The sequence below is a fragment of the Emys orbicularis genome, chromosome 9 (genome assembly GCF_028017835.1).
Source record: "Emys orbicularis isolate rEmyOrb1 chromosome 9, rEmyOrb1.hap1, whole genome shotgun sequence".
In the NCBI taxonomy this organism is placed as follows: Eukaryota; Metazoa; Chordata; order Testudines; family Emydidae; genus Emys; species Emys orbicularis.
The window spans coordinates 63,496,449-63,640,627 of record NC_088691.1 but is presented as its reverse complement, the minus strand read 5'-3'; the positions used below and the strand labels follow the sequence as shown (position 1 = coordinate 63,640,627).

At 42.3% G+C, this 144,179-nt stretch overlaps 2 protein-coding genes across 2 annotated transcripts; both read left to right on the top strand.

Annotated features, from left to right (window-relative positions):
- Positions 1–8,572: 8,572 nt before the first annotated feature.
- On the top strand, positions 8,573–16,035 carry LOC135884112 (vesicle-associated membrane protein 2-like). The gene is made up of 4 exons (XM_065411405.1): positions 8,573–8,625; positions 9,055–9,178; positions 13,964–14,122; positions 15,976–16,035. The coding sequence occupies exons 1-4, from the start codon at positions 8,573–8,575 to the stop codon at positions 16,033–16,035; spliced, it is 396 nt and encodes a 131-aa protein (XP_065267477.1).
- A 44,512-nt stretch (positions 16,036–60,547) lies between these two features.
- On the top strand, positions 60,548–138,633 carry PER2 (period circadian regulator 2). Its single transcript, XM_065410241.1, has 24 exons — positions 60,548–60,683; positions 76,148–76,210; positions 93,087–93,566; positions 94,506–94,568; positions 95,506–95,660; positions 96,301–96,422; positions 99,517–99,718; positions 99,832–99,883; positions 105,761–105,900; positions 108,415–108,493; positions 111,098–111,204; positions 112,165–112,318; positions 112,716–112,824; positions 114,200–114,331; positions 116,873–116,969; positions 118,350–118,506; positions 118,607–118,737; positions 119,990–120,193; positions 120,429–120,689; positions 122,192–123,045; positions 131,472–131,658; positions 133,050–133,242; positions 135,369–135,519; positions 138,484–138,633. Exons 3-24 carry the CDS (start codon positions 93,310–93,312, stop codon positions 138,631–138,633), a joined length of 3,957 nt encoding a protein of 1,318 aa, XP_065266313.1. The 5' UTR covers positions 60,548–60,683; positions 76,148–76,210; positions 93,087–93,309.
- Positions 138,634–144,179: the final 5,546 nt, after the last annotated feature.

The following is a 144,179-nucleotide window of genomic DNA, read 5'->3' as shown; positions in this document are numbered from 1 at the left end:
ATGGATAATGGGCCCATTTTAAACCCTGTGAAAGGGAAACAACCTCAAAATGACTTGTGAAAATGAACTGTTTTTTCCTACTAATTCCACTTGTGAATGAGTTAAATCTGCAAGCTGAAACTTTGTACTTCAGTTTTCAGATTTATTCAAAGCTAGTGTGAATGTATGGCTATGTAAGATCATTTCAATCTTTCAGCCTATCTCAAAAGAGTGTGTGTCTAATGTTGGAGATGAAACAAACATTGAAAATTCTTCCATCTCAGGACAGTCTCAAACTTGGCTGAGACCATTCAGTTTTAAACAGTAATCATTTTATACTGAACTGATTTTCTATAAACTTCACTTTGTTTGTAAATCATATGGAGAATTAAAATCAAGCCAAGTCTGAAGCCTATATGTGCTTGGTTCCAACTTGCTGAAGGCATTAAGTGATAAATATAACAGTAAGAAGAGAGACCATATTTTAAGACCTAAGCAGAGGGAGCCAGAATTAAAATGTGTTTTTTCTCTGACAAGAAACCCTGATAAACTGGCACACTCTCACTGATTTCCATATTAAATTGCTCAGTTTGCAATTTAAAAGAAAATTCTACCTTCTGGTTCCACAAATTAATGTGGTGCTCCAACAGTTAACTTGGGTTCTTTCCAACTCATCTATCACGTCCAATAATAAAGATTCTGGTAGGCTCTTCCAATCCACCTGTGAAACCCTGTTGTCTTCAGATTATCTGTGGCACCTGTGCAACCTAATTTGAGGCTAGTAAGGATACCCAAGTGTTGCTTAAGGCACTATTTGGCTTGCAGAGTTTTGATTATAGGTGGAGCTGGTAACACCACCTATTTTTGGGTTGCCTAAGACTTTCCACTAGTTGTACTTAATATAACTTGATTTTACCTTCTTCAGAAAATACAAAACAACAAAAAACCACCACCACCCACACAACATAGGAAATTACATACAAATAACCATCTTAAAAGAAAGTTATAAAATCAAGAACTCCAAAGTTGGGAAATGCCAATCTACGGTTGCCTGTGAAACCCTAATTGTGACTCTTATGTTTATGCATTCTGATATAGTTTTTAATTACACGATAATAAGCTATTTTTCCACAGGGCCCCTGCCTCATTTAGTGTACAGACTGGAGGCACAAGAGGGCAGAACTAAGCTTGTACAGACAACTGTAAATCTGGCATTTCCTAACTTCAGAGTACTTGACGTTGTAACCTGAATAACTTTCTTTTAGCATATTTTATATGTAATTACTGTGTATTAACAACAAGATGGAAAGAACCCAACCTTGTTTTGGGCCTGCCTCTAATTTTCTCATGGGGGGGAAGGGGGGAAAGCCTAGTTATTTTTTCTAGCTATCTAGGTTCATATATGCAAGGCCACCCAGAGGATTCAGGGGGCCTGGGGTCTTCGGCGGCGGGGGTCCTTCCGCTCCAGGTCTTCGGGGTACTTCGGCGGCAGGTCCCGGAGTGAGTGAAGGACCCGCCGCCGAATTGCCGTCGAAGACCCGGAGCGGAAGAAGCCCTCGCCACTGAATTGCCGCCGAAGACCTGGAGCAGAAGAAGCTCCAGGTCTTCGGCAGCGGGTCCTTCACTCATTCCGGGTGTGTTCGGCGTCACTGAAGGACCTGCCGCCGAAGACCCACCGAAAACTTTCGTGGGGGCATCTGAAAACTCTCGTGGGGGCCTCTGTGGGGCCCGGGGCAAATTGCCCCACTTGCCCCCTCCCCCCCCTCTGGGCGGCCCTGCATATATGGTCCCTCCTCACATAGTACTGACACCAAAGTTTGCCTGAATCTCATTACCACAGAACAGATTATTTTTAACTTTCTAACATAGTGAAGTTTTATTTGGAAAAGGAAATGAACCAGGAAATCTCTCCAGAGGATTGGAAGGACATAATGCTAGCCATTAGGAGCAGTACAAATTCCCCATCATGAAGAGAATGCTGGTGAAAAATTATGATTAGATATTTTCACACACCAGTCCTGCAAAACAAAATGGACAGCAAATTAAAAGCAAAATGCTAGAGTGAATGCCATGGGAAAGGAAAGTCACCTTCACCTTTTTTGGAAATTATCCCAAATTAAAGCCTTCCGGTGTTAAAAAACCTAGCTCTCTGGGCCACAGACTGACTTTGTGTTGTTTGTGCAGTGCCTATTACAATGAGGTCCTTATTCTTCTTTGGGTCCATAAGCACTGCTCTAATATGAATAATAATGACATCAGAAAATTAACGCCATCATTATTTAAAGGATATAGCCTCCGAATTCCATGAACATGGTGTTAAGGAATTGTCCTGATTTTGCTGCATTTGAACAAAGGTTGTTTCACCTTTTGGGGACTGCAATTAATATGGCTCTGATCCTGCCACGAACTCCACATGGATAGACCCCTATTAAAGTCAAAAGGGGTCTGTGCAGACATAGGCTGGGGCCTAACTATTAAAGCTCTATGGTTGCAAAAATAAATACTGCCTATAGAAATGTGGTTGATGATAATGAAGAGAAAATGAATAATTTACTGCCTTTATTAGAACAGTAACTGAAGGGTCTGAGGCAAGACGAGCCAAATAGGATGAAATTATATAAAAAAAAAAAAATTGGTATAACTCTATAAAAACAATAGGCCACATCTGCTGCTGGTGTAAATTGGCATAGTTCTGTAGATTTCACTGGAGCTATACTGATTTATGCCAGCTGAAGATCTGGCCCAGTTAGGTATAGCTACTGTAACTCGGGGCTAGTCTTCACTGGCAATGCTAAAGCCCTAAAAAAAACCACCTCACGAGACCCCAGCGCTGGTGCACTCTTTACACTGGCACTTTACAGCGCTGAAACTTGCTGCACTCGGGGTGTGTTTTTTTCACACCCTTGAGCGAGAAAGTTGCAGCGCTGTAAATTGCCAGTGTAGACAAGCCCTCAGACCTTTTACTGCCTCCGCTCTGCTATATTTGTTAACTTTTGTGTTCCTCACCCTCTTTTAATACATATGAAAGAAAATAATTTATACCATCAGCATGTCTGGTTATCTTTTATCTAAAGTTACTACCATAGGGAGAATGAAAGGAAGGATGGCCGAGTGGTTAAGAGACTAGCCTGTGACTTGGGTTCAATTTCCTACTCCAGCACATGCTTCCTGTGTGACCTTGGGCAAGTCGCTTAGTTTTTCTGAGCCTCAGTTTCCCCATATGTAAAATGGGGAATCTCACACTGCCCCACCTCACAGGGGAACTGTGAGGATAAATACAGTCAAGATCATAAGGTGCTCAGTTACTATGCTCATAGGTCTATAGAGAAAGCAAAATTTCTGAAAACTGCCACTCAGTTTCAATGATATTTAGGACAAATTTATTGTTAGGAAGTCGGCATATTTACCTTTTTTACCCTCCCTCTTTTGACTGGACCAGATAATGAAAATGAAACAGAACTTCTCCCTTTGTAGCTCATGTAGATGAGCAAAAGTGTGCATGTCAGAAAGCTTCCTAAACATCTGATGGATGACCTCCCTTAATGCTTGAACTGTTCCTTCAACCAAAGCTGAATTGGAAATCTCAGTGAAATGTGGGTGTCGCCAATTGTTTTTTTTAATTGGAGGTGGAGGAAGTACTGGTTGTGGCAGGGGCGTCGAGAGAGGGAGAGCGATGGGGTGTCTGTCTGTAACTCCAGACAAGAGGGTCTACAGCAAGTAGGCCCTCACATAGTAAAGCAGCAAGAACCAGCCATAAGCCTAGGAGGAACAGAGCAGCCGACCAGGGATGCCCCAGGACAGGAGCCAGCATGAGCACTGTGCCAGGGAGGAATCACCCAAGAAAGACCAGAGCCAGACCCAGTATCACTGTCACCCAGAGCTGTCTGGGGTCTTGAGTACTGGGGCTTGTGACTTTGCATTGGGAATAAGGAGGGAGGCTATAGTAGCTAAGTGGGGAGGTTGTCACTCTGTGTGGGTTTGCAGAGAGCAGCAGAAGAGGGCACAGGAAGGGTTTGTTGAGGAAAGTTCACTGGCACCGAAGACAAGCAGGAGTACCCAAGACTCACTGATGGACTGGAGCTCTGCCCAGGATTCCTGAACTTTGAGTATAGATGCATTGCTCGGTGTCTGCCCTTTCGTATTGTGGGACCACTGGCCTGTGGGTCCTTTCTGTTTTACTGCTCCCCCTGTCTTCCCCCTGTTGTTTTTCTCCATTCATCCTTCTGTAAATAAATATTTCCCTTTCCTATAGTGTGTGTGTGTGTGTAGCTAGGGGGTTTGGAACAGGTGTACTTGGGGTGGAAGGGAGTTTCCCAGCTGTGTTCCTACAGGCACCTAAGAGCAGACTCTATCTTGGCCACAAGGGCTCTGTAGTTGCATCTGTTTAACTTCTAAAAATAAATGGTAAATTGCTTTAGAAACAAAGCAAAATGGTTTCATATTAAGCTGTGTAGAATGAGAAATTAGTCACAACTTTACCTTGGTGTCTACATTTACAGCATGTAATAGAAGACTAGTACATCTCTGTTTCCACTAGAATTATTCTACCACATTTGTAGAATGTTCTTTGAATGCTTTAAATTAGACACAGAGGCAAAGTGTGCTCTTTGTCAATGGGGTTGCATGTGTGTTATCGAGAGCAAAATTCTGCATTCTGTAGCATGTACATAATTTATATTATGGAAAGAATTACCTACTAATTTGGTAAAATGCCTAAAGTCTATCAAAACCTATACTGCATATTGAGATATCATGTGATACATCTATTTATCATATACCTGGGACTACCTCATCTGTCCTTAATCCATCTCATCCTGGATTTTTACTCTAACATTCCAATCCCTGGGCGGCTTTGAGCAGATACCATTTTTTTAAACTCAACCTGCCAAAGATATGTTTCTTCCTTGTCCCTCAGCAATTTAAATTTCCCTCCCACAAAAAAATCAATCTAGCCCAAGATCTGGGATGGGCAATATTCTGCCTTGTATTAATAACAGCTTCTCAGTTGATTGCTTCTCTGTACCTAAAAATGTAATGAATTTAGGATCTAAAATGAGAGCTTCATCCCACATACCCAGCATCTTGATAGGACTCAACATTTGTTTCTAGCCCTAAAAGGAATGAGACATTTGACTTCAAAAATTGTGACATTTTATGTATTTAAAAAAAAAAAAAAACCCTCTTGTAAACATAAATCCTCAGCTGTTATATAACTCAGGGTGCTGACATGTATCTCAACAAATTGCTTTGGCTGACTAATACCTCACAGAAATGATTTCCTTGCTAAATGAAGCAGCCCAGGCTGGTCAGTTTAATTGCTGCCCAACACTGAATAGCAGCAGTGAAACTGACCAATCTGGACTGTTTCATTTAGCAAGGAAGCCTTGAGGGTCATAACTCTGGTAACCCTTCACATGAGCTGCTAAGGAGCCAGGTGGGGGAGCTGGCAGAAAAGCAGGCAAGTTTTGAAACCTGCCTGTATTCCATTGGAAGATTGGTTGAAATTGACACATTTCCACAAAACATTTTGCATTTGATAAATCAGGATTTTACAGTGTAAAAATGTTCTGCTGGAAATTTTCCAACTAACTCTAGTAAAGAGAACACCTCCTTCTTGCCAGTGTTTGGAGTGTAGGAGCTCTGGAATGATGTGAGGAAAAATCTGTGAGTGCTTCCGGTCCTTTTGGCTGAATTAACCTGTACAGGGGACAGTGTGGTCCCTGAACACACAACTGAACCCTAATTCCAACCAAATAAGAAGGCATCAATGAGACGGTCGAGAAGACTATGATATAGCAAATTAGGGAGTGCTTTTGATTTATGCAAATTCATTTTAAGCACAGATAGGGAGGCAAAAGTGCCTTTTAAATATTGGGCAGAAAATGTGTATAGAACCGAGCACCCAGCTTTTTAGCCAAACTTGGGTGCTTTCATTTTGGGCTCCTACAAAGATTGGAATGCAGAAGCGTGATCAGAAATTGAGGCTGGGTGCAGTGTGGGGGACGGGTAGCAACCCTACCCAGCTTGTCTCCTCTATAGGTTACCCTTACTAGCCAAAGCAAGTGGCTGGTTTAAATAATACCTCTTTCCATGTATTAGCATTCTGTAGCCTCAGAGATTTTAACAAAATATAGCAAGGGGATGGCTGCGTTATTGTGTTTTTTAAACTAGCGAATGGGTATCTCACAATTTTTCCACATAAATTGCGTAGTTGGGTTGATGGGAAAAGGGTCTTTTCCTCCAGAGCCATGATGATATTTTACAATTTCAACTGTAGGATCCCAAAACATCCGCCCCAAACACTATCCATACAGGGTGTGTTGTTTGAATCAATTGTACATTATGGTCCAGATTCTGATCTTTGTTATACCAGTGTAAATTCAGAGTACCCCCACTGATTTCATTGGAGTTGCTTTGATTTGAGGCTGGTGAAATGAGTTCACAATCTGACTTTTTGTGTTCATGGCAACTGATGGGAAGTTCGCAAAGGATTTGCTATTTATCATATGACTCAAGCCCTTTCCTTTCAATCAAAGCTTGATAAATGATTTATCATAATAAAAGAAGTGTAATATGCAGCATTAATCTCAGTAAGTGAAAAACAATCTTTCTGAGGGGCTCTTGGACTTGACAAAATGATGACAAATCAACACTGAGGGTGCATTTGAGGAATCAACACATCTCTATGAAATGCAAGGTGTTGTGGCAGTTTTCTGATGGGGACGTAATTCCAGTAACATTAATCAAGCCCTGGTAGAAAGGAGGGATTCAGAGAGACACTGTGCTCCCTCAGGCTGTTGTTGTGGGGGAGGCATTGGGAATGTAAGAGTGGGAGTTGTGGGGGGGTCCCCAATTCGAATGTTCAGGGATTCCTCAGCAGTTATTGGAAGATTTTATTTCTGTTGCAGGAGGAATTGATGGGGAACCTTCAGAAAAGGGAGAGAGTCACAGGTTTGATGTGTGGGCTTGAGGAATGGCTGCGTGAAATCATTAGGACCTGTCAGGCGAGTGGGATGATTTGCCCGCTGAAGTGCAATCACCAGGACAGATTGGATCTGTCAGATCATCTTGAGGAAATGTTTTTTAAAAGCAATTTTGAGGATGACCTTGCTGGTCTTGTATGTAAGGTGGGACATGTGGGTTCTATTTCTAGCTCTGTCACACATTGTAATCTGTGCTCTTGGGCAAACGATTTTAGCCAGGTCTGTTGCTCTGAAGTGGCAGTTGGTGTTTGATACTGCCCAGGCTGGGCTGGTTAAGTACTACAGTGTTCCTCAGAGATCCTCCCCCTTGCCATAAACAATCCTCAGCCTAAATTTCCTCCCAGCCCTTTCTCCTCTGCTGTTATTTGTCCTTTTTCTTGATGCATCTCCTTGCTTAGCTCATTCTCAGCTTCATTCTGATTCACCAGGGTGGTTTTACATTCACAACACTGAGTACAGGGGGTAGGTTCTCAACCCTATCTCCCCTCAGCAGCTCAAAGATGAGGGGAGGAGCCATGCTGAGTGAGCACATCAGCTCTCTTCCTGCTCACTCCATCAACTAATTTAGATCAGTGGCTGGAGGAGGGAAGGAGCTCTGAAACTGCTCCCTGCCTCCAAAGCTCTGTCTGCTGGTGATTGGCCATACTGCTGAGCTGGGCTGTAACCTAAGTCAGTAGGCCTAGCTGCAGGGCAAAATCCTCCCAGCCTGAGAGAAAAGGAGAAATGTAGGTCTACGGCTTGACATATCGGCCCCCAGAAGGGGCCGATAGTGAAGCAAAGTATAACAGTGGGAGAGAACTGGACGGTGGGTGTAGTCAGAATGAGAATGATGAGCAGAAAGTGAAGAATGCGGGTAAGGGTTGCTGGTGGGGAGCATTTGTAGTGGGTAATGCAGGATGGGAGTGGCTAATGACAGATGAGGATGTGCATGGAGAATGGGATCATGGGTGGTTGGTGGTAAAGAGTCAGGAAGGAGACAGGGATGGGGAAGCTGAGAAATTAAGATAAGGTAACACAGGACAAGAGAGGAGGAAGGGAGGGACTATTCTAAATCACTATTAGAAAACAGGAGAGGATGGGAGGAAAGAGAATCAAAACAGCCAAGGGAAACTTAGCATGTCATGTATTTTCTCTCACTTTATACACAGCTAATGCTTATAAGAGTCTGAGTCACTGCCCTCCCCAGTGCATTGATTGCAATCAGATCACTTGAATTGAGGATTTATGAACCCTAGGGCCAGATTTATAGAACTAGGCACACCCACGTTTTGCTCTTTATACTGCAAACCCAGCCATTTTATAAAGAGTTGAATCTACTGTTTCAGTTCACCTAGTTGTGCCACTGGTGCAAGGTGGTTTAGAGACCAAGCCTCAAGTCTTTTTTTTATTTTTAAGCCATTGTAACGAAGTTAGGCCCCACCTACACATGCTTGCTGGAGCACATATTCAGAACTGTTACTGTGGTTTGTTTGATGCCTAGTTCTGCAGTTGACAAACTAATGGACTTAGCCTCGCTGCCAAGGGAGAGTTTTCTAAAGCTTTAGTGTATCTGCCTAACCCCTCAGAGGGTCTTTGCTAGACTGTATCTTGCATTGCAAGCAGGGCACACTATGGCCAGTGAAAACATGGAAATGAATTGCACAGAAGCTAACTGGACTGCTTGGTAAGATGCCCGTTAAGCATTATTCCATGGACATTCTGAGCAGCATTTCCTCCTCCCTGACTTCCACTGCTCAGCCAGGGAAGAAAGATGATTGATAGCTAATCAAAGGGCCCTATCCAAGGCACACAGGATTCCTGTTGACTCCAGTAGATTTGCCTGAATCGGAACTGTTTAATGGGGAAAACAAGGGGGAAATTGGACGGAAATCAGAAGGCCCCAATTTTCAAACTTGGTTCCCCAAAGTCAGGCACCTAGTGTCTAAGTACAGAGTTAAGTGCCTAACTTTGGACACCAGCAGTAACTGACAATTGATGGAAGGCTAGAAAACTCTGCTCTGTATCTGTGCATATACACACCTTGGACTGGTAGAAAAGTGAAGGTGAATGAAATTCAAGGCATGCTCAATGATTTTCTGTGCTTCTGGTTTAGGTCAGTCCCAGCTCCCACCCAAGGTGCCGGAGGTTCCACAATTCCTGGGGCAGGAGGGCCTCCTCCCCCACCCAATGTGACCAGTAACAGAAGATTGCAGCAGACACAAGCTCAGGTCGATGAGGTGAGCTGCACACATCCGGGGCACTGCTGAGATTTTATTTTTTAAGATGATTAAATGACTGTTTGCCCAGCTAAAGATCCTGCCACCTTTACTCAACTGAAGTCGGGGGGGTCGTCGTCTATGGAATGAGATTTACATGAGATAAGGGTTTTAATAGGAAGATTGCAGAAGAGCTCATTCATAATCTTTATACCCCTAACACCTCTGCTCACAAAACAAGTGTGACTTAGATGTTACCTCTGTCATTGTTTGCAAATAGCCAATATAAATATAAACCCTTTCTGGGATTATAAAGGCATAGGCCTTGCCCCTGCAAACTATTCCTTGTGGGAAGGATCCTGTGTCTGAAAGCCTGGGTTAGTTTCCAGGGTCAGGGCTGTAGTTAGCAATAAGGGCTTTATTTAATTTATTTGGTTACTATTAAAAACTAAATTCAGGCAAAGACAAACAGTTGAGCATGTCCACAGAGCAACAGCTCCAAGAAGTCCCCAGCTACTTTTTGAATGATTGTTCAGTATGAGACCTGGTTCCAGCATGGATTCCCTCTTCACTGGGGTGATAATTCCCCTTAACAGTCTTACTCCTTGTCACGGATGCACAGGATCAGTGCTATGACCCCTGCTTTGGAACAGCTTCTGGGAGGACCCCTTCAGTGAGCCAGACCACCTTGGGGTCTCACTTTTCCTTGAGGGTAAGTCGTATGGCTTCACTGCCTCTGTAGCCTTGACTTCTGGGCCTTCAGCAGTCCTGCTTCCCACCATTAACTCCTTTCAGTGAGTCTCACTGAGGTGGACCTCTAAGAAAGATTGGTAAATTTTAGGGAGCAGCACATCTCCGACAGCATCTTCAGTGACCTTTATGCAGTGTTGTCAAAACAGAAAGGTTAATTAGTCAACAGGAACCTAGCATAGAAAGTCCTTGGTTAGCATAGAGAAAAGAAAGTGGCTCTGGGCTAATCAGAGTGGACCATGCTGTTAAAGTGGTGTGTCCCCAATGGCTCTTGCTCTGAGTGTGTACCCTCTTGTTCAAGTTCCCAGGCCAGTCCTACCTGGCCCCTCCTCAGCCCTTTGTTCTCCAGTTGGTCAAACACAGCAGGCTTCCTACAGGGAAGGGGAGTGAACCATCCATGGTCATTAGTTGCTAGGTAGCAAATATCCCAAGGTTTGGCTTTGCTATTGTCTTCATGGATTCCCCAATGATATGGGCCAAACTCAGGACACCTAGGCGCCATTGACACCTTTGTCATAGCCTGCCCAAGAGTAAATAATCTTTTCCCATGATTCATACAAATATTACAGAAAATTCCCACTCAGTCACACTCATCATGCCAGCATTCATTTACCACCATATTCACTGAACTAGTGAAGCTAATCCTGGGTGCAACCCATCCAGCTAATCTTGGGGTTTGATTGCTAATCTTGGGGATTAATCATGGATGAGCTGCTGACTTGCAGTATGGCCAGTTATGTAGTGCAGACTTTAGATGTGTGTACTAAGTACAGTACGCTGAAGACTTCCTAGGCCATGGTCCATTACCTAACTGAACACCACATTGTTAGGAACAACTAGTTGTATAGAACTCTCTCTTGCTCTCTGTGGATCCTTAATGCCAATTCAGATGTACAAACACCAGATAATATCCATTCAACTAGTGTTGGGATTGTCTCCAAATGCACCTAACAAGTATAGGAAAGATGTTTACAGAAATCATCTAACCTGAGCTGCTCATTATACATACAATTAATGTTACATTTTAGACAGAGTTTGCCTCATTTAGAACCTTCTTCAGCTTCATGTCCTGGATGCTCCTCTGCTCATATTTGGGGGAGATCAGAATAGCATCCAGCTACAGAAAAGGCTAGGCCCAATTCTTCTCTCTCATTGGTTTTACAACAGTGTAATTGCATTTACCTTACTGGAGTGACTTCTCATTCTCACTGTGGAAAGTGAGAAGAGAATCAAGTCCACTGTGTCTAAGCCTCTGGTGGGACCCTACCTCTGGTCAGAATCATAAAATAAACTTCTCTACCCAAGTAGACTGCATTATGAGGGTGCTGTGAGCATTTACGTGGCTCAGCATCAAAGCAAATGGCCCTCCTTGGGAGGTGAAATGTGATTATTTTATTTCTTAAAAGGAGCTACTTCAAACGCACTAATGGGGTTCTTCAAGCAGAAGAATGGAAATAGGTCCCAATAATAGACTGGCCAAACCAAAAGCCTAGAACCCTTTGAAATTCTGAAGACCTGGTTCTGAACTTTGTGGCCTGAGACACACTTTAGTTCTGATATGTTTTAACTCAGGCCTACAGGAGTCAGCTTCATAGTGATGAGGAGTTTGAATGGAGAGGCAGAATCAGGCCAATTGTCAGGGAAGTCACTACCTGGTGAGTCTGGTAAGTGGACAGCAGGTGACCATCAATCCCAGGGTGCACTTGAAATGTCCAGGTTCACTTCCATGGTTAGTTCAGACTTGAGGGATAGAAGTTGTGTAGGTCGGTTGTCCAGAGGAGACATATAAGGGAGCAGGCAGAACTCACGTTTTATGTGGGGGGGAGGGGAGCTCAGTCAATGATTAAATCACAGGCTGACTAGAATCAAGGAGGCAAAACTCGATTGGGATTTTCAGGAATAGGATATATGTATCAAGCCAGATCCCTTGAACTTAATGGAACTGTGTTGATTTCCACATCTGAGGATCTGACTCATCATGCTTTACTTTTATCTTGCCCACTTACTCCAGTCTTTTCCTAGGAAATGTTTTTGTTTCAGTGTGTCTTGTGGCAAAGCATCCTTTAGGTGGCACCAAACACTTGCACTATGGAAATCCAGCAGAGAAGCTACGGTTTTACTACAATGCCATTTCATTTCACAAGGACGGGAACAAATCTTCACTTGCAAGTAGACGTGAAATCTCACACTGACTTCAGTGAGGCCAGGATTTCACACTTAGAGCTTAATTCTGCTCCCACTGGAAGATAATGGGATTTTTGCTTTTGACTTCAATGGGAGCAGGACTGGACCCACTATCTTTTGTTTTCTCTTGTACATAAATACAAGATGCATCTTATAACTAATCCAGCGTGTAGGGTTTCACTGTGTTCAAAGTGTGTGTTTGACTCTAGTTTTTTACTGCTAATTATTCTTCTTCTGAACAGATTGAATTAGATTAAGTACAACTGACATAGTCTGCAGTATTAATAATTTATAAAGAATTGCAAGCCAGTCTCACATTTACTGCTGCCATAAGTGGGCACAACTTTATTGACTTCAACAGAGGCTGTGCCTACATAAGCCGTTGATGAAGTTGGATCAGGATTTCTGTTTTTAAGCATTAATTGGCTAAAAATGCCCAATCGATGTAAATATATTTCAATATGTATAAAATAACTGAATTACTGTGCCTTTCCCAGTACCTTCTGTGTGTCTCTTCCAAGCTATGCTCTTTTGGGCATCAGGCCTATGCTGGTCTCCATGGTGAAATTAACAAAGACAAGAGTTTTTTCTATGCAAAATGTTCTCCCCTCGTCCAATACCAAATAGGATTTCAGACTACAGTTGGAAGATCATCTTGTCTGAAAAGGAGCTCATAGGTTGTGGTAGCTCCTATAAGTTCTTATCAAGCCTAATTCTATAGTTATGATAGAGCAACTATATTGTTAAGTCATCAGCAGTGAAAACAATAGTTTTAGGCTTCTGTTCCTAACCAGCACTATGAGCTAGCACATACTGCAAATGTGCTGGTGTCTGCTCCGTGATAGGTACGTCAGCCAGTTTCCTGTAACAATAGCAAAGCAGTTAACTGTGTTCAGGGCTGGCTCCAGGCACCAGCTGAGCAAGCTGGTGCTTGGGGCGGCAGATTGTTGGAGGTGGCATTCTGCCCAATCCTAGGGCGGCACGGCCACTTTTTTTTTGTTTGTTCTTGTTTCGCTCCGGCCGCCCTGTAGGCGACCGGAGCGGAGCCCTCGCGGCAGGAGGTGGCGCAGCGGGAGGGGCCGCGTGGCAGCGCCCCTGCTGTAGCCCTGGCCGCCCCCTTCTCTCTCTCTCTCTCCCGCCCGCTGCCTCCCCCTCCCCCCCCCCCAGCCGGTCCCCCTGCACCCGCGCTCCAGCCGCACCGCAGGTTGTTGTTGTTTTTTTTTTTTTGTTCTTGTTCCGCTCCGGCCGCCCTGTAGGGGGCGGCGGTGCGGAGAACCAGAGCGCCCTACATGGCAGTCCTCTTCCTTCCCTCCCCGCCGATCGGAGCGGAGCCCTCGCGGCAGGTGGCAGGAGGCGGTGCAGCGGGAGGGGCCGTGTGGCAGAGCCCCTGCTGTAGCCCTGGCCGCCCCCTTCTCTCTCTCTCTCCCGCCCGCTCCCTCTCCCTCCCCCCCCAGCTGGTCCCCCTGCACCCACGCTACGGCCGCGCCGCAGGTTTGCTTTGCCGTTCTGGCCGCCCCGTTTTTTTTTTTTTTTTTTTTTTGCTTGGGGCGGCCAAAAAGCCAGAGCCGGCCCTGACTGTGTTAAAGCACCAGTGCATGTTCCTCTAAAAAACTTAATGGAAATAACTAGAGTACATTTTAATGTCTTTGTATTTTATAGTCTGTAAGGACACTTGAGCTCAGCATGATTATGTGCACCTTACTGTCTATCTAGGGCTCCCTTGAGTAGCCCCGATATAGAGGAATTGTCTATATAACAGCAAGCCATAATTTTTACCTTGATAGCAAAGGGACCCTTCCCACTCGCCATGATATGTCAGTCCTATCAATACAGCCATGTATGGAGTGTGCTAACTGAAGGTTATCTTTTCAGGTGGTGGACATCATGCGAGTGAATGTAGACAAGGTTCTAGAAAGAGACCAAAAGCTTTCAGAGCTTGACAACCGGGCAGATGCATTACAAGCTGGTGCCTCACAGTTTGAAACTAGTGCAGCCAAATTGAAGAGAAAATACTGGTGGAAAAACTGCAAGGTAAAGAGGATAGGTATCTCTTGTTAAATCTGCCACATGTTAATTGTTTACTTTCACTTTGTTTTAATGAGCCCTTGTAACAGTAGGTTGACTTTAAATTACCCTTTTTCTTAATGCTGAAAAGTAAGATATGCTACTCTTTAAACCAATAGGATAGTCTTTGGAAGCTATAGTGACTTTGAATAGAGATAGACTTAACCTACACTGTGGCTCAGAGAACCACAGATCTTTGTGCTATATGAAATTTGAATCGTAATTATGAGGCTTCAACCAATTTCTGGAGACAGGAATGAGTGAACATAGGAATTACAATACAGAATCAATCCAGGGATCCATCTAGCCCAGTATCCTGCCTCTGAAACTGTGTAGCACTGGCAGCTTCAGAAGAAGGTACAAGAAACCCTGCAATAGGCAGTTATGGAATAAGCTTTCCCAAGGGGAAGTTTCTTTCTAACTTCCCCCAAATAATTAGAAGTTGGCTTCTATACTGAAGTTTGAGCAGTTATATCCCTTCCAAAGCTCTTGTTAAGTGTCAATAGTTACTATCTTAACTCCAGCCAACTTTTGGATTTCACAAACTCTCTAGAACATTTTCTAAAAGTTGGGGGTTTCATAAGTTTTTAGATTTTTTTTTGCAAGAATTTCCCACCCCACCCTCATCTCATAATTCAAACCCAACTGTTTCTATGGGGAAAATTGTTTAATATAAAAATCTAAGTGTGAGAGCATGTGACACGAAAACTGAAGAAATTGATACAACATGCAAAAACCTCAGTCCCAACACAATAAAAATACACTTGAAAACATGCACAAAGCCAGTATCTGCATAGCATACATGAGGAGTGGGGTGGAAGAGCCTTTCTCTCCTTGTGGGGATTGATGAACCTCTTTCTCCTTCATGGAGGTAAGCTTCTGGAGGAGGAAGCCACCAGACCCAGGGCCTCCTCAGGCCACCATAGGAAATAAAGGAAGAAGAGAATCTCTTCAACAGGGCCAGATTAAGGCTAAGCAAAGATTGAATTCAGCAAAATCTTGCTCCTACCCCTCAACAGACTCATCCTCTCCCTTGAACAAGGAAGACCCCTCTTCCTTCCCATCCTGAAACCACCTATTCCTCCACTCCAGTATCATCCTTTCCAACCCCCACCCCTCAGCCCTCCTTCTCCCTGTACCCATGCCAAACACCCATCTATATGCCTCCCCAGTGCAAGCCCCAACCCAGTTGCCTGGCTTCATTTCTGTCTCCCCTAGAAACCTGTGGTGCTACTGGCAATTCACCTCCTTCCCAAGTAAGACCAGCTGTCTCCAAGGCTGGATCCTGACCCCTACCCTGACCCCCCAGGTCCTCCCTGCTCCCCCTGAAAAGAAAGTAAAGTGAAGAAAGCTTCCAGACTCAGGAGTCAGAGGAGGAGTAGAGCGGGAGGAGAAGTGGCCAGTACCAATTGTTGGCTCTTCCTTCCTGTCACACATTAGGGCCCATCTTGACTCTTACAAAGTATGTGCTTTTCAATCATGTTGGCTAATCCAGTTATTTTACCATGATTAAAAGTCCTGTTGAGATACTGGTGAATACATCTGAAGCCATATTAACTGGCCACATTGTAACTTAGGCTACAACACAGCCAGCAAACACAGCTGCAAACATGTTAGTCTGTATCTTAACAGATGCTCTCTCTCAGATTGTCTCGGTTCTAGGAAATGCTACATTTGGGGCCTATAAAAATTGATTACAGGGTGTCTGTGCAAGGACTAAGAACACTGGGACAGAGTGAACAGCCCACCTAAAGACAAAACCAGGAGCGACCTTTTACAGTGCAAAGACCACATTTTTCTTTCTTTAACTCTCTTTATAGATGATGATCATCCTTGGTGTAGTATGTGCAGTCATTCTTATTGTAATTATAAGTAAGTAATTCATTTTTTATTTACAATCTAAATAGCTCTGTGATTTCCAATGTCCTCATGTCGAAGAAAATAAAACATTTAGGAAGATAGTCTGACAGTGAATATCCCCTTCAAGTGTCCTGCTGTTATAAGGAGATATACTGTAAATTTCACTGAACATTAATTGACTATGCGTTGGAAACATCCAAGTTTTAATGGCACCCACTCTGTTATATTACATAGTTTCTCCCAGTTTAAATGTCACCATTTCAGGATTAGGTAAATTTTTATGCAATCTCAAAGAGCTTCAATCCTACTCTCATTAAAATCCATGACACAAACCCTATTTACATTAGCGGGAGAAGACTTAGTCTTGTAAATTAACTCTCTGTTATAGAATCTGGACAGCAGGCCAAATTGTAAGGTACATAGGGGTGCCTAGTGTGATTTTTCAATAGTGCCAGTCAATGGCAGTTAAGCATGTAGGTGCTTTTGAAAATCCCACGAGGTGCCTATCTGCATCTTTAGATATCTAAAACCTGGCCCAAAGCTGCCTTGAGTTCTCGGTTACACAGGGAGTGTCTTGTATTCTGCATATCTATATAATAGCTGGAAATAGAATATGAACAATGGGTCACAATCGTATAGGCGGCAAAGCAGAGATCTCATAATAACAGGACTCTGTGTTCAGATTTCATACACAGATAGAGACATTAGTATCAGAAAGGAAGGATTACAGAAAGGAAGGATTCCTTTTTAATATATAACTCTGTGTTAGCAACAGCTGTTATGAATGAAGTTGTTTCTTTTATGTAACTTTAATATGGCACTAGATATTAAAACTGGGGGTTTGTTCAGTCAGACAATACTGCCAGTAATCCAAAAGAGATTTAACAGCAAGTTGTGTTATGGGCATGTACTAATACCTTCTTCTCAGATTACCTACTTTACCTTCAGTCTGTACGTTTGCTTCTGTTATATTTACAAATGATCAGTAAACATGAGTTAGGTGCATGATGTAATGTATGAGTTTTATAAAAGCTGGCACCAATGTGACCCAGAATGATTTTTGGGTTTCATAATTCTGAAGCTACAAGAATAGAAATGGTAGCACAGGTAGTGGAGGCTTAGCCATGCCAAGGATGTGCCCACTGGTTTCAGTGGGTTTGTACTCGACACCCCTAAGCCATGCCTCTCCTACCGCGACTACATTGCTATTTATACTCGCGCTAACTCCGCGAAAGCTAGCACGAGTATGTGTATGCGAGCATGGGAATCACACCCCTAGCTCGTAGTGTAGACATAGGCTATGATTTGAGGTTGTTTATATAATTGTTAGGCCTAGTGCAATACTTGAGAGAATCAATGCTTTAAGGCACAGGGGCATACATTTTTTCATAAATACTTTGCACTCCAGGTTGTTGTTTTTTCCAGTACCGCTTAGAAGTTTCAACTTACTTTAGGACCCCACTGTGCTAGGCACTGTACATACACATAATGAGAGACAGTCCAAGCCCCAAAATGATATCAATCTAAATAGACAAATCAGATATGGGTGGGAGAAAGGAAAATATTATCCCCATTTCACAGATTGAGAACTGAGGGGCAGAGAAATTAGGCCCTGATTCAGAACAGCATCCCTATTCAGGACAGCACTTAGGCATCTACTTAAATCCCGTTGAAGTCCATGGGATTTAAGCACTTGCTTAAAGTTAAGTGTGTTCTTAAGTGCTGTCCTGAATAGGGACCTAAGTGACTTCTCTGGTGCCTTAAAGCACAGTGTCTGGTGCAGTCACATCCATTTCACTGGGCTAAATGTTGCTGTGTAGTTAGAGCTTTATCAGGCTATGATTGAAATCGATTGGAGTGGAGCCCTTGATTTTAATGAAGACAGGATCACACCTTCAGTGATTTACCCAGCACATTTATCCTGTAGCTCAGACCACCACCCTTTCCAGAGCTGCCCATTCCCAGACACTGGGGTACCAAATACAAGTTGTTATTGTAATAACACCACAGTGTGCTCCTTAGGCAGGGCTGTGCTAATGCGCTTGCCTGTTCTCTGACTGCATATGCTCATGTCTGTGGACTGAAGTCCAATATTAACTATATGATAACATTTGTTGTTTTCTTTTTCCTTCTTTCCTTCCTAGTTTATTTCTGCACTTGAAAAAACAACGAGGGGAAGGCTTGGCATGGCTTGGTTCATCTTTTCTGATGTTCTCTTATTGAACTCTGCTTTTTAATTCCTTGTGTCTTGGGGAGTTTTGCCTGTAATAATCCGTAAGCATTCAGTGTAGTGTGTTTGGTATTATGCTGTTTCCACATGAAACTGTACCAGCTAAATACTGCCAAGTAATTCCATGCGTTGTCTTATCATTGAGTCTTAAAATGCATCCACAATGACCTTCAGAAACTGTAATATATGAAAAGCATCCTAAACTTTTCAGAATCATAAGAGAGCAGTTATGGGGAAAGTCCTTACTTTAAAAGGACACTGTCATGTAGTTTAGGCCCAAAATTAAGTTTTTTATTAAATAGTAGGACCAAAATCGTCAAACCTGGGGGCCTAAATTACGCTTCAAAATCCATATCTAAACATACAAATAAATGTGGCCTGATTCATCTAGAGCGCCTGCTGATTCTGTTTTAGTCAATGGGAGCTGCAGATGTTTAACAAATTTGAATGTCAAATTACTTGTATTTAGGTGTCTAAATATGGACTCTGGAGCCTAATTTTAGGCATCCAGGTTTGAAACTATTTGGTCTAGGTTCCGTACAACAATAGGAATGCTTTCATGGATTTAAACTTTCCATTGGGTTGTTTCTTATACAAACACTGTGGCAGCATTGCTAGTGTATGAGAACCGGAAGGAGAACCGATGAGAAGCAAGAATGATACTGACAAGAAAACAAATATCATAAATAACCAAAAAAACCTTAGATCATTAATAAGCCAAGATGGCGGCCCTCAGATTTATGCTTAATTTGATGGCACTTGAACCCCAGTTCTGCAAACACTTATGCCCATGTTTAACTTTAAGCACATGAGAATCTTACTGAAGTCAGGGGGCTCTGCACAGTGGCAGGGATATGCCCATATGCATCAATTTTCAGGATTGGGGGCCCTTTTCCATGGAATCTCACCAAATGAACCATTTGAAAATCAATCAGTGGGAGATTGTGGGTGAGAATTGTGGCGGGGAGGACCCATTAAAGGACAGTTCTTTTATAAAGTGGTCCATGGAATGAAAATGTCACAGAACTGCTGATCTGAGGCATTGTTAGTAGTAACACAAGTAAGGCAATCTATATGTGTCTTAAACTGACAGCATCCCCTTTTTAAAGGGGCTCTGTTGAGATATTTTTTATACTTTTTTAAAACTCACTGTTTATATTCTGTTTACAATGGCCCTTGTTGATTATGGAAGTTTGAAACTGAAATAGATTTTCATTTCAAATTTTTCCCCATTGTCCACACACACACACTGGCCTGTTGCTCACAAGTGGTGAGCTTCTGGCTTTGCATTAGGATTTTTTAAGCACTGAATAATTTGTTTAGAGGAGGGAGGGAATACTATCCAGAGAGAATGATATTGGTTTTTGTTTTCAAACAAATGTAACACATACAAATAAAGATGTGTCAAATTTGGGGCCTAATGATCCTGACAGGGTCCATGTAGAGTGATAACTGATAAGTTTTCCGCAGAATTTTGAAAGGGTAATTGTTGGAATAAATACCCGAAGAAGTATTTGTTTTTTTGTTTTTATCTTTGGCTGCCATAGGCAAAATTTGTAAACGTATTGATACGCCTGTAAATATTCTCATTGTAAACCACCATTAAATATGGTGTTAGAGAAAACCCAAAACAGATAGTTAAGCCAATCAGTATATATACACTAATGTGACATTGTAATGGACCTATATACAAATTGTACTTAAGCAGAATTCTGAAGAGAAAATAATGGCTAGTTGAAAGGCTCTAGTTACTTTATTGGTTGCTGTCTATTTATTGCTTTATTTTTACATGTTCCATATGACATAGAGAAATAGCAGATGCCCACAGCCTTAATGAAATGGAAATGTCATTTTGAAAGCTACTGATGTATTACTGGGCTTAATGATATGTCCTGCTTACTTCAATCTTGTGAGGGAATAAATGCACAAACTCCAAAAGCTCATTGACTAGGGATAGAACGTTTGTTTACTCTAAAGTAATTAAGGGCCTGATCTTGTGAGGTGCTGAGTGCCATTCCCATTGACTTGGCAGCCTGCAGGATAGGGGACTTGCAGAAAAAGGCTAAGCAGTCCAACTTGGAAACTTTTTTTTAACCAGAAAAACAATTGTCTGGCTCTTGTAAAAAATAACTGCCACTCTAACATTTAGTAGTACATTACTCCCTATGTAAACTGATTTATTTCCATGAGACTGCTAAAAGCTTGTATAGAGGAGGGAAATTTGCACTAGTGTAATTATGTCTATGTAGCTATACTAGTGAAAACCCTAATGCAGCCAGGGCCGGCTCCAGGCACCAGCTTGTCAAGCAGGTGCTTGGGGCTGCCACTCCGGAGAGGGGTGGCACGTCCAGCTATGCGGCGGCAATTTGGCGGATGGTCCCTCACTCCGGCTCAGAGCAAAGGACCTCCCGCCGAATTGCCGCCGCAGATCGCGATCGCGGCTTTTTTTTGGCTGCTTGGAGTGGCCAAAACCCTGGAGCCGGCCCTGAATGCAGCCACACTGCCTTGGTGCAAAACGTGGCTTGCACTGGTGCAGAACATCTACACTGAGAGTAGTTAAATAGGGGAACCCCCCCATCCTGTATACACAGGCCTAAATTACTGCTCATTGTGAGTAAGGATAGCAGAATTAGCCTCTCTAGGTTCTCAACCAGGGGTACACAGAGGTCTTCCCTGGGGTACATCAGTTCATCTAGATATTTGCCTAGTTTTACAACAGGCTACATAAAAAGAACTCATGATGTCAGTACAAACTAAAATTTCACATGGACAATGACTTGTTTATACTGCTCTCTATATAAGGCTACGATTTTGGCATGGACAGGATGCAGGCAATAAATAAAATCACCGAAAAGTACACAGGGCTGGCATTTGGGGATAGCAAGCAGGGCAATTGCCCAAGGCCCCATGCCACAGGGGGCCCTGCAAAGCTAAATTATGGGCAGCAGGGCTCGGGCTTTGGCTTCACAAGTGAAAAACAGGCTCACGTGTCACTCTGAAATGTAAGTACAATATTTATATTCCAATCAATATACTTTATAATTATATGGTAAAAATGAGAAAGTAACCATTTTTCAGTAATAGTGTGGCTGTGACACTTCTGTATTTTTATGTCTGATTCTGTAAGCAAGTAGTTTTTAAGTGAGGTGAAACTTGGGGTACTCAAGACAAATCAGCCTCCTGAAAGGGGTATAGGTCTGGAAGGGTTGAGAACCACTACTCTAGGCAAAGCTATAAATCTAAAAGGTAACAAATCCCAACTAGGGACAGAACCAAAGTAGGAACTTTAGGGGAGAGTGGAAAGAGGGAGTTGGTGTTCCCGAGTAGCTCATGCACATTGTAAATCCCACTAGAAAATCCTGACTGACTTGTATTTCCAGGATTGCAGAATGTGTACTCGCTCTCCTTTCGGGCCTTGTATGGAGGTGTCCTGCATCTCTTAAGTAGTGTACTGTAATGTGGATCATTGCTAGACCTCAGAGCTTATCTACAAGGGTAGAAATTAACCAGTTTAGCTATTTTGGAATGACTGCTATAGCTATTCAGGCATAATTTAGCTATTCTAGAATAACTCCCCCAGGTGGACCATCTGTTCCAGAAGAAAAGTGATTTATTCCTAATTACTTAGCTTTGAAAGTGGAGTAATTATTCTGGAATAAGTCATTTTTTATTTTGGATTAGAGTGACCCCCTGGGCAGATACTCTGGAATAGTTATGCCGATCAGTTTCCCCACATAGAGAAGCAAATAATTCACAGTGAACAGCTTATCCACCAAATGTCACCTCTTGTGTCTTGCAAAATGCCTGCCAACAGATGAAAATACCCTCACCTTTGGTAATTGAATGTATTAAATTAATGTTTTTAACTCTATGGATTCATCCTGAATAAGTCACTTGTGAGTATTTGACCTTTGCTATTTGTGCTGTACTGGCTAGTTGTGATTGGTAAGATAAGTCGCACAGCAATGTTTCTAGTTCATGACTGGATGAGTGAGCAAGCACCTCCTTCCCTGCCCAGCTCATCTTCACAGCTTACAGAGAGGGACTGCTGAATGGCTTCCAAATGGGGGGATGAAGTTGCTCAGTCGGTGGTAACATGGAACTGTGAAATGCTATATTCTTCTGCATTGTGGAACCCTGTAGCTGTAGCATGATGCAGGTTACAATCTATGAAGATATAAAACAAAAAAACCCACTGCACCCACCAAACCACAGTTGCACATCTCATTAGTGTTGGAGCCATGATTTTTTTTCTACTCACCGTGTCTTTAAAAAAAAGAAATTTAAATTTAAAATATAAGTCAACCCAGAACTACAGCTGCCTATGTGAACATCCAGTAAGTGTTATGTATGAGCAAGGATGAGTTATTACTGGTTAGAGTGTAAAGGGCCCAGTTATGATTGCTCTAGCACATATATGCATAGGTGGGGCTGGTAAAAGGATTCATGGGGTGCTTCTCCCCCATCCACACCCCAGCAATTCCACATAGGAGGCAGCCATTATTTGGCTGTTTGTGAGGGTCACCACCTGAGGGATTGAAGTGGGGAACTTCAGTTCTGAAAGTATGAGTCTGTACAGTTTGAGCTAAAGAGTCAGGCTCTGTAACTGACCATTGTACCAAACTCTCATCTTCTGGGGATCAGGCAGAGGGGGACTTGTAACACATGCTGACCCTGACCACTGGATTACACATGCACAACACTGAAGACCAACTAGCACTATTAGCAGGGTACACCACACCAGAGGGTGGATGGCTGAGGAGGGGTGTGGCCAGGGACCCTTCCCTTACTACCATGCACCTGTTACAGCAGCTCTGCCCCATTCCATAGCTGTTACAGGGGGTGCCATTGAAGCTGTTCCAGTTATTACCCCAGTGGTGGTATCTGCTCCTGTTCTGCACAGACATCATATTTCCAAGGATCCCTGCTTGGGTATTTTACTTTCTCCCCTTCTAACACAACTCTCCTTGCATTACTTTGGCACTAAAATGTAATATATGGTATGTAAAATGTGAGTGAGTTAACATTGCTCTGGGAACCCAAACCTTTGCACTTCCTGACTTGTCTGTCTAAATATGTTGCTATAACATAGGTTTCTTCACTTAATAGTATTAGGCAAGGGTACTGTCAACCCGTTGTAAGTGGCATAATTAAAAAAATCTTGTAAAGATCCGAACTATAGCCCTGACCCCATAGGACTAAGACCTATTTAAAGACACTGTTTAATCATTTTTAAAGCTGGCATTTTTAATTCCTTGGGATCTTGTATGATGTTAATCCTATAGCAGTTCAAGGCTGATGAGGTCTTTTCTAAGCATGCAGAGCTCTTGGCACTTTTTCTTTTTTTAAACCAAGGTCTGGAATGAGTGATTAAAATACCTGCAATGAGTGAACAACACAGTAATAATTACAGTAGGAAAGAAATATAAAAATTAAAATCCAGTACATGTCTAGCTTGACAGCAAGGGGAATTCCCACAAACCTATTAGCAGTCTAGCCCTGCTCCTGATGTGTGCCATCGTTTGCATGATAGAATTTGTATTAAGCTCAAATTACAATTTCTTTTTTCAGTGCTATCATTTTAGGGCAAGATTGTGGCGTTAAGCCGCTATCCTTATTCGGGTGACAGGTAAGTAGGGGGCTATGAAATGGTGCTCTCTCCCAGAAGTACACCTCTACCCCGATATAATGCGACCCGATATAACACGAATTCGGATATAACGCGGTAAAGCAACGCTTTGGGGGGGGCGGGGCTGCACACTCCGGTGGATCAAAGCAAGTTCGATATAACACGGTTTCACCTATAATGCGGTAAGATTTTTTGGCTCCCGAGGACAGCGTTATATCAGGGTAGAGGTGTATATCTGCTATGGCAGACAGAATGCCTCCAGGAACTCTTCGGAAGTATTGGCTTCAGTGGCCCCTTCTTCACCCTTTTACAGGGTGAATTGGCCTCTGTTCCACCCACATGCTAACCTAGTTCTTCTAACCAATGAGAGAGGTGTGTGTGTATAGTCCCACCCTCTCCCTTACTCAGGGCCGCCCGGGGGGGGGGGGGCAAGTGGGGCAATTTGCCCCGGGCCCCTCAGGGGCCCCCATGAGAATATAGTATTCTATGGTATTGCAACTTTTTTTATGGAAGGGGCCCCCAAAATTGCTTTGCCCCAGGCCCCCTGAATCCTCTGGGCGGCCCTGCCCTTACTCCCCTCTTTGAGGATCTAGGTCCACGCTCTGCATTAGGAGCTCTATCTTACCAGTTGCTAGGCATACTGGCTCTATCCAATATTAAGCCTATGATTTCACCTGTCCTTGTGCACAGGCATGTCTCCTATCACCTGTGCAGGGGTATAGGGCTTTAATCCAATGCTCATTGAAGTCAATGGGAAAAAATTCCCATTGAGTTTAGTAGCCATTGGATCAGGCCATACAGAGGAAGTGGAAGCTCTTTGTACTTTCCCTCCCTTTGTCACCACACAGAACTGGGCACAGTGCAACCCTAACTGTATTCATTTTAAAAGCCTATAGTTTAACTAGCTCTGTACAGAAAAATAATTGTCAGCATTCTTCAGAGCGTTCCCTACACAGGCACTGCACTAGAATTTGTAAAGGAACAAACCAACAACACTCAGAAATCATTCTTTCCTCCAAATTGCCTTTCCCAGAAACACTTTCCATTCCATTTCAAAAAAGGTTCTTTCTACAACTAATTTCCTGTCTGTAATTCATGAAAGCAGTTCTTTGCTGATGCGCTCAGTGGCTTTATTTCTCAGCTGTGAGCCAGTGGACTCCCTACTTTAAACACACACAGATCTAAGCCTCCCAAGGAGCTTACATTTTTTTTTCTGTTGTGCTAACATTGAAAAGCTACATCTTACAATAAAATGGAAAATCTAAAAAAACTGTGGCAGTCTAGTTACATGCAGTTTTGTTGGAGTAAACACTTGGTTATTCAACAATGAGTCATTTCTGCAGTAACCTCATTCTGTCATGACTTTATCACATGCACTTGCTCGACAAAGCAACAGAGCCAAATGCTGCACTCTTTTAAAACATGAAAACATTCTCGTAGCTAATTCATAATTCTCAAGTAAAATAGTGAAGCCTTTGTAAGTTCCGTAAGTGTAACAGAGCAATGTGGCCTTCAAAGGGAAAACACTTCAGAGGATATTAAAAATAATTATGAAAACGTCTGCTCACTCTTTAGCTCTTACCCCATTTTCCTGCTTCCCTGCTACCCCCACTCCCCATTAGGGTAACCAGATGTCCTGAATTTAGGGGCTTTGTCTTATCTAGGACCCCCACATAGAACCCTATTACCCCCCACCCCTTTTTCCCAATTTTTCACACTTGCTATCTGGTCACCCTACCCAAATACTTTTCGTTCCCCATCTTCTTCAAAAGCCAACAAAGGTAATTCGAATTTCTGCTTTTGGAGCATATTGTGTAGGGGCAGAGTGCGTTCAAGAGTGCGTTGGCCTAGCTTCACTCCCATTGCACAGGAGTTCCCTGAATGGGTGTTTCACCATTCACTTCAGTGGAAGCAGGGTTGGGCCCATGCTGAGCCCTTTAGAAAACTCCACCCATAATGCCTTAAAGTCTTCAAACTGGTTTCTTATTGGTCCTACAGGGCCAATATGGGCAGAATATGGTCCTGCATCTTTATTTGACAGGGAAAAATGGAACAGGCATGATGCTCCCCATGGACTGATGGTTATCCAGCCACTTTTACTAAACCATTCAGCACATCTTGAATTATTACATGGTCATTTTAATTGGCCTTTTAGTGCCTCAAATAACAGACCAATCATCAACATTGACAGAAGAGGGAGTAAACCGCACAATGATGGCACAGTAATGATAGCACAATAAGGGCAAGGTACTAAACTGGGACAAGCTGTGAACGTCAATGACATGAGTAAAATAAAGCAAATGGAATTTTAAAAAGCTGAAGGTTATTTGAATGATTTTGTAGCTGACTATACATCAGTGCACCTCACCTACATAAATACAGAGTTCTTGCTGCATGGTTTAAGTCTCAGTCACATAAAAGGGTCTGATGTATAATATAGTGGGCACCATTCAAAACAGCCATTAGTGCAAATAGCAGATGAATTTACCTCCTCAGCATTTGCCATTTAAAGCATAGGAATATGAGAAATATTGCAGTAAAGTGAAATATTGCAGTGTGATAATTGTATTTTTTTTAAAGCTACATTTTGTGTCTAGAAAGCAAAGCCATGCATTTGCTGTTTGAATTCCAGCAGTGCCCTAAGGCCCCAATGAAGACCAGGGCTCCATTGTGGTCAGTGCTATACAAACACATATGAAAAGTCTCTGCCTCAAAAAGCTTACAAAACCTCAGTCTGCCAGGAACAGGAATCTGTTTTAGTTATAGAAGAATTATTTTTTTAACTACTAGTTCTGCTCCAACTTCTAGACTTTTTTCCATTGCTAGTTTATGCCAATTTACCTCCATCAATCCATAGACCAAAGTTGGGGGAGGGGGATGCTGATGGAGGAGAATGGAAAAAATGTGCATAGAATTAATTAATACCCCCAACATGCATATATGATCACTTGTTTTCTAGCATGTGGTGTGAAAAGAACTTGAAAGAGTTAAAAGCCTGGAATATTTTAATCCATCTTCTGAAGTTAGTTTTGTCAGCCAATAAATTGCATGTTTTTCTAAAAGAGAAACCAGTAACAACACCTGCTGTAATTTTCTGTCTATGATCAATAGGATATATTGGATTTAATGGACCCATGAATTTACAGATTCACAGCATGTCATTGCTTCCAGTGCTTTGGCTATTAATTATAGTATTGATCTGAAAGAACACAGCAGTTTTTTCATTTGTCACTGTATTGTTGGCTTAATCTGAGGGTTTAGCTGTAGGCTGTAATTAAGATGGTCCTACCAAGTGTACAGGGAGACACTGTGATGTTTCAAAGAATTAAGTACAGACTTTTATGGTGATTTAGGGAAATTCAGGGTTCAAGGTAGAGACATAATAAGCATAGTGAGTTTGCATTTAGCTGTTGTTTTTTAAACTAAAGATCTGTTATGAAAGAGCTTGGTAGGCATAAAAAAATCCAAATATTTAGTTTCAAAATCCTATGTGTTTATGAAAAAATATTGCAGTAGTAAGACAGATATGATAAGCCTGACATGTTATTGTATGAGTTCTCTTCCTCCCCCACTCCCCCACTCAAGAAGGGGATTAAAAATAACAAAGAAAATGTGGAAGTGCCTGAGAAATGAGCACAAGTCTGCATAATAAAAATCTGACTCATATTTTGGGGTGACAATTCCTATGATGCCACCAATTGATTTTCAAAATGAATCACATCCACACAGGAATATTTTGTCTAGAAAATTATCTTAAGAATTTTGCCTTACTGAAAGGATAGACCCTAACACCTGTCATTTAACCTGTGGCTTGAACAATCCTCTTATCTGTGGCAAAAAGATTTCCCAAGAGAAAGCAATTCTGTAGAATCTAAGCTTTTGTTTTTAGCCTTTATGGTCATAAAAATCACTTTCCAAATATGAAAGAGCAGATGTAGAGGGGGTCTGCTGCAAGCCGTCCCCAACCCTTGCTTAGGTTGACAACAATGAATTTATAATAAACTCCCTTTTTTTTCCCCTTTAGAACTGGTGTCTGTTGTATTTGGTGTAGTGTATACAAAACTACCCAGGTTTAATGCAGTGTTCATCAAGAAAGCAAACTTTATGGCCAGCTAAATAGTATTCTTTCATGCTTTTCATTTATGATCAAATGTATATAGAAGACCCAATCCTGCGAGGTGGAGAACATCACCTGAGTGGGGCTGACCACCTTCTGCACTCATTGAGTTCAGGGTGAGTAGAGGACTCATTAGATCATAGACAGGTCCAGAATGAGCCACACAGAGGACCTGATTGAGAAAAGTACCCCTATTCAGGAAAGCACTTAAATATGTGCTGAACATTAAGCACATATTTAAGTGCCTGCCTGAATCAAGGTGAGAAGGACGTATGTGTACAATAGTTTAAACATAAAATAGTTAATTATGAATTGCATTGTGCTATTATACACCTACTTCAATAGCACCCAACCCTATATTAGCTGAATGCTAATAATCATAAAGAATTTGTTTCCATATTAATAAATGTTGTACCCCACCTAATCCATCAACCTCATGTGAGCTAGAATCCCATAGTCCCTGTAATCTTGGCAGGACAGAAAGAATATTGCCTATTACATTGCAATTGAACAGATTGCTTATGTAACTTTCTTAACCACTTAAAACTGATTTATTCTACACCCTCTGTGATATGCTTTTCCTGATATATTTATTTTTCCTTGTTCCCACTGACTTACTGGCAAGTAATTTACATCACCACTTACCAACATAATGTTTGATTTGGCCCATAGTATTTTTAATCTGTGAAATATATCATCTCACACCAATACCGTGTGTGTTATGTAAAGAAAATTTGCAGCTTTTTCTGTTAGACTACCATTCTAAAAGTGCAAAAGAAAAGAAGTCAGCAGTGCTGTTTGGAAAATTTTTCTGTTCAATGACAACATAGGGCCAACTTCTGCACTGTGGCACTGCACTGCACTTCTGCACTGTGGCCCCTTTGCACCATTCCAGCATGCAAAGGGACTTAAAAAAAGGGTGAACCTATTACCCAGGGGATACCTTCAACAGCCTCTAGTGTAAGGGGCATATGCCAGGAATATGCCAGCAGTGTAATGGATATGGCTGGAGCATGCTACACTTTGGCTAGTCTCAGTTGCTATAACAAGCCTCCATTTCAAGCCATTACAACTTAGAGCAGCCTCAAATTGTGTCAGTGGTCTCCAGTACCTGGCCTATTGTCGCAATTCAGCTCTGAGGAAGGGAGGGAAAAATTATTTTCCTTTTTTGTAAGCTTGTCAGCACATCTGAATAGTTTTGAGTAGTTTTGCCCTGCTGAATCATAAAGGCTCAATGTAGACATTGGTGTCCCGGCAATATATATCCTGCATCTCCAGTTGAAGGCTATTAGCACCAAAGTCCAGTCATCTTTGCACAGGAAATATTTATCATCTCCTTCCCCACATCCTCCCCAAGAGATACTAAGGGAAATTTCAGAATAGAAATATTACGTGAGAAATTAAGCTCAAGACTCTCTTTCTGGATGATCAGAAGAGAAAGAAATAGGCTTTGTATTTTAGACAGGTGATGAAAAAGTGAATGTGTCTCTTACCACCCCACTTCTCTATAAATGTTCTAGTTTTCTAAAAGGTTTTGTTGTATTGAATGTGGTGTTCGATAAATAAGAAGCAATTTCCACTAGACACAGATTCATTCAGTAAGCCACCCCCCAGTGCTGCCTGTGGGACACTGGTTTACCTTAAAGATCAGGGCAGGCTATGGCTGAAAATATTCCCTGCCCTAGATTGGAAAAATGTATATTCGCTTGGTCAAATTCTACCTTTGGATGTGCTCAAAAAAGCCCTGTGGAAGGCAATAAGAGCTCTGAAAGCACATCCAGTGATGTAATCTGGCCCCTTGTCTTTTCTGTTCCAATAGTATGATCAGATTAGAGTCAAATTTGGGGCTGGTGCAAGAAGCTGCATCCCCACCTACTTCAAGGAATTCCTACTGAAGTCAATAATTTCTTTGTGTACTAAGTTATACTTCATTAGGCCAGGTCTGTCTTTGAACCAAGATCTCGCTGCACATATAGAGGGTGATCCTTTGACTTCTAAAGTCATTGGAGAAGCTCCCATTTACTTCAGTGGTGAAGGAACAGGCCTACAATACCCATTAAAGGCAATAGGGGTTTCACATGCATTACAAGCCTGATCTTGCACTCTTGAGGTTGGTGACAAAACTCCTGTTGATGCCAGCGATACTGTATCGGGAGTGGGACAGAGCGAAGAGGACACTTTTTGTATAGTTCAGTGGTCTGTTTTAAGTCACCAGTTGATAGGCCAGCACTCCTTAAACACAGCTGAAAAGTAATATGAGATTAAAAACACCTTTCTACCTCTCCCCACTTAATCCATTGAGTGCTGTTTTCCCTAACTAGTAGAATAACAGAAATAAGCATTCAGTTGCCATGTCTAGGAGAAACTGTATTTCTTAAAAGCCCCCACAGTACTGTTGTTGGGTTTTTTTGTACTGCAGGTTAGAAAAGATCTCTGTGCTCTGAGTGGCATCACTCACTTTGTATACTCCACTGTACTGAGCAAACAATTGTTGTTTGTGCCGCTAAGAAACATTCGTCATGTCTTATCATAGCTATTTTGAAAAACTTGTTGAGACAATATTTTTTGTTTGATTGCTTTACCTGGAGGTCAGTGAAACTCCATTTCTGACTGAGAAATTATGCATGCAGACACTTTTGTTTATTTTGTTTTGGATGCTAAATTAGTGACATTGTTTACAAAGTTTGATATAACTGTACTTTTTGTGTATAGTGATTTCTGAAGTGGTAAATATATTTTCCAAGAGTACTGTATACATTTGTAACATGTATGTTTGTGCCAATAAATTTTTAAGATGTTTGTGTATGTTTTATATGCACTATACACATGATATTGCAGTCTCTTCCTTTTCTTTTGATTTAAAGGGTTCCTGGAATGCTGAAAGTAAGGCTCTGAAAATTCACATTAGATTTTGATTTATAGAATCTAATAGGGAAAGCTCTATTGCATAAATACCAATGTAGCAAACTGTGTGGCAACCATATTTGGGGTGAAGAGAGATTGGAGGTTGTGACACAACCACCAGGTATTGTGGGTCAGGGAGAGCTGGGGGGGAGAATACACTAATCTTGCAGCCACGTGTATATATTATTTATTGCCCTTTCAATTGCAAAAGACTTTTTTTTAACACAATGCATAGTTAGCCAGTGGATCCTATGGCCACAAAATATTATTGAGGCCAAGAGTTGAGCAGGATTCAGAAAGGACTGGGCATTTATATAAAAGAAACGTTCCCTGGGCATACGTTAAACCATAACTGTCTACTACAGAATTTCTTGTACCTTCCACTAAAGCAGCTGATACTGGCCATTTTACAGGATACTAGACTGGATGGACCACTGGTCTGATCCAGGCTGGCAATTCCTATATTCCTCATTACTTGTTTAGTATCTGAACTCTTTGAAGGAGAAAGCAACAAGAGGATAGTAAACAAAGGAAAAAAATGGGTGGGCATATGTACCCACCTTTCCTCCTCCTCCTCCCAGGGATTGCACCTACCTTTTTAAGTCATGGCACAGAATATAAACATCACAGTACCTCCTGCATAGTTCGGTTTCATCGTTCATAGTGATGGGCACAATGCGCCATTACAACTGGTTGAAATTTTTTGACCAAACCTTTTTTCAGAGGAAAAAAAAGCAGATTGGGTGAAACCAAACGTTTAGTGAATTTGTGTCAAAATCACTTATTTTTTATTATCACTGAAAAAAATTATCTGAAAAAAACCAAAGCATTCTTTTGACATTTTCAAAATGAAACATTTTGATTTTTTTGTTTGCAACAACTTTTAATAATTTCCTTTCATTTTATTAAAAACAATCAAAAACATTTTTAAAATGCTGAAATCAAACATACTTTTTAATTGCCAGCTATCCGAAAAAAATCTATTATTCACCCAGCAAGTCTCCTACAAATCACTTTAAAGTTTGCATTTGTAACAGGAAAAAAAAAAAGCAGACAATGCCAAGATGTATCCTGGAAAGAATATACTTGATTTTAAAACCTTGATTTTCACAGGAAAGGCTAGATTATCTAGCAATGAATACGGAGCAATACAGAGGGGAAAGCCCAAAGGGAAGCATTAAAAAAGGCAACTCAGGAAATGAATAAATGTATGTGTGCTGGAGTATGAGTGACTGTATGGGACAAACGATGTCAAATGGTGGCTATGGATTTGGTTTTGATGCGCACGCAGGACTAATGGTTAAAAGAGAGTGACTATGGGTCAGATTGCTGGTGTGACTAGGTGCAGCCCCACTGAAGTCAGCTGCGATGCCTAATTAAACCACAGGTAATTTGTCCCTATGGCCCATTTTCCCCTCACAAAGAACCTTATCAAACTATAAAATAAAACTTTTAAAGTACAGATGGGTTATATAAGGAGGAAATTCAAGTTAAGTTTATGGGCTTGGGAAAAGCCTCTCCTATACAGGTCGTATGTAAATTGCACGCTGTTCAGCTAGCAGCTTTGGTATTATATGTGGAAGTCTAGAGAAAGGAAAGAAATGCTGGAAACCACCCACCTGGAGAAGGATGCATATACTAGTTCCAACTGGATTCTTCAGGCACCAACAGACAAAGCAAGGGTTTTTGGATACGTAGCCCGGGTTTAAACTGGCTCATGGCCCTCTTCCTGATCCAGCAAATGGACAGGACCCCTGGTCCACAGCAGGCCCCAATCCTTAGGGTAGGGTTGGAAGGACTGGGCCTGCCAGAATTCATGTTAGGGTTGGGGTTAACTCTGGTAAGCTTATTAGCATGCGTGCTGGTTCTTTTATTGTTTTTAATATGTTTTCTCTGTAATGCTCTTTACCTTAAAAATAAGAGGCTTGCATAGGAAGTACTGCATGGTATCTTAGAACTGTTGACAATCACTCTGTTATCAGTTTCTGAAGAGAAAGCAAGCAGGTGTCCTGGGGAAACCTGTCTGTGCTAGGAAATACAGAATGAAGGAAGGGAACTGTGTGGCTTGGCATATGCCAGTCAGAAGGGAGAGAGATGTAGGGCTTCCCCCAGAAAGGCAACAGCTGGGGAGCTAGAAGCCAAGAGTGGGTGCCCTTGCTGAACCACTGAGGGGAAATACAAGTGCAGTTTCCCTGAACTGTGATGAGATCCATTCGTCCTGGGTGTCACTCACACACATCAAAATCGAAAGAGACCCCATAGGTAAGTGGATTCCTGAGTTAATATGTGAAAGAAAGTGAGTGAACAAAATACTTCTGAGTGGTGGTGACTGACCCACGATTTTAAAAAGGTGCTGAACACCATACAAATGGGCACAGGTAGCAATGTTATCGCCAACAGCTGCAGTCAAATGAGAAACCATGCAGCCTCAGTACCTTTGGTAGGGTGTGTGCAGAGACAACTCTGGATGGTGACGACTATTGACACAAATACTTCTACTTTCCTAGAGCTCTCAAACAGCTACCAGGAACATTCACAGAGCCCAGCATAGCAGCACAGGAGCATTTCTCAGTGCATGGCATAGATGGCTATCGTCAAAAGTGTTTTTCAGCCACAACAATTATGAATAGACAATATGCATGATAAGAACATTTTTAGCATGGGGCTTACATGTGCTTTGTAGAGCAGCTCTCAGGAAAATATTGTCCTACTGCAGAAATCATCCCAGAACCCCTTTTATTTCTCTCTCAGCATCTGAGCCGGCTAACCCTCACTTAGCAGCTAATAACTGCCACTATTGCTGAACCACCCTGACAAATGCAGATATACCTGGCTTCATCATCTTCCTTTTGGCGACTGCCATATTGCAGAACCAGGCAGATGTTCTCTCCTGAATGGAGTCACCAGATAAAATTTCTAGAGATTATTTTATCATTGAAAGGATGTTATTGTTACTAGATAATATATTGTACAACTCCACATTATTTACAGTATTACCTCTTGTGTGTGTTGCTTAGCGTTGCAGGCTCCACAGTTATGCTTAGGTAGTTTGAAGTCACGTAGAGTAACAACTTATAGTCTTTCCTCTATTTTATTTGGTCTGATTTAATATTCCATTCTCATACAGCTGTAGCCTTATGGGCCAAAATAGTCATTGGTGCAATCACAATTAGACTCATGGGTTACATCAAGGATGTATTTGCCCGATTTCCCTTGTTGCCTTTTCTACTGAACAAGTCATATTGATTTCTCATACATCTTTCCTGTTGACAACTGGGCTGCCTAAGCTTTTATCTAGGGCAGACAATCAGCTAGCAGTCTCCTTTCAGATTACTGTAGTTTGTTTTCCTCACAAATCTCCAGGTCTGGATATTTTTCAAAGGATTTTGATGTACAGGAGGCAAAAACAAAAACATGGTCCATCTTGAGCATTTCTTCTGGATCAGGGGTTGGCAACCTGTGGCACACTTGCCAAAGGCGGCACACAAGCCGATTTTTACTGGCACGCTGCTGCCAGCCGGGGTCTCAGTCGCCGGCCCCGCTCAGCCCGCTGCCGGCCTGGATGAACGGAACCCCTGGCCGGCAGCGGCTGAGCGGGGCCGGCGGCTGGGACCCTGGCTGGCAGGAGCCGGCAGCCGGAACCCCAGACCGGCAGCGGGCTGAGCTGGGGTTCCAGCCGCCGGCCCCTTGCCAGCCAGGGTCCTGGCCATTGGCCCCACTCAGCCTGCTGCCAGTCTGGGATACCAGCCGCTGGTCCCTCTCACCTCGCTGCTGGTCTGGGGTTCCAGCCGCCGGCCCTTGCCAGCCAGGGTCCTGGCCTCCGGCCCCGCTCAGACCTCCTGCCAGCCTGGGGTATTGGCAGCCAGCCCAGGGCTCTGCTCCTGGCCTGGTCCCAGCGCTCTGCAGCCCTTATAGAAAATTACACTACAATTAGCTTAAAAACTTAAAAACTCTGTATATTACAGTAATCGTTAAAACATGTATAATGTTAATAAATACATAGGTTTGATGAAACAAAGTAGTTGTACTTATGTGCCTGTGCTTAATTTGTGTTTTCGATGATTTACCTTCTAAAAAAATCTCAGCATGTCTCGCACCCCCAGAAAGGGCATCTCACACCCCAGGTTAAGAACCACTGCACTAAACTAATAGGATCTGTATTTTAATTTAATTTTAAATTAAACTTCTTAAACATTTTAAAAACCTTGTTTACTTTACATACAACAATAGTTTAGTTATATAATATAGACTTATAGAGAGAGACCTTCTAAAAACGTTAAAATGTATTACCAGCACGCGAAACCTTAAATCAGAGTGAATAAATGAAGACTCGGCACACCACTTCTGAAAGGTTGCCGACCCCTGTTCTGGATGATTGTTCAGTCCTCTCCCCTCATTTTAACTGCAAAAGCTAGTAAGAAATGTGAACCAGCTATGCTCTTATTTTTAATGCCTTGTGTCATTGCCTAGGTGATACATAATGTACAGAAAGCTCTCTTCTAGAGACTCTGGGTTGAATTTCACCCACACCAGAAAACAATAGGTGTCCTTAACCACCTTGCATGGCAGTAGTCATGTGAGATTGCTGCTCTCCAGGGTAAGTGTGACTGGAGATTCTATGTGGGGGCCAGTAAGATGGAGACATAGTCCTCAATACTGAGCTCTAGTAAAGATCCTGTTCTCTGCACAGCACAGTGCAGGGTAATACTAAAGGTTGGGGTGTGGGTGGAAAATGGGCATATCAGGGCAGATGTGGGCAGACACACCATCCCTAATATGCTAATGAGACCCTTATCTATACCCTCCTCTCTGGCTTCGTTTATGGCAGCTGCACAGCAGCATGCTCATCAATACAAGACTGGGTGCACCTGTGACCTCTGCCTTACTCACCATTTCTCACCTTGTGCTTGTATGTGTAACTCCATACACTTGCACCATGTAGACATAAGTCCTAGCTGAAAGAGTGCAAAGCAAAAAGTTGTAAATACTTACTATTAGAAAAGAGACCTTTTACTTAACAACGCTGCTGGGATGGACTCAAAGCAATAGGCCTACCCCAGAATGCTGAGAGAGGTGTGAGCTGAATCTGAACCTTCTTACTCAGGCCCATCTGTACCAAACAGCTGACTATCCAAGATGCCAGTTTGCATTTCATCAGTGGTCCTTGTGCTTTGTGCACCCATTGCTGCTATCACACACTGGATTTTTAATGTTGAATTTTAACTTCATCCTTGTGCTCTGACGTTTCACCTGTGGCAGCTCTTCTCTTCCAGTTTTGTCTCTTTTTGCAGATCACAAAAAGTTTTAACAGGTGCAGTTAGTGCATTCTTAAGCAAAATCAAACAGGAACTCTCTACCGGAGCCCGCTTCCTGGCAATAATGGCTCAAGAAAACTCAGCATTGCTACATATGTGTACTGGCAGTTAACCATTTCATATTAACCTGCTTCACAAACCAGGGCTTTATCTGTCTTTAAAACCAAGCAGGGGTCTAGGAAGGAGGGAGGAAGAGGGAAGATGACTGCAGAAATTTCCAAACTCCCTTCAAACAGCCACTTCCTAGCTAAATAACAGAGGCTCAATCTGAAAGCTATAAGGGCCAATGGAAAAGGAAAGCAATTTAGTTTTAGAGGGAGATGTATGTTGTAAGTGATCTAATTTCTAGTACACTAGGTATATGCACCCTCTAGTGGATAAGTGAATAATTTCAAAAACAATAAATACCTCTCTTCTGTGATATTGTAAAGTTAGAGCCAAATTCTACTCCATTTGCATAGGAGATACTGTTTTAAATTGCACACCAATTCTTTTTGTAAGAGCTTATTTCACAAAGGATACAACTGCTGTGATAGAGTGATAGCTTTAAATTACAGCCCACCTGAACCGGATTCAAAATAGCACCTGACAGATTAAGGGCTCCAGACTTGGTTACAAAGTCCTTGAACCAGCCAGTCCATTGCAGGCAGTGAGTTGTGTAACTGCGACTTTCTGATCCTTCCTTTGTGTTCCTCAGTCACTTCAGTACAGTCTTCAAATCCCTCAGGTAGTTGTAGGTTGGCAGTTCTCTCTGGACTCCAATACTTTCTCAGCCTTCTCTAATCCCTTGTTTGCTTTGTCCCACCCCCTGTGTTCCCTCATGCTGAATCAAACTTCTGTTTTATATCATTCTGCTGGTTAGTGCTATTATCTCCCAAGCATTTGTTTTCTCTCCATCTCCCACATTTTCTCCAGATGAGTTATGACCTCCTTACTCTCCCAGGGCTCGCTCTCCTATGTGATATCATTTCTCCTCCTGTATTCTCTGTTTCTATGCCCAAAATTTCTCAGATTATATCTACTTGCCTGTATGCATTAGCACACTTTGTTAAAGGAGCACTGCAGGTGAATAGGCTATAAGTATAACCACCCCTTCCCTATAAAAAATAAAGTTATGACTCTAAATTTCTTGTATTTGATGTGGCTCCATTTATTCTTTTATGGTCATCAGAACCCTGCAAGAATGAACTGCACAGATACATGTTTGTCCTGCCAGAATAAGAGTGATACATGAATGCATCTATTTTATGAATGGACAGTGACTCATAACAGGAGTCATATGTGAGATGTTGCCCGTGGCTTCCTGGGACATAAATGCCCCAGTGTCACCTGCCTTAATGATAATGACCTAACCATTCAGAGAGAATTACCCAGCCCAGTTGTGGATGAAGCTTGTGTCCAACTCAAAGACACACCATGCCTCACCTTCAATATATGGTTTAACAACACACTATAAATAAGCAGAAACTAAAGGGTGGAACAGAAAGTTAGTGTCCTTCAAATGTTCTCAGATTACATTTAACCTATTTTAAGACTATTGTTTAACAAATAAATATGAACAATTTACCCTCTGCAACCATATCAGATTTCATCTTTTTTCCCCTCACAGTTTAATCCTGTGTAAGAGCAGGAAGTAGCAAAGTAGAACACTACTGATCAGCTGGCCTGTTGTATTAACACACAAACTGGCAACTCTATCATGTCTTTAAAAAGTAAAAAAATTAAATCTACAAAAAGCACGGGTGCTGATAAGTGCCAATGATGGCATTATGTAGAGATGCAACCTACTGGCAAGAGCAGGGGCCTGTAGCTCAGGAGATATGGGTTTTATTCTCCACTTACTCCTTGCCGTATCTTGGATAAGTTATTAATGACCTGATTTTCAAAGTTGCTCAGCATCCACAAAAAAGCCATCTTTACCCCACACCATTCCACTTCTGCACTCAGCACAGGAATGGGCCAACTGAGAACTGGGATCATGCAGTCCTACAACAGGAAGAGAGAAATGGTTTAGACAAGAACTTGAGCACAGAGCTGTTTGCTGGCATTCTGAAAGCCTTGTGCTGCCATACCTGTGTAGGTTATAAGCTGTACTCTTCTTCCACCATCTTAATATCCCTGTTCAAGAATGTACTTATTTATAAACAAATTACCTTAGAATACAGTATCCTGTGTATATATCATCTCTCTCTCAACTAGGGTGACCAGCTGGCCTGATTTTATAGGGACAGTCCCAATATTCAGGGCTTTGTCTTATATAGGCACCTATTACCCCCATCCGCTGTCCCCATTTTTCACACTTGCTATCTGATCACCCTACTCTCAACAAGGAATTGACCCTGCTACCAGCATTCAAATTACCTGACTGTGAGGAAGCCTTTATAGAAAGCAGATGCTGAGACATGGATGCAAGCATATTGTTTGTTTGTATTGGACTGCTGGCATGTGCTTTTCGTGGGCCTAAACCTTAATCCAGCTTGAAAATTGAAACTTAATCAGGCTGTGGAAGTGCACTCTTTATATGGTGTATGTCACCACGAATGTATGATACTAGTGTGCCATGACCTGCTCTTGCTGTTCAGGTGGAATTTAAGGTATCAGTATAATTATCTAAGTAGCTTAGGGAAACTGTCTATTTGAGAGCCTGCCTCTCTCTCTATTTATATTGCCACGGCTGTGATCAATAGGTGCCCAAGCTGACCCCTGCTTGGTATAAATGAGAGAGGTACTCAGCCTGAAGGGTTCTGAACTATGAAATGTGCTACCTTCCTTTGGTCCAAAATAGCCCACATTTTGCTGACATTCAGGGCATGCTACAAGGCCCATCTCTTTGCATAGGGAGGAAGGATTAAGCTCAAGGACTGATCCTTAAGGGAGTAGAGGTATTGTTGGGAATTGATTTGGTTGTGATCCAACATATTCTTTGGGTTGGAGGTGGGGAGCAACTGCTGGCTTTGTTTTTGAATTGATTTTATTTTTAATTTGCGGCAGAAACACCTAGAGCCCAGAATAGGTGCACCCACTGAAAGGAAGAAATACAAACATTTAAAAACTAGATACTTATGTTGAAATTTACACCTCCCATTCATATGCTATCCCACCTTGACTAGTAACCACTTCTCTGGGTCACATTCAAACAGCAGGCTGTAGCCACTTTCTCCTCACAGCTCCTCCTGCTAAAAGAAAGGTGCCAGTCCAGGTTCCAGAACATTCTCTGACCCTCCTCGCAACTTCCCTCAAACTCCCTTACTCCAACTCTTAAGTGTTTCTTGTGAAAGTCTGTATATTATTGTTTGATCTCTCAGCAATGAGTATGGTATGGGGAAATTACACTTCTACACCATCCATTCATTAATCAGAGACTAGAGATATTGACATGTTTTTTCTCTAAGGAGAGAAAATCAGTCGATGAGATTAATTTTGAAGAACATCCTACTTCTAAATTAGCTCTATTGAACTACATAATTAACAATGCACACTAAAAGCCACAATTTGTGTAATTATTTGATGCCAATTAGTAATAGTGAATGAAAGACTGTCGCTGCCACAGAGAGAGAGACAACAAAGTGAATATACCTGGTGCTAAATTAAGAGGCATAATTACACATCCCTACAGACACAGAAACATGTGTAAAGAATTGAATCTAATACAAATAGATTATCTTCTTCTTTTTATAGTTAATGCTTAAAGCCATAAGATTCCCCAGGGGAAAGGAATGGACTTTTTCCCTCTGTTTTTCCCACCTGACACCCTGACAAATGGTCCCGGCAAAAAGATTCTAAAGCCTGCAGGGCTATAGCCATCACCAAGCCCGCCCCCATGTCAGATTCCTCTACAATGTGGAAGAAAAGACTCCCTGTGAAGACTGTATCATTTTCAGCCACTGGTTGCTTCTCAGATGACTGAGGCTTTGGAATCGAAGACTGCCTCTACTCCACTGGTCACTATATTTTCCCCACAGTATTAAATAAAAGGAATAAGAAGTCTGCTGGTATACAAAAGCCATCAACATCTTACAGCGCGTACATAACTGAAATCTTTCTTCAGTTCTGAATGAAGCCAGCAACAGCTACCAGATTATAAACAACAATATCCAGCTAATAACGACAGCACAAGGCCGGAAAAACAAAATAAAGCATGGTAAATTACCAGCCCAGGGAAGTGTACAAAGAGGCTTGACTTTCCCCCCCCAAAAAAGGCTATTAAAATGTTCTTCAGAGATACAAGAAAAATATTCCAAAACCTATCAGCTTCCACTCTCTACCCACAAATGAATAATGAGGAGTGCAAAGCTTGTATAATTGGCTCTAGAAGCAATAGCTTATTGCTCCAATTTTCTGCAAGGTTAGATTTCATTCTGTTTGTTTTGCCTGCGCCTGAGCTCTCTAATGCGCCTCAGATAGCTAATATTATTTATATTGAGCTGCCTCTTTTTTCCTTACACTTCCTTTCTTAAAGAAAGTAGGCTTTGTCTGGTTGGTTGTAGTGGTAACATTTAACTCTGACACTCCAGTATTCTGAACAGAGTATCATTGTGCTGTTAATCCATGTAGAGTGTCTTGTAAAGTCAATAATATTTTCTAAAAAATTATTACAAAACTTTTTGATTTAAAAAAATAGTGGGTGAAATTGTTTCTCATTGACGTGAGCATCCAACAGCTCTGCCTCTGTGACAGAGGCCTTCAGTGAACAATTCCCCTGTAGGTTTTCCCATACAACTCTAGGAATGAACCTAGTTTGGGCCTGATCCAAATCCTTTTAAATCAATGGGAGTTTTCCCCCTTGTTTCCAGCAAACTGTGGATCTGGTCCCTAATGCAGTAGATAAACAGGGTCAATTATGAGCAAATCAGAGGGTTTTAAAATGTGCTTGGCTCAACAGAAATTGGCTGGATGCAACTATATCTATTAAAACAACAAGGAGTCTGGTGGCACCTTAAAGACTAACAGATTTATTTGGGCATAAGCTTTCGTGAGTAAAAACCTCACTTCTTCGGATGCATAGAGTGAAAGTTACAGATGCAGGCATTATATACTGACACATGGAGAGCAGGGAGTTACTTCGCAAGTGGAGAACCAGTGTTGACAGGGCCAATTCAATCAGGGTGGATGTAGTCCACTCCCAATAATAGATGAGGAGGTGTCAATTCCAGGAGAGGAAAAGCTGCTTCTGTAATGAGCCAGCCACTCCCAGTCCCTATTCAAGCCCAGATTAATGGTATTGAATTTGCAAATGAATTTTAGTTCTGCTGTTTCTCTTTGAAGTCTGTTTCTGAAGTTTTTTTGTTCAATGATAGTGACTTTTAAATCTGTAATAGAATGACCAGGGAGATTGAAGTGTTCACTTATCTATTAAGACAGCTTAAATTGTCTCTGACTATGATCTGGTCTACACTACGGGGTTAGGTCGAATTTAGCCGTGTTAGGTCGATTTAAAAATGAATGCGTCCACACAACCAACCCCGTTCCGTTGACCTAAAGGGCTCTTAAAATCAACTTCTGTACTCCTCCCCGGCGAGGGGAGTAGTGCTAAAATCGACGTTGCTGGGTCGAATTTGGGGTAGTGAGGACGTAAATCGACTGTATTGGCCTCCAGGAGCTATCCCAGAGTGCTCCATTGTGACCGTTCTGGACAGCACTTTGAATTCCGATGCACTAGCCAAGTACACAGGAAAAGCTCCGGGAACTTTTGAATTTCATTTCCTGTTTGGTCAGCGTGGCAAACTCAGCAGCACAGGTGACCATGCGGTCCCCCCAGATTCGTAGAGCGTATAATGTTTCTACGCTCCCCCTATCATCTCTGTCCCTGAGGTTATCGCAGATTAGAAGGCAAAAAAAACGCACTCGTGATGACATGTTTTCTGAGCTCAGGCAGTCCTCCCGCATTGATAGGGCACAGCTTAATGCATGGAGGCATTCAGTGGCAGAGGCCAGGAAAGAATTAAGTGAGCATGAAGAGCGGAGGCAGGACGTGATGCTGAGGCTAATGGGGGAGCAAACGGACATGATGAAGCGTCTGGTGGCGCTGCAGGAAAGCCGACAGCACAGACCCCCACTGCATTCACTGTATAACCGCCTCCCCTCCTCCCCATGTTCCATAGCCTCCTCACCCAGACGCCCAAGAACGCGGGCGGCTCCGGGCACCCAGCCACTCCACTGCAGAGGATGGCCAAAGCAACAGAAGTCTGTCATTCAAACAATTTGATTTTTAGTGTGGCTACAATAAGCAATGTGGCCTTGTCCTTCCCTCCTCCCCCACCTGAGCTACCTTGTCTGTTATCTCATTTTTTTTTAATTAATAAAGAGAGAATGCATGGTTTCAAAATAATAGTTACTTTATTTCGAAGGGGGGAGGGTGGTTGGATTACAGGGAATTAAAATCAACAAAGGGGGTGGTTATGCATCAAGGAGAAACACGCACAACTGTCGCACCAGAGCCTGGCCAGTCATGAAACTGGTTTTCAAAGCCTCTCTGATGTGCAGCGTGCCTTGCTGTGCTCTTCTAATCGCCCTGGTGTCTGGCACAAAACGATTGTCTGCCGTTGCTTTCACGGAGGGAGGGGCGACTGACTAAATGTACCCAAAACCACCCGCGACAATGTTTTTTGTCCTATCAGGCATTGGGAGCTTAACCCAGAATTCCAATGGGCGGCGGAGACTGCAGGAACTGTGGGATAGCTACCCACAGTGCACCACTCCGTAAGTCAATGCTAGGCACGGTAGTGAGGACGTACTCCACCGACTTAATGCGCTTAGTGTGGACATACGCAATCGATGTATAAAATCGACTTTTATAAAATCGACCTAATTTCATAGTGTAGACATACTCTGTGTGTGACTTCTGTGATGCCTGAAAAGCTTATTAAAATCCATGTTTTTGTTTTACATCAGTGCCTATCAAGCATATCACTCTCCTGTAATAGCTAGATTCTCTATGGAAACCTGAAGGATGAATGATTTTGTCACAAATACAACAAAACTCAGCTAGTCAAAATATTCATTCATAAAGGGTGCACTCCTATTGAAAACAATATCAAAACTCCTCTTAATTTTAGAAGGAACAGAATTCAGTCCAGAATGAAACAATGCTTCTGATTGCTGCCTGCTTGAACTACCAATGGAAAACTAATTCAGAGAGCAGAACAATACTAAATCAGAAACTGAATCTAAAATGGAGCACTCTGCATCAGAGTCCCCCTTCGTAACTGTAGAAGCAGCTCTTCATGATATTAAAACCAGGTGCTTTGCCCCCAAAAGTATAAATTGATCTATATTTAGGATTCATAGTAGAAGAAATATCTGTCTGATTTCAGTTATTACACATCCTATAATAAGGAGAGGTGTGGGTGTGTCAAAAAAGACTAACCAGCATACAACTCACCAACAGTTTATTATTAGTAGAGATTCTATCAGTTTAAAAGTGAAATGTTGAAGAATTTTGATTGGTGCTTTTGGGGTGGGGTGGGGGGGAGAGGAAACACCAAGGAGAAAAAAATAAGAAATTGGCAAAGTTCCTTTTAAGGGCCTTTCAGTAGCATTCAATCTTTTTCATGCTCACTGTTTTAGACTGCTATGTTGCGGGGATGGGTGAAACCTCATGGAAGCTGGTGGGCATAACAGCCACTCTGCATTCAGGACAAATATATGAAGCTATTAATGTCCCTTATGGCATAAGATTGCTGAAACAATAGGAGCCAGCACTCAAAACACAGGTCACATGAAAAGCTGGTGAGGAACCTGAGGTATGTGGGTAGAGGGGTTTCATTGGGGGCTGGGGGTGTGTGTGTGTGTGTGTGTGTGTGTGTGTGTGTGTTTGAGAGAGAGAAAAGCAGCCAAAAGCACCAAAGAAGTGACTGAGAAGTAAGGAAGCATCAGAGACAACTAGAGAAGCATTTGTAGTATAACCCTGAGGAAAAGGCTGAGAGAGAGAAATTTGTTAGTCTCTAAGGTGCCACAAGTACTCCTGTTATTTTTGCGGACACAGACTAACACGGCTGCTACTCTGAAACTTTGGGGGAGATCACTTCCTGGAAAAGGGCTTTGAACTGTGACCAAAGAAGCTGTCCTCTGATGTTTGATTCCTAGGATATTCAGAGAAACAGGCTTTTGTGTACATTTTTTATGAATAAACAGGATTGAATCACAGTCATCATCAGTTTCTCCCTCTAAGGAAAACAATACACAATGTCCCTAATATCAGCTAACCACTCAGATCAAAAAAGGTAACAAGCCTTTATACTCCCTGCTCACTCTCTCCACAGTTGACTTTGTGGTCGTGGGTTTTTTGGTGTGGTTACACGCAACATGGGAATATAGAACGCAAACAAAAAATGTAACAATATAACATGTGAGTTTGTTACTTAATCCTGAGTACTGTTCTCCGTCCTCCTCCCTTGGGTTTATTACCTTCATTTACTGTATCACATCTGAATTTAAGCCCCAATTCTGCAAACACTGAAGTATGTATATATCTTTACTCATGTGTAGTCCTATTTACTTCATTGGGACTAAACATGAGAGTAAATTGCACACGTGCTTATATGTTTGCAGGTATGGTGGGAATCCAAATTATTCTCGCAAGGATTTCTGCTTCTGCATATTAGCTTACAAGGAAAAGGATAATGATTTTTTTTTTAAACTGCCAGTCTGATAAGCTCAATCTTTATTCTTTCTGCCCCTTACATCATCACCAGTAATGAAGTCTGTAGCTATTGGCTATTTAGGTGATAATTCATGAGTCAAAATGGACTCCAACTTACCCTTTCATAGGTGTATTAGCTCTTTGGTGCTGGCAGGAAACACTTGTTTTAGTCTGTAAATATACATAGCTTGAAGACACACCAGCATGTTATATTGAGTAAAAAGGTGACACTTCAAGTTTTTCTGACCATAATTATGTAACCCTTCTGCCAGTCAGAGTTGGCAGCAACCAGGGCCAGGTTCAGCATCTAGAGGTTCCTATTCAACAATACAACACAAACCGGCTCAAGTCTCCACCCAATGACCTGGGACAATTACACACCACCCCCTGGGCGCCTCTAAGAGGCAATACTTCCCCTCTCGCAAGCACAGAGTCTGAGTGTAGCAAAATAACTTTTAATAAAAGGGAAATAACGCAGCATTAATTTTGGGAAACACCGCAAACAGAGTATATAAACATAAACCATGAGCAAAAGACCCACCACCAAGTAAGTTGGGCAGTGTCCTTTTCCCCCCAGGTTCTTAAGTCCAGTAACCCAAAAGTCCTTTTAATGTGCCCATACTTCCTCTGCACCCCACTCACAGTTGCTGTCCTTCGACATTCTAGGCCCAGAGTTTAGCTCCCACCCTGGGTGAAGGGGGAGGAGGGTAAGGAGGCACCTTACTCACTCCGCTGCTCAGGTACTCGTTCGCCCCCCACTCTCTGCGGGGCTCTGCTCTGGCACTCTTGGCCAGCCACCCTGCTGGCTGCTCACCTTGCCTCTTTGCCAGCCACACTGCTGGCCGTGCCTCTTCGCCAGTCGCCCTGCTGGCCGCTTGCCATGCCTCTCCTCTAGCTGCCCTGCTGACCACCAAGATGTCTTCAGGGCCCTGCACTTAACATAGCTCTTAGTGATTTCAGCTGTTAGTAGCGGAGCTTCACTGCTGGTACACACTAGGCAGTTTCTTGCATCAGAGACACTGTACCAAATTAGGTCTAATATTTAGATGTAGGTTGACACAACAAGGATAACAATCCTTTATTACTCCTGCCCCAATAATAAGGAGACTGGGGATCCAACACCAGCCACAAATGATCATTTGGGCAAGCAATCCCATCATACTGAGCACGTAGGCAGGGTGGGTGTGTCCATGCAAATGAGATCAGCTCCTGAAGTCTTTTTCCACATCTCACCACTAGATGTCAGGGGAGAGCTCATTCAGACTCTGCTTACATCCTCCTCCCAGCTGAGAATTTGTTGTCCCGACAAATCACACTCCATATTATATCAAATTAATTAGTGCCCCCCAAAGGGCCTCAGGAAATCCACTATGGCTTCCACAAGCCTGTGAACTAAGTGTATTGGTTCTTCACTAGCCACCCCAGGTGCATCATAAATTAATCGGCTTCCTGGCCTTGTAACCCTGTCCCACCTATTGAGAGTGGGCATTGCAGGGGCAGAGGGCACATCTTCTTGGGCAAGGGATGGTGAGGGTTCCTTGTAGGATCCCTCGGCTACTGGCATAGGCCCCTGCATCTCTGATTCTAATAATGGAAGGCCAAGGCATCCGGGACACCTTCCACCTGTATGTCTCCATTGTCCAATAACCTAGATGTGTCATCGCAGGGTGTTCTCACTGGTGGCACGGGTGTGTCAGCAATGGGCCTAAATACTTCCACCATGGGGTTTAGGGCTGAAGAAGTGGCGCTCTCCCTTGGTTCAGCTGATCGAGACCGAAATCTCATCTCCATTCTAGGATACATCATGGTAGTGTCTTCCTTCTCAGACTCACTCTCAGATGTGCTGAGTAGGGGTAGGTTAGCCACAGGGGGCCCACTGTCTATGTTGGATGGTGGCTTTGGTTTAGCATGTTTGTTCTGCCCAATTGCCATTTGTGGTCCACTTCGTAAGGGGCGCCTACCAACTCCCCAACAGGGAGTAAAAGGTTTCTATGTACTGTCTTTATTTGCCCTGGTTCCAATTGGGTTTAATCTTGTAGACCGGCAGACCTCCCAGTTTTTCCACCACCAGGTAAGGTATTGCTTTCCATCTGTCGGCTATCTTGTGTTTGCCAGCAATACCCAAATTTCGCAGCAGAACTCTATTCCCTGGCTGTAGCTCCTCCGAACGCACCCTAGCATCATACCAATGCTTCTTATGGTCTGAGTTTTTCTGAGCTGCAGACATAGCTAAGTGATAAGCATCCCGTAGCTTTTCTCTTAGTTGGGATACATACTGCTGATGAGTCTAATGGCTATCTCCATCCTCTGATATGCCAAAGCACAAGTCTATGGGTAATCTTGGTTCTTGCCCAAACATAAAGAGATATGGGGTGACTCCTGTAGCATCATTCTTTGTAGCGTTGTAGGCATGCACCAAAAACGCAACATGCTGGCTCCAGGTTGCCTTCTGCTCTGGCTGTAATGTCCCCAACATATCTAACAGAGTTTGATTAAACCCCTCTGGATAAGGATCACCTTGCGGGTGGTAAGGCGTTGTCCTAGATTTCTTAATTCCTGCTATCCTCAGCACCTCCTTCAGAAGGTGACTCTCAAAGTCCCGCCCCTGGTCAGAATGTATCTGAGCTGGGAACCCATACACTGAAAAATATTTTTCCCACAATACTTGAGCGTCAAGCGATGGTGGTGGCCCTCTGGTCATGTGTGGGATATTCATAGATTCTAGGACTGGAAGGGACCTCGAGAGGTCATCGAGTCCAGTCCCCTTCTCGTACTGTGTAAAATGGTCAGTCACTACTAAAATGTTACCGACATTCCCCTTGTCCACTTCTAAAGACAAGAAGTCAATGCATACCAACTCCAAAGGTTTGCTGCTGGTGATATTCTTCAGATATGCAGCTCTAGTGGGCAGAGTCTTCCTTTGAACACATCGAGCGCATGTCTCACATTTCCTGTGAACATCTTCAGCCATCCGGGACCAATAGAACCTACTATGAGTAAGTTCCAGGGTCCTCTCCATTCCTAAATGTCCAAAGTCATCATTCAGGGCCCTCATGGCCAGGGCTCTGTACTCTTTTGGTAGTACTAGTTGCATTTGTTGCTTTTCTAAAGGGTCAGTGGTAATTCGGTGCAGCACTCCCTGAATCAATCTTAGTTTGTTCCATTCTCTCAATAGTAGTTTACCCTCAGAGGTAAGTGGGATAATCGCAGCTGAGCTTTGCCCCTCCCTTTTGGCAAGTAGTGTATCACGAATTTCAATATCTTGCAGCTGGGCTTCTTGCCAGTCAGCCGCATTGAGCATCAGCAATGGAGATTGGTCCAACACAATATAGTTCACTGAGGCAGAAAGCACACTTTCAGGGAGCAGGCCCAGAGCTTCTGCAACACACCCATGAAAGCTCTCATGGGCCTCTGGCTCTCGACGACTCACACTGCAAATAGCTCTCACTCTATCCATAGGTATCACAGCAACTTCTGATGCCTGTGGATGCCGGGACAATGCATCTGCATCTACATTACTTCTCCCTGATCAGTACCGAATGCTGAACTCGTAACTAGCCAGGGCGGCCACCCATCTCTGCCCTGTAGCATCCAGCTTAGCACATGTTAACACATGTCAGTGGATTGTTGTCTGTCCACACTTGTAACTGAGCACCATACAAGTAGTATCAAAATTTCTCAGTGATGGACCATTTCAAGGCCAAGAACTTCCACAATGCCTGTTCTCGCCTCTCTGGTCATCAGTTTGAAATTTACTGCCCTGCCCTCAGGTGACCAACCGTCAACACCACCCTTTAAATTCCTTGGGAATTTTGAAAGTCCTTCCTATTTGCTTGGTAATGCATGAAGTGGTCTCAGCGGATCTTTCCAGGTGACCATGGCTGCTCCGCGCACCAGGCGACCCCCCACTTGGAGCAATGCCGAGCTGCAGGACCTCATCAGCATTTGGAGAGAGGAGGCTGTCCAGTCCCAGCTGCACTCCAGCTATAGGAATTATGATACCTACGGACAGATATCACGATGAATGATAGAAAGGGGCCATGACTGGGACACAATGCAGTGCAGGGTCAAAGTGAAGGAGCTGCGGAACGCCTGCCACAAGGTGCGGGAGGCAAATCGCCACTCCAGTGCTGTGCCCACGAGCTGCCAGTTCTACAAAAAGCTGGACGCGATAATCGGTGGTGACCCAACCTCCACTGCGAAGAGCCCCGTGGATACTTCGGGGGTTCGCATACCAGTCGAGATTGGTCCGAGCCAGGAGGAGGAAATCTTGGACGAGGATGTGGAGGAGGAGTGGGACCCAGAGGCAGAGGACGACTCGGTGTTCAGAGATGCATGCAGCCAGGAGCTCTTCTCTACCCCAGAGGTGGCTAGCCAGTTACAGTGATCGGAGCTTAGCAAAGCGGTAACAGGAGAGGAGGCCCCTGGTAAGTGGCTTTGATGTTGGGAATCGCTGACGCGAGTTGTTGGGGGAAGAAGGGTTGCAGAAGGCCGGCTAGTTTTCTGTGTGCTGAGCATAGGCATGGACTCCGTGGGTGCTCTGGGGTTGGAGCACCCACAGGGAAAAATTAGTGGGTGCTCTGCACCCACCGGCAGCCAAGCTCCCCTCACTCCCCCGCCCCACCTCCTCCTCCCCTTAGCACGCTGCGTCCCCACTCCTCCGCCTACCTCCCAGCGCTTCCCCCCCCCCCGGCCGCTGCCAAACAGCTGTTTGGCAGCATTAGCACACTGCAGGAGGGAGGAAGAGGAGCGGGAACATGGCGTGCTCAGGGGAGGAGGCAGGGAAGAGGCTGGGCCAGGGCAGGGATTTGGGGTAGGGGTTGGAATAGGGGAAGGGAGGGGGCGGAGTTGGGGCAGGGACTTTGGGGAAGGGGTTGGAATGGGGGGTGGGGCAGGGGCAGGGCCTCATGGAAGGGGTGGAGTGGGGGCGGGGCCAGGGGCAGAGCGGGGTCGAGCACCCACGGGAAAGAGGGGAAGTCAGCACCTATGGTGCTGAGCTTGCGGGAAAGGATTTGCGGAAGGCAGGCTTGTGTCTGTGAGATGTGCGTACCGCCACATGCCTAGTCAGAGCGGCGGAACAGGGTGTTGATGGACTCCCTCACTTCACGTGAATCTGCCTCAGAGATCTCCACAAAACTCTCATGAAGATACTGGGCAATCCACAGCTGCAGGTTCTTTGGTAGAGCTGCTTTGTTTCTTGCCCCATTAAGGGCACCACTCTGCCATCACTGGGGGTGACCATAGCTGCACACAGGCGAGCCGCGTAAGGGCCAGGGCGGAAGCTGCAGTCTTGGAGAAGACCCTCCCTTGATTCCCTGCTCACCTCCACAGCGAGATATCTTCCATAATGAACACAGCTTGTGGAAAATGTGGGGACGGTAATGATTTTAATGCCCCCCACCCCCTGCAGTGCTGTCTCTCCCCAAGAGCCATGTGCCCAGTGTACTGGAACACTGAATTCCCATGCCCCTGTGGCTACTCACCATTTTGGGGGTCTTGTAGCTCATGTGTGCTTGCCTGGGGTCGGCCAGTTAGTAACAGGTATGTGAATAGTGGTTGTGTTTTAAAACACTGACACAGTGTCTCTGTGTTGCAAACAATAGTGCTTCTATAAAATGTTGCATTTTGGCTTCACAGATATGGCCTTGGGAGCCCAGCCTCCCTCTTTGTTATCGTCGGCTGAATGGCTGCACAGGATTAGAAAGCGGTCACAAAAAAGTAGAGGACCTTCTGCGTGATGTCATGCTGCACTCTGTGGCAGAAAAACAAGAATTGAAGGAGTGGCAGGACAGCGAGAAGAGGGAATGAAAGGAGAATGCGGCGCACCAGAACGAAGCCACGGAGCAGCTCTTAAACGTTATGGAGCGCCAAGCGGCGCTCCTAGTACTGGAAACTAAGCACCTCTGCATCTGCCTTCCCCTGCAGCCACTGTCGCAAATCTCTTTCCCATGCGCCCTCCAGACACCGCCAACACACTTTTGTCAACATACTTGCTCCAGTCAGTACCCGCTACATTCCACACCTGTCCCGTCACAGTCCAGCCCTGTGGACTCCCAGTACTCACTGCACTCAACACCTGTTCCTCTGCGGTTTAGCCCTGCTGAAGTACAGTACCCACTGCACTATACTCCAATGGACAAGGTTGCATATGATACCTGGACATACACAAATCTTTAACCATTCCGGGACCCCACCTCCTCCTGGGGCTCTCCCTTCCACCATCCCACACAGTGCTGATGTGGTTTTTTGTTTGCGTCTCTCCTCCTGTTGTTGTTTTTTAATAAAAGAATTATTTTGGTTTGAAAGCAATCTTTATTCCATTAACTGAAAGCAAAAATAGCCTTGCAAAGCAATAGGCAATTTTCTTAAACCTTCACAGTGCATCGTCCGTACCAATCACAATCACCTCCTAGCATTACAAGCACTGCACTCTCGAGCATAGCAACAAATATTAGTGGCTTTCAGCTTCAAATTGCTGCCTCAAGTCATCCCTGATCCTTATAGCCCCATGGTGCACCCCTCTAATAGCCCTGGTCTCTGGCTGTTCAAATTCAGCCTCCAGGTGCTGAGACTCAATGGTTCAGCCCTTCCCTTCACAAATATTATGGCGCGTACAGCACACAGCTATAACCATAGGAATATTGTCATCGACCAGGTCCAGTCTCCCATATAGGCAGTGGCAGAAGGCCTTTAAACGGCCAAAAGCACACTCAACAGTCATTCTGCACTTGCTCAGCCTGTTGTTGAACCGCTCCTTGCTGCTGTCAGGGTTCCCCATGTATGGCTTCAGAAGCCACGGCATTAAGGGGTAGGCGGGGTCTCCCAGGATCACAGTGGGCATTTCAACTTCCCCTATGGTGATCTTCTGGTCTGGGAAGAAAGTCCCTGCTTGCAGTTTCCTGAACAGGCCAGTGTTCTAAAAGATGTGATCAATGGCTCCATGTTAGCGATCAATGGCTCCATGTCTAGTTGGCAGCCAGTTTCAAGCGGAGTGCCCCAAGGGTCGGTCCTGGGGCCGGTTTTGTTTAATATCTTTATTAATGATCTGGAGGATGGTGTGGACTGCACTCTCAGCAAGTTTGCCGATGACACTAAACTAGGAGGCGTGGTAGATACACTAGAGGGTAGGGATCGGATACAGAGGGACCTAGACAAATTAGAGGATTGGGCCAAAAGAAACCTGGTGAGGTTCAACAAGGACAAGTGCAGAGTCCTGCACTTAGGACGGAAGAATCCCATGCGCAGCTACAGACTAGGGACCGAATGGCTAGGTAGCAGTTCTGCAGAAAAGGACCTAGGGGTCACAGTGGACGAGAAGCTAGATATGAGTCAACAGTGTGCTCTTGTTGCCAAGAAGGCTAACGGCATTTTGGGCTGTATAAGTAGGGGCATTGCCAGCAGATCGAGGGACGTGATCGTTCCCCTTTATTCGACATTGGTGAGGCCTCATCTGGAGTACTGTGTCCAGTTTTGGGCCCCACACTACAAGAAGGATGTGGAAAAATTGGAAAGAGTCCAGCGGAGGGCAACAAAAATGATTAGGGGTCTGGAACGCATGACTTATGAGGAGAGGCTGAGGGAACTGGGATTGTTTAGTCTCCAGAAGAGAAGAATGAGGGGGGATTTGATAGCAGCCTTCAACTACCTGAAGGGGGGTTCCAAAGAGGATGGAACTCGGCTGTTCTCAATGGTGGCAGATGACAGAACAAGGAGCAATGGTCTCAAGTTGCAGTGGGGGAGGTCTAGGTTGGATATTAGGAAACACTATTTCACTAGGAGGGTGGTGAAGCACTGGAATGCATTACCTAGGGAGGTGGTGGAGTCTCCTTCCTTGGAGGTTTTTAAGGCCCGGCTTGACAAAGCCCTGGCTGGGATGATTTAGTTGGGAATTGGTCCTGCTTTGAGCAGGGGGTTGGACTAGATGACCTCCTGAGGTCCCTTCCAACCCTGATATTCTATGATTCTATGATTCTAAGATGAGTGTGTCATGCACCTTTCTGGACCAGCCTGCGTTAATGTCCATGAAACGCCCATGGTGATCCACAAGTGCCTGGAGAACCATCGAGAAATACCCCTTCTGATTAATGTAGTCTGTGGCTAGGTGGTCTGGTGCCAGAATTGGAATATGCGTGCCATCTATCACTCCTGCGCAGTCAGGGAAGCCCATTTGTGCAAAACCATCCACATAGTCACGCACGTTGACCAGAGTCACAGTCTTTCGCAGCAGGATGTGATTAATGGCCCTGCACACTTCCGTCAACATGAGTCCAGTGATTGACTTTCCCACTCGGAACTGGTTAGTGACCGATCGGTAGCTGTCTGGAGTAGCCAGTTTCCACAGTGCAATCGCCACACGCTTCTTCAACAACAGGGCAGCTCTCATTCTCATGTCCTTGTGCCGTAGGGCTGGGGCGAGCTCATCATACAGTCCCATGAATGTGACTTTCCTCATCTGAAAGTTTTGCAGCCACTGCTCGTCATCCCAGATATGCATGACGATGTGATCCCACCACTCACTGCTTGTTTCCCAAGCCCAAAAGAGGCGTTCCACTGTGGTCAGCACCTTTGTGAATTCCACAAGCAATCTCATGTCGTAGCTACTACGCATGGCGATATCAATGTTGGACACCTCTTGCCTTTGTAGTTTAAGGAATAACTCCAGTGTCACTCATGACGTGTTAGTCAGAGCGAGCAGCATATTTGTGAACAGTGCAGGATCCATTCCTGCCGACCGAAGAGGCAGAGCACGCACTACACAAACCGTTGAAAGATGGTGCCAAATGCAGACAGAAGCACAGGGATTTCTGGGATGCGAAGCAATGCATCACAAGGCATTGGGACAGGACCCAGGATGCCCCGCGACTCCCTCCGCCTTCCCACAACACTTAGCAGCAAAAGAGGAAGAGATGCTCTGTGGGATAGCTGCAAGTGTGAACATGCTATTGCGCAGGCAGCTGACAGTGTGAACACACAACAGCAGTTTCCCTTCAGTGCTCTCTGAGTAGCGATATAACTGCCAGTGAAGAAACTCTGCCAGTGTAGACATACACTAATAAGAAGGGTAACTGAAAGCCGTTGTTCTGTGTACTCAGGTTAAATAAAAGCTTAGTGATTTTCAAAGCCCAGAGGGCAGAGGTGTTCAGTGGGGTTGTGAAGAGATATGCAGGGCCCTGAAAATAGAGGAAGAGCAGCCAGGATCACCCTATGCTCACAGTCAAATGTCCCGAGAGAAAGCTTTGGGGAGTAACAGGCCTGTTCTAGAGTCGTAGCCGTGTTAGTCTATATCAGCAAAAACAACGAGGAGTCCTTGTGGCACCTTAGAGACTAACAAATTTATTTGGTTCTAGCCCACGAAAGCTTATGCCCAAATAAATTTGTTAGTCTCTAAGGTGTCTCAAGGACTCCTCGTTGTTTAGGCCTGTTCTAGACACCCAGAGACACCAATGTTGAAGCAAGTGTGTAGTCAGGAAGGGGCAGGTTGTGACACATAGTGATGCGTGCCAGATCAGAACATAGACCCTGAACCTGCAATGCATGCTGGTGGACTGCTGTGCCCAGATGGAGTTCCACTAACTTTAGTGAGATTTTGTGGGCACAGGGGTCTGCCTTTCAGGATTGCGGGGCCCTAGATAAAACTTCAAGCAGGATGCGATACAGAACTTTGACAAGTCTTATGAGAGGAAAACTGGGATGGTGTAAATGTGTGATAATTAAATAGTAAATTTCACAAAGTGGAAAACTTTGAGATGAACATATGCCAAACACACACTAAAAATGAGAGGTTGATTTTTGGCCTCAAGAGTAACTTGTTCTGGTGCCAATAATAAACTAGCTCCTGATTTTAAAGGGGCAGAACTCTTTAAGATTCTCATAGTAATGTTAACTCAACCACATTGCACACATACAGTATTTCTCTTTTTTCTTTTAAATATTTATTGAAATGTGTAAGAAACACCATGTAAAACAATACCCTGCTTTTAACCTTAAAATATAGAAAAGACAGAGCAGTAAACAAAATTATCTGTTTCTTGGTTGGGTTCTTTTAAAGTTAGGCCTTGATCCTGCAAATACTTACACTGTCTTAATTTCATTTACATAAGTAGCCCCCATCTGGACTAATATACATAAAGTACACAGTACTTGGATACTATGGTGGCAGGCAGTATATAAAACTGTGAGATGTGCAAAAGTGTTAGCAAGATTGAAGCCTAAAAGCTAAAAAATATTTCTCTAACACAGTGGTCCCCAACCTTTTTGTGGCCAGTAGCACATTCATGTTTTCAGAAGAGTGTGGCGGGCGCCAACAATTTTTCAAGGCTTATTTTGTATTTGTACATTAAATAATATGAAAAACATCATATTTAATATTACATAATATATGAATCCATAAGATAAAAAAGGTAATTTTACAAATAAAAGGTATTAATTAAATTATTCGGCAATTACTCTTTCACCTTACCATGTGAATTTGCTCTTTTTTATCTACCTGTAAGAAAAATTAAGTTTTTACAAAATAAATATCAAACAGTTTTCATCTTATTTATTTAAAAAAGTAAAACATTGTTGAACTGCTGATCCAAATATATTTATTATTCTTACTTTAACATAGATAGCCAGTTACGGTTAATTAAAATATTCTTTGTATTGTTACTTGTATCTGGATTTCAATAAACAAACAAACAAATATGAAAAAAAGTTAAACACAAGTTAATCATACGCCCTCATCAGCATTTAATGGAAAATAGGTATCATTAATTCATGTGGTTTTTCTAATAAAGTCAGTGTGATTTTTGGCACTGCATTTCTTCAGCCAATTTTTCGTAGTTGGGAGAGTAGGATGATATTCCCGTTCGTAAGCAATCGTCAAGATGGGCATCTGTAAGCCGAGATCTGTATTTTGATTTTATGATGTTCGTTGTTGAAAACAGAACTTCGCATAGATAAGTGGAACCGAAATAAGTTTTTATTTTCTATGCTACATTTTTTAAGGCAGGAAACTTCTTTTGGTCAACCAGATTCCAAAAGTTTTCATCTGTTGCACAGGATTTTAGAACAATATCATTTTGAAGGTCCAAAATCTCCAGTTCCACGTCTTCTGTTCTTACCTGAATGAGACTCGCAATTGATGTAGCCATTTCTGTTACCTCTATTTGGCAAGTAAAAGGATTCACAAGAAAGGCAACTACAGGCTCAATGATGGTGAACTGTTGAAATCTCTTTTCAAATTGTTCCAGAAGTGTTTGAATATGGATAACAAATGGTGATTGGTTAAAATCACTGGCACATACCATTTTATTCATACTTGGGAAATGTACGAGACTTTGTCTTCATATGTGACATCCACAAGATCAGTTTTGCTTTGAATGATTTTACAGAACCTATCATTTGAGCCACGTTTGTCTTTTCCCTGGAGCTCAAGATTTAAAATGTCAATTTGTCAGTGATGTCGGCAAGAAAAGCCACGTCCATTAACCAGCTGGAGTCTTCTAGTTGCTCGAAGTTCTGATTTGTGGACTTTCAGAAATTCTTTGATTCAATTAGGCTTAAAAAACATGCAAGAACTTTACCTTTGCTCAGCCATCGTATTTCTGTGTGCAAGATAAGATCAGAATGTTTATCATCAACATCTTCCAACAGGGCCTTAAAAAGTCGGTGTTGCAAAGGTTTAGCTTGAATAGAGTTAATTATTTTAATAACGATATTCATGACTGTCATAACTATAAAGGGAAGGGTGACAGCTCTCCTGTGTACAGTGCTATGGAATCCCTCCTAGCCAGAGACTCCAAATCCTTTTACCTGTAAAGGGTTAAGAAGCTCGGGTAACCTGGCTGACACCTGACCCCAAGGACCAATAAGGGGACAAGATACTTTCAAATCTTGGGGGGGGAAAGGCTTTTGTGTGTGTCCTTTGTTTAAGGGGTTGTTCGCTCTTGGGACTGAGAGGGACCAGACATCAATCCAGGTTCTCCCCATCTTTCTAAACAAGTCTCTCTTATTTCAAAATTGTAAGTAAAAGCCAGGCAAGGCGTCTTAGATTTACTTTGTTTTCTCAACTTGTAAATGTACCTTTTACTAGAGTGGTTATCTTTGTTTGCTACACTCTGAACCTAAGACAGAGGGGAGTCCTCTGAGCTCTTTAAGTTTGATTACCCTGTAAAGTTATTTTCCATACTGATTTTACAGAGATGATTTTTACCTTTTTCTTTAATTAAAAGCCTTCTTTTTAAGAACCTGATTGATTTCTCCTTGTTTTAAGATCCAAAGGGGGTTTGGATCTGTATTCACCAGGAGTTGGTGAAAGGAAGGAGGGGGGAAGGGTCAATTTCTCCTTATTTAAGAACCAAGGAGTTTGGATCTGTATTCACCAGGGAATTGGTGAAGGTCTCTCAAGGCTACCCAGGAAAGGGAATTAGCTTTGGGATGGTGGCAGCGGACCAGAACTAAGCTGGTAGTTAAGCTTAGAAGTTTTCATGCAGGCCCCTACATTTGTACCCTAAAGTTCAAAGTGGGGATACAGCCTTGACAATGACGTGTTGAAAAGAAAGAACTTTGACGCTCAAAGCTTCTTGGTGGATAATGCAATGATAAGACAAAGTTTGGAAAGGATTCATTCTTCTTACAGAGTGCAATGAATCCATTGGCACTGCCCATCATTGCTGGTGCCCCATCAGTGGTGATCGCAGACAGCTTGTGTAGTGGCATACTAATTGATGCTGCATATGATTTGAATAAATTATAGATGTCCTCACCCTTTGTTCGCCCTTTCATAGGCAATACTTTTAGTAACTCTTCTTTTATGGTGAAGTCACTAAATACCATCCTCACCATAACTGCCAACTGCGCTGTATCTGATATATCTGTCGACTCATCGAATTGCAGTAAAAACCAGTCACATATTTCCAAGTCATCCTTTAGCTGAGTTTGCATGTCGCTTGAAATTGCATGTATCCTCCTCGTAACTGTGTTTTCCGATAACTGCAAGTCTTGTATTGCCGACAAAATCTCACCCTTGTTAGGAAATCCTTGAAACAGGCAATCAGCACCAGTCAAAAATGCTTCCTTCAACAATTCACCATCTTGAAAGGGTTTTTTTCTTCTTTGAGAGCAGATGAGCAATTTTAAAGGAAGCAATAGTAGCACCTTTAGACTTTACCACTTGTCTAGTGAAAACAGATTGTTGGGCAGATAGAAGAAAATTAATCAACTCAAATCAAACCTTTCTCAACTCAGATTTAAGTGGATGGCTAATGTCAAAAGAGCCGTGATTAGTTTGGAAATGGCATTTGACATTATGTTTTTTCGGCACTGCAACAGCACCCCCACACAATAAGCAAACACATTTCCCTTTATTTTCAGTAAAACAATAGGATTCTTCCTACTCTGCGTTGAAATAATACATACGTTGTCTTTTATTTGAACCACTCATTTTGGGGCAAAATGTTAAAAAAATAATAAATTGCAAAGCACAAGAAAACAGCAGTATCAGTGCAGGAAAAATACTCACATACAGGGCTGGCTCCAGGCACCAGTGGAGCAAGCATATGCCTGGGACAGCACATGCTACGGGGCGGCATTCCGTCCATTCTGCAGAGTCAGAGCGTTTTTTGTTTTTTTTTTGGCGGCAGTGCAGAGAGTAGCCGGAGAGAAGCCGGCGCCTGCAGCCCCGGAGTACTCTGTCCCCAGCAGGCGCAGGGCTGCGGCTTCTCTCCGGCTTAAGAAGCCGCAGCCCCGCGCCTGCCGGGGACAGAGAACTGACCGACGCCCGCAGCCTGCAGCCCCGGAGAAGCCAGAGAGAAGCCGCAGCCCCGGGCCTGCCAGGACCCCGGCGTTCTCTGTCCCTGGCAGGCGTGGGGCCACGGCTTCTTCCCCCTGCTGGGCACTAGGCGGGTGCACATAAATGCCCCGGCGGGCGCCATGGCACCTGCGGGCACTGTGTTGAGGACCACTGCTCTAACAGTTTAGTCCTGCTGTACTTAGCAACCATTTTATTTGGTGTTTCTAGCAAGACAGGAGCTAATATGGTGGCTGGTTGTTTCTTTGGCTGTGAACAAGAATAATTGATTATGTCAGCAGGGATGTGCACTACTGTAGGAGTAATAGACCTGGTAGCCTCTTAATTAATACCAGTGTTATCAGGAGTAACTTGCTGTACTGATACAAACTGCTATAACCACTGGAAAACTGGGATGAAAGGAGAATACAACCCAGTTTTCATTAGCACACTGCTGTGAGAAAACAGTAGAGGAACTCCCATATTTGGAGATGGCAAATGGTTTTTCCACTTTGGCTTTAAACAACCCAATAAGAAAAGTAGTTCACTTAAAAGTGTAGGGAAAAGTGGGGAGGAGAAGGGGACAGGGTATAGAACCTGGACAATACACCTCTACCTCAATATAACACTGTCCTCGGGAGCCAAAAAATCTTACCGCGTTATAGGTGAAACCGCGTTATGTTGAACTTGCTTTGATGCACCGGAGTGCGCAGCCCCGCCCCCCCCCGGAGCCCTGCTTTACCGCGTTATATCCGAATTTGTGTTATATCGTGTCGCGTTATATCAAGGTAGTGGTGTATTCTCATTTGTTTCTGTTTAGGACCCCCCCCCCCCAAAAAAACAAAAAAAAAAACCAAACAAACCTGGACAGCATCCCTTTTAAAATTAGCTGGGAGCAAGTGGCACTGGTGAGGCACCAGGTGGAGTACTGTCTATAGTTTTGTATGCCAGACTTTAAGAAAGATATGGACAAATTAGAGAAAGTCCAGAGGAGGGCAACAAAAATGATAAAAGGTTTAGAAAATCTGACCTATGAGGAAAATTAAAAAAAAAACCTAGACATATTTCATCATGTGAAAAGATGGGGGGGGACAGACCTGATAATAGTCTTCAAATATCTTAACAGCTGTTATAAAGAAAATGGCACTCAATTGTTCTCCATGTCCAGGAAGGGTAGGACTAGAAGTAATTAGGGTAAACAAAGGAGATTTAGGTTAGATATTTCTAACTATAAGGGTAGTTAAGCAGTGGAATTGGTTTCCAAGGTAGACTGTAGAATCCCTGTCATTAGATGATTTTAAGATCAGGTTGGAAAACCCTTGTCAGGGATGATCTAGGATGGTGTACCTGATCCCACCTCACTGCAGGGGGCTGGACTAGATGCCCTCTCCAGGTCCCTTCCAGGTCTACATTTCTAGGATTTAAAGGTCTCAACTAGGCTGGGGCTAGGTCCAGTACAAGCTGGCAAAGAGCAACCTCAAGGTAAGCGAACATGCATATGCTACCCCACGGTAGGAACAGCGGGCTGACCAGGTGCTCTCGTTTTACCAGGTCAATCCTGGTTTACTTCAAGATAAAGAGTCCGACATACATTAAAATGTCGGGTCAACGCTGAGTTTTTTCCTGGGGATCGCTCATGTCGGCCGGAAGTAAAACCCATCCTGAGCCAGGGCCACCCAGAGGATTCAGGGGGGCCTAGGGCAAAGCAATTTCGGGGGCCCCTTCCATAAAAAAAAGTTACAATACTATAGAATACAATATTCTCGTGGGGGCCCCTGTGGGGCCCGGGGCGGTCCTGTCCTGAGCGGTGCCCACTAGTGAGGCAGCCGTTGGGATGGGGGCAGCAGCAGTCGTTTGCCCCGCCCCTCCTGGCTGCCCATGCAGAGCCCCGCCCCTTGTGACGCACGCATTGATTCCGTCCCGTCTGCCCTCGGCACTCGTTGACGTCAGCCACAGTTTGAGGTAGAGAGAAGTCTCGCTGCGCTTCTAGCCGTGATGCAATCGCTGCCCTAGTCAGCCGTTGCGGACGGCTGGTAGTACCCTGCCGAGCCCAGTGGAGGGGTGAGTATTTTTTGGCCCTGCGGCAGACCGTCGCTCCGGAAGGAGGGGGGGTTTGTTGCCCCGAAAACGGCCGTGGCGGCTTCTGGAAACATGGTGTCACACGTGAGGCTTATGTAAAATGAACGATGTCTGCCGGAGCCAATGGGTTGGCGGGAGCCCCCTGCCGCATGCAGAGGCGGCGCCTCCCGGGCCAATGGGCGGCGCGGGGAGGTGTCTCAGTCACGTTGCTGAATGTATGAAGTTGGTGCTGTGCTGGGTGAGCGGCGTTGTGAGGAGCCGGGGCGCCTGGTGAGTGAGGGACGGAGGGTCCCCCTTCCCGTTATGTAACCGTGCCCGCCGCGTGGGCGGCTGTGCCCGGGGACTAGGGGGAATATCCCGTTCCCTGCGCCTGAGGGGGGCGGGGCGAGGGCGGGCGGGCCTGTCAGGGGGTGCGGTACGGACTTGGGGAGCGGCTGCACCCCGGCCCCGAGCGCAGGGAGCCCCCTGCTCTGTTTGAGGGTGGGTGGGTGAGGGGAGTCGGGGCTAGCGGTTTGGGGGCTGGGCGAGGGCGGTTATGGGATTGGGAGCAAGCGGATCGGGGGTGCAGTGGGCTGGGTGCCGGCTGGGTTATGGGGGCTGGGCTGGGTGAATGAGAGGAGCGGGGGATGGGGGCTGCTTTAGGGGAGAGTGGGCAGGTGGGTTTGCGTGGGAGGATGTATGGTAGTGTGTTAGTGTGTGCGTAAGGAGGTGTGCGTTGTCTGTACAGAGGAGCGTGTACTGAATGTTCCTATTTCCCTGTGATGTATGGCTCTTATCTAGTTCCTCTCCCATGGTAAGTGGAAAGTAATGGTCCTGGCACTGCAATGAGGCTAAGGCTAGGTCTACACTAGGGGGGGTCGACCTAAGATATGCAATTTCAGCTACGTGAATAGCGTACCTGAAGTTGCGTATTTTAGGTCGACTTACCTGGCTGTGAGGACGGCGGCGAGTCGACCGCTGCCGTTCCACCGTCGACTCCGCTTCCGCCTCTTGCCGCGGTGGATTTCCGGAGTCGACGGCAGAGCGATCAGGGATCGATTTTTATCGCGTCTTCACTAGACGTTCCCCGATAGATCGATTGCTACCCGCCGATCCTCCCTGCGCTGTGAGAGGTGAGCTCCCAGCTAGGCTGTGGCACTGCAGGTGGTTCTAATCCTTCCAGTCTGGCATTAGGAGGCAAGATGATGGCACAGAGTAATTGTTTAATCACATTTAGGGCTTCACTTGCACTTAAACTGATGGTAAATCTGACCTTAAAATCTAGCTGTTGCTGACTTTCTTTGTAACTCTGCTGTGTCCTGTTAAGTGTGTTATACTGGATTCTACTTTTCTGGTAGGAGTATTGTACAATATTGTAGCTGAGTTGTATGTTGTAGGTGTCATGCATATATGTTAATGATCATAGAATGCTTTTAAACATGCATAAAACTAGATAAGTGATAAATATCAATTCAGAATGCAAATTCTAAAGTCAGATAGAATTTAACTTGTGTGCTGCTAAATCTTCAGTGTAGGCATGTTAAAATGTGAAGATAAAAGATTGTACTAGCTAGCTGAATCTCTACTACAGAATTAAATAAACCATAAATGAGGCAAGCAAGATGCTTTGTCTTGTGTTGCTTTTTATGCATGTTAGCAAACTGTCTCAAAGCTATAAGCTGTTATTACTTACCTACCTTACATGCACGTAAACTGTCTTTGTAAAACCGTTCTAATTGCCAAGCTCCACTTAATTTAACTATATGGACAAAACTTATTAATTTCTTTTAATAACATTTAATAATTGGCTATTAGTAATACACTGAATAAATTATCATTTGAGAGAATTTAGCTACAATGTGTTCCTGCCAACAACAGGATCTCTAAAAGATGGCTTTATGGCAGTGGTTTTCAAAAAAAATTTCTGGGGACCCAGTTGAAGAAAATTGTTGTTGTCCACCACCCAACGGAGCTGGGGATGAGGAGTTTGGGGTGTAGGAGGAGCTCAGGACTGGGGCAGAGGGTTGGGGTGCAGGGGTGAGGGCTGTGGGGTGGAGCCAGGAATGAAGGGTTCAGGATGTCGGAGGGGGCTCTGGGCTGAGGCAGGAGGTTGGGGTGCAGGAGGGGGTCAGGGTTCTGGGCTGGGGGTGCAGGCTGTGGAATGGGGCTGGGGATGAGGGGTTTGGGGTTCAGGAGGGGCTCCGGGTTTAGGGGGGCTCACGGCTGGGGCAGGGGGTTGCGGTGTGGGAGGGGGTCAGAGTTCTGGGCTAGGGGTGCAGGCTCTGGGGTGGGGCTGGAGTTTGGGGTGCAGGAAGGGGTTCCAGGTTTGGGGGTGCTCAGGGCAGGGGATTGGGGTGTGGACTTACTTCCGGTGGCTCCCGGGGTGTGCTGCGGGGGTGTGAAGGCAGGCTTCCCTCCTGTCTTGGTACTGTGGACCGCGCTGCGCCCCGGAAGCAGACAGCAGCAGGTCGGCTCCTAGGTGGAGGCGCGTGACTCTCGCCGCTCTTCTCCCCCTGCCTGCCAGTTTGGAGCCAGTGCTCAGGGCAGGGGCAGCGTGCGGAGCCCCGTGGCTCCCTTGTCTAGAGGCCGGACCCACTGCTGGCTGCTTCCAGGGCGCAGCGTGCTGTCAAAACAGGTAGACACTAGCCTGCCTTAGTTGGGCAGAACCACCGATGGAACTTTTAACGTCCTGGTCGGTGGTGGTGACCAGAGCGACCCAGTGCCTGACATGTTGCGACCAACTACTGGGTCGCAACCTGAAGTTTGAAAAACTCTGCTTTATGGTGTATTCTAACTTGGAAACCAAAGCAGATTATTTGAGACTTTATTAACTGTTTTCAGTTGAGAGACTAGATTATCAGGATTTTAAAGGACTATATTTTTTAATTGTCTTAAGATCTGTGCTATAAAAGTGACTTTCTAAAATAGGTATGTAAAGGTCTAAGCTCCACAACCTTACATATTTAATAGCTTGATTTTTCATTAAAAATAATACAAATTTACACTATACTAATATTGTTATTGTTTAGTAGATTACATAGGAAAATAGAAAATATGTTTTTAGTACTTTCCCTGTTATGTGTGTGGGCCTTTCATATAGCAACTAAGGAAAGAACATAAAGAAAAACCAAACCAATGATTCTAAATTCAAATTTGGCATGGAATCAGGAGTAGTACCTGAGGCTGTTAAATAAATTTTTAAAAACTGACAAGATTTCAAGTTGTCAGGGTTCCTTTAGCCATGGAGACTGTTTACATATGACATACCTGTTTAGGTAACATTTCTCAGTACTACTAGTATCTTTGGGAATTGGCTTCTCTCTCTCAGGGATGATGAAAATAAATCCAGACGATGCTAATATGATAGTGGTTGCCATCTGAGCATTTACTGACCTATCCAAATCCTTACTATCTATATGTGTAGCAGCCGTACTAAGGCTTAATACATGGCATAAGTGTCAAACTAAGGTCCTGTTCCTGTAAAGACTTACCCATGTGCTAAACTTTATGCACTCAGGCCCTGATCTTGCACCATTACAGATTTTTTTTTTTTTTTTTTTTTTAGCCTGGCTATGGAATATGGCAGGCGTGGCCAAACCATGGTTCGTGAGCCACATGTAGCTCTTTTACAGTTAAAGTGTGGCTCGTGGGGCTCCCTCTACTGCCGCCTCCATTCTCTGCCTACCAGACTGCGGGGGCGGGAAGTTTGGGGGATTCTGCCCTGCGGTGGGGTGGTGAGGTTAGGGCTTCCGCCAGAGATGACTGGTGCCTGCTGATTGGGGGTGGGGGGGGAGAGGGAGGCATACAGTTTAAAGGTTTGTCTCCCCCCCCCATCTTGAGTCATGCCCCCCTAGGCACACCCTCCCTCTTACCCTCAGCGGCCCCTCCCTGCAATTCCCAGGTGTTAGTTTCACCTGGAGAAGCATCAGCAAAAGCAGTGGCTCTCCCTGCAGCTCCCACCTCTTTGCTGCTGCCTCTCCCCATAGCCGCACTTACCAGTTTGCTGGATCTAGCAGCTGCCTTGGAGGGAGGGGGGCCTGGTGGCACCATGTGACCGAGTGGGGCCAACAAACACTGGCAAAAATCTGGGGGGTCCTGTGACCCCCACGTGTCCCCCCCCCCCCATAAGTCACCTCTGGCTTCTGCCCAGCAGGGAGGGGGGGAGCTCAGGGCTTCAGCCCACAGGGTGCACCTGCCAGGGCTCAGGGCTTCAGCAGGAGTGGGGCTGAAGCCCTGAGCCCCTGGAGGCACGCCCTGCAGGGCTGAAGATCTGAAGATGGTTGTATGTGGCTCAGAGGGTCAGTAAACTTGGCCGTCCCTGGAATATGGCTAACAGCCTGTCTGCCTTATGGTGTGTTGTGGCAAAGGGCTTGGTTACAGATGGATTTGTAGTGTAGGTGAACCTCACAGGAAAATTATGTACTGGTTTCAAAGAGAAGGCTGGAGTCTTCTACCACTACTAGTATATATATATATATATATATATATATATATATATATATATATATATATTTTTTAACCACCATTGTGTTGTAATGACATACGTCAAGTGACCTTGAGCCACTAACACATTTACAGTAGTTGAAGCAGTTTGAGTGGATTACCATTGTTTAAAAAAATTCCTATGTTTATAACTGTGCAAGCAGCGTATATTAAAGATAATTTTGTAAGTGCTGAAGAGCTAGGTATTTATGATCTTTTCTTTTTAAACATCCGTACCATTCAATATGATTCCTCCTGTTTATGAATAGCTGCTGTCTCTGCTGAAATCTGTAAACTAGTTTTTCATCTCTCTATATTTTTTATTTATTTATTTGGGTTATTCAGGCCACTTTATTGTTTTCTCTATAGACCTAGAATTATTTTTATCTGCAAGAAAATAAAGGCTGAAGTTAACGAGAAACATCAGAATACCACCCAAATACTGCAGTACAGCGTTTTAAAAAGAATATATAAATAAAAATCTAGAGATGATAGTGGTGCAGGACTGAACACCACTGCAGGTTACAGTAACATTGGGAAACTTTGAGTATTTTTGACAATGTTTGCTATTTATTTGGATAGAAACATTTGTCTTAAACTCTTGAAAGGAAAAATTGTCATCAATATTGAATTAAGAATTTCTGTTGTGAAAGTCAATGTATTCTATGACATTAGGCTCTTTTATTTGAGGTGTGGGTCAGGGTTTTGCAGGATATGAGGTAGGGAAACTTTTGTTTTTGAAGACTGCATTCCTTTGTGTAGAAAACTATTATTTTTGTTATTGCTGTTTCTTAGTGGGATTATATCTTTATCTCTGGAATGGCGTCTAGTTGAAATCAAAATAAATATAATCAGTGAACTACTTGATCTGGGAGAGGTTAGTTCCAGCCTGAAAAACTATCCTTGTCCCCTTTGTATTGCCGCAAGAATAAGTTCTACGGGAAGAGAGTATATTTTATGGTGTTAGTGCATCTCCTAGCACAATGCCTCTTATCTGTAAATCCTGACTGGGCTTTTTGGGTGGTACTAATAAAACTACGTGAATTTTTAGGAGAAACTAGTTTCGGACCTAGTCCAGGAACCTCATCTTTTTTTATATTGATAAGTTTTCCTCTGCATGAGATTGTATCCTATTAAGTAGACTGAGAATTTGGTATTTGAGTTCCTGGCTAAAAAGAAATGGACAAGAAGCGGGGAGCGTGAATGCTGAGAATATGAGCTGGGTTTTTTCTCTGGTTTCTGATGTCCAGGAAAAATGTTAATCTTTGATAGCCTAGGCTGACACAGGGTTTAAAAGAAATTACATTTGTGTTATTTTCCTTATTCCTTAAATAATCTTTTAGCAGTGTAAAAGGGGTTTTGTGCTTTTGTAAAGCTCCTTTTGTCTATTAGTAATTCATCTGAATTGACAGTAGTTTCACTGTACTCATAATTGGCCATTTTAAAAGGGAACAGCATGTTCTGTTTAATGCATTGTGTAATACTGGGCAAAGCTTCTTTACCGGAAATGCTTGGTTACCTAGCAATTATGATACGTAACAGCTGTTTTATTACCATGTATTAAAGTTTTGTGCCTCCAAGTTTTATGAATCCATTCTGAGTGTCTGTAGGTTACCAAGATTTCCAATTGGGTTCTGTGGTGGAGTGCTTAGGATCATTTCTACATCTGCCCTTTGTTTCTTTTCCCATTCTATCCTTTCTTTTTCTTATCGCCTTTTCTTTGCCATTCTTAGGCCATGTCTATGTGAACAAGTTTACAGCGGCATAGCTGTATTGATGCAGCTGTGCTGCTGTAAGATAGCTTGTGTAGTTGCTCTATGCCGATTGGAGAGAGCCCTACCGTCAACATAATTAAACCACTTCCAACTAGTGCCGCCGACATAGCGCTGTTCACACTGGCGCTTCTGTTCGTGTAACTTAGGCCTTGGCTACACTCGCGGATTCACAGCGCTGCGAGGGAGCGTGCAGCGCTGCAGGCGCTGATTACACTGGCGCTTTACTGCGCTGCACTCGCTGCGCTCAGGGGGGGTGTTTTTTCACACCCCTGAGCGCAGCAAGTGCAGCGCTGTGAATTGCCAGTGTAGCCAAGGCCTTATATTGCTTAGAGGAGTGTTTTTTTTCACATCCCTGAGCGACATAAGTTATACCGACAAAAGTACTAGTGTAGAGTTAGGTCAGGCCTCTTCTGTTCTATTCCTTCCCCCCTCCCCCCCCCCCCTTTCTGGAGTCCTGCAGCGTGTAAAGCATTTTTTTTACTACTCGTTTTCCTCTGGCTACAGTAAAGCTCTTTACACAATCTACTGAAAAAAGAAAATTTAGTAGGCTCATATAATCTTATAAATTTTCCTTACTTGCTAGCTATTTGTAGAATGCTGTGGCTGCTGTTGACATTGTACCAGACTACATTGTGCTCTTAAACTGACATAAGGACTGGCTGAATACACTGATTGGGCCAACAGTGTGAAGTCCATGTACTACTTAATCTAAATACATAATTATTCAGTTTGTAAAATCGGTATTTATTCACTTTGTTTCAGGAGTTCATTTTGTCAAGGGTTACTTAAGTAGCATGATTCATTGACTGACGACAGTCACCAGGAATCAGGTGGCCTTTACATGCTAAAAATCCTTATGCAAGCATTGTGGATGTATGTTATACATTTTGGTTTAAAAATAATTTGTCGTTAAATTACTTTTGTTACTAGTAATATGAGAAGTCAGGTTCTTCTTCAAATATGCATTGCTGTGGATCTGTAGGTGTGTATATGCCCCAGGCATTCAAGCTTGGAATCTTTTGCATAGCCGACTTTCAGAAACCAGTTTCCCCTGCTTCCAGGAGGTTTGGGTGGAGATTGTAGCTAACAAATGGGTGCTAAACATTCTTTTCTTGTTTTCTATCTGCCCCCCTCTGCTCCTCCCTTCTTCTGCAACCCATCTCATAAGAGCCTTTTTACAAAAAGTGGCCTCTTTGTTCCACCTGGGAGCCATAGAAAATGTTCTTCAAGAATACAGGGGCAAGAGTTTCTACTCCTATTATTTCTTCATTCTGAAGAAGGGGGATCTTCATCCTACACAAAAATTGAGATATTTCCCTATCCTAAACCATGGCATTTTCCTACTCTCTGTTGCTGGGAAAATTCTTGCATGGGTCATATTGAATAGACTTAACATCTATCTTGTGGAAACCATTCTCTCCCAAGTTTCAGTATAGATAGATATCCATCTGCATGGGGCACTGTAGACATGATCTTTGCAGCCCATAAGCTTCAGGAAAAGTGCCGAGAGCAAAACCATGGTCTTTACATGGTATTTTTGACTCCGCTAAAGATTTTGACTCTGTGAATCATGAGGGACTTTAGAAATGCATCCTGCAAAGGTGTTTTTTCTTATTTTAATTTTTAATTTTTGGTCATTCAGTCCTTCCATGATGTGGTGCTGTCCAGAGTTGTGGAAAATGGCAAGATATCAGACCCATTTCTGGTCACCTGTGTCACTGAACAAGGTTGTGTGTTGGCTGCCATGCTCTTTTCCATCTTTTTCCCCCCCCCAGCTGTGCTTATGGATGCATTTCATGCCATTGACAGAGGAGAATTTATCCAGTTCTGCACTGATAGGAAGTTGTTCAGTCTGCAACACTTGCATTGCAACTTCTTGCATTGGTCTGATCTCGCATATGTGTTTACCTGTAGTGTTTACTGACTCTTCATACATCGATGTGAGACTCCATCAGACTTGAGGAGAGTGAACAAATGCCTCCACAGCCTTGGCTTCAAGATGGTAGTGCTTGCCTCCATCACTTCAGACTCAGGATTGGCTTGTGACTTGCAATTTGCATTCCACATTGCCATCCATCAAGCCTGAAGAAGTACCCCTTACTTATGGAATGGCCTAATGATTATCAGTAACGCTGCAATTCTGTTACAGAGGTCGCGGAAGTCACGGGGCCAGCTGCTCGGGCACCCCACGGCCAGCCTCACCTGCCACTGCTGGAGTGGCCCTGGAGCCTGCTGCTGCTAGAATAAAATCGAGATATTGAGAAAAAAATTAATCAAGGAACCAAAGGACATGAAGAGAAGAAATTCTTTAACTGCCTATCCACCAATGCTAGGAGCTTGGGTAACAAACAATTGTTCACTTATGAGCATAAATTTGATCTAGTTGGTATTACTGAAATTGGTGGCTGATTACCTTATTGAAATGCTAAAATCAATGGCTATAACCAATTCAGAAAGACTTCAGTAGATAAGTCTTTTTGGATTCGTCTTCACTGTAGAGGATGTGGTGGACATACCCACCCTTTTTGGGTGACACATCTGAAGTACTGTCCCACACTGATGTGTCCGTAGAAGAGGTTTTAGAACAAATAGATAAATTAAACAGTAATAAGTCAGTAGGACCAGGTGGTATTCACCCAAGAGTTCTCAATGAACTCAAATGCAGAACTACTTAAGTGTATTGTGTAATGGATTGCTGAAGCAAGTCTCTGTATCAGATGATTGGGAGGTAGCTAATGTAAGGCCAAGCTTTAAAAAGGGTTCCAGAGGTGATCCTGGTCATTACAGGCCCATGAGCCTTACTGTACTACTGGGCAAATAGAATCAGATGCTTAGATGACCATGTTATGTTGGAGAAGAGTCAATCTGACTTTTCTTAAGGGAAATCATGCCTCACCAATCTATTAAAATTCTTTGTGTGTCCCCACAAGCATGTGGATAAGGGTGATCAAGGCAATATAGTGTACTTGAGTTTTTAGAAAGATTTTAACAAGCTCCTTCACCAAAGGCTCTTAAGCAAAATAGGCAGTCATGGGACAAGAGGGAAGGTCCTCTCATGGATCAGTAAATGATTATTCCTACCCTTTGTTTCTTATCTTTTAAATAGTTTCCACAATGGAGGGTGGGGTAAAAAGCGGAGTCTCCCAAGCATTTCTGTTGGGACCTGTGCTTTTCAATATATGTATTAATAATTTGGAAAACTGGGTGAACTAGTGAAGTGGTAAAGTTTGAAGATAATACAAAATTATTCAAGATGATTATGTCCAAAGCAACAAAATGGCGTATGAAATTCAACATTTGATAAGTGCAAAGTAATGGGCGTTGGAGCGGAGGGGTTACCTTAAAAAGGATATGTGGAACTGGAAAAGGTTCAGAGGCGTGTAACCAAAATGATCAGGGGTATGGAATGGCGTCTGAATGAGGAGAAATGAAAAAGACTAGGGCTTTTCAGCTTAGAAAAGAGATGGCTAAGGAGGGATAGGATAGAGTGTGGAAAAATTGAAGAGAGAAGTGTTCTTTATCCTCTTCCACAATACAAAACCGGGATCACCTGATGAAATTAATAGGCAGCAGGTTTAATAGAAACAACATGCAATTAGCCTATGGAATACATTCCCATGGAGCGTTATTGCCAAAAGTATAACTTAATTCTTTTTTTTTAACCCAATACATTCATGGAGGATAGGCCCATCAGGGGCTATTGGCCAAGATGGTCAGGGATGCAACCACATACTTGGGGTGATCCTAAATCTCTGACTGCCAGAAACTGGGAGGAGAAGACAGGGCTGGATCACTCCACCTGCTTTGTTCTGTTTACACTCCTTAAACTCTGGTACTGGCCATTGTTGGAGACAGGATACTGGGCTAGATGGACCATTGGGCTGACCCAGTGTGGCGGTTCTTATGCCCTTAAAAGGGGAGGAGGAGTGGCACCCCATGTTAAAAAATGGCATTTCCGTTGTTGGCCCTCTGCTGTTTAACCCTTTTATCAATGACCTGGAAGAAGACATAAGCTTATCACTAACAAAGTTGTTAGATGACACACAATTGGGGAAGTGGTAAATAATGAGGACATGTCACTAATACAGAGCGATCTGGATTGCTTGGTAAGCTGGGCACAGGCAAACAATACGCATTTTAACATGGGTAAATGTATACACCTAGGAACAATGAATGTAGTCTATATTTACACAACGAAGGATGCTATCCTGGGAAGCAATGACTCTGAAAATTGTTTTGGAGGTCATGATGGATAATCAGCTGAACATGAGCTCTCATTTGATGCTGTGGCCAAAAGGACTTATGCGATCCTTGGATGCATAAACAGGAATCCATAAGTAGGATTAGAAAGGTTATTTTACCTCTTTATTTGCAACTGGTGGGGCTGCTGCTGGAACACCATGTCCAATTCTGGTGTCCACAATTCAAGAGGGATATTGATAGATTGGAGAGGTTTCAGAGACGAGGATTAATGATTAAAGGATTAGAAAACATGCCTTAAAGTGATACACTCAGGGAGTTCAGTCTATTTACTTTAACAAAGAGAAGGTTAAAGGGTGACTTGATCAGTTTATAAGTAGTATTAAATATTTGTTCCCTATGTAGATAGTCTAGCAGAGAAATGTATAACATGATCCAATGACTGGAAGTTGAATCTAGACAAATTCGGATTGGAAATAAGGCATACATTTTTAACAGTGAAGGTCACTGACCATTGGAACAATTTATCAAGTGGATTAATTCTCCTCACTGACCATTTTAAAATCAAGATTAGATGTTTTTTTCTAAAAGATGTGCTCTAGGGTGATTGATTTTTTGTTTTCTTCAGGAAAGGTCTGTGGCCTGTGTTGTGCAGGAGGTCATACTAGATGATCACCATGGTCCCCTCTGACCTATGAATAACCTCACCCTGAATAAAAATAAATGAATGAACAAAAATGCAGTTTTGACTTAAATGTGAGCTTAAATGGTTTATAGGGGGCGGGGGGGGGAGATACAAAATCTATTGAATATGAGTAACCTTAGAGTTACAAGTATATAGCCTAATGTTTGTGGGTGAGGGAATATAATTTAGGGCATGGCTACACTTGCGAGTTAGAGCGCATTAAAGCAACCTCATGTGCTCTAACTCACGATGCGTCCACGCTGGCAAGGCACGTAGAGCGCCCCGACTCTGCAGCTAGAGCACTCCTGGTACTCCACCTTGGCGAGTGGAATAGCGTTTGATGTGCCCCCACTGGAGCACTGCAGCGCCAGTGTTGATGCCCTGGTCTGTTAATGTGCTCAGATCGGCCTCCAGAAATGTCCCACAATGCCTGTTCTAGCCACTGTGGTCATCACTTTGAACTCTGCTGCCCTGCCGTCAGGTGACCAACTGCCCTTTAAATTCTCTCACATCGCGGTAATCGGCCTCAGTGATCTCTTTAAAGGTCTCATCTAGGAGTTGGGCAATGCGCTTGCGCAGGTTTCTTGGGAGAGCCACCGTGGTCCTTGTCCCAGTCAGGCTAACATGTCCACGCCGCGGTGCTGTGAGGGGCGGGGGGACCATTGCTGCACACAGGCAAGCTGCATATGGGTTAGGGCGGAAGCTGCATTGCAGTAGAAGACCTTCCCTTGCTTACCAGGTCACCCTCAACAGCAAGATATCTTCCAGGACGAACTCCTGTGGAAAATATGGGGACAGTGTTCAGTATAGGGGGCCCCTGCAGCTGTTGGCTCTCTCCAAGGCATAGAAACCTAGAGGACAGTATGGCCGTGAAACAATCAGTCCCCCTTGCCCCTGTGTTTACTCACCATTTTGGGCTCCCGTGGTTTATGTGTGCTCGCTTTGGGACAGGCAAATTACGATCCTTACCCACTGCACTCCATGCATTATAGCCATCCTGAAGTGCAGCACTAACTGCATAGCACTCCAGACAGGAAGGTTGAGTATAACAGGACATATGCAAATATGTGATTTTACTGTTCCCCACCCCACCCCCTTGCTCTTTCTGTTTCCCAAGCAGTTCTCTTTTTCAATACATGGATTTTCTTTTCAATAAATGGATTTTTTGGCTTTGAAAACGTTCTTTATTATTGCATAAAGTAAAAGATACCTTAGCCCAGGAAAGCAACAGGCACTGCAAGTCAGCGTAGCAAACACAGATTCCTACTAACATTGGAGCCACTGCACTTCTCTCCCGTGCAGGGCACCAGACATTACTGGTGGCTTTCAGCCTCAAATTGCTCCCTCAAGGCATCCCTAATCTTTGCAGCCCCGCGCTGGTCCCCTCTACTAGCCCTGCTCTCTGGCTGTTCAAATTCAATATCCATGTGTTGAATCTCCGAGTTCCATGCCTGAGTGAATCTTTCACCCTTCCCTTCCCAAATGTTATGGAGGTACAGCACGCGGATATAACCGCGGGGATGTGGTCATCGTCCAGGTCTAGCTTCCCATACAGAGAGTACCAGCGGCCCTTTAAACGGCCAAAAGCACACTCCACAGTCATTCTGCACTGGCTCAGCCTGTTGTTGAAATGTTCCTTCCTGCTGTCAAGGCTCCCTGTGTAGGGTTTCACGAGCCACGGCATTAAAGTGTAAGTGGGGTCTCCAAGGATCACAATGGGCATTTCGACTTCCCCAACGGTGATCTTCTTGTCTGGGGGGAAAAAGTCCTGGCTTGCAGCTGCCTGAACAGGCCAGTGTTTGGAAAGATGCGTGCGTCGTGAACTTTTCTGGGCCAGCCTGCATTAATGTCCATGAAACGCCCCCGGTGATCCACAGGCGCCTGGAGAACCAATCCGATTAACGTACTCGGAGGCTAGGTGGGCTGGTGCCAGAATTGGAATATGTGTCCCATCTATCACCTCTCTGCAGTTAGGGAAACCCATTTGTGCAAAGCCAGCCACAATGTCATGCACGTTACACAGAGTCACGGTTCTTCTGAGCAGGATGCGATTAGTGGCCCTGCAAACTTGCATCAACACGATTCCAATGGTTGATTTTCCCACTCCAAACTGGTTAGTGACCGATTGGTAGCTGTCTGGAGTTGCCAGCTTCCAGATTGCAATAACCATCCACTTCTTCACCGTCAGGGCAGCTCTCAATCTCGTGTTCTTGCGCCGCAGGATGGGGGCAAACTCCTCTCACAGTCCCATGAAAGTGGCTTTTCTCATCCGAAAGTTCTGCAGCCACTGCTCATCATCCCAGACTTGCAGGACGATGTGATCCCACCACTCAGTGCTTGTTTCCCGAGCCCAAACATGGCGTTCCACGGTGGTGAGCATGTCCATGAATGCCACAAGCATTCTCGTGTCGTATGCATTACTTGAGTTGATATCGTCTGAGTCCTCACTGTCAGTTTGGATCTTAAGGAGTAACTGGACGGCCAAACATGACGTGCTGGAGAGACTCGTCAGCGTATTCCTCAGCAGTTTGGGTTCCATTCTCGCAGACCGAAAGGGAAGACAGAGCGCGCAGTAGAAAAAACATTGAAAGATGGTGCCAAATGTGGACGGAAGCACAGGGATTGCTGGGATGCGAACCGATGCATCACGGGGCGTTGGGACAGGACCCAGAATGCCCCCCCTTCCCACAAGCCACAGCGCCAGAATGGGAAGAGGTGCTCTGTGGGATAGCTGCCCATAATGCACCGCTCCCAATGCCGCTGCAAGTGTCGCAAATGTGGCCACGCCAGCGCGCTTGCAGCTGTCTGTGTGGGCAGACTGCAGCGCTTTCCCTACTGCGGTCTACGAAGGCTGGTTTAACTCAATGCGCTCTACATTTGCAAATGTAGCCATGCCCTTAGTCTCCACATATGTCCCATGCAACCTTTGGCCTCTGTGGAAATGTGCCTGTGAACAGGCTGCAACAAGCTTGTCAGTCATGGGCAAACTTCTCTGTGCAGTGCTATTCCTAAGAGAAGAAAGGGAACAAAGGAAAATGTTGAATATGGTGGTGGTGACTCGGATCTAAACCTATTGGGAAAGGGGAATAGGAAGGCTCACGAGAGAGAGAGAGAGAGAGAGAGAGAGCTATTGGAGGGTTTTGGGAAGCCTTGAATAATCCAGACCTGTTGTGGAGGTGAGCAGTCATGGTGGAGGAGGAGCAAGAGAATGGTGCTAAATCTGTGAGGGGGTGGGATAAGCACTGCTTATGGTTGGCTAAGGGAGGGAACATGGTCCTACTGGATGACTAAGGATGAAGTGAAGCAGTGGGAATAACTAGGTGATGTGGGGAGGTGGAAATCAAACTGTGCTTCAGATGGATTAGGTGTTTCAGGATCATAGATAACTCAGGTGGTGAGGTTTGGACTCAAGGACTCAGCCGCTGAGGTTTGAGGCCTCCTGCTCCCTTCAGTTCTACCAAAACATCGTTGAAGGAACTTTACATTCCCATTCTACTGTCCTGACAGCAGCATGCTGATAGTGAGTGGCTTCTGCTGAGACCTCCTCTTTCATGGTCGTAGATCACATTTCCCAAGAACGGCTTTTGCAGTTGTGAATGCACAGCCGTGTGTCAGAGCAAGGGGCTAGTAATGGCCACAATGGGCTCCCAACATTATGTATGTACTGAGTACTTTTACCCCATTGGATCACAGTATTTAGCTGAATACAGTTCAAAAATTATCTGAAATGTTTTTCTCTTGCAAAGACTATATAGTTCAGGGTTCTGTGTTTGTCTTGCAAGTGTTGACTATTTATTTCTCAAACACTTGTAGAGTAAGAAATGCAACTTTTTGCCATGCTTCAGGTGTTTGATCTCAATTTTTATTCTAGGAATACAGATTCTTTAACTTGGATTTTGGCAGGTAAGCAGTTGCATAAATGCCTTTGAAATAGGTTTTTCTAACATATATATTTAAATCTCTGTGTGTGTGTCCTGTTGATTTAGGGTCTAAAACAGGTGTGAGGCTTTTTTGGCTTTTTCAAATTTACAGAGGAAAACAGATCAGTAACTTCATGTACAGTTTAAGAAAACAATACTGTAGTTTTATTTTCAAATTTCAGTTGTAGCGAAGCTAAGGAATTTTCCCCATTTCCTCTGGTTTCACCTTTGAATCATTAATACATAATGAATATAACTGCTCTCTAACTTTACAATTCATGTTTTCTGTCATGTATGACTAGGCTTTTATTCCACTAATTAAATGGACTTATTAAATAAGTAGGATTTTAAAGTCCTTTTCTATAGTTTATTTATAAAACTATGTTGGGTTTGTTGTTTTTGCAGGCGAGTATTAACTACAGTTTCAGACCTTGATTTGGAAAGATCATAATTAGCACATTCATTAAGGTGAGTGTCTTATGCTCTCCCCCAAGAAATGATCTGAAGTGTGTACATTCTGCTTTCTTGCTTACTCTGAATTTATATCGTGTGTGTGTGTATGTATGTGTGTTGTTGGTTTGGAGCTGTTATTTATTTATATGTAAAGCTTTTTGACAAATAGGAACTACAGAACATAGAGAGTGAGGTAAAAGCCATGAAGCACATGGAAATGAGCGGACTTCTGTTTCCTTTTTAGAAAGTGGATGCCCTCTAGTGTTACATCTAATACCATGTGCTGGATTTGCTGCATCTTGCTATGCAATAAAGTGATTTTCTGTTTTATTTCCAATATTTTGGGTGGTTCTTTCAGATGTTTTAAGGAATTCTAATGCCAAAGGTGATTCTGGAAACAGCAAATGTAGATGCTGATTTGCATCAGAGTCTATGGGATTGTGGCTCAGGAGAAAATGGGCACAACTCTTCTCCTAAGGCTTGATGTTACAGGGGATAGTATGCCTTTGTTTGGTCAGATTCTAGTTTCTAGTCACTCCAGTACTAGTTTGTATGTGGATTGTCTATGCCTAAATAGTCTTTGACACACACAGATTTCAAAATACTGCAGCCTTCCCTATACAGAGAACTGTTGTGATCATGAAAAGGTTACTTTAAGTACAATATTTTTAGTTTATCTGTGAATAGTCTGGTGATGCCTATGTAATGTATAAATCAAAATAATATAGATGCTTACTGAGTTAATACTGTCCTAGATAGGAAATTAGAACTGAATTATAAATAGGGCTTCTGATTTTCAGGCTTTACTTCATTTTTGGAAGTTTATTTTTTGGCATTTTTTCAGTTTTATGCAGATATCCAAAAATGAGGGCGGGGGGAGGTCTTTTTGTATATACCCCTAGTACTGTTTCAAGCACCACTATGTTAAAGTGAACTAACAAGTCTTTAGTGTATATCGGCAGGGTTCACGTATACTAATTAATGAGCAGCATGTTAATGCGCTTTAGAAATTGCATACCCATAGTCTGCATTACTGCCGCATGTAGACAGGGCCTTAAATACAAGCCAGGAAGCAGAGACGTTGCCTATATATAGGGCCCTACCAAATTCACGGTTGATTTTGGTTAATTACACGGTCATAGGATTTTAAAAAATCATACATTTCAGTTTCAGATACTTAAAATTTCATATTTAAGTATCTGAGAATCGCGGTATTGCCACCCTTACTTGTCTGCTGTTTCTGGTCGTAGCGCTGCCTTCAGAACTGGACGGCCAGAGATCAGCGGCTGCTGGCTGGGCGCCTGACTCTGAAGGAGCACCGCTGCCAAAAGCAGTGCAGAAGTGGGGGTGGCATCATATGGGGGGGGGGGTTCCTCACTTTTTGAGGGGGCAGGGATGGCTGTATAGGTGAGTGACTGCCCAAGGTTCCATGGTTTGGGGGGGGGGGAAGGTTCCGTGGTCATCTCCCCTCCACACACACACAACCAGCCCAAGACACCTTTAACTCCCGAGCACTGGGGTGCTGGGCCCACAGCCAGGGGAGGGGCAAGGCTGGGGACACCCTGGCCGAGGGCTCCTATCGTACGTCGGGATCTAGCTGCTGGTCCTGGACGGACTGGTGAGTTATGGGACTTCCACCTCCAGGAACCTCCCCCGGCTGCAGGAACCTCTGCAGCTGCTGACTGGGAGCCCAGTTCTGAAGGCAGTGCCGCTGCCAGCAGCAGTGCAAAAATAAGGATGGCATGGTATAGTATTGCTACTTTTACTGCTGCAGCGCTGCCTTCAGAGCTGGGCTCTCAGCCAGCAATCGCTGCTTTCCAGCCGCCCAGCTCTGAAGGCAGCGCAGAAGTAAAGGTGGAAATACTGCGATCCCCCACACACAATAGCTTTGAGACCCCCCCCATACACCCTTTTATTGATGTTTGTTTGTTAAAATCTGAAATTAGAAGCCTTAATAAACAACCAAAGCTGAGTTATTTATCAATCGCTTTATTTTCCTCTAAAAAGTAGGAAAACATGACTTCAGAAGATGAAAGCTTAGTGCAAAAGGAAAAAAGTAAATTTTGATAAGGCTCCGTTGTACATTTTGGAGAGGGCAGTTCCTTATAGATCCGTTCAAGGAGAGTTTTCCATATGTAAGAAGTTGACAAACAGGCAAACAAGGTTGACGTTGCAGGGCCGGGATGTGTGTGAGGAAACAAGAGTTACTGGACGCAGGGTTCTGAAAGACGTAGAAGATGAGGGCAAGTTTGAAGATGATGCAGTGAATAAGAGAAGATAGTGGAGAGCTTCAAATAAGGGGTGATGTGGTCAGGGCAATAAGCAAGGAAGATGATCTTAGAAGCTTCATTTTATGTAGGCTGGAGAGGGACAATGTATTAGAGAGGCTGGAAGGGAGGAGGTTCCTGTACAAGAGTTTTGGCTAGTTCTATAACATTGCTGAGGATATAGAATCAGAATTCTAAGTATTTTGGTGGTAATTAAAGAGGCTTACGGTATTCATCAGTCGTATCGCATACATACCTAAATATCCTTCTGATCATTGATCTTCATCTGTTGCTACAAAAACCTTAACTTAAGTTTTTAAAGCTGACAGTTTACTATTCTGTTTTTAATACTACAGGTGTGACTTCTGTTTCCTTTTAAAAGGGGGATTTGACTTGGATCCTGTGATACAGGTGTGTCACCTAAAGCAGGTTGTTGGCTGTTCTCTAATATTTGAAGACTTTCTATTTTATGTTGTGTATAATATACGTAACTCAATCTCAAAAGAAATTATTTAATTGGTCTGAATGTTCTCTTTAGCTCAACTTTCCTCTCGTACTGACGGAACTAGATTTCCTCTCGTAGAAAAGCTCTTCTTAGGGTGCCATATTTGAATGCTTTAATTTCCTCTTCTCAGCCACAATTCGAAGCAGAAGACATTCTCTTTTTGGGGGAGCAATTAGCCAAATCCCATCATGCTAAATGAGAACCACTTAAGTGTTTCTTTTAATCACTGGAATTTGTTATTCATATTTAATTTTCATGGTATTTTTAATTTAAACAAGAAAACTTCTGAAGATGCGTTCTCTATGTAATTTAAGATGCTATACATCCTTTGTATGGTTTTATTTCAAGGTATAGCTGGAAACTACCTTTTCAATTTCAGATAAATCTCTTTGACATAGACTTGGCTGCTCAGGTCAGTTAAACACTGAGCAAAAGGCATGTATTGGACCATTAAAAAGGTAATAACTTTAAAAAAACAAACAAAACAAAAAAACTTTTCCCAAACATGAGCACAAGGAAGTCTGTATTACCCCACTACAATCTACTTCACAGCCCCATCTTCAGTGAAACAGTTGATCTCAAAACAGAATCTTCTTTTTAGTTGAGTTTAATTGAGAATTCCATGATTCATAGCAGGTTGTTAAACCAAATGCTGAATACATCATTCATGGAGAGAATAGCAAGTCTTTGTGGCTCATTTTCAAATATCTCAATTAGTGAAGATAGAAATTAATTTCCGTAGCCCAAATACTGTTTGGAGGGAGATATTAGGGAAAGGACACTGTCACCTACAATAAATGTGAAAACTGGGAAAGACTATATATGAGAATTCCTTAATTATTGTTGGAAATGCAGCCACATTTCCAGGTCATAGGTGCAAAATTTTCAGATGTGCAAGTAGCTCTGGCTAAGAGTTGGTTCTAAAGTTTTATTGTCAAAGGGACAGGATTTATTATGGAAAACTTGGGGCCAGATCCTGCATCATGAAAATATACAATAGGGGAGGCCAAACATTGATGGAATTAATCTGTTCACAAGATTACCTGCTATGTAACATATAACTATAAGACATTCTAAACTACTCTTTGGTAAAATCATTAATATTATACTTAAAAAAATTCTGTCGTCTCTTAGAACCAAAAAAAAAAAAAAGGCCTCATCCTGTATTCCTTGCACATCCAAAACTCACATTGACTCATGTCACATGTTGCAGAATTGAACATTGTGAATAAGTTTTTTTTCTTAGAAGTCTGGGCAACATTGTAGAGTACTTTAACAAACAATAGCTGTAAAGACACAGCATTTTATGATGAGACTTACTAACATATGCTGTTTTCCAACATATTTAATGAAAGGTTCTAGTGCTAGTCCTTTTTTTTTGGTAAACCATTAGTCTTGGGTATTCAAATGCAGTTTTTTTTCCAGTCTGAGTATTTTGAAAATGATTTAGATGTTTGTCACATATAAAATACTGTTTGTTTGTTTTAATTTATTCTGCTACTTGTGTCTGCCATATACTGATTATACTTTCCAACATAGCTGGATGTTTTGGGTTCAACAGGAAATTCGGCAACCCCCCCACCCCCCCAAGTTTCACACAATCTAGAACGGGGTGGCCAGCCTGAGAAGGACCCAGAATTTACCAATGTACATTGCCAAAGAGCCACAATAATACATCAGCAGCCCCGCATCAGTTCCCCCTCGCTCCCAGCGCCTCCCACCCACCGTCAGCCCCGCCGATCAGCACCTCCCTCTCCCTCCCCCACCTCCTGATCAGCTGTTTCGTGGCATGCAGGAGGCTCTGGGAGGGGGGAGGAGCGAGGGCACGGCAAACTCAGGGGTGGGGAAAGGAAGAGGTGGAGTGGGGGCTGGGCCTGTGGCAGAGCTAGGGGTTGAGCAGTGAGCACCGGCACATTGGAAAGTTGGCGCCTGTAGCTCCAGCCTCGGAGTTGGTGCCTATACAAGTAGCCGCATATTAACTTCTGAAGAGCCGCATGTTGCTCCGGAGCCACAGGTTGGCCACCCCGATCTACAGTCTTACTTTCCCCAAGATGTGCTAAATCGGATTTTAATGTACACCAAACCAGGACTTGAAAAATCCTCTTGCTAATGGGAAGCTTTTACTGATGAACATGAAGGCTTAAGACATCAGTTCCTGTAGAATTTAACCTTTCCTTTAAAACAACAAAAGACGTTAATGCCCCATATGGTTATAAAGATAACCTTTCAAAAGGGATTGAAAACTAAAGAATGGGTATTGACTTTGTCAATAGACAGCCTAAGAAGCAAAAGCACTGGATCTGCCTATGTGTACACTACACAGCTTTTTAGTGACATGGCTGTGTTGCTACAGCCATGCCACTAAAAGTCACGCTGTTTGTTGGCTCTCCTACTGACAAAAACTTTTACCTCCAACGAGCGGCGTTGGCAGCAGGAGAGGGCTTCTGCCGACAAAGTGCTGTTCACAATGGCGGTTGTCGGTGGCAAAACTTTGTCTTTTGGGATGGGTTGTTGTTGTTTTTTAACACCTCTGAAAGACAAGAGTGTTTTGTCGTTCCAGTGTAGACATAGCCTTCGTTTAGTAAAGTAGAAGCAGAATGAAATGTATATCTTTTCATTAACATTACTGCTGTTGAGAACCTTTGTGGGCAACGGTTAAACTGAGAAGAATTGTACAAATTTCATATTGCTGCAGAGCATTAGGAGGGGAGAAGAAACACAAAACTTCTTTCCTGCGTTTATTATTTCAGGAAATTGTAGGTTTTGAATTTCAGACCCCTACTAGCCTGATGCTGACAAGAAATATGGATAGTGAAAATCATTAGGCCAGAAATTTGAAATCTGAGTACCTGAAGTTGGACTCCTAAGCAAATAGTCTAGTTTTTCCAAAGGTGCTGAATACACGCAGCTCTTGTTGACTTAAATGGGTGTTTAGTGGTGGTAAAGGCCACAAAATGTGGCTCTTAATTTGGAGGTGACATTTTTCAGCCAGTGCAGACTTAGAGTCCTACCGTGTTGCTGCTGAACCAGAACTGTACATACTGTTTAGGTGTGTTCTATCTAGTTTAAAGATATTTGTATTTTGAAACTTTAAATAATTTTGCTGAAATCCAAGTGTATTAAAATATTCATATGCTTCCTTTGCTGGATGAGAATTCCTTCTTTGACAAAAGGTTATCTGTATAGGGTTGGCATAACTGTGAGCAATATTGTGGTACTTTTTGTTCTCAAAGCTATAAGAAAAGGACATTGTTGGGGGGCCCTGGTATTTCTTTTATATTTTGTAGTTTTAGAGGTGTCCGGACTCTCTAATGGATGAGGATTACCAGTAGACGAGGAAGAGACACAGTTTAAGTGCATGTGGGAGATTCTGGACCTAGGTACTTCATGCTTTTTGATGCTAGCTGGGAGGGAACCTGATAACACTTATGCCAACCTTGATTAAAAAAGCAGGTAAGGAATGTGTGTAATTGTTCTGATTCATTTGAGTAGAAAGTTAAATTTTAAATAGTTTATTCAGAAAGCTATTTTTGTTTCAGTTGTGCTTTAATTTATCTTTAATTTCTGCTAATGTAAATATGCCAAAAATACAATAATAGAATCAACATAAAAGCTGTGTGAAATAGGCTTTATTCACTGCCTTAAAAGACTGAATTTTCAAGCATTGGGGTTTCTCAATGTAGATTGCAGCATCTGCTTATTGGTTTGGATATTGCTGAGAATTTTTTTTTATTGCTGTGAATTTTTAATGAAGAATTCTGGTATTAAACTCTTCATTAAGCAAGTATTAAGCTTATGCTCATGGTGACTTGAAGAAGACTAGATGTGAAAAAACATACTCAGGAAATAAAGATTCCTGGATTACTGTAAAAGTCTGCCAAGTAAGCACTGCTCTGCATTTTCCTTGTGCTGAGATCTGAGAACACAAGTTTTTTGCTGTCTCTTTGCTGGAAAGAATGTCACATTGAGGATAATCTGTTAACTCTTAGCCCTCAAATAAGTTTTAAAACTCAACTGTTTGTATAGTTTTTTACCGATGCACAGATGACTTGTAGATTAATACTAAAGTGACTTCTCACTTTTGATGGCTGTTGTCAAGTTAGCATCCTTTTGCTACCAAGTAGGAGGAAGTATTTTAAGCATTGCCTTCTTGCTCAGGGAGCCTGTGTTCAGTGTAAATTTTCACACCTAATTTTTCATTCAAATAGCATGGAATGGTCAAATCATCGTCAGTTGTTTGCTATATAACAATTGCAAAACAATACCCGTTGGCAAAGCAGCCCTCTAAAAGAGGACTTCTGGAAACATTTCACCTTAATGAAAATTACAGTAGCAAACTCTAAAATCTATACGGTCAGGAATGATCTCTCTGACATCTGTACTTGTGTATGCAGTATGACACAACCGTCTTGGTAAAAACATTATCATAAGGTGTTAGAAAATGAGGCAAAATCTTCATACTTAGATTTTTAGAGAGAGTTGATTGTGTTCACTGATGTACATCACTAGTACTTCTGTGATTTGGGAGAATTGAAATTAATTTGCTTTTCCTTTTTGCCATATGAAGACCCATAATTTATATGTTGGCACTTTGCCAATAGCTTGGGCGTAGGGGCTTCAAAAATATTAACAAGAAAGTGGTTGTATTGAGGCAGTGCTCATTCCATAGTATGAAACCAGTCACTCTGCACAATGTGAGCTTGTTACACCCCAAAATGAACACTATGTATGTGAAAGACTAGATAGGACTCTCTATGTACAGAATATGTGATAGGATATAGCATACAATAGCATAATTCTTTTTGTTAGAACTCAACCATAGTCACTTGGCCACTTGTGCTTTTGTGAGGGGAGGGAGAAAGAGACATTCCTACTCTGGAGCGTAACTGTGGTATTTAAAGATGTGCTTGTCACCTTTCAAACCACAACTTTTGATTTCTTTCCCTATCAAGGCCATCTTTTCAGGTATCTACTAATTCAGCAAGATAGTTGCATAAGGTACATTACTCCTGGGAGAATTCTGCACCAAAAAATGTAAAATTCTACACACATTATTTTAAAATTCTGCATATTTCTTTTCAAAATAATGCAATATAATCACGCTGGTTTTAATTATTTTGGTAATTTATTTAAACTACAATACAATGGATGAAGAATTGGAGTGAGGCGCATTGGAGGAAATCACCAAAACTCCTCTGTCTAATAGTAATGTAGCTAGTCTTGACCCTTTACTTCTAGTTATTAGTCAACAAATATATGCAGCCATATGCTCAGCGTTATATCATAGGTAGGGCCCTACCAAATGTACAGTCCATTTTGGTCAATTTCATAGGATTTTAAAAATTTAAATCTGAAATTTCCCTGTGTTGTAATTGTCAGGGTCCTGACCCAAAAAGGAGTTTGGGGGGGGGGAGGAGGGAGTATGTGTCACGGGGTTATTGTAGGGGTGGGTGTGGTACTGCTACCCTTATTTCTGCACTGCTGCTGGCAGCAGTACTACTGTCAGAGCTGAGTGTTCGGAGAGCGGCAGCTGCTGGCTGCAAGCCCAGCTCTGAAGGCAGAGCCGCCACCAGAAGCAGTGCGGAAGTAAGGATGACATGGTACGGTATTGCCACCCTTACTTATGCACTGCTTCTGGTTGGGCACCCAGCCAACGGCCACCGCTTTCCAGCCGTCCAGCTCTAAAGGCAGCGCAGAAATAAGTTTGGCAATGCTGTGACTGCCTTAAAATAACTTTGTGACCCCCTCCCTCGCAACTCCCGTTTGGGTCTGGACCCCCAACTTGTGAAATGCTGGTCTCCCCCATGAAATCTGTATAGTATAGGGTAAAAGCACACAAAAGACCAGATTTCACGGGGGGAGACCAGATTTCACAGTCTGACGCATTGTTCATGGCTGTGAATTTGGTAGGGCCCTAATCATAGGCAACTGAAGAGCAAGTGATGTTTGGGGTCTCAGACGTACAATTTATACTGGCTACTGACCATCTCCAAAAAGGTCAGTAGCAAACAGTTCATGTGGCACATTTTGATAGGAAATTTTTTCAGTCCAAAAATTTAGACCAGTTCTAATCACTAAAGCATCATAAGCATTTATAAGGCCATACTGTCCTTTACATGGCCACTCTGGCAATGTAAAGGAGCCTTAAAATTTTTACACCTGTTTTATATACCTGGGGGACTTCGCTAAGAACAATGGGAACAATTCACTAAGCAGTCAGGCTGATACATTCTGCTACACACACACACTCTGATTTATGTCTCTACCGGCTGCTCTGGGTACCCAAACTGACCAGCCTGAACTGCTGTAGGGGCACATAACCACTCTTCCGGCTTCCCTTTGCTTCCCTGTCAGAAGTCGTTTTTCTGTGGGGAAGCAAAGAAATCTTCGGGGGCCATGACGCAGAATCCCCCAAGAGTAGTATGTTGACGTGGGCATCTTCCCAGTGGAAGTCACAAATGCACACAGCAGGGCTGCTCAATAGAGCTGTGCCAATGTTGTAAAATAGACAAAAGATGTCAGTAGCTGTAATTTAATTATTACCAAATAGTTATTAAAAGTAGCTTCCAGAGGCCCCAGTCATTATACTAGCTGCTGTACAGACACACAAGAAGAAACTGTCCCAGCTCTGAAGAGTTTACAATCTAAGGGCTAGTCTACACACTGGAAGCACTACGGCAGCACAGCTGCACCGCTGTAGTGTGTCTGGTGAAGAGGCTGTAGGCTGATGGGAGAGAGCTCTCCCGTTGACTTAATTACTTCACCTCTGTGAGAGGCGGTAGCTTTGTCAGTGAGAGAAGCGCTCTCACCGACATAGCACTGTCTACATCAGCGCTTAGGTCAGTGTAATTTAAGTCTTGCATGGTTGTGGATTATTCACACCCCTGAGTGATGTAAAGTATGCCGAAGTAAGTGGTAGTGTAGACAAGCCCTTAGTTTCTGCATATAGGAAGATGCAATTATCTCATTACATATGAGACTTTACAGAATTTGAGGTGGAGAGAAAAGAGGGGAAGTTGTACTCAGGTTTGTTAAAGCATTGCCTCTAGAACAGTTCTGTCTGGGATCTTTTCTGTTTTCACTTAAGTGTTAATTGAGGTACACAAGACTTTTTCATTTGGTAAAATAAAACTTACAAAGGCCAAGATTTTTCAAAGGTAACTTAATTTTGGGAGCTTCTGTATTTGGGATGTCCAACATGATACACTTTCAAAAAAATCAGGTCCTTTTTAAAGTGTTGAACTCTGAAAACCAGGCCCCTTCAGGTGTGTCATATTGGGCACCCACAAACTGAGGCTAACTAAACACTAGTTACTCTTGAAAATTTCGGCTAAAGCAAACAGGTTCTCAGATATTATTCTCCAGCCAGTTCGATGTGAATTCTAATAGGAGTATGTGTAGAAGTCTTTTTTTTTTTTTTTTTTTTTTTTTTTTTTTTCAGCGGGTCAGTGCTTGCAATGCAGCATCTCCTTATTGGGCAACTAACTTTTTATGTGGGACATCTGTTTCTATTTGGTGTATTAGAGCCACTGAAAACCAAATTTCTAAGTAAAATAACTTGCATGCCATTTATAATAAACAGAAAAAAGATCTCATAAGAAAAACAAGGCTAATTTTGCTTCCTTATTAACCTTCTTCAAGCACAGGAAATTATGTATACTGTAGCTCTGACATCCATTGCTATTGGTCATCTTGTTCATAAACCACCTCGTTAGCTTGGTAGAAAATATTGCTCTTCAGAGCCACAGTTCAGACTCGTGGGGTTTTGTGCACTTGTTCTGACAGGCAGATAGAGGGCAGGGAAATACTCAAGTAGGGAATTATACTCACTGTGTACTATATAGCCTACCATGGGTGACATAAGCAGCATCCCCGGGATTTCATTTTTTCAAGCACAGTTAGCTTAAGTTGTAGGTTGTGTTACCACACGCAGATATCTCTAATTTGACTTAAGTGGTGCTTTAAACTTGAGTTTAGCTGGCTAGTTTAACTTGAGTTTAGCTGGTGGGGATGGGTTGATGCTTGAGTGAAGCTAGTGCTCAGATTAGTAGGGGTAATGGAGTGGTGATACAACAACTCAAGTTGCATCAACTCATCAGTGCTAAGCCAATCACTCTGAGCTGATAATGAAATCACACTGTGTAATTCCAATGTTGTTGTGAAGTGTAGTCACACTTCATGCGGTAATTTAAGTATATTAATTCAAGATATCTGTTATAGTGAAAACAAGCCCTCTGGTAGACTTCTCTAGTTACTGCAAAAATAACAGGAGTACTTGTGGCACCTTAGAGACTAACAAATTTATTAGAGCATAAGCTTTCGTGGGCTACTCTGAGCTGATAATGAAATCACACTGTGTAATTCCAATGTTGTTGTGAAGTGTAGTCACACTTCATGCGGTAATTTAAGTATATTAATTCAAGATATCTGTTATAGTGAAAACAAGCCCTCTGGTAGACTTCTCTAGTTACTGCAAAAATAACAGGAGTACTTGTGGCACCTTAGAGACTAACAAATTTATTAGAGCATAAGCTTTCGTGGGCTACAACCCACTTCTAGTTACTGGTTTCCTTTTTACCTTCTGCTCTCCTGGAAGGACTTGTGTAAAATAAATAGTGATGGAATGATTTACCGTAAGAGGAACCCAGGTTGTTTTGCTCTTCGTGACCCAAAGACATGACTATAGATAAGTCTGGCTTACCCTCTCAGTAGCTGACCTGATTTTAGACCAGCAGTAAGCTGCCCTGTAACAGAGCTTTTGAGGTAAATGCCTCTGCCAGTTCTTTAGATTTCAGCCCTTCCTCCCAATATAGTTTCCATGTTAAGGTTGGAGGCCTACAAAAGATCTCTTTACACTTTGGGAGCCTTGAAATGCGTTTTTTCTATACTTAACTCTCATTGATTTCAGTGGGGACTGAAAGGCTAAATACCTTTGTGAATCCCATTCAAAGTTTAAGTTGGCTTATCCTGGCTGCTGTGGTTCTTGATTTCCAGCCCCATGTATGCCAATACTAAACTGGTGTCTACATGAGGTTGTTATACAGAAAGGCTTTTCCTGTTAAACTTACAGGATGGTCTAAGTAAGGACTTGTCTGAGAAGTTGCAGAGAAAAAAAGTCTTTTGTCTTTTAACTACCATAGTTCATAAAGGGACTTTGCCTCCTTTGTACCTTGGAAACCAAGCCCAAATTCCAGAACATCAGTAACCGAAGAGGACTTCTGTTATTTCTCAGAAATCTTCATGAAATTATTATATACTAATTTTTTCCAAGGACACTTCTGGACATTGTGTGAAAGGTCTTAAAAATGGATCCCATGGAAGCTGCGTATGTCACTAAACCAATTCCTTTTTTTGTTGTTGAATGACCAAGTAAATGAATAAAACTGGCCATAATGAATCTAACATAAGGTTGTAAAATGATCTTGTGGCCAGGTCTTATTAGCTGAGACATACAGGGCAAAACTGTTACTAATAATTATTGCCTTAGGCAAATTACTGTAAAAAATTAAATTTAGATTTTCTAGCACAGTGCAGCTTTAGATATCATAATCCTAAATGCTGGAAGGACAAACGGTATAGTGAATTAGGTGGACATTACGTATTGGACCTTTCCTTAAATCTGGTGCTTGGTTGATACATGGGCACCCACTTACTTAGAGGGTGTCCATTCACTAGAGGTGAATTGTCTAGTCTTTTTGATCCTAGGTAACCCAACAGAAGATTTTATTATATGTCATTGTTAAATGCTACTGGGAGTTTCATCTAGGGGCAAACTTCAATGTGATTGAGACCTTGAACAGATTTTTTTTTTCCTTTAGTAACTTCTAGCCAAAAGCCCATCAGTCTGAAATGAAGGAAGAGAAATTCCCCTATCCTGTAACACTTTTCTTGCCACACTATAGACCAATGCAAAGCTCCTCTTTTTCCTTTTCTTGTGTGTTCCAGTTTAAGTAACTTTAGGGAGACACACAAAGTAGCTGCTTATTTTGGCTCAGGAAAAACTGCTGAAGTAAACTGTAGTTCAGAATTTGTGCTACTATAACAACTCTCCATCTATTGATCTGTCTGTTATATGAATGAACAGCCTTGAGCCTATAAGCTCAGTCATGATTTGTGGATCTGAATTGCATAAATTCACTGTGCTGGTAGAAAAATATGCCTCATGTTACTTGGAAAAGGCTGTTCAGGTTTCCAGCAAATATTCTAATTGTAAGAAAATATTTTTATAGTTATCAGTAGTGATTGCTAAAATAAATGCCCCTAAAAACACTTCCTCTTCCAACTAAAAACAGATTTCTTGTGCACAACTTTGGCTGAATGAGGAGAAGAAGAAGAAGATTTGCTTCTGAGAACTCGAAATAAATGTAAAATGTCTGGAAAACCAAAAATTAGGAGGGTAAGAAAATAGTTTCAGTTGTTTTTCTGGGGGAAAATGGTAGGAGAATTTTTAAAATATCTAAGTTAAAACTACCTCACTGTTGTAGGTTTGTTCTTTTTCTTTTGCGTGTTAAAAAGCAAGGCACTAGTAGTAGTACTGGCAAAACGTACACTTTTTCATTCTTTTGTACTCAATCTGAAAACCGTCAGATTGGAAATGCCAGCAGATGGTAGTGTTATATGTTTTAATGGGGAAAAAATACCAAACACTGAATTGCTCATATTTTAGGTAAGAATAAAAATAATTTGCATTGTTTAGTATTCCATTAATGTTGTTCAGAGCACATTAATCCTGGAAATGTGCAAATGACCGGTAAGCCTATTCTTATGGAACAAGTGTTGCTGTCTGTGGATCAGGGAAATCTAATTTCCTGAACTTATTTCGCCTATGTGTTTTTCTGGTGTTTAGTTTGCTACTTAAGGATGACTGCTATTTGGTGCTTTTTACCTTTGATGGCAAGTCTTTAATATGTTTAATGTTGACGTTGTTTTTTTAAATTTGATAACTGCTTTAACAGCAGCTCTTTTTCTTTCCTTAGAGGTATAATTTCCCAAGCAGTACTTGACATTTTTGGTTGTACTTAATGTTAAAAGTCAATTTAAAGAACTCACTTCTGTCTGGATTTTTTTTTTTTTTTTTTACTTTTGACACTTAGGATTATTGTAACTGAGAGAAATGAAAGAATTCTTTTTCTCTAGGTTGTCCTCAAAATGCACTAGATATATAGTCAATTCACTGTTTCCACTGGATAGTCTATCTCCTCTGTTTGTGGGTCTCTCGTGCAGCAACAGAGGAAAGAATTTTTTAATATAGGAAAATGAGATTGTATACCCCCTAAAACTAGTAAAGCAGCCTTTGAAACGAACTATTTTTTTAAACTCACTAAATATTTTCTAGTTCATTGTGTTAGTTTAAGTCTTCAGCAGAAATAGTAAGATAGAAAAACAACCTGTCATATACTCTTGATTTTTGCATATTTGTATGCAGTCCCAGCCAGTAAGCATGACAGAAATTATATAGACTAAGAAATGAGTAATATTGAAATTTTTGAAAAGGCGGTCTTCTAATAAAAAATGCACTTTATTTCATCTTCCTTTTCTCCTGTGAATTTTATGCCAAAATGAATATTCGTTTTATAACATTGTTATTAGCCTTGAATTAAATATGGAAATGTATTGATTCATAGATTCATAGATTCTAGGACTGGAAGGGACCTCGAGAGGTCATCGAGTCCAGTCCCCTGCCCGCATGGCAGGACCAAATACTGTCTAGACCATCCCTGATAGACATTTATCTAACCTACTCTTAAATATCTCCAGAGATGGAGATTCCACAACCTCCCTAGGCAATTTATTCCAGTGTTTAAGCACCCTGACAGTTAGGAACTTTTTCCTAATGTCCAACCTAGACCTCCCTTGCTGCAGTTTAAGCCTATTGCTTCTTGCTCTATCCTCAGAGGCTAAGGTGAACAAGTTTTCTCCCTCCTCCTTATGACACCCTTTTAGATACCTGAAAACTGCTATCATGTCCCCTCTCAGTCTTCTCTTTTCCAAACTAAACAAACCCAATTCTTTCAGCCTTCCTTCATAGGTCATGTTCTCAAGACCTTTAATCATTCTTGTTGCTCTTCTCTGGACCCTTTCCAATTTCTCCACATCTTTCTTGAAATGCGGTGCCCAGAACTGGACACAATACTCCAGCTGAGGCCTAACCAGAGCAGAGTAGAGCAGAAGAATGACTTCTCGTGTCTTGCTCACAACACACCTGATAATACATCCCAGAATCATGTTTGCTTTTTTTGCAACAGCATCACACTGTTGACTCATATTTAGCTTGTGGTCCACTATAACCCCTAGATCCCTTTCTGCCGTACTCCTTCCTAGACAGTCTCTTCCCATTCTGTATGTGTGAAACTGATTTTTTCTTCCTAAGTGGAGCACTTTGCATTTGTCTTTGTTAAACTTCATCCTGTTTAACTCAGACCATTTCTCCAATTTGTCCAGATCATTTTGAATTATGACCCTGTCCTCCAAAGCAGTTGCAATCCCTCCCAGTTTGGTATCATCCGCAAACTTAATAAGCGTACTTTCTATGCCAATATCTAAGTCGTTAATGAAGATATTGAACAGAGCCGGTCCCAAAACAGACCCCTGCGGAACCCCACTCTTTATGCCTTTCCAGCAGGATTGGGAACCATTAATAACAACTCTCTGAGTACGGTTATCCAGCCAGTTATGCACCCACCTTATAGTAGCCCCATCTAAATTGTATTTGCCTAGTTTGTCGATAAGAATATCATGCGAGACCGTATCAAATGCCTTACTAAAGTCTAGGTATACCACATCCACAGCTTCTCCCTTATCCACAAGACTCGTTATCCTATCAAAGAAAGCTATCAGATTGGTTTGACATGATTTGTTCTTTACAAATCCATGCTGGCTGTTCCCTATCACCTTACCACCTTCCAAGTGTTTGCAGATGATTTCCTTAATTACTTGCTCCATTATCTTCCCAGGCACAGAAGTTAAACTAACTGGTCTGTAGTTTCCTGGGTTGTTTTTATTTCCCTTTTTATAGATGGGCACTATATTTGCCCTTTTCCAGTCTTCTGGAATCTCTCCCGTCACCCATGATTTTCCAAAGATAATAGCTAGAGGCTCAGATACCTCCTCTATTAGCTCCTTGAGTATTCTAGTAGGATGCATTTCATCAGGCCCTGGTGACTTGCAGGCATCTAACTTTTCTAAGTGATTTTTAACTTGTTCTTTTTTTATTTTATCTGCTAAACCTACCCCCTTCCCATTAGCATTCACTATGTTAGGCATTCCTTCAGACTTCTCAGTGAAGACCGAAACAAAGAAGTCATTAAGCATCTCTGCCATTTCCAAGTTTCCTGTTACTGTTTCTCCCTCTTCACTAAGCAGTGGGCCTACCCTGTCTTTGGTCTTCCTCTTGCTTCTAATGTATTGATAAAAAGTCTTCTTGTTCCCCTTTATTCCCGTAGCTAGTTTGAGCTCATTTTGTGCCTTTGCCTTTCTAATCTTGCCCCTGCATTCCTGTGTTGTTTGCCTATATTCATCCTTTGTGATCTGTCCTAGTTTCCATTTTTTGTACGACTCCTTTTTATTTTTTAGATCATGCAAGATCTCGTGGTTAAGCCAAGGTGGTCTTTTGCCACATTTTCTATCTTTCCTAACCAGCGGAATAGCTTGCTTTTGGGCCCTTAATAGTGTCCCTTTGAAAAACTGCCAACTCTCCTCAGTTGTTTTTCCCCTCAGTCTTGATTCCCATGGGACCTTACCTATCAGCTCTCTGAGCTTACCAAAATCCGCCTTCCTGAAATCCATTGTCTCTATTTTGCTGTTCTCCCTTCTACCCTTCCTTAGAATTGCAAACTCTATGATTTCATGATCACTTTCACCCAAGCTGCCTTCTACTTTCAAATTCTCAACGAGTTCCTCCCTATGAAACGTTTCAGAAATGTTTAAATGTGTCAGATTCTGGGATAAAATTTTAATAACGAAACTCTTGAAATTAAAACTTAACATTAGAGCTACTTCATTATTTCAGTTTTGATTGGCCAATAACAGAACCTTAATATTGAGCAAACTGAAAACAAATTTATTAAAACAAATTGTTTCAGCATTGTTTACTTTTCTCCCCCTCTTCCCCCACCCTTAGGATTCTGGATTCACACTTCAAGACTGGCAATCTTGTATGCAGAGCACAAACGTGAATATGGCTTGACTAATTCTTGGTCTGCGCAAATATTGCTAATGAGTGTTCAGTGGACTGTATTAAGATCAGGGGGTTCTACTCTAGCACTGAGGAGCGGAACCCACAACAGCTTGAAATCAGTGGAAATATTTCTCAGCAGTCAGACTCATCAAAGCAGCAATACAAAATGAGTGGATATTCTGAACTTGCAAACAACCATAGCCAAATGATTGCTGAGGAGACTGATGGTCAAACCAAGCCTGAACAACATCCAGATACTCTTCAGGAGGACACTGAGATGAGCAGTGGATCAAGTGGTAATGACTTCAGTGGAAATGATATGAATGAAAACTATTCTACTGGCCATGATTCTCATGGCAATGAATCTGATGAAAATGGGAAAGATACAGCAATGCTTATGGAGTCTTTAGATTGTCATAAAAGGTAATATGCTGATTTTTTTCCTCTCATGTTTTTCTTAAGATTCTTAAAATCTAACCTACTTTCATGTTAATACATGCAATGTAATCTGTGTTGGGCTGTGTTCCTATGCTTAGTGCTTTTTCCATTCCATGCTGATTTATTATTTATTCATTCATTACTGGCTTATACCATAATAGGCAGGTAGTAGTTTTGCATCTACATAGTTACTTTCTTCTACTTGAAGAGAATAATGCTATGGTGAAATACTTTTGAAAGTAGAGCCACATGAGAACATACAAGTAGAAAAATATAGTAAAAATGCTACTGGGAGTGCAGCAAAGAAGTTTGTCTTCATATTTTCTGTTAAGGCAAATAGATCAGTGAGGTAAGGCTTTTAACTGCTTGTTTTCACCACCTCAGAATCTCCGTATCTTCTTATTGATTAAAAACAGTGCAGTCTGGTTTAAATTAAAGTGTTCAAATTGTGACGTCAGAACAGAACTTCAGTTTAAAATCAGATTTAGAATGTGTCTTTCCCACAAATAAATCTTGTTTACCATGTTGAAGCATTAACAATGTCTTGTGGCTTTCTTTTTAAATCCTGAGAGTATTATTTTAGGAGACTAGGGAAGAAAACCATGGAGCAGTGATATACATCACACCTTTTTATGGCTGTCCGTTAATGACACAACTGCTGGACACTCTACCATTATTAGGCTACTATATAGTGATTGATTTAGTGGGACACACCAATCTACCATAGAATTACATCTTTTTAAGCATACGTGACATTTACACACAAACTAGTTTGGCTGAAGCTGCTCAGTTGCATTATCACCAGTTTCATTGGTATAAAGTTGATCTGTAAGTTTAAAGTAACAAATAGAAAATGGAGATGTTAAAGCTAAACACAACTTGAATTTTACTTTATTAACATCGCTGAGGTTGTTCTTTTTTCAGCTCAAATGCATTTAGCCTGATGATTGCAGACTCTGAACATAATCCATCTACCAGTGGATGCAGGTAACTAAAAAATAGACTATTGTGCATTTTAAAATAAGTTTTAAAACAATGATGGGATAAAGCTGTTTGAGGTAATTATTGTGAACAAAAATGAATTAACTATTTAAATCTAGTTCAGGGTCTCTCGCCCTGTGGTTGATCCAAAAATAGGTCGCAAGAATATGTCAAAGGTCACATGGGAGGCCCTGGCTCAGGGTTGGGTTCTCCACCCGGGGGAGTTGGAAGACTTGGGGGTGGGGGATTGCAGAGCCTGTGCAGCACTCACTTCACAGTGGTGGCTCCAGTCCCACAAGGCTGGCTGGGTTTAGTTCCCTGCCCTGGGCGTTTGTGACCTAGGGCATGTGGTTTCAGCGCTGCTCAGGTTTGGCCCCACTGCCCCTCAGTTATGAGGGGGAGTGGCCAGCTGGGCCAAATTTGGGTGTGTATTGCTGCGACCCCATGTGCCAGGTTGCAACTCTATTCACACAAATTTGGCCCCGTCAGCCAATCCGTCATGTAGATCTGGTCAAACCTGAGTGGAGCTGTGACTCTGGAGGTCGCAACGCCCAAAGCCAGGAGACTAGCTCAGCCACTTCCCTGTGACATGAGCCACCTCAAAGGTACTTGCAGTGTACTTATTACATTAAGGTGTGTATCAGATGTCGTGGGCAAAAAATATTTAGTAAGACAGGTGTTTTTGCACTAAAGCTATTTACTGGTTTGTGACAGGCCATCAAGTTTACAAATGGGTCATTAGGCCAAAAATGTTGAGAATCCCCTGATCTAGCAAATGTAGCAATCTAGCAACTGTCTTTGAAGCTAAATGCTTCCAAAATTATACTAAACAGATATGTAGAACTAGTCTAATGACATGATAAATGTCAAAAGGCTTTGGTTTTCTGGAAGGTATGGTATCAGTTTAAATATCAGTGTAACTTTTTTTGTTTTAATTTTATAGCAGTGAGCAATCCACTAAAGCCAAAACACAGAAGGAATTGAGGAAAACATTGCAGGAGCTGAAAGCACGCCTTCCTCCTGAAAAAAGAATCAAAGGAAAATCTAGTGTGCTGACAACATTGAAATATGCACTTAAAAGCATTAAACAAGTTAAAGGTAATGTAGCCGAAGAAATATCATAAATTAGATTGAATAAAAGTAAGTTCCAGAACTAGAATCCGAATGTGGATCTCTTTATAAAGTCACGTTCATAATAAATGAAAGATCATAAAACTAATGTAGTTGTAGCATTTTAATAATTTGGGTTTGTGACTCTACCAAAACAAACAACAACAAAAAGCCAGGGGGGCAGGGTTAGCACTTACAATAACTTTTAAAGATATTTAAAATAAAAAACCTAGTAAAATGTAGGGTGAGACTCAATTTTATTTAAAAATACATTTTTGGTATTTAGTTAGCCATTCACTTACAAATTGTAAGTGATATTTGACTATAGACAATATTCAGCAATGCCTTCTATCCAAGGATTGCCAAGTACTTCACAGACTGTAATGAACTAAGCTACACAACACCCTTATGAACTACATAAACTTCCCCAGGTTACAGATGAGGAAACTGAAACAGAAAGAAGTTAAGTGCTTTTCTCATGGTGGAAGTGGGAATAGAACCTAGATACCGTGTCCTGTATTTAACCACAAGCTCATGCTTTCTGTCCAGTCAGTGTTAGCAGGCTCGATGTTAACTGGTCATATTTTGAAATGTGAATATAAAAAACTGGCTTAATATTCTTATGTAGCCAATGAAGAATATTACCAGTTAATGATGATTAATGAAAGCCATCCTTCTGGTCTTGATGTGTCGTCCTATATGGTGGAGGAAGTTGAGAACATTACTTCAGAATACATCATGAAAAATGCAGTGAGTATGCTGACCCATTACTGCTGTGTGTATGTAATTGGTGGGGGTGGTTGGAATTCTTAACTGTAACCTTTCTTTAAAAAAACAAAACAAAAAAAAATTGGGCATAATGGATTAATGCCTTGTTGCCAGCAGCTTTGATGGTTTTGTTGCTGGTATTGGACACTGCATTCTGAAGAATGTGCCCTGTGATGGGAAAGAATTGATCATACTGGATATTGCAACTATACACTTTTCCCATATGCTATATAAGTAAAACAACTGGAAAGAATGCAAAATACTTAATCCCAAATAATGGGTTATCCGACTCTCACTGCTACTTTATCATCTGTTACAAAGGATCCACTCCAGAAATGAGGGATTTGATCCTGGCAAATATTTATGAATCTGATCATTAAATTATCTTGGGCAGAAGTTCACTCCGGAGCTTACAGTATGATGGTAAATACAAAACTGCTTTGGCTTATGTGTAGAGAAGTAGTGCCTCACAGACCAGGGAGCTAATGTATCTGGTGAGACTGCACCTAGGTTACCATGTTCAGTTTTTGACACTTTCAGTACGGGAAAGTTGACTACAAATTGTAGAAAATTCAAATAAGAGTTTAGGAGGACAGAATTAAAATGACAGGAGTACTTGTGGCACCTTAGAGACTCTCTAAGGTGCCACAAGTACTCCTGTTATTTTTGCGGATACAGACTAACACGGCTGCTACTCTGAAAATTTGTTAGTCTCTAAGGTGCCACAAGTACTCCTGTTATTTTTGCGGATACAGACTAACACGGCTGCTACTCTGAAACCAGAATTAAAATGGTGACTCTTCAAACAGACTGGAGCCTGGTCTACACTACAGTGTTAGGTTGATGTAAGGCAGCTTACGTCGACCCGATTATATCAGTGTATACACTACAGCCTTGCCCACCAATGTATGTGCCCTACTACACCGACATAATAACTCCACCTCCACAAGAGTCATAGGGCTTATGCCGGTGTAGTAATGGGTTACTTACATCTATTGGCTGTCATTATTGTCAATTTCACGGCTCTGCTTCCCTGCCAGGAACAGGGCAGCCGCACAGAACACCACTCATGGATCTGTCCGCCAGGCTGCCCCTGCAGGCTCTCGGCTCCCCCTGCTAGAAGCCTAGTGGCCCCCTCTGGGCTCTCTGCTCCCCACTGGGAGCACGGCTGCCCCTAGAGGGGAGCTCTGCGCCCGGAGTCCTGGCCACACTGCCACTGTTAACTCGGTGAAAGCTCCTGGTGAGGATGCACACCACCGACAGAAGAAGAATAGTGTGGACATGAAGCACTGCAATAATTACTGTAGTGGCTGTAAGATGACATAACATAGGTCGTCTTAAGTTTATAGTGTAGATATGTCCTGGGAGATCCCCTTAGTATTTGGACTACTTCATGGGCTTGGAAGCACCTGCTAATAGGGCAGATGTCATCATCCCTCCCCTAGTCTTCTTGCAGAATCTGGGATAGAGGAGGTGCCTGACTGAGTTGGGAGACTCCCAGCAAGCCCTTCATTGGGGATAAACCAGGAGATGCTGGGTTGGCAGGAAAGGGAGGAAACTCCCTTCCTCAGAAGACCCTAGGAAAGAAATGGAGAAGCTGGGGAAAGTCCATCCCCTATCCCTTGCAAAGAAGCTGAGGGGGAGGCAGTGGGCCTGGAGGGACCACCCCACTGTAATAACCAAAAAGAGTAGGGGTAAGAGGCAGCGACGGTTTGACGGGATTACGCTCTCCTGTAGGAGAGAGTTAGGAATGAGAGGCAGCGGAGGAGCTGAAAGAAAAATGTTCACTCTCAAGAACTGAGATCAGGGAGAGGTATGTGCTGGAGAGGCAGCAGGAATGCTCTGGTCTAACCCCTTTTGAGAAGGCAAGAGTTATTGGCCAAGGCTATACACTGTGGAGGGCCGGCATTTACCTTCAGCTTCCTTCCACAGAGCACAACAGGGGGCTTTGACCTCTCTTTATGTGGGCCTTCATAGTCCATGCAGGTGGCAGCTGACTACCCTGGGTTTGTGAGGGTCTCTCAGCAGTGAGGGAGAAAAAATGTTCTTTAAGTTCATGTTTTAAGGCATAAGCTAACCACTACCTGATGGGGTTTAGAGGAAGAAACTTCCCTTGTGCATCAGTGATTCCATAATGGTCTACTACAGGATTCTTCACCGCCTTCTGAAGTATTTCAGTTGGCTATTATCAGGATACCGGTCTAGATATCCCTTTTGGTCTGATCAGGAAAGGCTAGTTCTGTGTTCCTATGAATAGTTAAAGGGGTATAAATAGTAGTATTCAGATAGGATGGTATTAAGGGGGGAAAACGTAGGCTGAATGTCAAACGTTCATTCACACTGAGATCTGTTAAACTGTAGAGTTTTCCAACAGCAGAAATCAAACTTTTGTTTCTCAAGTTGTATAAAACAGAACTGGACAAAGGTATTGATGCATGTGCTGTAAAAGAACAATCTTGTATTTCAACAAGATAGACATCACTAGGCCACCTAATAGATTTCCATTTATTAACTTTTGTGTTAACCGCTTGTCCATAAATTAGTGTACTAAATTACTAAGCATGGGCATGTTCATTTTGGCTGTAGATGAATGTACTGGTTTGTGTCATCTTTAAGGCACTTAAATAATTTAATTTTATAAATGCAAAATATGCCTGTGATATTAACATTTATGAAGAGGGAAACTGTAGTGACCAAGTCCAGCTGTCTCTGTATCCAAAGTAACTTCTGCATTATGATAGAGTCAAGTCCATATAGTAAGATTCTACAATCAACTGCTAAAACTACATCAACATATGTATTAAAACCATCACCTACTTCAGGAAGTGTTTATATCAGCTACATGTACTTTTCAGGCAGTTAAAAGAATTTGTGTTGAGACTTGATGTACATTTGGTTTACATACAGTACATTTGGTTTAATCATTTCTTATTAGTTAAAAATAGACGAGATGAATAATACTTAACATCAAATTAGTTTGAACTTCCAAATACCATTTTTAAACCACTGTATTATCAAAGAAAAAGATTAAAAATTTTCTCTTGTCTAATATGTTTGAAATTTTGTTATTGCTTAGGACATGTTTGCTGTAGCTGTTTCCCTGATTACTGGGAAAGTCTTGTACATCTCTGATCAAGCTGCCTCGATTCTCCGCTGTAAGAGGGATTTCTTTAAAAATGCCAAATTTGTGGAGTTCTTGGCACCTCAGGATGTCGGTGTTTTCTACAGCTCCACTACCCCTTACAGATTGCCATCATGGAGTATTTGTAATGGAGTTGGTAAGTACTCTCAGCATTGAATACATCTCTGTTTTTCAGTAACAACCATTTTGGAATACAAAACTTTAAACTGTTTATTGCAACTTGTTATGAAATCCATTTAATATTTTTAGAATCTTCCACACAAGACTGCATGGAGGAGAAATCATTCTTCTGTCGCATCAGGTAAGACCAAATATTAAAATTAGACTTGAAGTATTAAACACTGAGACCATACGTGTCAAAAAGTACTCAGTGGATTCTTAATTCACTGTCTCTTTTTCCTGATATGAAAACAAGGCGAATCATATGCATGGCCTCTTATCTAAGATACACTATAGAGATTGTTATAGAAAGTAACTGCAAAGCAGATTCAGGAAACTGCATCTCAGTTGTTAATGCAGTGTAGTTGTAGCTGTTTATCCAAGGATATTAGAGATAAGGGGGGCTGAGGGAATATCTTTTATTGGATAAGCTTTTGTCTCTCTCACCAACAGAAGTTGGTCCAATAAAAGATATTCCCTCACCTTCCTCATGTCTCAGTTATTAATCAGTTTGGAATTTGACCTTTGCACTTAGGTACAAGTAAAACTGATCCTGTTAAGTTTTGGAGGAAGGGTTTCATCATTTCATTTAATTCAGTGGATACTTGTACATTCCACTCAGTCCATCTCTGTTCAGTCCTTCCTTTGATCATGATGAAGGGCAATTCAACACTCATTAATTTATTATATTAGTGTCTTAAGAACCCCATTGTGATTGTCACTTGTCTGTATGGTACCTGAGGATCATCCCTGCACCAGAGAGTTTAGTCTTGATGTCAGCAGGCCACAGGCAGATGAAACAAATGAAGTGGGTGTGGGATAAAAGGGTAAGACATCAATATGCCAAACAGAGCTTAGAAGCCCCAACTCCTTGACGAATTGCTAGTGCTGCCACCCCCATGCAGATGAAACACAGCAGTTCAGGACACTGCTGTTTCTTTTCAGGCTTTTCTCCTCGGTTTTTTTAAGTAGTGAGCTCCTTCCATTTTTTCTACTTTCTGGGAACTCATTTAGAGGACCGTTTTTTCCACAGGGACTACTTTCTTTGCTGCTCCCTTCATGCTTCCTACCTCCTTGCCCCTCTCTTACCTCCCTTCTCTCCCCCTGCCCCCCCACCCCCCAAAAAATAGAAGAACAGGCAAGGAAGCACAAAGCCAAACACAGAACGTATTTCATTTATGCTGAATACCTGCAGCCTGTTGCAGAAGAAGAATTATGCCAGCTGTGTGTCTGGCACAGGAAGCCTTGTTCTGCCAGGGCAAGGAGCATTCGTGATGCAACATAGCATGGTTTCTGTCCAAATGAAAGCTGGCATCCAGGGCAGAAGCCTTGTGCTAGCTCTGATCTATTCAGTCTAGACCATAACTACCTTAAAACTCTTGACGTCTTTGGAAGAGACTGCAGCCAGTTAAAGATGCCAGGAATCCAGTAGTCTATTTGACTTCATGAAATGGGTCCTTTTGTACCTGGGAAAAGAATTAGGCATTCTGCCATTACCTGTCCATGGGGAAAACAGTCCTCTGTCCAGGGCTGAAATTTCCAAAGGTGATTAGGGGTGTTAGCAGCACAACTTCCATTGACACTTAGGAAAATTGTGTGGTCACAATTGTGTGGTCCCCTAATACCTTTGAAAATCTTCAACCCAGGCCTTTAAGAGGACTAGACTCCTTCCTTCAGATTGGGGTCCCCAGACATAGGACAGAGCACACTTCCTCTTTAAGAGCGCAAACTAAGTGAATGCTTCTTTCATGAGCCAAAATGGAAAAGGAGCTGAGTAAAAGCCCCAGGAAGCCAGCAAAAATCTAAGATACCTTAAACAGCTAAGTGTCACAAAAAGAAATTTGAGAGGCCTCATATCTCCTTGTTTCTCAAGGAATGGAGAACTATTGCTGTTGGAGGGCGAAGAATTTGACTATGACCAACAGGAAAAGGCTTTTCTGGATCCCGACCTCCTTAGTTGAAACATTAGAGTTGTGTGTTTCAGACTTTGCTTTCCTCAAGGAAATCCAGCATTGTGAATTTTATTCCAGCTCTTGAAGATAGTTCTCATGCAGGGGAAATAAAATGAGACCCTCAGAATCCATTATACATTTTCTATAAGATGGCTTCTCACTCTAAGATCTAGTTATCAAAACAGCGAAGTTTCAGATTTAGGAGGGGTTCTGAAGCTGAGCGTGTTGTCTTCACTAATCTCAGACACTCATGTCAGTAGATCTTGGAAGGATTAACAAGCTGACCAAACAACCTAAACACGTCATTCCTCCTGTGGAAGCTAAATCTTGTGCAATAGGCGCTGTCCGGTCTGGCCCTACCCTCCAAGGCCATTTCTCTCTGTAGAGTCTTGATTTCTGTATTGAAACATATTTCTGGTCAAAATCATTTTCATGGAAGAACCATGTAGTATTTATTAACCAACACAACACTGTTCTCAGGAATGTCTCTAGCATTCATTTTTTGGAGTGAATTTCTTTATTATTAATTTTATTTATTATTTAAAATAAAAAAAACCTCTTAGGATTTGTGATTCTCCCACTCATGTTGGAATTCAGTGCATCCATAAGAGAAATTATAGAACATGTGAGCTGTCAAGAAACTGGTTGTTTTACCTCAAAAGAGCCAGACCCAAACCATCAGAAAATCATATTGTATTTCCTTCTGTCTGATATGGCTGAGGAAAGTCTTCAGTCCTCCACTTCCAGATGTAGCAGATGCTGTATTACGGATCTGTACAAGGCATAAATTGAACCAGTTTTAGTAGGGATTCTCTTCCATTATACCACATAAGTAGCAAGTCTTGAGCAGAGAGATCCTCAATATCCCTTAGAAAGTTGTACAGGAGAGAAATTTGGGCCTCCATGTCTACATTCACAGGGCACTGCAATATTTATTTCCAGGCATCTGATGCATGCTTCAGCCACAGAGTTGGTCCCAAAGTAACTCACCTTGTTAGGTGGCAGGGCAGGGACTCATTCTTTTTGCAGCCTACATTTTTTTCTTTCTCTCACTATTTCATTTTTCTCTGGTGATCGTTAATGCTGAGTGATTTGGAAAATTTCTTAACAGCTAATTTCTTGTCTCCAAAAGCCAACTCTGCTATTCTGTTCCACTCTTGAAGATTAATAACTCTAGATATACTAATCTGGACACTGTGGGATTCACTGCAAAGCTGGTGGTCAGATTTCTTTGTACCACAATTAACGTTAGCTTTAAGAACTGTACTCTTGTAAGTTTTTATTATAACTGTGTAAGAATTCTTCTGGCAATTGGATTGTTCATCACCACAAAAGTACACACCTGGTCTGCATAAAATGAAAACAACCCTGTAGTGAGATTAGTAGAGATGGCATTTAGGGAGGGGAAATTAACAGATAAGTAGTTTTCCATTACTTAAATGTCTTCAAGCACAGAATATAATAAATGTGTATATTTTAATTTGCCTTAAGGGTTTTTTGAGCCTTTAGAGGGTTCCCCTTTTCCAACTCTTCTCCTCAAGCATGAGGAATAGAAACTTGGTAACATTGAACATAGCTAGATAGTTCCATACTGTGACGGGTTGGATCACAGAAACCCCCTGGGAGCTGCCACCTGATGTGCCAAGCCTACTTCTACCCCTGCTTTCCCTGCGAGCTCAGGACCCCAGCACCCTGTCTTGCTGAGCCAGACATTCCCGTCTGCTCCAACAAGACCAAGGGTCTGAATTACTTGCCCCAAAGCTGCAGGCTTACCTGAAAGCAGCTAACAGAAGTGTTCCTGTCTTTAACACTCAGATGCCCAACTCCCAATGGGGTCTAAACCCAAATAAATCCATTTAATAATAAAGCTTATACAGGGTAAACTCATAAATTGTTCGCCCTCTATAACACTGATAGAGCGATATGCACCATTGTTTGCTGCCCCAGGTATTAATACATACTCTGGGTCAAATACAGAAAGTAGGATTTAAGTGGTTCCAAGTAGTAACAGACAGAACAAAGTAAGTCGTCAAGCAAAATAAAATAAAATGTGCAAATCTATGTCTAATCAAACTGAATACAGATAATCACCCTCAGAGATGCTTCAGTAAGTTTTTTCCTCAGACTGGACACCTTCCAGGCCTGGGCACAATTCTTTCCCCTGGTACAGCTCTTGTTCCAGCTCAGGTGGTAGCTAGGGGATTCTTCATGATGGCTCCTCTCTCCCCTTTTTTCTGTTCCACCCCTTTATATATCTTTTGCATAAGGTGGGAATCCTTTGGCCCTCTCTGGGTTTCCACCCCCTCCTTTTCAATGGAAAGACACCAGGTTAAAGATGGATTCCAGTTCAGGTGACATGATCGCGTGTCACTGCAAGACTTCATTGCCCACTTGCCAGCACACACGTATACAGGAAGACTTACAGGTAAAACACACGCATCTGGAGACAATTGTCCTGATTGATGGGAGTCATCAAGATTCCAAACCACCATTAATGGCCCACACTTTGCATAATTACAATAGGCCCTCAGAGTTACATTTCATATTTCTAGTTTCAGATACAAGAGTGGTACATTTATACAAATAGGATGATCACACTCAATAGATTATAAGCCTTGTAATGATACCTTACAAGAGACCTTTTGCATGAAGCATATTCCAGTTACATTATATTCACTCATTAGCATATTCTTATAAAATTATATAGACTGCAACGTCACACATATGTCAACTAAAATATTCCCTGAAGAGCTCAGTCATTTTTGTCTCCGATAATACTTCAAAAGTACACAAATAAAACTGTTTTGTTATACTATAGCTATGAACTTTTGATTTCACTGGTGCTGAGCTAGAAAACTACTTTGAGTACTAGAGGTTTTGTGGGGATTTTACTAAGTAAAGGTCATATTAGCATTCAGCCACTATGTAAATATAAAATTAATTCCTTTTTGAAGGAAAGACCAGGATTAAGGCAAGAGAAAGATTATTAAGTTATTAAAGAGTGACCTTGTTCAAAATGAATGGTGTTCACATGATTTAATGTGAACACCAAATATCAGAGGGGTAGCCGTGTTAGTCTGTATCCACAAAAACAACGAGGAGTCCGGTGGCACCTTAAAGACTAACAGATTTATTTGGGCATAAGCTTTCGTGCGTAAAAAAAAAAACCCACTTCTTTAGATGCATGGAGTGAAAATTACAGATGCAGGCATAAATATACTGGCAGGTGAAGAGAAGGGAGTTGCCTTACAAGTGGAGAACCAGTGTTAACAAGGCCAATTCAGTCAGGGTGGATGTGGTCCACTCCCAGTAATTGAGGAGGAGGTGTCAATACCAAGAGAGGGAAAATTTGCTTTTGTAGTGAGCCAGCCAGACCCTATTCAAGCCCAAATTAATGGTGTTAAATTTGCAAATGAATTGTAGCTCTGCAGGTTTTCTTTGAAGTCTGTTTTTGAAGTTTTTTTGTTGAAGGATGGCTACTTTTCAATCTCCCTGGACATTCAATAACAGATTTAAGTGTTTGCCTACTGGCTTTTGTATGTTACCATTCCTGATGTCTGATTTGTGTCCATTTATTCTTTTACGTAGACACTGTCCAGTTTGGCCAACGTACATGGCAGAGGGGCATTGCTGGCATATGATGATGGCATATATCACATTAGTAGATGTGCAGGTGAACGAGCCTCGGATGGTGTGGTTGGGTCCTCTTATTGTGTCCATATGCCCAAATAAATCTGTTAGTCTTTAAGGTGCCACCGGATTCCTCATTGTTAATGTGAACACCATTACAAAAAGTAGAATGTTATCTTTTTTATATAAGATGACAGAATAATTTACTCTCATTACAGTTAATGTTCAAAGGCCCCAGTCAGGATTGGGTCTCCCTCTAGGTACTCTCCAAGAAGACCATGGGATGGGATTTTTCTAGAGCTCTTAAGGGAGTTAGATGCCCAACTCTCTTAAGCACTTTTGAAAATTCTGTCCATGAGCTGTTGCACTGAAAACCTCACTGTAGACTAAATTCTGTGCAAAACAAATAATTAATTAGTCTTTCTTTTCATTATTAGTGCAGGAAAAGAACATGAATATATCTTCTACCACCCATTTCGTATGACTCCTTACCTTATCAAAATACAAGATACTGAGAATGCAGAAGATCAGCTTTGCTGTGTGTTGCTTGCAGAAAAGGTGCACTCTGGCTATGAAGGTAATAACACTAAGATGCAGTGATGTTTAGCTGTAAAAACCAAAAGGTCTGCATTATTAAAATAACAAACATTCATCTGTTTTATGAAATTGCATGTAATATAATAGGAAAAATGACTGTCTGGTAAGAATTGTCTTGAGCTAACTAGATCAGGGTTGCCACACATCTCTCATGTTATAAACATGAGTATTTAAGGGGGAAGATATTCAACCCACAAATTAAAAGTTTTTCACATCCTTTCGTGAACAGCAATATAGGGCATTCACAGCCAAGTCATGATTATTTTAAAAAAATAACATAAAAATATAAATGCAGCAGTTGAGGTCATTGCTGAAGCTCATTTGGAGTCCTTCGGTGGAATCCTGGCCCCACTGAAGTCAAATGGGAGTCTTGCCATTGACTTCATTAGTGTCAGGATTTCATCCTTAATATGTATCCTCAATTGCCTGAAGAGGATTGGGATGGGGAGAGGAAGATGACATCAATGTTGTTCTTGAAAAGGAACATAAACAGCAGAGAAAATAATTGCAATATCAGTTTTTCTGATTATGGTTAAGAGAAACACCTTTGTACATGTTTTGCATGAGGATGCTTATTCACACGGGGTGAGATTTGTCTCTTTACAGAGGGACCACAGAACCCTTTGTGCTATGGAATGCCTATAAATGCACAAGTGTGCTGGTGCCCAAATAAGGATTTACTTGTACATTGGGTATGTGTAATCATAAGGCAGGTGTGCACCTGACTGAAAATGTGGGCCTAGATCAGAGGTGGGCAAACTACAGCCCGCAGGTCACATCCGGCCCGCAGAACCCTCCTGAACGGCCCCTGAGCTCCTGGCCCGGGAGGCTAGCCCCTGGCCCCTTCCCTGCTGTTCCCCTTCCCCCGCAGTCTCAGCTCACTGCACTGCCTGCGCCGTGGGGCTGCAAGCTCTTGCCAGGGCGCAGCTCTGCGGCTGCGCACCTGACCCAGTGCTCTGTGCTGCGCAGTGGCATGGTTGGCTCCAGCCGGGCGGCGCGGCTGTAGTGCCGCCAGCCACCGGTGCTCCAGGCAGCACGGTAAGGGGGCAGGGAGATGGGGGGGGGGGAGGGTTTGGATAGAGGGCAGGGGAGTTCAGGGTGGTGGTCGGGGGGGCGGGAGTGTGGATAGAGGTCGGGGCGGTCAGAGGGCGGGGAACGGGGGTTGAATGGGGGCAGTCAGGGGTTCCAGGGGCGGTCAGGGGAAGGGGTGGTTGGATGGGGTAGGGATCCTGGGAGGGTGGGGGGGGCGCAGTCAGGAATGAGAGGAGGGGTTGGATGGGGCAGGGATCCCGGGCGGGGGGGCGCAGTCAGGAATGAGAGGAGGGGTTGGATGGGGCAGTCAGGGGACAGGAAGGGATGGATGGGGCAGGGGTCGAGAATGAGGGGGGGTCGGATAGGGGGTTGGGGCCGGGCCACGCCTGGCTGTTTGGGGAGGCACAGCCTCCCCTAACCGGCCCTCCATACAATTTTAGAAACTCGATGTGGCCCTCAGGCCAAAAAGTTTGCCCGTCCCTGGCCTAGATGTTTTTTCTGAAATATTAGTATGGCAAAACACAAAATGAATCCTGATAGTGTTGCCATAACTTCAGTCACATACTTCTAATTTTAATCACAATGGTCTTAAAAGCAACATCAGAACTGCAATGTGTAACTGTTAAGCTTGAGTCAAGTTATAAACCATCCTGAAATGAAAATAGTCTTCTTGGGTAGATGTTTTCTATAGGCATGTTATGAATCTGATTCTGCTTGTAAGAGCCATTCTGCTCGACACAAATCATACTAGCATCAAAGGTCAGATCCTGGTCTTTGCTGCATCTGCATTGTACCAGCACACCAACACAAACCAGCTGGTATAGTCAGATACTTGAAGATTTCCCAGTGTAGGAGGGATCCCTGGGTGTGATGTAAAGTTAGAGTATCTGGCTTTATGCTCCCTCTTGTAGTCCCTAGTATACCAGGCTTTTTGGGTCCATTGCCAGAGTGCAGCTGCAGTCTCGCAGTTCCCAGATGCCACAGTGGTCCCTTCAGGTGATTGCAAGTGGGTGAAAGTAATACTAACTTTGAGGCTATCCTCACTTGTGTTGGGAGCCAAACCAGGCCCAGGATCAGGCCGTGGCATATTAAAGCAGTGTACATCATCTTTGGTCTTGCTACCCTCTTGGGTCCTCTGTGAGGCGAAGCTCAGCCACACCCAAGGAGTGAACCCCAGATATCAAGAAACAAAACAGTTTTGATTTTGTATCCAATACATTCATCTTGGAGGTAAAATATTGCTATAAACTGTAATATATAGGTGATCAGGACTGCGCTCTGTGGTCATTAGGAGGGTACAAGTGGATGTGAGCAAGTTAGTAACATTGAAAACTGCTGTCTGTGGGTTAAAACTTATTCCATGCTGACAGAAGGATCCAGGCACTGTAAAGCAATGTATGCATATGAAAAGTGCTGTCAAGCTATTTTCCTTTTTTTTTTTTTTTTTCTTCTCTCCTTTTAGCACCCAGAATTCCTCCTGACAAGAGAATTTTTACAACTACGCACACACCAAGTTGTTTGTTCCAGGATATAGATGAAAGGTGAACAACTGAAACTACTATTTTTTGGGAACGGCTGTTTTTATTTATATGTCCTCCACAAAATATCCAATAGCTACACAGCAGTTTTAGCCCTTAACTAACGCCTACATTTTAGGAAACAAGCAGATATCTCACATTACTGTCAAATATATTATGTATGTATGTGTTTTGTGACACATACACACACACACACACACACACACACACACACGTTCTGTGTCTCTCTTCTTAAAATAATGAATTTAACTAAGAAAAATAAAAACAAAAAATCCCCAAACTTTAACCGACCTGATTTCTATTCTAATGTGAATGCACACTATGGATTTTGTTAACAGCTAATCTTTAAGTGATTTTTATTGCAGTTGAAAATGGAAAACATACTTGCCAGCTAATAGACTGCCCGCTAGTAATCAATCGCTCTAATAACTTATGCTGACCTGGGGTGACGCCGGATGTTGTCTCTGCAGAAGAGTGCTTTTAAAGTCACAAAACATTATTTATTAAAATGTTCTCTAACTTTAATTCTTTGACTCAGTTTAGTTAATAAGTAACTGTATGTCACATGCATTCCCTGCTGGCACAGTTACACAATGGACACACGCTATCCAATTAGACAGCAATCCATTCTCTTTTATAGTTTTACTGAGTCCTTGGAGGCAAACGCTACAGAGGAATCAGATGATTTTCCCCTGTGTTGCAGCATTTGTTGCAGTTTAAACTGAGATCTCTACAGTCCTGTTTCTGCTATGTCTGGTTCTGAAAAAACATATTCTGTTTCCTTAATACTTCATAGTTTCTATTAACAATATACACATTTGAATCAAAGTAAATTTTCATAATAACCTTAGCTCTTAACCATCCATTCAATTTTTAGAAATGCTGTTAATCAGCTCATGGAGCAAATATTGTATATGGAAATAGATAATGATACTGAACTAACAGTTCTGATAGAATGTATTTGACAATATATTATTTGTTAATAATGTGCATATTGAAATTCAGATTAAAAATTCATGCCTAGTGACTTCTTGCTTAATGGTAACTAAACTTGCATGTTCCCTCATAACTAAATTAGTAGTAAGAGTTCAAGTTGCTAAGATTAGTAGGGCAGGTGTTTCACTCCAACACACCATCTAACATAGTGTTTGCTAGATTTTTTTTTTTATTATTATTTGAAAGCTAGCTGAGTGTCTCTCCCCTCTGTCCTCCACCTGCCTACTTTCAGGAAAATGAAACCAATTTCACCCCCATCTCTTTCAACCTGGTCATGTGATAGTGAAGTCTACGCAAAATGAGAAGTCATTGAGAGTAGATTGTATAGAGCTTCATAATACATTTTCTCTCCTTATGTGCTTGTAGCCTTGAAGAACTTTAAATATCCACAGTGTTAACTGTCATAATTAGCATGCTCACCTCTGAGAGGTTATTATTTCAGGCTGTCTGCAAACTCAGGAAGACATTGTTTGTTATGCTCAGGTCACGTTTTCGTGTTTTCTCTGTGGCACGACAGCTACAGACCTGTTCTTAAATGAATGCTGAGATTTGGGAATAGTTGAGGTCTGTCTGTATGCCCCAGCCCCTATCCCAAGGAGGTGCACCTCATGCTTTTGGAAACTCTGACAGAACATGTTGGAGGGGAGTTCTCTTGTGGACTGTCAGAAGTGCACTGCTGAAAGCAGTGCCTGCCCTGTAATGCTTCTAGGCTCCACGGGAGCAAGGACCATGCTTCCCTGGAGTTTGTTCTCTGCTTGTCAGGCACTTTGTGACAAAAATGCAGATATCTGAAATCCCAGATGTCAGCTTTTGATGTCTACAAAGGTAGTTGTTTGTATCTTGCAAATAACTTCTAATCCATCAACTTCTTTGGCATAAGTAGGAATGCTGCTAGTAGTGCTAAGATGTTTTTCAAGGCACATATGGGAATTAGGCACCTAGTTGCCAGTTGTGCTTCGAAAATCTCCCCAATATGCATATTTTAACTAGTCTATGAATGAGTTTTTGTTGCATTAACCTAAAAGCTTTCTTCATTGGAACAAAGTCATTGTTAAGTTACGGAGGTCTAATAAAATTTTAGACTAGCTTCTAAGATTTTAAGTCTTCCTTAATTCCTTTTAAATACCTGAACTACTGGGCTGAGTACGTGGCAACTCTTCAGAAAATTAAACCTTTAATCTGAGAGGAAGAGTGGATTTCTAGTTAAGGCACCAGACTTGGGTTCAGGAGATCAGTTCCTGGTTTTGCCACAGACATCTGGTATGACCTCTCTGTCTCAGCTCCCAATCTGTAGATTGAAGATACCTCCCTATTTCAGAGGGGTTTTGTGAGAATAAACTCATTAATATTCATGAATGTTATGGAGGTGCTCAGATACTCTGGTGATTGGTGCCATAGATAAGTACTATAAAAATGAATGCATCTTCTCCAAAGGGTTGTCGCATGTTACTATGGAACTGATACTAACACTTCCCAATTCAATTCCACATAGTTTTTTTAATTTAAAAAATAAAAAGCTAAATCTTAGAAAAGAGAGTTTTTAAATAAAATATTTCAAAGTAAGATTTTGTGTGCATTTACTCCACTTAACTTTCTTTTCTTTTTTTTCAGAGCTGTACCTCTTTTGGGATACCTACCTCAGGACTTAATAGGAACCCCTGTTTTATCGCATCTTCACCCAAGTGACAGACCTCTAATGCTAGCAGTTCACAAAAAAAGTATGTTATCTTTTACGTTAACAAATAAGGTAGATTTTTCTAAGAACTCTACAAAATACAAGTTAGAATTCAGAATTAAAACTTTCAAGGAACTAAAGGGGAGACAAGTTGGTAGGTTGTATAGAATTAGTCAATTTTCTGATTATTTGTTTTGAAAACAAAGAAAAACTAAACTATACATTTTCATTCGGTTTACAGCTGAACATTTAACACTAGTCAACAACAAAATGGGAGAATTATTACTCAAGTTCTTGTTCCTTAGGGTAAAATCTGACTGTTATAGACAAAATGGCCATGATAAGTAAATGTTAGCCATTTATCAGAAAGATAATTGTCTCAAGATCACACTCATATACGTAGTCATTTTTGAGTGATCTTTTTTTCTTCGATTAATGAATTGACAGGAAAGAAAATATGAGCCTCTTGGTTAGTGTCAACTCTTTGCATAATTTTTGAAAATGGAATAATTTTTCAGTTATTTTTTTTCTGGGGACATTTTTCTTGGTGCAGTTAGTGTTGCTATGATGGCATCAAGTATTAAAATCTTGTTTTTGTGTTTTTACATACAAAATGCATTTACAAAAATATATTATTTAAGTCTTCTACCTAGTGAAGAATTTTATGTTGGAGAACAAAATTCAGTATTGCAAATAGTCTGATTTATTTTCATTAAAATGTGTTTGTAGATGTTGGTATGGGCAAAGAATATAATTTTAATTTCTATAAATTTAAATATATTCAGTGAAGGTCAGTTCCCTCTGGTGGCCAAACACTTGTAATTTTCCCTTTTGATGTGAAATTACTCAGAGTTTGGTTACTGGATAAACCTTGTCTGCCATATATGTATACAAATTCAATTTTTTTGTTGTGAAATTATTGTAAAAATTGAATAAAAGCATATTAAATATAATTTCCACATGTGAATATAAAACTGACATTTTTCTAAAACTTACTTTATAGTACTTCAATATGGTGGACAGCCTTTTGACTATTCACCAATCCGGTTCTGCACTAGAAATGGGGAATACATAACTATGGACACCAGCTGGTCTAGTTTCATTAATCCTTGGAGCCGAAAAGTCTCATTTATAATTGGAAGACACAAAGTTAGGACGTAAGTAGACAAGTTATATTAATTAATGAGGATGGGGGTTCAAGTTTGCGTAGCAACTCTTTTTTTAAATTAGTGGAAGAGAGCTGTACAAAAATGACAAACTCAAACTGCTTTTTTTTTATCTTGGTATTTGGGTTTTGTGATTGTAAGTGTATATTATAATACATTAAATGCTTTTAACAATAAATTTGTAAGTGCTGCAGGTTTTTCCAATATTGTCAAGAGTTACTTCAGAATGGAGAAGCCATGTTCAGAGTAAGGTTGCACATTTTATCAGATTCAGAGTTCTTTAGATGCAATAGAATAGGAACAAGAGCCTATTTAATATATATGAAAGATAAATTTAAGTTGTGTTTTACATACATTTGGAATATTTTGGGTATGATAATTTTTACAGTGGTCCCTTAAATGAAGACGTATTTGCTGCTCCCAACTACACAGAAGATAAAATCCTTCATCCTAGCATTCAGGAAATCACAGAACAAATATACCGACTGTTGTTACAGGTAGGGTCTGGGGTTTTATGTGGTGCTGGGGTCTTGGGTAAGTACTTACATGGCCCCCATTACTGCAGTACCTTAGAGTCTTATATTTAATACATTTGTCTTCATAACATCCCTTTGCGGTAGCAGTGTATTACCCCTATTTTACAGATGTCTTTTGTTGAATTATCTAATTCTCTACTGTGTAACACATTCCTTTACACAAATTTACAATCAAAAACTTACGTCCTTATGATCCCATCTGCATATTACACCAGGCATCCCACAACCTACTCTAGCAAATGTACCCAGCCTTTTACCCTCTCCATTCAATAGTTTAAATGATTACAGTTTACTTTTTAAGAACAAAAAGTTATATTCCCCCCCCCCCACCTATCACCATAGCAGAGGTAACAAGAATAAATTGCATTGCAGTCCATTCTCCCAATTCAGACAAAATGGCCTGTTTAGCATCATAAGGAAGAGATCAAAATAACCATTTTCCACCCAAAAGAAAAGTATCTTCCTGTATGACAAATTAGGACAGAGGTCCCCAAACTGTGGGGTACACCCCCTGGGGGGGGGCATGGAGGAACATTCGGGGGGTACAACTGGGGGCTGGGCCAGCTCCCATGGGGGTTGAGGAGGGAGCGCCACCCAGCTTGGCTCCTGGCCCCCAGCCCTGCGCCCAGGGCCCCGGTTGCCGGCCCCAGCTCTGAGAGGGAGGGAGGGGGGAGCGCAGATGAGTAAGGAGAGGCACGAGGTAAAAAGTTTGGGGATCACTGGATTAGGACCACATAAATTCATATACTCCACTAATATGCTCCAAATCAACCAACGCCTGCAGTTCCCCAAGTATCCAACAGATACTGGCACTATTCCATGCATAAGACTGTCAATATATTACACGGGTAGAGTTAAGGTTAATTATTGAATCTTAATGACAGTTTTCCAGGCTGCAAGACACTTAGGGTACGTCTACACTACCCACCGGATTGGCGGGTAGTGATCGATCTATCAGGGATCAATTTATCGCGTCTAGTGTAGACGTGATAAATCGATCCCCGATCACTCTGCCGTCGACTCCTGTACTCCACCGCGGCGAGAGGCAGAAGCGGAGTCGACGGGGGAGTGGCGGCAGTCGACCCCGCAGTAAGTTGACCTAAGATAAGTCGACTTCAGCTACGCTATTCTCGTAGCTGAAGTTGCATAATTTAGGTCGATCATCCCCCATCTCTCCCCCCCCCCCCCCTCCGGATATATAGGTATAGTCAAATATATCCCTTGCTGGGGTCTTACTATAGCTACATGCTTTCTTATCTTGCTAGTTTTTCTCATTCTGAATTATCAGTATGTGCTTAATTTTTGTTAAAGTTGATTGCTAATATTTTGTTTGCAGCCTGTACACAACAGTGGATCTAGTGGCTATGGAAGCTTAGGTAGCAATGGATCACATGAGCATTTAATGAGTATAGCATCATCCAGTGACAGCAATGGGAACAACAATGAAGAGGCGCTAAAGGACAAGCATGTAAGTTTTTTAATTTTATTTTTTAAATGAAGTCTTTGGTACAAAACTCTGTCTAACTGAAAATGATTTTCACTGTTACTGTGGTTTCAAATTCTGGGCTGGGACCGAGGCTACTGCTGCATTGTGGCTCTGGCCAGGTCCCTCCAGCAGAAATGTTGGGGAGATGGTTGGTCCTGTTTGAGAGGAATTCCTATCCAGGACCAAAAACAGTGGTGGATTAGCCAGTGGGCCAATGGGGCCCATGCCCGGGGGCCCTGGAATAATGGGTGCAGACCTACTCCGCCCGCCCGGCGCTCCTGCTGGGGAGCGGAGTCGGGGCACAGGGGCTTGCCCTGCTCCGCCTGCCCGGTGCTCCTGCCAAGGAGTGGGGGAAGGCCCTATGCCGTGACCCCACTTCCTGGCAGGAGCGCTGGGCAGGCAGGGGAAGCCCCTGTACCCTCACCCCATTTCCCCAGCAGGAGCAGGGAGGGGACGGGGGCCTGCAGGTGGAAGGGGTGGGGAGGGGCCCCTACTTGCTCTGGCCCAGGGCCCCACAAAAGCTTAATCTGCTTCTAAGCAGGGACATAGCTTTATTAGTTTGTCAAAACTTTTTTCCTTAATTTTGTAAGGGAAGAGCTAGTTGGCTGGCTCACCTGTTTATGGATGGAAGAAATGAGGGGGAGGAAATCTTTGTGTTTGTCTTCTTCCTGTGAGGGTTGTGAGACATTCTACAGAAGAGCAGTGAACTTGTATGATGTGTGGATGGCCTAAGTTGAGGAAATAACCCCCACCACATTGCAAGTGTGAGACAGTTGCCTAGGAGTGGAGTAGTTTGGGTCTTTGAATGATTGTCCATATGGTTTCCGCTCATGTGCATGGAAAAAGATTATTTTTGAATAGCAGTGTCCTTTGAGGCTGTGCCTGGGCCTTGAGATTCTTGTTGGCAAAGGAACCCAAAGACAGATAACAGTGTCCTACCCCTAGTTAGAGCCTAGCAAATAGTTGATTTTTTTAGTTCAGGGGTGAATCAAAAAAAGTATGAAAACAACTCATTTCAGTTCAAACTAAAACTGAATTTTTAGTTTTTCTTGACAAAATAACAAAACACTTTTGTTTTGGGTTGACTGCAGCATTTTTGTTCAATCTGAAATGAATTTGTATTTATTTTATTTTTTTTCATATTTTTTTTTATTTTTTTGGTTTTTCATTTTGGGTTGTTTTTGGATACTTTTACCTATGAATCTTTTTATTAGCTAAATTTCATAATGAACTGATTTTTTGAATGACAACTTGAAATGTGGTGTTTTGACCTTTTTGACTCTCTTCCATTTTTGTTTGAAACTATTCACTGAATTGGACCTGAATTCACGAATAGTTTTGATGACCCCCAAAAGAGGAATAGTCCTGGGTCTTTTGCTGGCTAGGGCAGACGATGTTTTTGGTGCCCACCTGGAGAAACTGAGCCAAAAAACCCACTGCTCTGTCTGGTACAGAGCCCTCTGAATATGGTGCCCAGGGCGACTGCTCTGGTTGCCTGGACCTAGAATCATTTTTTTGGGCCAATTTACCATTCACTGAAAAATTTCGCCCAGCTCTAGTGTTTGCGTTCTTAGCGTTGGGCTGGCATTCAAATCTGGACTGCAGAAGTTTGCAGATTCTTCTGAGAAATATTTTAAAAATTTATTTAATATAGCTTCTTACTGATCCTGCTGTTGTGTTACAACTCCTGTGGGCTTTCGAGTATGTCATTGTCTTTGTTTTCTACTGATCAGCGCAAATATTATGTGCAGGAAAAAGTATCTTAGCATTCACTAAAACCTTATTTAAAGACTTCTACCTTCCCCATCTTGATTTTAACAATTTTTTTTCTAAACACGAGCATTAGAAATACAGCTTTTTGTTAAAACTATTCTAGCAAGTCCAGAGGCAGGGTCAGAATGATGATACATTTTGTGGGGATAGACTAAGAATTTTAATTAATGCTTTTTAAAAAGGCAGGCAGATCTCTTTTGAAGTGCTATATTAAGCATTATAAAAAACATTTCAGAGACCATAAATGGGACTGAGTCTGTTGTGTAGAATATTCTTTTTCTAATCGTCCTCTGCCAGCTCAGTTGCTAGTTTTAAATGATAAATGGCCCAATATTTTGGGGAAAAGTGTTTTGTTCTTGGTAGTTTTGTGGTCCACTAGCTAACACTGGAAGAATTAAATGCAGTCTGAGATGCGACTATGTCAACTATAGTGTGTAGTAAAATTATGTAAGTCTTTGCTTTGCTTTCTCAGTCAAGAAAAAAAAAATCGTGTTCACCAATCCTTTCAGTATGTGTACACAGCCTGTGGAAATGACCTTCCCAGCTCAGGTCAACAGGCTTGGGTTTGTGAGGCTCGTACTAGCAATCTAAAAATAGCTGTGTGGACAGCAAAGCTCTTTGAAGTTGCGTCTAAGGTTGGAGCTTGGGCTCTGAAGCCTAGGGAGTTCATTAAGGACCCAATATGTATGAATAAGCCAAAATTTTCTAGTGACTGTTTTTTTTCTTCACACACCCCTTGACACTTTTCAGGTGACCTGTCAAGATGCACATATGGCCAGAAATGAAGGACAACATGTTTTCACTGATAGAAGAGTGAAGCTGGAACATAAGAAAAAGTCTTTTGGAGGTAAAGCAGCAAGAGCTTGCATTTTTTTTTTCTATAAAATAGCAGAATTTCAGATTTTTGTTCAAGCCAGCTGTGTTAAAGTAACTAAATATAATTTCCAGGCAAAATATGACTGTCAGACTATAATACTAACTGGGAAACAACAGAACATTACTTTTATTTAGTACTTTTTGTGTTTATGGATGTGAGTTCAGTGTCTGAGAATTGTATCTAATATCTTTTTGGAATTTTCCAGTTAATTGAATATTTTTGTGATGGACAACTTTCAAAGACTTAATAGCTAAGTGTGTTCTAAGATAGCTATTTGGATTATGCTGTGTTATAAGTAATTTAATTATTATTATCTGTCTCTTTTCTTGCATATTTGTTCTGTTTCTGGAAGTAGTAAATTCCTTCAGGCGGGGATTTTATTTTGTACTGCAACATTGTTGGTACATAATATAGGTGCAGTTGTAAGAAGATGTATAGTGAGAGCTTTCCTAGATCCTGTCTTCATTGCACACTATTCTCTTTAGCCTTACTGGGGAGTATTCCACCAAACAATCAGATAATTGCATTTTTTTAGTGGGTATTAGATCATGTCAGCATAGATATTGTAACAAATGCCTCAGCCCAACAACTGTGGTGTGACTCAGAGAAAATATCATGAGGCACATGAATTGAGCTCACCGTTTTTAAAGTGAAAAGCTAAATTTAGGAAGGGACAAAACGTTACAAAAACAAGTAAAATATTTTCTTTCTGCTTGTAACTCCAAAAATTCATAGATACTTTCAACTTGTTGTCACTCATAAGATTTAAAATTTGGACATACAAAGAGTTTGTCTATTCCCCTGGTTCCTTAATACTGTACATCCACCATAGTAGTCCTCAGACCTTCATAAATTCTGTTTTGAGTATGCTGACTGAAAATAAGTAGGGGGAGGGAATAGCTCAGTTTGAGCATTGGCCTGCTAAACTCAGGGTTGTGAGTTCAATCCTTGAGGGGGCCAATTAGGGATCTGGGGCAAAAATCTGTCTGGGGATTGGTCCTGCTTTGAGCAGGGGGTTGGACTAGATGACCTCCTGAGGTCCCTTCCAGCCCTGATATTCTATGATTCTAAGTATGTACTGAATACATCATAATACAAATTTAAATTTCAAGTTAAAACTATGAGGACTATTGGTTTTCTTCTAAATGTGAAAAACATTTATGCAATACTTCTATTACATGTGACTGGCACAAACATTTTATTGCAACATTTACTGGTTTTACTATATTTTAATGAAGGATAACTTCTGAGTCATTCAGAAACAAGACATAAATTAGGGTTTGATTTACATCTGCTTTATTTTAAGAGTTATGAAGGGTTAACTTGTAATAAGCATGAATCTTTATACAGAAAAAACAAATTGTTCCAGTGTTCCGATGGAAGATATAACTGAAAAGGATACTGTAGCCATTGCTGCCCATAAGAATGTGCTTACAGAGGAACTGGCTTGGAAGGAACAGCCTGTGTATTCTTATCAACAGATTAGTTGTTTAGACAGCGTCATCAGGTAGGCTTCCATCCAATGTGTATTTGTTGGTGTGTAAACTGTTTTTAACCCCTAAGTTTGCAACATTTTTATTTAACTTTGTTAAACACTTATTATATAGGTACTTGGAGAGTTGCAGCATACCTGGCACAGTAAAGAGAAAATGTGAACCTTCATCAAACAATGCTGCTTCACTGAGTTCTGATGATCACAAGCAAAAAACAGCTGATAATGCCGTTAAGCCATCAGGAGGTATTAATTAACGTAATTTTTTATTAGGATTTAGCAAAAACATCAATTCTGTGAAGAACATTCTCAAGTATGGATTTTTTAGGTGGAGGGGGAAAGAATGCCCATGTTAGATTTTGACAGTCTCATGTCTAGCAAGACAATGTGGCTGTGGAATCAAAATTCTAAATAATTCTAGCTGAGGGTAACTTCTGCACTGTCAAAGACAATTGATGAAATGTCTTCTTACAATTTCATTATCTGTGTACAGTGAACAAATCACATTAGTGTTACAATTTTATGTAGCTTTATAAAAATCTGAAAATTCATGAATGTTTGCAGCTTTTGTAGTTTGATAATCTGTTTGTGGTTAAGATTCCCTTAATTTGCAAGTTTCTGAAGGCCTTGACAGCAAATCACAATAGAAATAACTATAATCTTATTTTGGTTTTGACATTTGAACAGCTGTGTTTTTTATGGTAATCACACAAGTGCATTGAGCATATTAATATACATATATAACTTTCCTGGGGGTCAAAGCTAAAGCAAATCAATTAAGAGGCAAGCATTGGATATGACTAGTTATAAATAATTATACAATTTTAAAGTAACCGAAGATATGTTGTACTTTTAAAAAGAGAATTCTTGATGGCTATCACATCTCCAATAACTACATCTAAGATTGACATAATTGTTGGAAAAGGGATGGAGGAAGTAGAAAAGGGAGGCAGAAGGAATATATAAATAGGCATGGCAGAATTTTATTTTTATTTTTTATAATTTTGACAGAATATTGTTTTTAAGCATTTTGATTTTTATCTTTTTAAATTTTCATAATTGTTGGAAGTTATGGGGGGGGTCAGACAATTATTTAATGACAGTAGACATTGAGATTCAAAAAGCTAAAGCTTTTATAACTGTTAAAACACAAATTGTCAACATCACGTGTCAAAATATATCCTTAAATCAAACACTAAGTTCTCAAGAAGCATTCTTCTTACTTTGCCTATCTGTAAATTTCAGCTGTTATCGATGGAAATACTTGTGTGTGTGTGTTAGAGGGTAATAGTATGTTGTCTTGGAAGTTGGGGTAATATCTGATATACACACGTTGGCCCTTGCTGAACTATTGGGATTGAACAGAATCTGAATAACTTTGCTGTCTTCTCAAAAGCAATTCAGTCTCTTTGGCATTTTATGACTCAGGCGACTGATTTTTTTCATTAGCTTATTTCATGTTTCATCTAATGAAGTTTTAACTTTTTCTCTTCTAAAGAAGAAAGAGTGCTGTTGAAAACTCATATAGACCCTGCTGTGTTGAAGACATCTGATAAATCAAATGGTCCTCCGGTAGTTGGTGCTCACTTAACCTCTTTGGCTTTACCTGGGAAACCAGAAAGTGTTGTATCCTTCACCAGTCAGTGCAGCTACAGTAGCACCATAGTTCATGTTGGGGACAAAAAACCACAACCTGAATTAGGTACAGTACTTATTATTGAGATGAATAGCTTAATTTAAGACATTTTACCACTGGTTAATAATGGAATAGGTAGTTACAAAGGGATGATGTATGCTTTTTTGTTGCTATGGACAGACATCTTATGGACAGACATCTTATTTTAGAATTAGAGTGCTTTTATCGTAAAGTCTTAATTTTAAAATTAGCAGAATATTTTGCCTCATTTGCCTTAAATATTTTTTCACTTTTGTTCTAGAAATGATAGAAGATGGTCCTAGTGGAACAGAACTCTTAGATAGTCAACTTCTTGTCCCTCCATCCAGCACTATACATGCAAACCAGGAAAAAGAGCCATTTAAGAAACTGGGACTTACAAAGGAAATCCTTGCAGTGCACACACAAAAAGAAGAGCAGAGCTTTTTGAATAAATTCAAAGAAATCAAAAGATTCAAGATTTTTCAATCCCGCTGCAATTACTACTTACAAGATAGACCCAAAGGACGTCATGGTGAACGTGGTAAGGCAATAGTTGTCTTTTGAACTTTTTTTAACCATTAAAATTATCTGTGAACAGGAAAAAACATATCTTAGATGTTGCAGGTTCAGAAGCTATTGTTAAACCATGGATCACTTTAAGGGTGGTACAAATGCAATTGTCATTTTTCTTTGGCTAAAGTTAGGCTTCAGTGTTCACTGAACCCTGGATATGAAATCCTGCCCCTTCCAGGAAGCCGAGAAGGGATACTGATCTGTAGGGCACATGGTAGGAGGAAACAATAGAATGGAACATTATATGTAAAATAGGCATGGATAGTTGTATCTTTTGTATTGATAACTGGCATCCGTTACAAATTGAAGATTTATTGCATTTGTATTTAAAGAATCTATAGCGGGGTGGCCAAACTTAGTGGCCTTCCGAGCCGCATACAACAATCTTCAGAAGTTCGAAAGCTGGAGCACAGCTGCCGGGAGCCAGGGCTTGGGGCTTCAGCCCCACTTCTGCTGAAGCCCCTACCCCACTGCAAGGCAGAGGTCCTGAGTCTCTTTCCCCCCCCCCCCCCCCCCAATCTGGTAGGCAGAGAATGGGGAGACGGGGGCTTGGCTAAATGTACTTATAAGTAATTTTGTGATGGTGATGAATGAAAATGATCATGAAAGATGGTCATATTATGGGGTAGGGAACTAATGTATTAGTTGAACTGATTTTAGATCAGCAGTGTCAAACTCAGTCTGAGAGGGCAGAATTCAATTTTTAATTATGGCTCATGTACCATGTAGCTATTGACATCTACATACTATGCACAATCCACAGCAAGGTGTTTAACACCACTGATAATCAAGAAACTTTCTTCCCTGCCTTCTGGCAAGTGTGCGCCAGAATGGAGATTTTCAAATGTGTGACATTTATGAATTTCTTTCATCTATCAATCCAGTTGACTACTGACACCAGTTTAGTTCGTAACAAAAAGAAAATTTTAGTGTAGTCTTCCACATAAAATAAAGCAACACGCTCTTCTACTAAAAAAAAAAAAAAAAAAAAATCACCACACCACATCTTTTGTTCTGGGTTTATTCCCTCTTTTGCTAGCTTGAGAGTCTTTAGAGTTTTCTCCCAAATTAAAGGCCTGTGTGGCAGTGATTCTCTAAAACAAAGAGGGCTAGAATTGCCTTTTCTGCAGTTGCTGTTTTTATTGGCCAGAGAGAATTCTAGAGGTACTCACCCCTCAAAAACAGAAGTCACTGCATCAAAACTGTTGGCCAAAGGGGCGAAGGACTACATTTGGGCACAAAATGCACTGTTCTTTTCCCCTCCTCTTGATTTTCCTTTCTCTGCAATTGTGCTAATACAGCTGTTTCTGCAAAGTTTCTGTGCCAGAGGCGGAAGAGTGAACCTGACTACTCCCTAGTCAGTTCCATTCTGTTGGAATAGAGCAACAGACACAATTTTCAGCAGCTTCTGAGAATGACTTGAAGGGACACTTCACAATTTGATGTAATTATTTCCCCACTCTGTTCCAGGTGCTCGTGGACAAAGAAATGGTACTTCTGGAGTAGATCAGTCCTGGAGGAAAAGTGGAAAGAACAGGAAATCAAAACCAAAACGAATTAAACCACAGGAATCCTCTGACAGTACAACTTCTGGACCCAATCTCCCTCATCAATTTCCTCTGCAAGGCCTAAATAGTACAGCTTGGTCACCATCAGATACTTCTCAAGCTAGCCATTCAGCCATGTCTTTCCCTGCTGTTATGCCTGCATATCCACTTCCGGTTTTTTCAGCAGCAGGAACTGTGCCACCAGGTCCTGAGGCATGCCTTTCTGGTTTCAGTGATTTACCAGATTCTGGAAATAATTGTCCTATGCAGCCATCACAGTTCTCTGCACCTCTTGTAACGCCAGTGGTAGCACTTGTGCTCCCCAACTACATGTACCCTCAAATGAACAATAATTTACCCCAGACACTTTACAATGGCCAGCCTAACTTTTCTGCTAATCCTACTTTCTCTTCACAGTCAGTGTTTTCAGCACTGCCGCCATTAGCTGCCTCAAATCCTTTCCCTCAACAGACATTCTTTCCAACACAACCATTCCATTATAATACACCAGCAGAAAGTGAAAAGGCTCCTGCCATGGAATTACGAAATGATCCATCCCGTTCCACGCCGCAGTCTCTTGGTCCTCAAGATCAGGCCTCACCACCTTTGTTCCAGTCAAGGTGCAGTTCTCCTCTACAGCTAAACCTTCTGCAATTAGAAGAAACCCCCAAAAGTGCTGGAAGTGGAGCTGCTGCTGGTTTACATGGAGCTTTAATTGAAGGAGAAGCCACAGGCAAACCCATAACTGATGACAGCAGCAGAAAAGGATCCTCTCCTGTAAGTATTGCGTATAGTTTCCAGAAAAAAATACATCTTTACACTTTGAACATAGCTAGTCTTCATAGTTCATGTGCAGAAATACTTCAGAAAAGTTTAAAATTGAGTTTATTGTCCCAACAGTAATTTATGTAACATCAGTTTTAAAGCTGTACAATTTGCTTTTTTGCTGCAGAGAGTCAATGTAATCTCTTTAACCCTACCCTCAAGTTTAGGTTGGAAATTCAGACTTTTCCAGTGAGCTCATTCTAGTGAAATAAATGACTTTAAACTTACTCTTTCCCTGAGGAAAAGAAGGGAAATGAAATTTGTTTTCATACTGAACAAAAATAGCATGCTGTTTTGTTACTACTTTTTTTTTAAACTGCTTTAAAAAGTTTATAATATAAAGTTAGTAGAAGAGGTTTGGAAATGTATTATGTATATCGCAAGACCGGTTACATTTTATTCAGTTAATATGAACACACAATATTCTTTTTGAAAAGAGAATTGAACCTGATTCTAAGAAACCATCTTAGCAACTTAATTATTTAAACTGTTTGGTTACAAGCTTTCAGGGGCAAATAAGTGGAAATGTAACTGTGAACTAAGCACACATTTTTGTAATTTTAAAATCCAAAGTACAGTATATTGGCAAATGAAATGAGGAAAATAATTAATATATGTATCTCTACACCATTTTAGCTTTTCCTTGGTCAACTTGGTATAGTAAAATTGTATGGACCATCAGTCAGTTTCCCCTTTACCTCAGGTTCCTTAAATTTCAAGGATCAACATGTGGGTGTTGATTTTGTTGAATATAAACTCTGAAAATCTGAGGATCTCTGTTGGAATAATGTTTGCTATACAGGATTTAACAACACTGAGGTAGGCTAATAGTGAGATGATTTGGACCCCTGTTAGCCCCTTAAAAATATATGTTGTGTGCGTGCGCACGTATGCACGTACCCAAGATATGTATACTGTTACTTGTGTACTTATGAATCATCAATATTATGCAGTTAATTGTAGTAAATGACATAGCAGTGTTAACCTTTATGGAATCCCTAAAAATAGTTATTGGGAATGTGGATTTTCTGATGATGTAGTTGATGCTAATGCATATGCCCTGGAATTTCTATCTCCAAAATGTTAGGACCTTGCCATCACTCAGTGTTTTATTTTCAACACTAAGAATCTCTGATGCATTTTACTTTAGCGCTCATTGGGAAATCCCAGTCTATAATGCAAAGGAGTTAACCAATATGTATAACTTTTGCTTTATAGAATTGTTGTCTTACAGTGGCATGTGTGTGTTTAAATTATCTGTGGAACTATAGCCATTTTCTTGGCATATTAAGCAAGATCCAGATACCTCAGTGTTGGTGCAGAGAGAGAGCGCACAATGAATGCCATGTGATTTTATAAGTCTTAACTAGTTTAAGCAGACCATGCAATATTCTTCTCTTAAAGGTTAATTAGATTAAAACACTAAAAAAACATAGACTAATCCATATTTAGGGTTGGTCAAAATTTTCTGAATTTAGATCTTTGGATGACCTTTTTTTTTTTTTTTTTTTTTGGTAAAATTCTGTGTTAGACAAGGGGAAAAAATAACTTTTTTTTTTTTAACACTATTCTATCCACAATGGATCATAAAGCTTATTATTTTAAAGGGGGGGGGGAGCTTTCAGGTAGTAAGACAAATAGTCCGGATTCATTTCTAAAGTACAAAGTGTGCTTACTAGATGCTTTTCCTTGTATCAAGTTTTCAACCAATGAGTTAATGTAATAGGTGCACCTAATAGGTGCACCTATAGAGAATACTGTTTTAGAAACTTGAGAGGAAAAAGTTCATTGTTGACAAATACAATGTATTGAAAGGAATAATTTGTATTACTCATGCTCATCATTGAGTTTGAAAGTAACTAACTACATGGAAAATGACTTAATGTCATTGTGAACAGCTCAATGGAAATTTTTGTTCAATGTGCAGTGGTAGTTAAAAGCAAACAAATGTTAGAATGTATAAAGAATTGGATAGAAAATAATACTGAAAATATGTCATTCTCTGAGCCAATGGAATGTCCTCATGTGGCATAGTCAAATGATCAATCGTGATCACCCTATTTCAAAGAGAGAGAGCAGAAAGAGAAGGGTCCATGAGATGATGAGAACTATATGGAGAGGGATTGATAAAATTGAGACTGTTTAGAAAAGAGACAAATAAAAAGAGAGATGTCATGAAAAAGGTAAATTGTGTGCTTTCATTTATCCTTTCTCATAATACAAAAAAAGGGGACATTAACAAAAATGAAAGGCAACAAATTAAAACTGACAAAAGGAAATACTTGTTTCATGATACATGATTAACCTACAGAATTCTCTTACCAGTAAATATCATTGAGGCTGACAGTATAATATGATTTTAAAAAAATCAGATTTATATACATAAGTTTTTTTAAAATTAGCATAAAAGTTAATATTAATCATATTTTAATACATAATCAACCGCTAACTCTCAAAAATTGGAAACTTCTTCATTGCGCAGTTTATTCTATAATTGTCTGTAACAGGTTTTCTTGCATCTTTTTCTGAAGCATCTAATGCTGTCCATTTTCAGAGAGACTGTTGGACTAGATAGATCACTGGTCTGAACAATTCATATCTGTAACTTTTCTTAGGACTCTCTCAATCTTGGTCAATTTCTTCATCTGACATTCTTAATTGTTTTATGTTGCATTTCTTAACGAAGAAAAACTCTGAACTTGATTGACTTGAAACAGAGACTGATGTTGTACTAATTACATTTTTGATATCTTGCACTTTTGCAAGATGATAGAGTAGAAAATTCAATTTTTCATAAACAAGCTATTTCTGTGTTTAATTTTCATGACTAGCATAAACTTTCTGAAAGTTCTACCTTTCCAGGTGGGAGTGTACCATATGCTATACTTGAGCTAATTTTCTATTTTTAATATATTCAGTCAAAAGCTTGAATCTCCAAGTATCCTTGACCTATGTTGCAGCAAAACCTTTAAAGTATAACTGTAAGTCTGCTTTTCAGTTAGAACCTGCTCTGAGATGTAGATGTTGGGATAGAAAGTGTTTTCCTAGTGTCTTACTTAACCACTAACAGTTCATCTTGTTGACGCTTTCACTGTAAACTTTTCTTACTTGTCTGAGCTTCCTAAAATGTTCGGTACATACTTTTTTTTCATAAACCTTCAAAACATAATTGTATTATACCTGCTGTGAAATCTTTTACTGAGATAGTTCTTTTCAACATGAAAGAAAGATAGGCATACTTTCTATACAGGTCTAACTTTGCTGTTAGAATTAGTCCATACAAATGTCACTTCTAAATCCTCTGCCCAACCTCAATTTTTAGTCACCCCACTAAACTTTGGGCTGGTCTATACACAGGTTCCATACCCAAAGAAACACCAATATAGTTACAATGGCATGTGTCAGTTTGGATCCCACTGTAAATGCACATGTGCCTCATGTCTGCAAGACTGGATTTTTTTTGACTGGCAGTGTCCATAGCTGTACATGTGCCCTGTGCTGCCTCATGCTGCTATATTAGGGCTTAAAAGGTGGCATGGCCTCTGCCCTCCTTTGGTTCCCTTTTACCACCAGTGGCAGTAAGACTTACCCTAGCTGATGTCTGCGCTGGTAGACCTTAGATCAGGGGTGGGCAAACTTTTTGGCCTGAGGGCCGCATCGGGTTTCGTAAATTGTATGGAGGACCGGTTAGGGGAGGGGGTCGTGGCCCAGTCCCCACCTCCTATCTGCCTCCCTTCCCCCCCCCCCCGCCCCCCCGGACTTCTGCCCTATCCAACCCCCCCCCCCCCCCCCCGTTCCCTGACAGCCCCTCTGGAACCCCTGCCCCATCCACACACCCCTGCTTCCTGTCCCCTGACTGCCCCTGGACCCCTGCCACCCCATCCAAACCCTCCTCTCATTCCTGACTCCCCCCCCCCCCCCCCCCCGACTCCTGCCCCCATTCAACCCCTGTTTCCTCCCCGACCACCATGCACACCCGCGTCCCCTGACCACCACCCCAAACTGACCCTGCCCTTTATCCAAGACTCCCTGCCCCCTTACCATGCTGCCTGGAACACCGGTAGCTGGCGGTGCTACAGCCGCGCTGCCCGGCTGGAGCCGGGCCACTCTGCCACCACACTGCACTGAGACCGGATCAGGCCAGGCTCTGCAGCTGTGCTGCCCCAGGAGCTCACCGCCCCGCAGCCCAGAGCATTGTGCCAGCAGCAGAGCGAGCGAGCCAAGGCTGCGGATGAGGGGGAACAGCAGGGGCGGGGCCGGGGGCTAGCCTCCCAGGCCAGAAGCTCGGGGCCTGGGCAGGACGATGGCCCGCAGGCTGTAGTTTGCCCACCCCTGCCTTAGATCCAAGCTTCACATAACCCTCGTAAAGTACAAGCCACAATTGAGTACTTGTTCTTTGATGGCTCAGAATTGTTCATTGAAAGGACTGACTGTGTCCTACTCTTTCTGAAAGATCCTATGGTGACTTTATACTTCTGGGGATCTGTGCTCCTCCACCCTTTTGAAAGACTTCCTGCCCTCAGCTTGCATATCAGCAGAGGCAGCATATACAGTTTTACAATAGACAGAATGCGATGCAAAGGAGCATCTGAAGTACAGTAGGGGACAACAGCTTTCTCAACCTTGACTCTAAACTCTGCTACACTGACACATCCTCAGATCGATGAGGTGTTCAAGAGCAGCACCAGAACCAGTCCACAGAATATGACCTTCTTCCCCATCCCTCTTTATGAATCCTTCTCACAGGAAACTATTGGAAACAGAAGTGGCCTCATCTAGGAGCTGTAGAAGAGGTTCCCCAGGAACATGAGAAGAGGCTTCAAACTCCTGGTACTTCTGAAGAAAAAAGGAGGTCTTTATATATAGACACACACAGTCACTCTCACTCTCAGGTTACGCTTGCTTCCATTGCTCCAAGCTCAAGACTGGTTCATGGCTCTCGACTTGCAGGATCCTTCCACATCTCTATCCATCTGGCCCACTAGAAATACCTAAGGGTCACAGTGGGTTCCAACCATTATCAGTACAGGTTTCTGCCATTTGGACTCTCCATAGCATCAAGAGTGTTCACCAAGTGCCTGGCTGTAGAGATGGCACATCTAAGAAACCAGGAATCCCCATGTAGGCAACTGGCTGATAAGAGGAAGGTCCCAGGAAAAGATTGAAACAGCCCTAGATCATGTTCTTTCCCAGTTTTCCCACTTGGGATTCCTGGTGAACTACAAGAAATTGTCCTTCACAGTTGGTAGAGTTAATAGGAGCTCTAATCAACTCCAGATCAGCAAAGGTATCTGCTGGAGGACAGGTTCTGGTCCCTTTAGTCAATTAGTGCATGACGTGTAGTCAAATTGACAATAGCGCATACATGCCCTGAGCTTTTAGGCCATATTTTTGTATGAGCATATGTGACACCACTTGCCAAACTTAATCTGTGGACTCCACAACACTGTTCGAGGACCACCTACTCCTATCCAAGTATCATATGAGCAGATGAGTTATAGTTTAGCCTCATGTCCTACAGGATCTCAGGTGGTGGCTAGATCCACTGAACATGAGAGAATACTCTTTTCAATTTCTCCCCAGTGATTATGCTAGTTACAGATGTCAGGAACAGATTGGGGCACCCAATTGAACCACCTTCAGATGCAAGACTCATGGTGTCAGAATCATCTGAAACTCTACATGAATTCATTGGAACTAAGGGCTGTCAGGCTAGCCTCCGTAGCTTTCCTGCCTGTTCTTCAAACTCTGTGGTGCAGACAGATGGCACATTGGCAGAGCACTATATATAGTGGCAGTGCACTATATAAACAAACAAGGATGCCCTCAATCATCCCATCTCTTTTTGAAAGCCATGAAGTTCTGGGAATGGCATCATCAGCATGCGGCAATCTTGGTAGCTCTAAATCTTCCGGGAGTCAGCAATGACCTGGCACACTTTGAGCTGGAACTTAACTAGTCTTGAGTGGTCACTGCAGAAATCCATTCTTGACCTGATATTCCACCAGTGTGAGACCCCCTACTGTAGATCTTTGCCACCGTGGACAGTTTCATATATAGGGACTTCTGTTTCAGAGGGGATGTGAACCCAGCCTCCCTTCTAGAAGCCTTTCTTCATTTGGTCTCAAGAACTCCTATGTTTTATCACTGATCCTTCCCCCCTCTTCTCCCCCCCCCCCCCCCAATCCACAGGATAATATCCAAGATACGATGGGACAAGTCTACAGTTATGGTAGCCCCTACTGGCTGAAGCAGCTTTAGCTGTTGGATCTCATGCATATGTCCAGCCAGCCTCCCAGTATGCCTTCCCATGTGTCCAGACATACTGTCTCAGAACCAGGGTCAAATACTTCACCCAGATCCACAGTCATTACACCTAACTGCCTGGATGTTGATTGGATGAGTAAGACTGACAGACTACTCCTTATAGGTTCAGGAGATTGTTTTACAAAGCCAAAAGACCTCCAACAAGAGGACTAATTCCTCAAAGTTGAAAAGATTTTTTTTTTTTCCCCATGGGGGCAGCCCAAAATTCAATACAGGTCCTGATACCAAAGATTCTGGTCATAGTGCTCCTAAAACAGGCAGGATTGGCATTTAGCTCTAGTCTACCTAGCTGCAGCATCAGTGTGATATGCTCGGATAGTCATTTTCAGTCTTCTCTGACTCTACAGTGTCAAGGTTTCTCAAGGGCCTTCTTCATCCCTGCCCTCCAATTAGAGACCCAACTCCCACATGAGACCTTCACATTGTCTTCCTACAACTTATGGAACCTCCATTCAAACTTCTATCACAGTGATCATTATACCACCTCACCATAAAGACTTGCTCTCATGGCCATCACATCAGCATGGAAAGTCAATGAACTCCAAGCACGTATGACCAAAACATCCTTCGACAGGGACACAATGGTGGTGAAATTGCACCTTAAGTTCCTCCCTAAAATGGTCTCAGTATTCCACCTGAACCAGTCTATGAACTTACTGCTTTTCTTCCTGAAATTGCATTCTTTGCTGGAGAAAAGAAGCTTCATACTTCGGATGTTTTCAGGGCCTGCTTTATCTCAACAGGACACAGCCTTTCAGACTCTCTCCACCCTCCTCTGCATGGTCATATCCAGCGTGTTGAAAGGTCAAGCGTAGAAATATCAATACACACAGTGTATTTCCACTTTCTATCAGTTGGCTAGCAAGCCTTTTCCTCCCGACATTAATGCACACTCCACCAGGGCACAGGCAGCAGCTTCCGGAACATGTCAGTCCTCGAGATCTCTAAGCAATCCACTAACTTTTGTCAAGCATTATGCACTTGACATGGCTGCCAGGGCAGATGCCAAGTTCAGAGGATAAGTACTTCAGTCTCTGTTTGACTGATATAGACAAGACACTCCCTCACACTATCCAGGTACTGCTGCAGGTAGATACTGCTTGCTGGTCAACTTGAGTGGAGTTCCACACTATCACATACTCAGAACGGTTACTTACCTTACAGTCACAGGCTTTTTGAGATGTAGTCAATGTGGATCCTATGACCTGTCCCCTGTTTCCACTTTTAGCACTCCTCAGCAGTACACGCCTTGAATTGCAAGAGAACTGAAGGAGGGTTGTGGCCACTCTGCCCTTTATGATCTTGTACAGGTGCACAAGGAGGCACAGAGGTGTGTGGCCCCAGCACAAATGGCTTGTGTGTCTCCGGTCTTGTGAACAAAGGGTGCATGTGAACCTATAGTGGGATCTACACTGTGTACAGCATTGTGAGGAGCCATGATTAGAAAAAATACTGTTACTGTATTATAAAAAAGTATAGTTATTGGTACGATCCCCTAGAGTGCACTAATTATAAACTAATATAAAGATGTTTGTACACATGTAGCTTCTTCCCGTAGGGAACTGTGTGTAGACAAGCCTTATCTTTTTTTCCTCTTATAGCAATGCTGATAGCTGTTTTTTTTTTTTTAAGTTAAGTTACAATAGGGACAATTCCTAGTCTTTCCTGTCCCATAGAACCTAGATGCTGCAGAAGAAGTCAGATGGCTCCAGCACAGTGAAGTACATTAATACTGTCCCTTTGACAAACTCTTTCCTTACATTGAAGAGAGATGTTTAAGCTTTAACTTGTGTTGAAAAAGAATATGTAGTTGAAATCTAAATGAGTTATTTGACTAAAAGATTACATGACAAACCTATTAACCCACTTCCTTCTACCTCCTTAATTAATTATCAGTCAGACTACCTGTGTGTTGTGCAGCTGTCCCTTTTCTCTATGAAAAGGTACTGTTACTTAATTTTATGTAAAGAACTGAAGTCTGTCCCATATATTTAACATAAATGTTAGTGACTAAATGGTGATGATTTCATTTTCACCTTCCTCTCACCCAGATTGATTCTCCAATGGAAGCTCAAAATAGCGATTCTCTCTCTATGTCCAGTGATTTACTTGATATTTTACTTCAAGAGGATACATATTCGGGCACTGGCTCAGCTTCATCAGGAAGTGGTGTATCAGCAGCTGCTGAGTTGTTGGGATCTGGATCCAACGGCTGTGGCATATCAGGGAGCAGAACAGGTAACATTTACTGGTTAAATGTAATCATGCCTTGTGAAACATTACAAGGGGGATTGTGAGCTATTACAGATATCACTTTGACCTCAAGAGCTTTACAGTAAAATCATACTCTTTTTTTAAATCTAATTTATAATCATAATCTTACGACATTTAAAAATTTCATGTAGCTTTATTTGTCTCGGGCTGCTGTAATAGCTTGTTGAAAATGGAGAAACGTTGACTTCTGTTTAAATGTTTTTCTTTGGGCTGCATTTGGAACAACTAACATATGCTATCTTAGTTGTAGAGAGGCTGTGAGGCCAGGTAGGAAGATATTTGAGGTAATTGTGACAGATCAATAGATGAGGTTTTTTTCTTCATTTTCTTAAAAGAACTAATTTAAACTGTTTCTTTAGCTGCAGATCTTAGAATAATAATAATAAAAAGCTTCTGGGTAACATTGTCCTGTGTTCAAATACTCCCTCTAAAGTGTTCAGTCCTATTTTGAATTGGATTTTGACTACAGATAGTGTGATAGGGTTTCTTTCTTAGCTGCAGTCTTTTCTGGGTAATAGCGCATAGGAAGATGAATATGTATTCTATTGACCTTCCCCTCCCTCCCCCCCCCATTCCAAACTTTCTATTCCATGTTTGGCAGCAACAGCTATTGTGGGAAACTTCCCTCTGTAGGATGTAGGACCTGGTGGGCAAACTTTTTGGCCCGAGGGCCACATCGGGGTTGCGAAACTGTGTGGCGGGCTGGGTAGGGAAAGCTGTGCCTCCTCAAACAGCCTGGCCCCGCCCCCATCCGCCCCATGACTGCCTCCCTCAGAACCCCCGACCCATCCAACCCCCCCTGCTCCTTGTCCCGACTGCCCTGACCACTATCCACACCCCCTCCCCCCAAATCCCACGCCTATCCAAGCGCCCCTGCTCCCCATCCCCTGACCGCCCCCTTCATCCGACCACCCCCTGTCCCCTGACTGCTCCCCGGAGCCCTCTGCTCCTTATCCAACCGCCCTCCCCCCCTTTACCATGTCGCTCAGAGCGGCAGGAGCTTGCGGCTGCGCGACCCAGCCCGGCCGGAGCCAGCCACCACGCCCAGAGCACTGGCGGTGTGTGGCACTGAGGCTGCGGGGGAGAGGGGACAGCAGGGGAGGAGCCAGGGACTAGCCTTCCCAGCCAGGAGCTCAGGGGCTGGGCAGGCCGTAGTTCGCCCACCTCTGATGTAGGAGGTTAACGTAGATGATCTACTCAGAGACTTTTAAGGGGGTTCTCTATTGTACACCTCCATCAGGCATTTTGATTGGCTAAAAGGGTATGCCTGTTATGGAAGAAAGCATAGTTCAAACAATGTACTAAAATGGAACATTTGACATTTATTATAAAAGCTACTTTTTTTATTTTTAAAGGCAGTAGTGAGACAAGTCATACCAGCAAATATTTTGGAAGCATCGACTCCTCAGAAAATAATCATAATACAAAAAAGAACACTGAAATGGAAAACAGTGAACATTTCATTAAATATGTCCTTCAGGATCCTATCTGGTTACTGATGGCAAATACAGATGACTCTGTTATGATGACTTACCAGATACCATCCCGGTAACTCTAAGTACTTTTATTCCTGTATGAGCTAAGAGGTGCGATTTCACTAAAGATTATCTGACCCTGAATGGACTAAGCAGTTATGTCATTCTGCTTTTCAAGCTTGCTCCCTTTTTAGTGTGCTTTCTATTTACTAGCCTAAAAGATTAGAAAGATGGATGTATTTGATAGCTATAGAAACAAGGATAAGTCCAATTCAGTAGGATTAATATGGTCCTAAACTATGGTATTGGCTGAGGATGTTGTACAGTTACTGACTGACAATTGTATACTTACAAATCCTTTTAGTCTGACTAGTGAGACTGGCCGGAGTGCATGGATTAGTGAGGTGATTGTAGTATGCAAATCACTGTACTCTTGCTATTTCACTTAAAACCTACACATTCAAATGCTTGCCTCCTGTCTAAATCCTTTCCCCACCCTATAAACACACACATTCCCTGCTCCTCACAAAGCCCCACTCTCTGCACCTTAGGAAGGATAAGGACCCACAAGCAGTGAGTAAACCCTTAATTTAAAACATTTGATTTGGATTCTCCTCCTCTATCTGTCTTTCAGTAACTTATCAAAAGTGCAGGTAGGTGTGTGAAAAGTGAAGCTCCTGTGAGGTTGGACTTTGACCTCCAGATTTATAAAGCCTGGGGCGGTGGTTAACTTTAGTGCTCCCTATTAATCTGATATAAATATAGACTTAGTGTATGTCTATACTACAAATGCTACTGTGGTACAGCTGTACCAGTAGTATAGACCTTACTGCAGCAACAGAAGGTGTTTTTCTGTCACTGTAGTAAAACCACTCCCTTAAGAGGCAGTAGCTAGGCTGACGGAACAAGTCTTTGGTCAGCCTGACTGTGTCTATAGTGGGGGTTAGGTCAACCAACTCATCACACAGAGGATGACATTTTCACAGCCCTAAGCGTTATAACTAGTTTGAGCTAAGTTTTAGTTGTAGCTCAAGCCTTAGCATTTCTAAGGCCAGGTCTACACTACCGCGGTAGTTCGACGGCTGGCAATCGAACTTCCGGGTTCGATTTATCGCGTCTGGTCTGGACGCGATAAATCGATCCCGGAAGTGCTCGCCGTCGACTGCGGTACTCCAGCTCGGCGAGAGGAGTACCGCGGAGTCGACGGGGAGCCTGCCTGCCGCGTGTGGACCGCGTCTGAACCGCGGTAAGTTCGAACTAAGGTATGTCGACTTCAGCTACGTTATTCACGTAGCTGAAGTTGCGTACCTTAGTTCGAATTTGGGGGTTAGTGTAGACCAGGCCTAAGAGTAGCAACAGTTGCAAAAGTATATTGTTTCAAATATTGTTCCAGTGAACAGTGTCTAATAACCAGAGATTTAAACCCACCAGCATAGAGGCTGATATGAAAGACAGTGGAAGTGCAACACCTAAGTGAGAAGCCAACCTATTCCTATTCCTGCTGGCAGGAAAGGAGAAGGTACTGGGATTCCTACCAGGGTGCTGTCCTTTGACTCTGCTTTGGGGTTTCATCTTCCATATCAGCAAGTGACTAGTAAATGGTCAAATTTAATTAAACACTCCTGAACCAAATTCCCTACCCCCTCTGACTCCTGGAAAGGAGGAATGTTTTCTGTCTCTCTGTCACTTGTAATTCCAGAGTTGCCTGACTGTGCTGCCTGTTGTAGAGAACAGGTCTCCTTTTTTCTGTTCTAACCCCCATCAGAAAGCCAGACTCTTTTGAGTTCTCCTCTCTAGTTAATACCTCTAGTGCCTGTATCTGCCTTAGCTCAGAGCTTTCTTAAGCAGCAGCAGAGTGCAACTGACAACATTCTTGTCAGTTTCACAGATGCTGCCAGCAGGTTTCTGAAGAGTCACTCTGAAAACAGTCTGTTTTCACTGCTGCACTTCAGGAAAGCAATGAGCTAGCAGCAGAGGCACAGGAGTGGTCTGTCTGCAAACTTGGGAAGATGCTGACACAACCATAACATCTTTCAGACTTACAATTGGTTGTAAATTTAACGTAGATTCATTGGGGGTGAGGGGGGAAGCTTTAAAATGTTAGCTTTCCACAAGATATTTGTATGTGCAAGCCAGATAAAAATTAGACTTTAGGTCCTTAAAACTGTGAAGTTCAATTTCTAAATACATTTATTTTAGAAATGTGGAAATGGTTTTAAAAGAGGACAAACAAAAACTAAAGCAAATGCAGAAATTCCAGCCAAAGTTTACAGAAGAACAAAAAAGAGAGCTTATTGAAGTTCATCCATGGATCCAGAAGGATAGACTTCCAAAAGCAGTTGCTAATTCAGTAAGTTTAAATGGATTAATACTACTCTTTATTATGTAAGTCTTTATTTGCTGTTGAGACTCATTTTTATAGTTGTTACACAGAAAACTTGATCAACTACATTGAGAGACAGGTTTAATTCCAAATTTTAGTGCAAGAATCTGGAGTTTGTTTAACTTACAATAATTACAGATTGTTGCACTAAACATGGTAGGGCTCAGCACTGTTCTTCTAGCCTGCAACACACTTCTTCTCATGCTACAGGGAATGACAGTCCAGAACATGTTTGCAGGGTTGTTGTAGCTTTGTTGGTCCCAGGATATTAAAGAGACATGGTGGGTGGAGTAATATCTCTTATTGGACCAACTTCTGTTGGCGAAAGAGAAGCTTTTGAGGCTCAAAGGCTTGTCTCTTCCACTGACAGAAGTTGGTCCAATAAAAGATAATCCAGGTCATGACAGACAACACAACCGCAATGTTTTACGTCAGACAGCAATCCATTCCCTTTTTTTGCCAAGAAGTTGTTTGTCTCTGGAACTGATGCATTTACCACCACGTTATCCTAGCCAGCCTACGCTTGGCAAGCTTGCAGAAGTTTTTAGTGGTTCCCCTCTGGTGTTATTTGGACTGGTAATCTGCTAGGTCACCCCAATCCTTGACTCGGGGAGCCAGCCTTACCCTCCTCTGCTGTGAGAACCCCCACTCCTGGGCTGTTCACGCACAGCCTCTAGCATGTAAGCTGCTCCTTGGATTGTGCTACTGAATGAGACTAGCTAATATCTCCAGTCCCAGACACAACCCTAGGAACCTCTGTCTTGCAGTGTCCAGTTATGCCCACTGGCCACTGCAAGCTTATATGAGTTCATCAGTTTAACAAAGAAATTTATAGGCACCAGGCTCGTTATCCCAAGGGGAGTCTCTGACACGCTTCAAACCAAACGCACTGCTTCAGGTAGCATAAACAAACAGATTTATTAACTACAAAGATAGATTTTAAGTGATTTATAAGTCAAAGCACAATAAGTCAGATTTGGTCAAATGAAATAAAAGCAAAACGCGTTCGAAACTGATCTTAGTGCCCTAACAAATTTAGATGCTTCTCACCACAGGCTGGCTGGTTGCCCTTCAGCCAGGCTCTCCCTTTGATCAGCACTTCAGTCTCTTGTTGTGGTGGTGTCTGTAGATGTAGGTGGAAGAGAGAGGAAGAGCATGGCAAACGTCTCTCCCTTTTATCATGTTCTTTCTTCCCTCTTGGCTTTGCCCACCCCTTCAGAGTCAGGTGAGCATTACCTCATCGCAGTCCCAAACTGACCAAAGGAAGGGGAGGTGACTCACTTGAGAGTCCAACAGATCCTTTGTTGCTGCCTTGGCCAGTGTCCTTTGTTCCTGAGGGTGGGCTGGGTTTGTCCCATATATGCCCTGATGAGGTGTGAACTGCCCCTCTGCTCTTGGAGAGTTTTTGCCTGGGCCTGTTTTAAGCCACGAGGACAAATTTTCAGCCTCATAACTATATACATGAAATAACAACCTATAACATTACTTTAACAACAATTACTATAACTTCACTGTAACAACAATGCTCAGTGCATCATGAACCTTCTGAAGACACCTGACATGACAAACTTTGCATTGGATACCACACAATCATATTATAAGGATGAACATGGGGGTGCAGGAGGTTCCCTCGAGGCACAGTGTGTCACAGACCACCTCAGCAGATGGTTCGCAAGTGACCACAAATGGACCGTCAAAGATTCCATCATATAGAACGGGTTCTCAAACTGGGGGTCGTGACCCCTCAGTGGGTCGCAAGGTTATTAGGTGGGGGGTCACAAGCTGTCAGCCTCCAGCATTTATAATAGTTTTTAATTTATAAGGGGGGATCGTACTCACAGGCTTGCTATGTGAAAGGGGTCACCAATACATAAGCTTGAGAACCACTGATATAGAACATTCACATATACAAAATGATTCTTCCTTTGACCTATCTGTATCTACATCAAAGGTTAGGTCAGCTTAACTAATTTTTAACATCCCTACATGCAATGGCGGATTATCCCAAGGGGCCCTTGCCTAGGTGCCCTGGCCAATTGGGGGGGCTCAGGAAAAATGGGCACTTCGTCCCCAGCAGACAAGGGACAGGGTTGGGGCCAGAGCCTCTCCGGCTGCCTGGAAGAGAGCCTGGCTGGGAAGAAGCGGCAGCCCGCTCCATGGAGAGCAACTCCATCCCGCTCCCCGCCCGGGCCTGGCTACCAGGAAGGGCGGGAGGCAGCCAAATGTGCCGGGGGGGGGGGGGGACACAGGGGAGCCGGACAGCAGGAGAACAGAGAGAGCAGGTAACGTGGCGGGGGGGAGAGCATGGGCCCTGGGCTGGGGGCAGGGAGGAGACACGTAGGGAGGTCACGCATCCTTCCCTTTAGTTGGTGCCCCCTCCCCCAGTATAGGGAGGCACCAGTCGGCCCGGATAGCTCTGGACAAGTGGGGTGCGAGAAGCCCCAGTGCCCTGAATCCCACCCCCCACAGAAGCACGGGGCAGCAGGGGAAGCCCCAGTGCCCAGTCCCATGCTGCGGTCCAGGGACTGGAGGAGCTCTGGCTTCCTGCCGTGGCCTCAGGGCTGGGGGAGCACTCACTCCCCACTGCAGCCCTAGGGCCCGGGTGGGAGAAGGAGGGGGCAGAGCTTCTCTGGGCTTGGGCCTGCAGTGGTGGTGGTCGGGGGTGGGGGGGGCAGAAAAGATCAAACGGGCTGCAGTGGGGGGTGGAATGGGGTGGGACGGTGGGTGGAACGGGTGGGGGAAAGGAGCAGAACGGGGGCGGGGCTACAGGCGGAAGGTGTGGGGAAAGGGCCGCCCACTTGCTCTGGTCCAGGGCCCCACGAAACCTTAATCCACCTCTGCCTAAGTGCCACAGCTATGTCGACCTAACTTTTAAGAATTGGTTCACTTAATGCTTTATGAGGATATGTCACTATCGTATTTCTTTTGAAGGAGTGTATTTACTGTGAGGTCAACACACGAAGCCGCTTTTATACACCATATGACGAAGAAATCCATGAAATGGAGCTTAATGAAATGATTGAAGCCAGTGAAGAAAACATCTTGGCTACCCTGAGTCAAATCAGTGAAGAACAAACCTAATATTGGGCAGTATTTAAAAAAGCAGCTGCTTTAAATTACAGTGATGCATCAGCATGTCTTAAAGGTTTTAAAACTTGTTTCTAGTTAAATGAATCTGGTTTATAAAACAAATGGATTTTTTGTTCTAGAAAAAGGTCATTTGTGAATGAATCTCTTTGAATGGGGCAATCCTTTATATCTCCGGTACACTGTTGGAAACAAAAACCTTTTATTTAAAAAAAAGAATAATTAGACTCGCACTTAAATGCCTAAAGCTTTTCTATAAATTGTAGAAGCTTTCATGAAAGCCTATAGATCTGGTAATCAGATTAATTAATGCTGCAAAATACATAGTTTAGTTATGTTTTCTTCAAATATCCACTTAGTAATAATGCAGGGTTAAATTGAATTTACATTTTGGAATCACTGTTAATTACTGAATTAGTCCACTATATTGAAGAAAAATGTTGATACTCTGCAGGTATTTTGATTCACAATTCCTATCCTTTCTCCAATTAGTTGATCCCATATTCTTTGTTCCCTTTCATGTTATTTAAATGCTGGAAATATTTTAATAGCATATTACCAACGTCAGTATCTGGTCATAAAATTTTTAGGTCACAGATTAAAATTGTGAATGTATGGGAGAACATAAAGGAGTGCCATGAACTTTGTAATGTTTTATTTTCATGACCATTGAAACGTTATGAACTATTCATTACACTGAAATATTAGTTCTGAGAATTTATATCTAGTATATGTTCAAAAACTTGAACCACAGAAAAGAACACTGCCTATCTACCACTGCCTGTTTGTTAAAGCTTGGTATAAGTTTGTGCACCCCTCTTTCTAGTTTGTTCCTTCATGAAGTTGGCCACCAGTCTTTCAATTCTGGCTAAATAAACATTAAACATACATGTGTTCAGAGGGTTAGAGAGTTCTCTCAACTTCAAGATAGTTGTTATACACAGAAAAGGTTTTCAGAACAGTACTCATTTCATTATATCACTGAGTGATCTTTAGCTATGTCGGTAGAATCCTTTGCTGTCAGGAAGTTTACTTGTAGTACCGCTGGAATTGTATGGATCTGGATATTTGTCCATTAGGTGCAGCAGCTGTTCTTTTATACTGCTTGGCAATGAGAAGAGGACAAAAAAGGGTGGATTTGCCAATAAGTATTGAGATAAAGAACACTTAAGCTTAGAATATTTCTGGATGGCAGTACTGAGTCTGAAGGGTAACAGGAAAATAAAGAGGTTCAGCTGCAATCAAAACATTAGTTTTAATGTATCTTCACTTAATGTGTTTACAGTTACTACAACTGTATTTCTGGTGTTTTTCATCTTTATAGCTTGAAGGAAGAACTTATGAATCTCATGGTCACTAGTAAGTTGTGATTCTATTTCACTTTAATGTTGTATGAAACACTCACCAGCACGATCTCATACTCCCATTGTTTTTAATAGTGTGAAAGAAGATCAAACTTAAATCTGTGTAAATATTAACTCAAAGGGGAAACCCAATTTAATTTTTCAGTGTTTATAAAGTCCAATGTACTAGATGTTTTGTGCAGCAATTAAGCCGTGCAGATATATCAGCATATTGCGTATATTCCATTATTACATGCAAAAATATATTATTTTAATTGGACCAGAGTGATTGAGAAATAAAGCTTTAAGAGTGCAATCTAAGTGTACAAACAACTTTCAGGGACTTCTCAACCACTTTGTAATTTTTTTTCACCATTAGCATGCTTTTCTGGTTAATTTTTTTTTTAACACACATCTTGTAACTTAGTGAAAGGGAGGGAAAAGGTGTATTTAGAGCATTTTGTAGATGTGTTTACACAACAACTTACCATTATGTTTTTTAAAGTGTGTGCATTTACAGGGTAATATTAAAATATTTTCCTGTAACTTTAAAATTACAAATCTCCACTTTTAGATAGGTTGGGAAAAATTATAACTTACATTGTAATATGATTTGTGACATAACCTTTTGTCAACAATGTTTTCTGTACACAGTGCAATATATTTTGGTTTTGTCACTTGTGACTAATTTTTATGACTTTTTGCTTTTTAGAAAACTGGTAAATAAAACAGATATATTTTTAGCTGCCTTTTTATTTATTGACCTTTTACAGCTGGGGGTAACTATATGCCAGTTATACCTAACATATGTAAACTACTTTTTCAAACATGAAGATTATACAAGCTACTAATAGCTTACTATACCAAAGCAGATAAAATTAAATCTTTGTTAATTTCTCAAAATAGTAAACTTAGTGTTCAAAATGGAAAATGCAGCGTTTGCTTGCCGAAAATGTGGGTTTAGTGGTTCTGGTATTCTGGACAAAGTGACTGGCAGGGGAAGCACCTCATTTGACTTCAGTATGTTTGAATGTGAATTAATGGTCATTAGCTGTTCAAAAACACCAGAAGGCGATGTTCTCTGGCTTGTTTTTTGTTAAATGTCAATTAGACTACTATCATTACTTCTTCTCTCGCCCTCCTCTAAATCCTTGTAATGAGCAGGTGAGGAAACCAGAATTCCAGTTTCATCCCTTGAAACTCAGGCTAGGTCTACACTACCCGCCTGAATCGGCGGGTAGAAATCGATCTCTTGGGGATCGACTTATCGCGTCTCGTCAGGACGCGACAATCGATCCCCGAATCGACGCGCTTACTCCACCAGCGGAGGTGGGAATAAGCGCCGTCGACTGGGAGCCGCGGCAGTCGATTTTGCCGCCGTCCTCACAACAGGGTAAGTCGGATCTGATACGTCGAATTCAGCTACGCTATTCGCGTAGCTGAATTTGCGTATCTTAAATCGACCCCCCCCCCCCCCGTAGTGTAGATGTAGCCTTAGTCATGTTTAATTACTATTAGACACCCCTTCCTTTGTGGTGTTAGTAATGCTGTAGAGTATTAAAACCCAACACTTCAAGCTAATTTACTTTCCCTGTGTGTGTGTGTTTTCTATAAGTTTGAACTTTAGCTTAACTCACGAAAATAATAAATTTTGAGTTTGTTTATAATCAGTTTCTAACTACATTTTTGCATTCTTGTGCCCTCGCACAATGCTGCAATGTTTGAGTTGGGAATGTTACTTTTTAAAAAAATTAGTTTCCACTGGAGTGAAAATAGTTCTGTTGGCTTTAGAGTTGATTAAAAGCTCTTTTTTATATAAAATCTAAATTTGGGTCCTACCGCAGGACAACAGATTCAAAACTATTAGGCTCTGGTTTTTAGAATTGTGTATCTATTTTTCACAATTACCACAACTGGATGCCAAATTCTAAGCCTTAATAATAGAGGTGCTACAAAAGGCTAAATGAAAGGGTAGACATATAAGGTTTCTCATAGAATCTTGAAGCAAAGAGTAGTTCCACATTGATCAAAATGCAGTGTGTATTTGTCTACTGTATATGGGAACTCTGAAGTCCTATAGTTCTTCAAAAGAAACCCATTGTATCAGGGAGAATTAATATAGTTTCCAAAAGCCACATAAAGGTAAAAGCCCCCCCCCCCTTTTTTTTTTTAAGTGCAGATTTTTTTAACTGCTTGAAAGAGTGGGGTTTAGGGGTCAAGTGTGCTGGATTGAGCTCAGTGCTAAAGTAAATTGAGCTTTCCTTTTAATAAATAAATAAAAAATAATTGTGGAGATCAAAGTTAGCTTATCCAGAGTTAGTGCCGTCCATACAGCAGCAGTGCAGATTCCCCAGATTACTCCATTTAGTCAGGGACTTTCTTAGGTGTGAGGATAAATTGGCCTACTTTGATATCGACCCTGAAACTGACAAACCAGTGTGCCAATCATGGTGATGACTTTTGTATTGAGGGCACTTGTGGACTGAGATTACCGTCTTCTTTGACATAGGTTGCTGAACAGCAGCCAGATTGATGATAACTTTGACCGGTGCTTTGGTTAACAATCACAGGCCTTTTTATCAGATGTATAAAAATGTTCTATAATTAGATAGCGAGAGTAATGATTTGTATTGTGGAAATGTGAAAAGTAAGATACCATATTAAAACAGAGATCCAAGATACATTAAAGCAAGTAAAAAATGTCAGCCAGGAATGAAAATATGAAATTATATTTTACCCAGATATTTTCAAAATCAAAATTTTCCGGATTCAGTAGAGACTGAAATATTTGTACTAGGCTATGGAGCCAAAGAATAGTAACTTGAACACACTGAGCATGTGTGTAAAACTTGTGCTCAATTTCAGTTAATCACTAATCCTCTCCCGTTTTTTCCACTTTACCGCAGGTATGTTTGGTGCCTATTAACTGGTTAATAGTTATTACTGTTACCGGAATGTGGAATAACCATTTATTTTACCCAGAGCTTTATTCTGACCGTGCATACTGCACTGTGCTGCTCCTGCAACCCAACCTTTTCTTTGTGATTGCAAGACAAAACTCAGTGTATCTGAAAAGCAGTAGTTGTGATGTGGACACTGTTGGATTTGGAACATAAATGAAGAAAATATCCTTTAAAACAACTCTGCACAGAACTATTCGTGACTGGGATTTAGAAAAGGAAAATAGAAAGCAAGGAATCCCGGGTTCTGTTTTGTTTTTTGTTTTTTTTGTCTGCCACTGGCACAGTACGACTTCAAACACTTGGGACAGATTGGGCAAAGCACCAATCTGTTAGATTAATAATGCCAATTTATCTTCCAGGTGTGTTGAGATGGAAAAGTGCCACTTAAGGATCAGACAGCAGGCACTATATATAAAGTTCAAACTATGGGTACGTCTACACTTACCGGAGGGTCCGGCGGCAGGCAATCGATGTTCTGGGATCGATCCCGGAAGTGCTCGCCGTCGACGCCGGTACTCCAGCTCGGCGAGAGGAGTACGCGGCATCGACGGGGGAGCCTGCCTGCAGCGTCTGGACCCGCGGTAAGTTCGGACTAAGGTACTTCGAATTCAGCTACGTTAATAACGTTAACGTAAATACGTTATTAACGTAGCTGAATTCGAAGTACCTTAGTCCGAACTTACCGCGGGTCCAGACGCTGCAGGCAGGCTCCCCCGTCGATGCCGCGTACTCCTCTCGCCGAGCTGGAGTACCGGCGTCGACGGCGAGCACTTCCGGGATCGATTTATCGCGTCTAGACAAGACGCGATAAATCGATCCCAGAAGATCGATCGCTTACATCCGGACCAGGAAGTAAGTATAGACGTACCCTAAAAAAACTTTCAGAAAAGGCCTTTCTCAATTTGAAATAGTGGTCTCTTATCTACCATGTGTCCTTTTTCTGTCCCTGATCCAGCAGAGAATTTAAGCATGTACTTAGGTGCTTTGCTGAACAGGGACGGATTTAAGTCCCACTGAAGTCTGTGTTAAGTATTTGCAGAATCAGGGCCTAAATTTGCCAACTTACTCCTTTTGGAGCCAGAAAATTATTACTGTTCTCTGACCAAAGCACTAACTTGGCAATGTACCTTTACAAATTAAGAGTTTGCAAAATGCCTTAAAATTTTGACCTGTATACAAACCTTTACTAGTATCAAAACATCTACAGAATTGCAAACTCTGCATATATAGGAGT

Coding starts and splice junctions, on each gene's coding strand:
- PER2 (XM_065410241.1), top strand. CDS start 93,310: ATGAGTGGATATTCTGAACTTGCAAACAACCATAGCCAAATGATTGCT. Junction 99,719..99,831: donor GAGTATTTGTAATGGAGTTG/GTAAGTACTCTC, acceptor TAATATTTTTAG/AATCTTCCACACAAGACTGC. Junction 120,194..120,428: donor AAAACCACAACCTGAATTAG/GTACAGTACTTA, acceptor CTTTTGTTCTAG/AAATGATAGAAGATGGTCCT.
- LOC135884112 (XM_065411405.1), top strand. CDS start 8,573: ATGGCCAGTGAAAACATGGAAATGAATTGCACAGAAGCTAACTGGACT. Junction 8,626..9,054: donor GAAGCTAACTGGACTGCTTG/GTAAGATGCCCG, acceptor CTTCTGGTTTAG/GTCAGTCCCAGCTCCCACCC. Junction 9,179..13,963: donor CACAAGCTCAGGTCGATGAG/GTGAGCTGCACA, acceptor TTATCTTTTCAG/GTGGTGGACATCATGCGAGT.